The sequence below is a fragment of the Phalacrocorax carbo genome, chromosome 5 (assembly GCF_963921805.1).
Source record: "Phalacrocorax carbo chromosome 5, bPhaCar2.1, whole genome shotgun sequence".
NCBI classification, from domain to species: Eukaryota; Metazoa; Chordata; class Aves; order Suliformes; family Phalacrocoracidae; genus Phalacrocorax; species Phalacrocorax carbo.
The window spans coordinates 21,679,920-21,824,098 of NC_087517.1; the positions used below are offsets into that span (position 1 = coordinate 21,679,920).

The 144,179-nt window shown below is 36.8% G+C and overlaps 1 protein-coding gene and 1 long non-coding RNA gene across 3 annotated transcripts; one reads left to right on the forward strand and one right to left on the reverse strand.

The window, feature by feature from the left end:
- Nucleotides 1–9,549: 9,549 nt before the first annotated feature.
- LOC104049402 (sodium channel protein type 2 subunit alpha-like) lies at nt 9,550–94,217 on the reverse strand. 2 transcript variants are annotated; one of them, XM_064451510.1, is made up of 27 exons: nt 94,098–94,217; nt 61,667–61,990; nt 59,303–59,421; nt 58,834–58,923; nt 57,831–57,959; nt 57,291–57,382; nt 55,991–56,227; nt 50,900–50,963; nt 49,480–49,621; nt 48,443–48,649; nt 47,293–47,583; nt 46,259–46,627; nt 44,658–44,790; nt 43,571–43,809; nt 41,784–41,957; nt 40,255–40,611; nt 37,885–38,337; nt 29,338–29,455; nt 27,291–27,445; nt 26,515–26,688; nt 21,215–21,337; nt 20,671–20,952; nt 18,202–18,255; nt 17,259–17,396; nt 14,143–14,247; nt 13,457–13,727; nt 9,550–13,095 (listed from the first exon to the last, which is right to left on the reverse strand). In XM_064451510.1, the coding sequence occupies exons 2-27, from the start codon at nt 61,937–61,939 to the stop codon at nt 11,930–11,932; spliced, it is 5,955 nt and encodes a 1,984-aa protein (XP_064307580.1). In that variant the 5' UTR covers nt 61,940–61,990; nt 94,098–94,217; the 3' UTR covers nt 9,550–11,929. The 2 variants fall into 2 exon arrangements, with proteins under 2 accessions (XP_064307580.1, XP_064307579.1); XM_064451509.1 differs by lacking the exons at nt 59,303–59,421; nt 61,667–61,990; nt 94,098–94,217 and having other exon boundaries at nt 58,834–58,917.
- On the forward strand, nt 57,953–92,019 carry LOC135313372 (uncharacterized). The gene is made up of 4 exons (XR_010373002.1): nt 57,953–58,745; nt 63,270–63,451; nt 86,605–86,719; nt 89,497–92,019. It is a non-coding gene; the product is annotated as an uncharacterized LOC135313372 (long non-coding RNA).
- Nucleotides 94,218–144,179: the final 49,962 nt, after the last annotated feature.

Consider the following 144,179-nt stretch of genomic DNA (forward strand, 5'->3'; position numbering starts at 1 on the left):
ATTACATCTTTTTTCTTAATGCTAAATTAAACACTGGATTGCTTATTAGTCATAAAACAGTTCAGCTAATTCAGTCTTTGACAGTCTGGAACAGAAGTTACTGCCCAGCTTTATTTTGTTCCTTTCTTTTGTGTTTATCCCTGCTCTGCCCACCTCTTCATGAGGTTTCTGAACTGAGTTGCTTCTCCTCTTCCTTTCCATCTCTTTCCTTATTTTCGTCTCCTCATATCCTGGTAAAGAGTAAAGAGCAGAAAACTGTGATGGAGAAACCCCGCCACATCCACAACAGAGTTTGCCAATTCTGCATGCAAGACTTTCACCACAGTGTGCAGGGTGGAGGAATGACTCATTAACTGTTGTGCTTTCACAAACAGACATATTGAAGAATTAAGGTTCTGTGCTCTTGTTTGTAGTGTGCTAAAAGACAGAATTTGCTACCTGCTCAGTAACTATCATGACTTATCCAGTGTATCTGCAATAAACAGGCTGGGAAGAATCATAAAGCAATAGATTGGTCAGTCTCTCATCCAGGGAATCAGCTAAACTTTAGATTAGCTTAGTAATACATTCAGTAGCTTTTGGGCATTAAAGGAACCTCAAGGTTTCTCACCATCAGAATGGTCTGCAAGGTGATCTACAAGGAAGGTTTTCCAGATCAGTATTTCAGCTGTGCTCAGAAACACTAGAAATTTAGATTAGGCTCTGCCAGATTCTACTTTCTAATTTTTTTTTAAATACACTTAGTGCTGTACAGATTAGCAAGATGTTAGAAAAGTCATTAGGCACCATGAGAAATCTTTTAAAGTGTTAGAGAACTTCGTAACTAAAATTGCCCTGACATTTAACTGCACTCTTGAAACTGTTAAGATGCAGCCAAGCCCAAAGAAACTCTCACAAGTTTCTGATTAAACCAGATACTTTCAAAAATTCTTTATCACTTTCATCAGATGGGCCTTGTTTTTAAAAGGATAGAACCAGCTTATATATATGAAAAAAAATAAGTACATGCAGGAAGTAAGTTGGTTATCAGTCTTTAAGTCTCTAACTATTATCTGCTTACAGTTAAACAGGACATTTTAAGGTATTGTTTTTGTCATGTTTCAAAGTTTTTTAAAATCACTTCTACAGTATCTTTTATCACCGTGAGGGAGGGCTGAGGACTGTGCATTTGTTTTTTGAAGAATACATACACAAATCTATAGTTTTATGTGGAATACAATTACCTATACAACCTAATTACCAATATATACACACACCTAATATATATTATAATATATAATATAATAATATATAATATAATGTGATAATATATAATACATTATATATTTACATATATTTACCTAAAATACCTATAAAACCTAAAAGACTCCAACTTGTCTCTCATTTGTTTTTCTAAATAACAATGTCTTCTTTCTTAATTCTTTTGCATTTATTCTAATTGCTGCAGAAATCTACTTGCAAATGAGGTTACCTTCCACCACGTGCTGGTGCTGTCATATGTGAAATAACTGCTACAGTTGATCCAATTACTCTTCAGTGCCACTGTTTGAACCATCTGCTGCAATAAATTGATTTCTGGTTTTCCTGCTTGAAAGGCAACTCTTCTCTCTTCCAGACTGGGAATAGAGCAGGAAGGAAAAGAGATAAAGGCTGCATTATACTCTACTGGAGCTGCCTTAAAGTCAGAAGGGAAAAGAACCTATGTCTAGAGAAACGGGTGTAGGCTCTTAGAGATGGCATTAAAGGTGAATGTATTGACCACTTCATATCAAATGGGTGCTACATGAATTTTGAATCTTAAAATGTTTTTCAACTCTTAGACATGCATCTTTAAAATTCATTAATTCTTCACCTGTGGAGAGGAGTAGTACCAGAATTGAGAAAGACAGAGAACCTATGCTCAATAATTTAATCCACTGTTTGGTTCAACTACAGTTGGCATTCTAATATATCTTTACACTGGACTTGGTATCATAAAACTAAAACTTGGGGAATAAGAAAGAATTTGAACATCTGAAATAGGATTAGAGATGCAGCATGCTATGGTATACCAAATCCCACTTTCTCCAGACTACCCATTGAGCATTCGAACAAAAAGTGCTATACCATGTTTGAATTCCTTTTCAACCAAAGGTCCATGCATTTCAAATGCATCTCACCTACACAAAAAGAAACATAGAGCAGAAGTCTCTGAGAAAATTCATACTGAGAAGGACACATTTCAGATTAAATTCTTCGTTGTATGAGTAGACCTGAGGCTCATGAGAAGTTTTAATATTCACTTGTATTCAAGTATCTCCGTTTCTCCTGGGCTTTAGTCAGATGGCTGTCCTCTAAAAAATTCTACTACTCTGAGATAAGGGAGAGAAATAAGAAGCCAACAGATTGTATTTCAACATTTTTCCAGTTTTTACTTTTTTCCTTTTTAGTAAAAAAAAGTTTTTACATATTCTTTCTCTAGATTTGTTATGACTGCACAGACATCAGGTCCTCAAAAATATCTGAACATAGTTGCTATTTTTGAGCTCCCTAACTAATCAAACCTTAGACTTGGCCTCCCAGGCTTCAGGGGAATCTTTTTTAAACATTCAGATATTTCCAGTAAGTATGATAAACATCAATGATAAAAGTTAAAAGCCAGGAAACTAGACAAGAGAGTAGAACTAGGCTGTATTCATAATCTGGTATCTAGCTAATGTGATGACAATACACAAACTGTCTTGGTCTTGACCATCATGGACAGCACAGTGTCAAAATCAGTTGTTGGTGCAAGCCAATATACTTCAATATTAAAGAGACATTATCTAACTAAATATTAGCAAAATTAGAAAAATAAAAGCAATAAACACCTCTTTCCAGTATGTGTCACATAGTTCTATCTCCTGGAAAGTTACTGGTAACGATTTTGAAAACAGCCATTGATAAAAAAAAGAAACCCATTATCTAAAAAAAAAATTCTTACCTTTGAAAGAGTCCTAATTATCGGTTGTTGAAAGAATAACAGTGACAACTGTACATATTATAAAAAGCACAGAACAACTTCTGTACACCTCTATTTATTTTAGTAAGAGGCAGTTCTAAAATATTGCCTTGGAAAGATGGGTCTTAAGCACTTGAAGTAATTGCTTTCCTTTTGCTTGTATTGTCAGAGAATTGACAATAAATCAAGAAAGTACACTGAAATCAAGCTATCAGAGATACTATATTTTATGCAGCAAACCTATGGATTTTAATGATTTATAACTTTGCAGTAATCCACATTTCATATACAAGAACAGGAAGTCTTAATAGAAGAAAAGCTTTAAGTTGAGTTATTTTTTTCTTTCACAGTAATGTTGGTTAGCTAAAAACAATAAATTTGCCCAATATTTGGCAGTTATCAATGAAATTTGGTTTTAAATTTGTATTATTTACTCACAGAGTAGGCACAGTATTATCGTTAATTAATCTGGTTTATCATGCTAATGACATGGCAATCTAACCTTGGTAGTCCAGGTGGAGGCTAATTTATCCTTGAGTAATTGCCAATGGACTTGATGGCAGTTAGAAGGGCTTATTTACATTCTTTCCAAACAGAAAGCCACTAAATATTGTTAATGCTTGCTCTATTTCACTAAAATTATGCCATTTCTAGTAGCTGGCTTTTCCAATGTGCCAGTTGTTGTCTTCCAACAATTCCAGCTATGAAGAGAAAAAGCAACGTCTTGATATGCTAGAACCATTGATCATCACACATAATACTAAACAAACGAATTATAGTGACTTATGTTTAACCTTAGGTGCAGAAAAAAATGCCACAAGAAGGTTTTTGAGATTAGCCTTTTGTAATTAAACATTTACATTCATTATTGGACTCTGAAATCCTTCCTGTCCATTGCTCTACATGCATGGCTTCCTTCCAGTGCCTTGAACCCCAGGGGTTATACAATATGAAATTATTATTACTATTACTATTATTACACTTTTTAATATAAATAACATTTCAGAGACTTGGCTCTTGGATACACATCTAATGAGATCCTCTTAAATTAATTTTTAAAATCTTCTTCCTGCATGATTTACCTTGAGATTATGAATCTTACTTATCTTTAGTGAAATAATAATGCTAAACCTGTAACCATCACCTGTAACATCAAAGTGAGCAGTAATGGCATATGTTGCCAGTCGTTGTTTGGCAAAGCCATCTTGAAAAAAATGTCCTTCCCCACTGTTGTACTTCTGAAGCTGTGTCTTGTACTCTACCTTAGACAAGGCAGTAAGGAAGCGACCTTAAAATGACTAAGAGTCATTTATTTAGACTACAGAGCTAGAAGGGAGAAAGTAGAAATATTTCTCTTTTAGGAAATCCGTAACTGGAAAACAGTTAAGCCAGTATGGATTTGATATAAATTCTACTGAAAGCTGTTGTTCAAGACCCGTTGTTTTCAGCAGACTTCGATCTGGATCTAATGTTTGAAGTGGATTACTGAGAAATTAGTTCTTTTTTTAGGTATCATCGAAAATGTATGACCACTGCTGCCAGCATGGCATACTATGAATACTACTTACCTGTTCTTCCTTAAGACTTCCACAAATAGAACAATGGTGAAGATGGAGTCAGAGCCTGTAGACTTAAATGCAGCTCTGAAGAATGCTTTTTTTTTTTTTTTAACACTGTCTATATGAGGGAATACTGAGGAAATGTTTCAGATTCAGTTCTTTTGATTTAACAGCCCAGAAATTTTTAAAAGCTAAGAAATTGCACAAGAGCATGCTTTTTTGACAGTATCTTATTGACAAGGCTAGGAAGGCCTGCAAACTCAACCTTTCCTTGTCCTTCAGAGAGGAAAAAATATTTTATTTTACTTCATATTTTTAAAAGGAGCTCATTCACACTGCTTCAGTCTGAATTGTCATGTGTAACCTTCAATGTCATGCAAAGGTACTGACAGTGGAACATGGAAAGAGAAGCTGGAGTGCAAGTAGGTACCAAGTAATATAGAAAAGTTGAGCCTGTATGGCCTCCTATTACACCTTTTCCTCTTTTCCTTTTCTTAAGAAAATTGAGGAGCTTTTTACACTCTAAAGTGATTAAAGACGTTTATATAATAATAGACACGAATAAATAGGGTACATACATACAGTCACGTTTTGGATATCAACAAATGCGTAAAGTATTTTTTGATCCTAGGTTTTAGTATGAAGTTTTCTTTCTGATCACAGAAGCAAAACAGATTCACTTGTGCCAAGATGACCATTTCTAATCATAGTCTGCTGTAGATTTTTTTCACTGCCATGTTCTTCGGTACAATCTTTTAGTTTTAGAGTGCATCAACTTCCAATTAAGTTCTGCAAAAGATTTTTTATAAATAACCTTTCAGTAATATCTGTACTGTAATTTCCTTTCCTGTCACCAGTTCTTCCATGCACCTTTTGAAACTTTCATGCACCTGTGTTTGAAGCTGCTCTTGTATGGGGTAGAATACAACTGTGAAATAAATGTTTTAATTCTGAGGTACAACTAGAAAAATAATGTTAACATTTTATTAGGTTTTCTCTGTATCTGCTCTTGGTTACTATCCTTTCAACACCACCATTCTCACTTCCTTGTTCTTTTAATTTTCATACAAGAGTAACAAAATTCTAAAAGCTTGTTGCAACATGGCAGATAAATGAAAGTGCAAGTAAATGCTTTTCAAATACATGGGAAAGCAAGAACAGTAGAGCTGGTGAGTTCACAGTGCTCTTGAGCATCGCTCCTAAAATAGCTTTTTTCTTGGACGTACATGCAGCTCCAGATAGAGACTATCAGGAGCCTGCATTTGTCTGCCCACCTATTCATCATCACGTAAATCACATCCAATTTCCAATCTTATACAGCTGGAGCATGAGCAGCTGCTTTCCATCTATATAAGTAAACATACTAGTATTTGCAGCAATGCTGCATGAACCTTTTTACATCACATTTGGCAACCACCAAGGCCATCAGGAAGTTAAGGCAAGAGGAAGGTTACAGGGATTCACAATGCCTGTTATTGGAGAGAGTATTTTAACTTTTTGCCTGCCTGAGGCCATGAGCATGATCACCGCTGGCATAGTCCAGTTTGCCTTACGCGGTGGATGCAGATGCAGTATTTACTAAACATTATATACAGACATTAAAGTAAGTATTGCTGCAGAATATGGGCATAAAGCTACTGTATAGCTTGGCATTCAAAAAGTACCACGTGACTTTTTGGGGTTGCTATGGTATCTGCAAGTATGATATTTTTATAAAGCGATACTGTGAATAGCAGTACTGCATGGAGTTCTCTGACCATTTTTGAGCATGAACGTTACAGATACTTATAATAATCTGTTTTCATTTTCAAAGTAGTATTCTGTTTCAGATATGCATATTCTGAAAAGCATATTGTGGGTTTTTTTAATCAGCTGCCAAATTCTACTAAAGATTATTAACAAGATTGCTATTAAAGAGAAAGTAACATGCTTGTAAGACAATAGAAAATGTAAGTGCATATCATGTCTGGCACTGCTGGTTTTGATTGTTATAAATTGTTTATGAAGTGTCATTCCTTATTTTCATCAAAAGCTTTTCTTGCAGCAGAGATCATGTGTGCTTCAGCATGCAATTTTCCCTTTCTGGACGAACGAGACTGTGCCGCAGTTTACTTTGCTTGGGTTACACTGCAGTATGATTTTTTTTTTTTTAAGGCAAGCACTAGGATATGTCTGTTTCACTCTGCAACAGCTCTTACTGATCAGCAAGAAAAAATAAAATAGGCTAAGTAACAAAGACTGCATGCTGTATCAAATAGACAAAACCGTAGCTGTACTCAGAGAATAAAAGAGATGGGTACCATCCCCCGCTGAAAATTATGTTGCTAATGCAGTGGCTTGTGAGCCATTAAATATTCCTACACTGCAGCTATTTCACATTATTTCTCCTAATGCATTAAAAAGCTAGATAAGCCTTTCTGAATATATACTATAGCATGAGTATCATAAGAATTTTCTACTTCCAAAAAAAAATTGCATATTTGATAATGCCTCATGTTATTTATGACTGATTGCCATGAAACTGAGACAGATACTTTCATACGTGATTCTTTTAGAAGGTTGGGGCTTTTTCATAGGTGGACCATGGAATTAAGTAAGTAATGCCTATTAATAAAAGTAAAGCTAAAGCTACCTGCAGAATTCCCCAGTCCATCAACACTCTTCAGCTATATTTTAGTAAGCTCAGCTAAGTGTGGCAGTTCTTAAACATTGTGCTGTCAGCTCTGGATATAAGGCCACATGCCCTACAGGGTACAGAACCTAAACCCAAAATCTGCTGGGCCAGTCACAAAAGTATTACCAACAAAGCTATCTTTACATAATGAGCTGAACTATCATGTTTTAGCTTCATTAGTTCACTAGAACAAACCAAGTATAAAATCTATAAATTCTCTAGAAAGCTATAAGCAATACCCTGTGCCTGTGACTGCAATTTGTATTTCTTGATTCTTTCTGTGGCTGAAGACACCAGGCACAATACCATGATCATCTGGCAGGTGTCTGTGCCCTCTACTGGATGCAGTCAGGCTTAACTATTAGAAATCCTATGCTGCTAACAGCTAGAGAGCTGCTCTTTTATTGAATCTGATGTATTTATGGTACTCAGCAACATACATTTCTGCTTTAAAGTAATACAAACAACCCCCAGAACATATTTCGTACCTCTTTACCAAAAAAAAAAAAAAAAAAAAGGCAAATGAGCAATATCCTTTCTCTTCCGCCTGCCATCTTTCCCTTTTATATTTTTACACTAGAAGTAACTTCGTATGCTGGATGCAGAAGTCTTGTCCTTAGAATTGAAACGTTTTGTGAAATACAGTTGAGCAAGGCCAAGATTTTACAGAACTTTTCCCATCCTATGTCCTAATATGGGGTGGGTGGGGGGTAGAGGTTGATGGCACCTTCATAAAATAAAATACACTTACGTTCCTGGGCAGGTAAGACAGAGTAAAGAATGCTCATTTCTGAGAAAATTTGAAGGGAGCTTTTCTTTTTAGTTTTTCATTCTCTCTGAGCTTGGATAATATGAGAGCGCAGTGTCCTCCTGTTCACGGAATTTTGCTTAATGCTTTGCATACCGACATATGACTGACCCATTACACTGAAGCATGTGTCTTAAATCAATATTAAAACAGGAATATTTTTTACACCTGTAGGTTAAGGATGAATATTACAATCCAACAGTCTCTCCCATAAAGGCAAATAACTTCCAGGTATACTGGAATGATTTCAAAGAAATATAAAGGGATACAAGTTTATTCAAATATATACACTTGAAATCTGCAGATATATTACTCTTTTTGCACAGGACCATAAAGTTTAGAATTTGAGTCAACAGAAGTGTAGAGCACCTTCAGTTGGATTATGGTTTCAATAAATATAACTTTAAAAATTATAGAAATTTTATAGGGTCAAATGATTTCATAAATGACCTCATATATTTCTGCATACCAGCAAATTTGTAGAGAGATTATTACATATACATTTCATGCTTATTCCACATAGAATTTTTAACTTAAACGTGCCTACCTTAATGCAGAAGGTTAACTATGTACCTATACAGCACTGACTTAAACCAATTTTGTTCTTTGAACAGCAATTCAAGAGTATGACCAAGATTTTTTAAAAGCATTTGCATTATTGCTTCCTGTAATTAGTGTTAGGAACTAAGATATTAAAACAATAACTATTTTGGATTAAAAAAGAAAAAGACATTTTAATACAAATCATATACTGTTACCAAAAACATACACATTGTCCTCCAAAGCACAGCATACTTGAGGTTTTTTTTTCCTGATTGGCCCAAGTATACAGCAGCTACTCTTCACAAAAAGAATGAGAATGGAAAAAAAACAAATGCATTAACTACTCCATGCGCAGGCCCACCTGCCCACACCCTACCCCATATCCTGCCACCTGTATGTAGTAACCTCTTGCCAGGGACCATGCCTGTTAGATTCTGTAAAGGCATCAGCTGCCTGAAGAGAGCTGTGGTGTGGCCATTAACATCATCTTCCCTTCTCTTGGCAAGCATGGGTTTCTTAAGGGGCAATGGGATTAAAGTGACCCTGTTACCCCCTGTGGGGCTATTTCAGTGACAGATCCCAGACCACCCACCCCAGGGTGAGCAGTGACTTCAGCTGGATCTGCTGCCCAGGAAGACTGTGGAGACAGCCTCCATCGGACTTGGCCACAGGAGGACACCACTGGAGCAATTCTGGGCAACTCGTAAAGATCTGACAGAAAACCACGGAGCTGGAATGCAATTCTTTTCTGAATTCGAGAAAAACTTCTCTGGTCAGGATAACATAAGCATTTCATTTCATCTAGATGGTGACAAGTTGATATTGATCTAAGTCATAAAGCAACATGTGATCTAGATGTCTAAAACACATTGCCTTGTTGCTAAAATGGTTCCCCCTTAATTTTACCAACCATTACTTGCTAAAATGTATAAACTTTATACAATAAAAACACAAAGACTAAAACAAGTACATAAAAAGTTTATCTTTATTCTATTGGGTTGTTAGCAATGTAGTTATTTTTGGTAAAACAACCTGCTGCATGCAGTTCATCAGTAAGCTATGAGCCAATAGTTTCTATAAAAGCAGGAGCCCATCTATATTCTCATTCTTTTGTAAGAAATGCAAGGTATTCCACTGTCCATTGCACTATTTCACTATTCATTCTCATGACTAAAGATTTTGAATAACAAATTATATTTAAAATGCTTCTATCGCGGTATGAATAAACAAGAAAAGCAGACAGTATGAAACTAACGCCAGGAAAAAGCAATGTTTCTATGACTAAGATTACCCTGAAAATTGACTGACAGGATTACAATTTCAAAAGAAACCCTTCTATCTTGTTTCACATACAAAGACCTACCCACTGATCAGAAAAAGAACTGTGCTGTCCATTGCTTCTAAAATTATTCCTTATTAAAATATTTTAAATATAATTAGCAGAAACTTGCAACTACCAATTCACATTGTATCTTAGGTTTCCCAACAGTGAAGTGTCACAGATAGACAACAATAAAAATTACAAACAACATGAATATATGTGTAGTTTCTTATAATAAGTATAAAATGTTATAAAATAAAACTATTTTCAAAATAATGAGAATAGATCAATAGATATATATTATAAAATTTTTTTTTCTAGCCCCACATTTTAAGCAATATATTTGCCCTGTGTAGTCTGGTTATTTACTGCATATTTGCTGATTACAAAACTCAAAAAAAAATCTTTAATAGCAGCAAACTATTGTTTACTGGTATGAGGAATGATGGTCTCGTCTTTTTACCACTTACATGTCTTCCCATCTTAGCCTTTAATAGCTGTAGGATAATAGCAGCAAGCATGCATCAGTTAAAGCTTCCCAATTATTTGCAGTATTACAGAATATATCATATTACCTACTGAAATGTTATAAGCTACACTTACTAGGGTACATATTTGACACAATAGATACAGTACTTGGGTCATTGTCATTTTGTTCCAACAGGTGCCACTGCGTAAAATGATTAAATAACAGAGGATATTCTACTTACGTATATGGTGTCAGCCCTGATGATAAAAAGGTCATCTAAACCACAATGCAGGACAAAGCTGATTTAAGTACATCCTTTTGGTCATCTCAGCTTTCTACAGAAGATTGCATCACATACAGTGGAAACCTGACTGAAGTGCCATGGGGGTGTGAAAACCACCTCTGATGTACATATTTTGTGTCTCTGGCATCACCCATCCTTCCAAGGTATGGAAACTGAAGACTGAGGTATACGTTAAGGTAGTATTTGTCCCAAAGGTACTTTGCTATCAATTTACACACATAGCTCTGATTATTGTCCTAAGTGGGATATATTAGGTGAAATAAGAAGTGCAGAAACAGACTTTGGAATGAAGTATGAAAGCTACTCATGAAGTTGCAGGGTCTACAGTTAAAAAAAAGAAAAAAACAGACTACCACTTTTTTATTTCAGTGATTCCCGGTAGGCACTATTTGGCATTTGTAGCTTTTCTTTGAAAAAAAAAAAAAAAGTTTAAATCTCTCAAGAATTATGAGATATCCTGGACTCTGAAAGTAACCACATTTTTTTCATACTTTCACATTTTCAAAGCAGGAGTTGTGTTTGTAGCATCATTTATTTGAATCATTGTTTTTGAAGTGAACTCTATAATAAATTAAGAATTACTAAAAAGTATTAAATATAAGTATATTAAAACCAAGACTAAACTACCATCCTCTTTTCTGTTAAAAAAATATTCCCTTGTTTTGTTTTCTGATAAATTCTCTATCTATTCTCTGTTGTTTTTTATAATTGGCTATTCATTTGATCTAGATCTTCAGGTTCAATAATCTGGAATCTTGTTCTTCTGCTTTTGGAAGTGGCTTGAAGAGAACTATGTTCACATCGTGATGCCATAATTAAGTATTCCTGACAGTTGTGTTCCTCTGCATGAGTATTCTCAGCACAACAGAATTACAAATACCAGTATGTGAGTTAAAGCAAATAAGATCATGAAAAAAAATTGGCACACATCAAACATACATAGGAGATGAAATGTACACAGTGGATACACTTATTCCACAAAAATACAGACTTATAGGACTGGTAATTTTGCAGTCCATTAAGGGTTCCTACAGTCCAAGCAGAAATTTTGTGTCTCCCTTACATTTGTGTCAGCTGATAATAAAAACTATTCTTCTGGCAAGGTTGTTCCCCTGTTACAGACTGAGAGTTTGCTAGTGAAGGGTCATTGTCTTCGTACCGCACTGACTGTACCACTGGGTAAATATGTAAAAACTTGCAGTTTTTGTCATAATCCTCCAATAAGAGTGCTATTGATAAAAATGTCATATTCTCAGGCTTGTGAACATTCATCACTCTTTCCCCTGGTCTTCTTTTTCTGATTTGTCATCTTCATATTTTTCTTTTTCTGGTTTTGTTACACTGTCATAAGAAGGTGGAGATGTGGTCGATGCAGACACATCCATTTTCTCTGGAGGTGAATTTTCACTTAGCTTACCAATAATCATATCTTTTTTGATAAGCAGATCAACCCCATCTTTCCGATACATAAATGAAAGTTTCTTTACTGACTGTCTTAAAAGATAACGTCTATAAGCACGCTGAATGATAGTAGCAGACACCTCCTCCTGTTTTCGTTTTAATGTGGTAGTAATCGGTTCATAGGAGACTTTGGAAGGATTGGCTGCCATAAACCGATCTTCCATCTGTATTCTGAGGGCATCCATCTCATCACTTTCCCCCAAAACACGCTTTGTGAAAGCAAACAAGATGTCAAGGCAGTGAATTCTGTCACCGCTTACCATAGGCAGATCCATTGCAATAAGCTGGACTTTGTTTGGTTTGGGTAGATGAAGGGGAGGATCCAAAGAAGCTGCAAAATCAGACAATTTGCTATATTCTATGAATTGTGTTGCATCTGGATCATATTTTTCCCAGACCTCATAGAACATCTCAAAGTCATCCTCACTCAAGGGTTCAGCGCTTTCCTCAGTAGCAACACCAAAGTTCTCCAAAATCACAGCAATGTACATGTTCACCACTACCAGAAATGAAATTATAATGTAGCTGACAAAGAAGAAAATCCCAACAGAAGGGTTGCCGCAGTCACCTTTCACGGAGCTCCCGGGGTGGTCTTTAAGGGGGTCACAGTCCGGCTCCCCACTGTTAAGAATTGGGGCTAGCAAACCGTCCCAGCCAGCCGATGTGGTAATTTGAAATAGGCAGATCATGCTGTTGCCAAATGTTTCAAAGTTGAACATGTCATCTATACCAGCTTCCTTCTTAACATAGGCAAAGTTGGACATGCCAAATATTGCATAGATAAACATGACCAGGAACAGCAGCAGACCAATGTTGAACAAAGCAGGAAGAGACATCATCAAAGCAAAAAGCAGAGTGCGGATTCCCTTAGCGCCTTTAATGAGACGCAGGATTCGACCGATTCTGGCAAGTCGTACGACTCTGAACAAAGTGGGGGACACAAAGTACTTTTCAATCACCTCAGCTAGAAACATACCTGTGAAACATAAAAATAAGATTAAAAGGGTAACATTTTATCAAAGATTACATTTTTTCAATGAAGTATGAATACAGAACAACTTTACCTGTGGAATTAGTGGAAATTATAATTGGAGCTAAATTTTATCTGCTATGGGTAATACTAGCTTTTTTCCCCAGCAGTCTTGGGGAAAAGAAAAAAAGGAGCATTAAAATTGATATAGAATTATTAAGAAAGTTACTACTCTAAAGTATGCTTTTTCATATCCTAAATCATCAGAAGTTAAAATTAATATTTCCCTAATCTGAAAAAGTTGACACAGATAAAGCATTTAATACACGTCTTACTATATTCCATTTTGAATATAAGAATTTCTTACCTACTATTGAAAGAATAACCACCACAAAATCAAAAATATTCCAGCCAATGGTGAAGTAATAGTAACGGAGTGAGAACAGTTTCAAGACACATTCTCCAGTGAAGAGGACAACAAAGACCAAGTTAATCCAGTATAAAATATTTTGCATCAGTTCACCCTGGTCATCTGTTTCTATCATCATGGTGACCATGTTGAGACAGATAAGAACCATAATAGTGATGTCAAATGCTTGCTTTGTTACAATGTCAAACACCAGACCTTGCAATTTGTTCTGAGGGGAGAAAAAAAGAAAAGGTGATATTATCTTGTATGTAATGAACATACTTTTCCTCCCTCCCATTTCCTTCTTCCTCCCCCAGCATATACAACCAAGCAAAAGGCTGAAAAACCTAAGAAATGCAGTATCCAGTAACTTCTTCATTTGCCAGCTCTAACTTTTCCCCTCAAAACCCAACAGACTTCTATTTCTTCAGGTTCTTTGATTCTCTACTTCCTCAGGCATAACAATTATGAGAGATTTTTCCTGCAGAGCAGAAATATGTACGTGTTTCAATTCAGAATGAAGGGCTTACTTGAATTAGGTCGAAACCATTTTAGAGTGAAGGGAGACATTTTTTTTTATAGTTAAGGTACTGCTGCAATTTCTTCCCAAATGTAGATGACACAGGAATAACACACATTCTTACCGCTGGTCTAGGTATAGGTTTTTGTGGTTTCTTGGATCCCAGCTTCTTCATTGCATTGTAGTATTTCTTTTGTTCTTCTGTCATGAAAATGTCTTGACCTCCAAGGTAAAATAATAAAAATAGAACTGATTACAGTCAAGCCTTTAAATCCATTAATTCATAGCATTGCAGAACACGGGTTTTATGTACCATGTATTCATTCTTATACATTGTTACCAAAACCAAAATATAACAATTATACCAAAGTGTTAAAATATCTGACAAGTCTTGATGGAAAAATATAACAAATTAAAGAATGGAGAAAAACCCCAGAACCTCTATGTATTTGTTATTTAAAAAAATACATACCTGATTAATTCAATTAAATGTGTACAAAAACCCCTTGGAAAAATATACATTCCATAGATACTTATGAATTCAACATCATAAACTCCACACTGTAAATCAACCAACCGGAAATAAAAAAGCTTTAAAGGTAGAAAGAGTCACTGAGAGCTGATATGCTTTCAGGGAAACCATATGAGGAAAACAAAATTACTGATATTATTTTTCAGGATGCATGTTTTATCACATGAGTACAGGTATCTCAGTTCAGATGCTTTTTTGCCACGGTATTTCCACAGTGTATATGATCATCCCCCTATGTTGTACAGAGATCATCAGAAGCATGGGCTTATTCTGGGCTTTCTTGTCTGAATAAGAGGACAGCACTCTGAGTAAAAGGGTATCTAGACTGGTATGTGTAATACACATACGGAAACACTTGTCAAAAATACAATTTATGTTGACAAGTAACTTCTTTTTTTCTTTCATGCATTTGTTTCTAAGTACATTCCAGGTATGCATGATGCCAAACCAGTGGCATTTAGAAATTAATTTCAAAGCCACAGGTGGTTCTGTGACTTTGTCACACTGGCTTTGTCAAATGCAGTGTCAATCTTACTGAGAAAGTAATGACAAATCTGGATGAAGATGCGATTGAGTCTTTCAGCTGTGGCTACTTATAGACATGAAGGTTTAGAAGTCAAACGAGATCTTGTTTAGCATGCTCGTCTCATAAGCCAAATATTCAAGTAAAATTCAGTTCTTGAGAGAGTAAGGGTCTTGGAAGAAAAACAAGAAATTAATTTGCTGATTATGGTGGAAATGTGATGTGACTGTCTCAAGAGATTTTACCCAGTGGGAAAGAAAAAGAAAGCTATAAAGAAACCGGCATTGAACTGGGGATTTATTCTGCTGCCTCATTGATGTAATGGCTATCAAAAGTGAACAAGTCATCATTGTCTCAGTGTGCTACCCATAGGGAGAATAGTGCTTTCAAGATGAGATACACTTTGTATGTCTTTGAGGACCGTAATGGTTAGGAATTTGGCAGCTAGTGGAACATTTTTTCCCCCATGGGAACTAATGTAGTAAAAGTAGGATGCACACAGGGACCAAAGAAATGCAAACAGTTTAACTACACAGGGACGGTGTATTGCAACATGAGGCCTTTCCCATTCATATCCCAACAACGCTGCCCAAAACGGAGAGATCTCAGTGATATGAAAGCAGAACAAAGACAAGAAAAATACTGCTGCATAGCCATGCACTGCATGATCTGCGCATTTCTTTGAGCACACGTGCATCTATCAATTGCAAAGACAGGCGACTAATGTTTGCTAATTTGCTACATGAAACTGAAGAATAGCATGTAGACAGAATTTCCTCCACTCTTATTGTTGTGCTTTGTGGTATCTGCAGTATTTGCCTTTCTTGCTGACAGTTACAACAGCTGCAAACGTACAAGGGGAGAATACCACACTCTCAGAAAAAGCCCTGTACCAGGAACCCTCCTCTGCCTTCTGAGTCATAATGACTACAGTAGACAGTCTCTGCCAAGTGAACTTAATAGAATTTATAATTATCTTATTACTGAGTAAGGTCACCTTGTTACATACAGACTGTCAAAAATGCCAATAGCATGTATATAACCTCAGTCTTCCTCTCCAAGGATAAGAAACTGAACCACCTTCCTCTTAAGTACTGGAAGCCCCTGATGGTTATTCCAAGGGACGTGCAAACATCTTGGAGGATGAAGATGTCATCAAGTTTCAAACCACAAACTCATCTTTTCTATTATGTGGGTCTGTAGATAAGAGACTCAAATGATCTGAAGAAGCAACATATGAAGCTGCATACTCCAATCAAGTGGAAAGATTTACTGGAAGTTTCCACTGCAGTAAGTCTAGCAATATCTTTGCTCAGTACAATGAATGAAACTTGACAAACCATCTAGAATAACAAATGAAGAAATTATGTACTGCCTTGCTATTACTTAGGTTACTTTAAAAAAAAATAGTAATATTCCAGTATGATTCTGTTCCAAATGTGTACAGAAAAATAAGACTATCGCAGACCTTTTTCAACATTTATAGTTTAAATAGAAAGTAGAATTTAATTTGCCATCATAGCATGCATTTTAATCTATTTAAATGCTCCTGGAGTTCTTGACACAATCCCATGTTCATTTGAATAATAGAAACAATTTCTGCTGGAAGGAAAAACTACATATTTTCAAACATTAGCAATTTTATTCCTCTTGCAAATTCACTACTAACTCATGAGACAGTTTCCCAACCCTCTCTAATCTTGCAATACAGAGCAGTAGTTCCAGCATTCAGCTTGTCTGCAATAGTCTCTTTGTAACTGAGAAAGCCTTCACAGTACTGCTATACATTATCTGTTTATCAATTTTGATATTTGTAGTTTTGCATATTCTCTTCTTCCCTGTCATCTGTTTGCTTAAGTCATCTGCATTTTCACGTAGCTTTGTCACAACACTCTAAAGGTAAGCAAAAGCCAATACATAACTTTCTGATTTACAGCATATCATTGGGGTGTACAGGGATGTGGAGAACACTCAGGCACTCATGTAAGTTTAAATTACTTCAAATCCCTTACAACCCAAAGATTATTATTTCATTGTTTTGAATAGAATAAAAGGAAATCTTTAAGATTTATTTTTTTTCTTTCTATTTCTGTGAGAAATTTCAGACACTCATCTTTATCCTTGCATACATTTGCTGAATGCACAGTAACAATGAAGTGTTATGAAAATGAAACATAATACTTATCTTCTTTTTTTGTTGGTTGAAGTTATCTATAATGACACCAATGAATAAGTTTAGGGTGAAAAACGATCCAAAGATGATAAAGGCAACAAAGTAAATATACATGTACAGGTTGTCCTCATACTTGGGCTGTTTCTCTGCCTATGTAACATAGAAAAACAGCAATACATCACAAATAACAGTTAAGACAAATTACAGAATACCGAGCAGAAACAGAAGTTGCATCCAGCTAGACAGCAACTCCTTGACAAGGAGGGGGTGGGAAACAGCTGTTCCGGAGCATACTCTATGCTGGCCCAATCTTTAAACTTGAAAATCTATTTAATACAGGTGTCTGTAATTGCACACACAGACCTGACATTTCTGTCTGCCAGTTTGTCTCTAATGATATTTGATGTTTCATGTAATTCCTACTAAATTTGACAGAAGTGTGCAAATCTCAAAAGCAATTCAGTTCCTATGGACTTTATGCAAACCAGGAGCTGGACAGAGGAGAGATGCAAACAAATATCAGCATTAACAGAAAAACAGGCAAAATTCAACCATTTTAGTTTTTGAGATGGTCATGGTCTGCTGCTCTTGATTAGCTATTGCAGGTGATGCCACTTGATCATTTGGGTTATTCTGGAGACATATGAAACACTTGTTTCCTAATCTGTATGATCTCAGTGACACAAATTAATAGGAAACTAAATTTCATTAGTTTTGTTATTTACAGATTACTTATTAAATTAGTAATACTTTATGTAGATACACTGGTATCCTTTTTTTTAACTATTAAAACTATATGCACTTAACTAATTTATAGTGCATAGATTTACGTAGAAAATTATCAAGGTTTTAAATTTTTAGTTCTTTATATTTTACTTTATTTCAACTGCCATTCAAGGAGCATCACATCAATCTTACATTTGTTTTTACTCCATGAATTTTACATTGTACTCACTTCTCTGGAATCAACTGCAGCATACATGATGTCCATCCATCCTTTAAATGTTGCCTAAAGACAAAGTTTGTTAATATTTTCTATCAAAGCTTCAACTTTGTCAACATTCTAAATAAGACACTGTCTTCCACAATGTATTTGCACCCATGAAAATGAAAAGGAATATTAAAGGTCTGGTAAGACACGAATGAAATATTCACAGGAAGTAATTTACTGGGCAATACTTCTTCCTAATACTTAAACAGTGAATAAATTCTAATCTTCATGCAAATTCATATAAACTCTGTGTGGGATGAGTTGCAATCAATATCTGAGCATAAGGAAAATACTGCAATTTATAACAAGGCTTTCTGACTACCAAAAAACTGGAGGAGGACTCCAAAAATCAGCCACCATGGGTTGGCATTTTTCAGACAGAATATGCAAATAGTCCTAGAAGAAACTCCAGAAGATAAGTAGTCCCAAGAAATCATCAGAAAATAATAGATTCATAGAATGGTTTGGCTTGGAAGAGGCCTTTAGAGACTATCTAGTCCAACCCCTCTGCCATGGGCAAGGACATCTTTTACTACATCACACACTTCCCATGATGGGCATCCACATCATCTCTGGGCAACCTGTTCCAGTGTCTCACCACCTTATTGTTTAAAAAAATTCCCAAATTCTACCTTATATCCAATCTAAATATACCCTCTTTCAGTTTAAAACTGTTGCCCCTTGTCCTGTCAGTACAGGCCTTGGGAAAAAATTTTCTCTGTCTTTCTTATAAGGCCCCTTTATATATTGAAAGGCCACAGTAGGGTCCCCCTGGAGCCTTCTCTTCTCCAGGCTGAGCAACCCCAACTCTCTCAGCCTTTCTTCATAGGAGAGGTGTTCCAGTCCTCTAATCTTTTTCTTGGCCCTTCTCTGGACCCACTCAAAGACATCCATGTCTGTCTTGGTACTGGTGGGGTCTCACAAGACTGGAGCGGATGGGGAGAATCACCTCCCTTGATCTGTTGCCCACAACTCTTGTAAGGCAGCTGAGGATACGATTGGCTTTCTGGGCTGCAAGCGCACATTGCCAGCTTATGTCCAATTTTTTGTCCACAGTATCCCCAGGCTCTTCTCTGAAGGGCTGCTCTCAATCCATTCATCTTCCAGTCTGTACTGAAGGGATTTCCCTGAGCCAGGTGCAGGACCTTGCACATGGCCTTGTTGAACTTCATGAGGTTCACTCCTCAAGCCTGCCAAGGTCCCTCAGGATGGCATCCCATCCCTCTAAGCATATCAACTGCACCACACAGCTTGGTGTGTTCTGCAAACTGCTGAGGGTACACTCAATCCCACTATCTATGTCACTGATTAAGCTATTAAATACTATCAGTCCCAGTACAGACCCTCGAGAGATACCACTTGTTACTGGTTTCTACTTGGACATTTAATTACTGAGTATAAGTTTTTTGACACAGCCATTCAGCCTTTTCCATCTAGTGGGCCTTCCATCAAACATCCTCCTGTGAGATATGATATTAAGTAAAAACAAGGTATGAATGGTATGTGTACTGGAAACATTACACAGCTGAAACATTCTATGAAAGACATGTTACAAAAGCTAAAAGCACTGCTGTCCTTCACACTGGCAACTATCTAGTGCTATTTAGCAATAGCTACTACTACTTCCTGGAGCAATCAGATGGTAGCCTGATAGCACAATACTAACTACTAAATACTACCTGTTAGACATTTTTAAAGGCAGAATAATTACCAAGTGTTAATGAGCACAAATATTTTCCCAGAACAGTTTGTCAGGTGAGCCCAATTAGGAACATACGTTTCTGTCCTATTGATTCCAATTTACAGATGCTGCCTCTAAAAAAGGCTTGTGCTTAGAAATCTAGCACTAGTAAATTCCGCAACTGCTCATCTAGATTTTAAGAACAAGCTAAAAAACTATTGCCAAAAAACCCACTTGACAATACAGACAATGACTGGAATGGGACTAGTAGGAATAATAAAAACGGAAAGAAGAGAAAGGAAAGTGAATTGAAAAAAATTTTCTAAACCAATGGTTGGTTTTCTTCTTGTTTGAAGATCAGATGAGCCCTGGAATCTATCTATTTGACTACCATGGTAAAAACCTAAGTCAACAAGCCTTAACTGATCAAGTAAATAAAAGAAAATTAACTCTAGCTGCATTTTTTTTTAACTAGATAATGTATTTCTGTAGAACTTGAAAAGGTACTAGCAGTTGGGTGCAAAGGAACTTTATATCCATCTGGTAGATATTAGACATTCCTCCTCTTCCAAAATGGCCATAGAATGTATCACGTTTTTGCCATAAGCAATAATAATTAGCTTCACAGAACACAGTTATAAAGTCAAATCCATTCATATATTGTAAAATAACACTGAAAATTATGTAATTATATGTTACTGCTACAAAACTTTAAGCTGGAAAAAATAATTTATCAAAATTTATACACTTACTACTTGAAGCAGAGAAAGATAACCAGCTCCAACATTATCAAAGTTTACTTTCTCATTTTTCCACCGAACATCCACAGCAGTGAGTGTAAGATTTTTACACATAGTTTTATTACTGATTTCGTCTGGTGAGAATTCCTCACCAGTTGTGGTGTTAACACAGCGATAGAACTTGCCAGCAAACAAATTTACTCCCATGATGCTGAAAATTAGCCAGAATGTAAGACAAACCAGAAGTACATTCATAATGGATGGGATTGCTCCAGTAAGAGCATTCACAACCACCTAGTAAATAAACACAGAAAAATAAAAACCTTTTTAAAAATAGTAAGTAAAGCAGTAAAAAGATTAAATACAGCAAAAGATTTAATGTAAAACATTAAAATACATTGACTTAATGCCAACAGAAAAGGAATAAACATATAGTACAATCAAACATGCTACTGTTGGCCTTGAAAATAGACATGCAGTTCAGTGTTCCTCCATGATTTTATAATTAGGCGTATTTTAATGGATTTGTTTTACAGACTATTTCTTTTTTTCTTACCCTCATGCCTTCAAAGCGTGACAAAGCTCTTAGAGGTCTCAAAGCTCTTAATGTTCGGAGGGATTTAATTGCACTGAGTTCTGAGAAACCAAGGGCACTAGCTACTAAGCTAACCAAGGAGACCTAGAGGAAACAAAAGAAAACAAAAGAACTTTTTTTTTTAATAGCCTCACAACACAAACCTAAAGCCTAGAGGAAGAAAACTTTGATTTGGATATCATAGAAAAGTTCATAAGGATCCTAAGCTTCTAGCAAGAACAAAGAAAAAAGAACAAAAAAATGTAAAAATTAATAGAAAGCTTCATGTAAATTTCAGAACAGTTTAAACAAAAAGAGATCTTAATCTCTGGAATTTTCATCACATGCGGAGTGCTAGTTAGAAGAATGCACATCATACCTGTGCAAAGTTAAGGGCAATTTGGATAGAAAAGAATTTTAATAAAAGGTCATCTTCCCAATAAACTCAGCCAATGCCTGAAATGTACTGAAGACCTAATCCCATTCTACATGATGTTGCGACACTAGAGTGCTCTCCTACAGATGCATTATTACAGTAATGATAAAATGTGAGTCAGCAGCATTTGCTTCTGCTAATGTGCACTTGGAATAATTCACATACTAGCAGATATATGAATAACTGTTAATTCATATTGCCTGCAGATGATGACAGACTTGGAAGTGGTATATACTCAGCCAGACAGTTGCCACACCCACTGACATGTGTGACTCCTAACTGTACAACAGACACAAAGAAATACCAATGTCAATACAATTACCTAAAAGCAATGCACTCAAATGCATAAAACAGTAGAGAGCACTTTCCTGGGAAGTGGAGTTATAACAGAGTTAATAATTTAATTGTGTGCTATGGCTTGTTGTCTCTTCATACTACTGCAATCTGGATATTTAAAAATCATGATATCAAGTACCAGAAGAAAATCTATGTTTACCTCCATTTGGCAAAGAACACTGTTTCTGGTGTTTGAAGTGCAAAACTGAAGTTAAAAATTCTAAGTCCAAGAATGGTCAAGAAGCTGGCATATATGTTTTAGAGTTATTTGCCTTAGAGTATCAAAATGGGTTGAAAAATGGCACATTATAAAATACTTAGTCAATGAGGAAAAACTGGCTAATTTTTTATGTTTTTAAACATAGCATGCAATGTTTTAAGGAAATCTGGGGTGATTTTTAAAAAATCAAGACGCAATATTTTTTTGTAAATCACACAAACTAGATAAAAACAAATTAACACGGGGAACTCAACGTCTGTGCAATGTATATAATATAAACCACTACAATACCTTATCATGGATGACTATATATACCTGCATTTATAAAATAATCCCTCTAAAACTTTAGCTAATTCAGCTGCTGAAGTAACTATAATTAGGCCATGTAGATCAAGAGAATAAAATTTCATTAAAAAAGGGAAAAAAACCTAGGACATGATCCAGGAAAGGAACACATTCACCGAGCCGAATTACTTTCTTTTATGCCACCAATCTGATTTCCCTCAACTTTAATGCTCAGTTTCAGAAGGCTGTTCCTTCCTTAAATTCAAATGCTAGATAAACATATAGCATAGGAAGCATTAATCCATATGAATCCATCAAGACCTAAATACAGAGAAGATACAGAGAAAATCTGTTTCAAGTATTCCTGTCAGATAACCATATTTTCCTAGATAATGCAGTTATTATATTTGCATTGCAAGAAATCCTCTTCCTGCAAGATTAGCACATTTCTACTTAGTGATGTTATAATTTTATCTTTTTTCGGAAACTAAAATACAATTTAACATATTGCTTTTTTCTGCTTCATTTTTGGAGGGGAGAGAGGAGAGGGAGGGTAGTTCACCTCAGCACATGGTGCTGATGGCAGTTAAAGCTTAATTTTTTGGGGACCATTTGTGGATGTGTGTGCATGTGCATGCAAGAACGTTTTCCTTTTTCTTTGTTTTTTTTTTTAAATAAATAATTTCCTCCTCTTCCTTACGTATGATCACTGTTTGGACAACTCCAGATACCAGCTCTGAACTTTCTTCCACATATAAAAGTGTTAACTGTAACATTTCTGTGATGCAGAATTAGAAAATATAATATTACAGACTTTCACCAATACAGTAAATTCAAAAGGTGTGTTGTAACAAAAAGAAGGGGAAATGAAAAAAACACACTGTAATGATAGATGTGAGACAGAATCCTTCCTCGGCTTCATTTCAACTTTCTGTTCTCACAACTACCAAATAGGGTATTTACAGAAAAGCATATTGTTAACATAAGGTGGAAACATCTTACTTTGGATTTGTTAAACTGCTTGTGTTTTGGACAATTAATGTGCCTTGAGATTTATTTCCTCTTTTAACACTATTAGTCTTGTGGAAGAGAGGGTCTAATCCCCAAGAATTTTTGAAACCTTCAGTACTGCTGGATTAACAGCTCAAAAGGTGATTGTCCTGCTGTTTTCTGGTGAGAGTCAATGACTTGTGTCTTCACTGAGTCTTCCACTCCCGATGGCTATCTCCTGTTGCATTTACATGAGGAAGCCTTACGCAGATTTCTTGCCTCTAAGGGGTAGTTCAAGCAAGCTGTTAAACACTACATGATCCCATGTTGTTCTTTTTCATTATACCCTGTGCACTTGCACATGGAAGGCTGAACAAAACCAGCATTTGTACTTGTTTGGGGCTAATTATCCTTTTCTGGAAACTCTGTGAACATTACAACAGGTAAGATTTTCTGTTCATATGCTATAAGTTCTTTCTAAATAGGGGACAGCTGGAGAGTTTACAGAACAGTTTGCCAAAAAAGATCCTGTAAAATGTTGCCTCACTGTGAAACAATTTAATTAGACTGGTACTGGTATAGCAAATTTGTTCAATGTTTAGCCAGATAAAGGCATAGGACAGGAAGATAAAGAAAAGATAGATTCAAACTATCAGCGGCACGCTGCCTGTTACCTAAACCGACAGGTAAATGTCAGCAGTAAGAGAAAGAGTTAAAGTTGCTTGCTACTATCTGAAAACAGTAACCAGTATGTCTGGCAATGAAGTCAGAAAAAGCTAAGCAGACCACCATTTTTTTCAGGGAGATGGCAGGGCAGGGGGAGGAGCAGGCTTACAATACAGGTGGTCAAACACTGTAAACAGATTGCCAAGTAAGGTGGCAGGATCTCCACTCAGAACTGGGTATCACCCTGAACAACCTAATCTAACCTTGAGGTTAGACCTAATTTCTAAACTGACCCTGCCTTCAGCAAGGGGCTAGACCAGAAAACCTCCAAAGGTGCCGTCCAATCTAAATTATTCTATGATCTGCCACTATAGGGTCATAAGATGTAGGCATTCCAAGCAAGAGGTGAAGATGGCTACATTAAAGCACTGAAATCACTGAAAAAAGGAATAGTCCATACCTATCCATATGGCGATACAATATGCTTTACTAAGAAGAATTTATCTTAAACACAATTCAAGCTCAACCTGTCACAATACAAGCTTGTGCAAAGATATGAATATTCTAAATACTTCTTAAATGGTAATACATTTATTAATTTATTTTTTATGTTCTTTCATTTTCACAAATGACAACTCCAATGGACAAACTGAAATGCAAATTTAAGTATCACAAGGTTCTGGAAACATACTGTCTTGGAATCCTAACAGGAATCAAGTCTAAAGCATGGCTTTACCAATTCTATGCAAAGAAGACAAAATCCATCTGGATTGATTGCTGCTGATTTCCCATTATAAAATAGTCCTAATTTTTCATTTAACATTTGAGTTACAATTAGAAAAAAAATCTGAAATCCATGCTATCCATAAAGAAAGCGAATATAAAAAAATACTATATTCAGCCTTATTCAAAGACAGTCATAACTTTTTTTCCTTTGCCTTGTTGAGGGTATCTTGTTCTGCCTAATTTATTTTTAAGGAAAGGGGAGAACTTCTTATACTTACTAAGTTTCTTAGAGATCAATACATCTGTTCTGGAAATACATGTTAACTTTATACCTTGTAAAAGTATATATTGGATGTTCACAGCAGAAGGAATGGAGAGGACATGAAAGGAGAAAGCTAAAACTTGCATTTTCCAGAGAAAACATGTTACACCTCATTTCACTGAGTTAGCCCATTTGCTCAGAATGGGGTCTGTGCACCCCCGCCCCATAACTGATGCTAGAAAGAGAAGTGCAGTTAAATGAGGAAGACAGATAACAAACACTACTTGTGCCTTTCCCTCCAAAAAAGTTTTTTAAAAAGAGCATTAGGTAGGTTTCAATTCTATTGGCAGGGGACAAAATTTCTGTCCTAGATTCCAGATTCCATCTGATTAATAAACCCCTGTCCATTTGTTGAATTTCCACTCAAATATCTATGCAAAGAGAAAGAAGTCCTTTATAAGTACATATCATGCAATGTCACTAATTTCATTAATTTCTTTAGAGTGCAATTTCAACACTACTTTTTATTGTGATTTTTGAAAAAACATTAATTCTGTCACCTAAAACCTGGCTCCTTTTTCTGATATAGGAATTTCTGTTACAAGAATTCAAAATTCAAAGAGGTAACAAGAGTCATCCTCAATGACTCGAGACAGAGCCAAACAAAACCAAAATAATTTCAGCTTCCAAAAAAGAATCTTTAGGAAGTCACGTGTCAATGAAAAGTGGAAGAGTTGCACTGAACTTAGCCTTGCAGCCTAGTACACAGTGAGTTCCATAACAGTCTAAATTAGGATTGTGAATGAATGATTCACACCTTCTTATATTGATCCATAGGCCATCACTTTTCATTTTCCTCAGTCCTTATCTTTACTCCAACTGCTGCCTCCTTGCCCCTACCCCTCTTCTTTTGCTGTCTTCTTGTTTTCTTGATACCATTCTCCCCTGCTGTTCTTTGCCAGTGACTCATTAAGCCCAGAATCAACTGTCCGACCCCAACTCCATGTGCTCACTTAAATTTCCTTTCCTTTCTATGTCTGCTTTCTCTTTGTTTTCTGTCACCAAATCCAGAAGACTGAAATCCAATCAGCTGATAGTCCTCACTCCTGGTGGGGACCCAGCACAGTAAAACACAGACAGAACAAATGGAGTCAATGATAGCATGAATATAAAGGTAAACTCAATTACTCACTGAATAATTACAATGGAATCTTATTCACTGGTATGTCATTTTCTATTCTTTTAAACCTAATTTATATTCTTCACTGTGTGTATATATATATGTATGTATCAGATTGCAGTTACATAAAAGGACCTGCCTAAAAAACAGAAATAGGCTACTTAGGAAGTATAGTACCTACATCAACAATCAGGAAGTCCAGCCAGCACCAAGCATTAGTGAAATAAGTTTGAAAACCATAGGCCACCCATTTTAGCACCATTTCCAGAATAAAGATGTAAGTGAAGATTTTATCAGCATATTCCAGTATGGTTTTTATAGTCTTCCGCTGTTCAATATATATATCTTCAAAAGCCTGTTAAGAATGGGTCGCATATAAGTTAGATATTCATAGGTCTTTGAAAACTACAAATTAAGTCAAAAGAACTTAATTAAAAATGGCAAAGTAAAACCACTTTCAACTTCAGATATTTACCTTGAAAAGCCAGCATGAGCAGAGATTACAACTGCATTCTTTCCAAGTTTTAGATTTTATCATTGCCTGATAATGGAATTACAATATAATGACTGAAGTTGCCAAAAAGATTTTTAGAAATTTCAATAGTCAATACAGAATTACAGTCTGTCACCCTGAAAAGCCCAGTCAGGCTCAGTCAGAAGGCAGTCTCCTGATTATAATAAATTCAACTAATAAAAGAGAATAACAAGCTACAGTGACCAAATGTTATGCTGCTGATGATCTTTGCTGAATTCCAATACTGGGTGTTAGTGGCAAGTCTTTGGTAGCAGGAGGCTGCAGGGGTGGTCATTGTGAAAAGAGGCCAGGGGCATTTACTTCCAAGCTCTCTTTCAAGCCAACTTTGTATTTTTTTCTTAATGAACGCAGATGTGTTACGTTACCATCTTTGATAAAACATTTTTATTGGTACAGTTCCTATGTGTGCAAGCTCTACTTACCAGAGCACCACTGCTGAGAAGAATCATGAAGACAATGAATGTTTCAAACCAGTTGTGTTCTACTATCTTGTAGCAGGTTTTTCGAAGGTTCCACCAGATTCTTCCTTTTGTGCTTTCCATACTGCCTTTACAGCATTTAAACTTCCGTATACAGCCTAATAATACAAACAATTACAAATTGTTATACGATAGAATTTTCATTATCCTGAAAAGGTAAAATCACTCTTAACTAGCTCCTGTTTCATGAGGTAGTCAACACTGCATGCTACTTGAAGCATCCTACCTTCTCTATTAGATACTTTGGATGTAAGCAAACTTGCATGTACGTAAATTTTTTACTACCCTAATGCTACATCAAGTTTAGAATCAGAGTCAAGTAATTGAGATAATTTTCATTTATAAACACATTTAAAAAAATATTTTTCATTTATATACAGATAATCAAAGAACATATGAGAATTGTCAGGGAGCAGAAAAAAAGAGCATAAATACATAGCAACTTACACATGAACTAGTTCAACAGTACAGCAGCTTCTTTTTCAAGTACGTTTGTCTCTCAGCTAAGGTTCAAATAAATCACACAGATGTAAACACCATTTATTTGATTATACTGAGGAATGACCTCTGCTTCTGGGCTGACTAAGGATACCTCTTTCATGACATAAACAACCAATTTAACTGGAGATTGTGAGGGCTTTTTCACGTCGTACAGATTTTTGGCAACCATCCACAGAATTTTGCCTCACCTTGGAGAGCTCCCTACTCTATCATGGGCCCTCAAGGCAGTTTTTAACAAACCTCAGTATCCGCCTGGCTAATAGTAGTCTCCTTATTTCTTTAAAAATTAATAATCACAAAGAAACATAACCAAGTTTAAACAATTTTAATGGGTCCCAAAGGCAGTATTCTAGTTTTCCTGTGTCATTATGTTCATATGTTATAAGTAAGTTACATTATATTTCATCAGCTCAGATAAAACAGCTACCACTGTGAAGAGTATGATTTACCTTACCTTCACTACTTGAAATGCCTACATTAAGGCATAAATAATCTTATGCCCAAGGATTGATAGACATCACATGCATAAGACAATGTCAAATTATTTGAGAAGTGTACTTTTTTTTTTTAATCAAAAGCTTGATATATTGAAGATATCCCCACATTGCAAAACAATTTTGCTTTTTTAAAGATGAGTAAAATAGTATTTCAAGGGACAAGAGTCCCAGCCTATGTCAAAGGTGTCTTCATAACAGGAAATCAAAAAGCACAGGCAGGATAGCAGGTTTAATCCTGAAACATATTTTGTTTTGAATGATTTCAATCATGACTTGAAAGGAAAGTAAAATCTGTAATATCACAAAAATGGGGAATACATTCCTATACAGTAAATTTCAGCAGCCCCCTAAAGGATATAGCTATACAGAACTAAAACAAATGGAAAATCCTAAGGACATGCAAGTATTCTGTTCAGACTTCTTTACTTGATTAAAACCATAGGATCTCATTCACCTGTTGCATACTACATTATATTTACGCATCCCCTCCCCCTATTAATGGTGCAACATCAAGATAATAACTCTATTATTTGAGTCAAACTTTCCAAGATCTGAATCATCCACTGGGTTGCTTTCTAGAGCCACCCATGAAGGAACTATGGGTAATCACATGATTCTGGTTTAAATTCTCAATGAAGTGAACCTGCTGTAGGGTTTGGTCTTGCAGATTTCACTATGGAGAAAGGCATTTAAATCAGTGGGATTACTGAGTGCTGAGAATCAGTTTACAGAATGGTGCCCAGTGTTCATTTACAAATTTTATAAATGATCACATACACACATATTTAACTTTGCATTACACAAAGGGCTCCATAGACAACACAGTACAACTATCTACAACAAGCAAAATTAATCATATCATAAGACTTGACAAACTAGGATCCGGGACTGCTGTAGCTAACAGCTTCCCTGAACTGCCAACGCCTGTTGCAAACAACCAAAGTATAATTGCTAACCCCAAATTTCATTTCCATACCTTATGTAACACATACCTTCTGTAAAACATGCCTGTAGCTCTGATGCTTTTTCTGGTTCAGTTTCAGCTTTTTCTTCTGCAAAGAGAGCTAAATTAACTGTACTTCCTTCAGATGAGCTGGAAAAATTTAGCTTCTGAAAATAAAATTTGATAACAGTTATACTTCACTCATGTTTAACTTTAACTGTAATTAACTTTAAGCATGCAACACTCTGTGCAAGTAATAATAACAATATTCATCACCAGAAATACACACAAACATCCACATATAGCGGCCAATGCTGTTGAAATGTGCATAAATCATCAACTTCCTACCTAGAGATTGCAAGGCCTATCATGTAATCTTTCATGGAATTTCACAGTTTCTGGTCTGAATATGATACAGTGATATCATTCATTGAAGTTAACTGCTACCAAGTAGATTTTATGATATATATTCTATTTATTTTGTTTTCTACTGTTATTTTCTTACTATAATTTATCTTGCTACATTTTAAACCAATACCAGGTATACTGTATACTTTAACGTTATGTACGTTGGTAGCTACTTTCATTAGAGCAGTCTTCTTAACCTCAAGACAGTAAATCCTGACAGCAAAAAACTTTAAATTGTGAGCTGTCAGGGTAAACTGTCCAAGGGAGAAAATGTAGCAGATACTTAAGGACTGATTTTAATTCACTGCCCATTATTCATAATATAAAGGAAATAAATTATCAGTTATTTTTCACTGGCATCTTGAACATCAATATGATGCAAGCTAATCACTTCTGGCATATATGACAATTTATAACAAAATTTGGTTACCTTTGACCACAGATAATTTAGGGTTTTTTTGTTTTAAGATCATTCTTATGATCTAGATTGGAAAATGCTAAAGCAAAATCAGGATTAATATGAAACCTTGTTTCAGATGTGAATTTGAACATTACCCTCAACACATTCATAGAACAAATTAATTCTGCCCTATCTTAAGCAGTATTTATCACTACCACACGAACACCTTTTGTTTTTTCATATCTACTGATAAGTTTCAAAAAGGAAAAAGTATGATAAATACATTTCAACTGGCATTAATTTGCTTTTTTTTTGCCAATGCACATATGTGTCACATTGTGCATTCTGAAACTACCTGTTACTCTGGTACACATACCTGTACAGTAAACACCCAGAAAGAAAGGATTTTTGGGTTTTTTTTTTTGTTTTAATAATTAAAATTATATAAATCATATTAGTATGAAAAAATTACTAATAAAAGACTAAGCCTTAATATTTTTTTTTTACTTTTTTATTTTGTGATCTGTGTGTATATTGCAAAAATCCATAGTCTGGAGATTTCAAAGGAAGATGTGGTGTCACGTACACTTAATCTGCGTATGAGTACCAAACTAAGCCAAAGTAGTTTTGGTCACAGCACTCTTACATTTTACAATGTTATTACCAAGAAGTATATAACATCAGTAATGAATTCACACAACCAAATGTCCATGGGGAATGATGTAAGCACACTTTGTAAAACAGCCTTGGTTTTGTAGAATTAACACCATTTTCATTAATTTAGCTAGACTTGAATGATTAAGAGTGATTTAAGATATAAAAGCAGACAAGTTACAGGCACTATCCAATCATGCTATATTTACACCTCAATTCTGAAATGTGAATGGACAAAATTATTTTAGGTATTAAAGTTTGGGGTTTTTTTGTTTGTTTGTTTGCTTGTTTTTTATTTTTTGCTATTTTTGTGAAAGACAACAGAGACATTTTAATACGAAAAAGCAACCCAGTGTTCTGCATTAACTTTTATTAAAGATGATTCAGTAATATTGTTACTTTAGAAGCTGATTATCTGGAATAGAGCCCTCAAATTATTCATATTTAATGTAAGCAGCTCTTTTCATTTTTAGCAGCATTAATTTTAAAATATCAATAGTCACAGCAAGCATCTTTTCCTATTGCTAATTCTACTGAACCTGAGGATAGCACTATATACCTCCATCATTTTTTTTTAATATGCTGCTTTCATCATTCCATGACAGCATATAGATTGCAAAATGTTGCAGCAGTGGTGGGTAAACTGAAATAATTAATTAAATTATAAATCAAATCACTAATATAAAAATGTATATTTTTTAAGACTAAGGGAGTTTTGTGTCATATTGCTAATAAAAATTAAAACCAACGTGAAGTACTGTGGGTCATTTGAACTGTAAGCTACTTAGTACACCACTTGAGCAGATGACATGAATTCAACTGAAAGAATACAGATTTTTATGAATTGACAACATTAAAAGATTAACAACTCTGAACAGAAAAGAAACTGAAATTAATCAATGTGTTTAGAACATGAAGTTATATATCTCATCTAATATACGTAGAAGAAACATAGATGAGAAAATTTTTTTATTTTTAGTTAAGAAAGGTGATTTTCTTGGCTCTAGAAAACAAATTAGAGGCTCAATGAACTATTCTGATATAAATGACAGGTGGTCTGATTCCTTCTTTCTTCTAAGGACAGCGTAGGATACAATTCTGTGCTTGAAGAGTTACAGATTTAATGAACCATCCATTCTCTTTTTCATGTGGGGTGCTTGTATTTTTCATTAAGAAGGTATCAAGCAACAAAAAAAAGCCCCAGACAGTAAAAAGAAATATGCATAGAAGAGTTTCCTGTTCTAATTAAAAATCAGCTAGTTTCTTACTACGAACAAAGTTTGCAGGGATCTAACTAATTTTGTGAAACAGTCCAGAAGCGCGACTTTTAGGAAAGACAGACATGTTCACCCTTCACCTTCCAGGGCACTTAGCTGCTGTTCAAAGTTTACCAAACTCAGCTAAGATGACCTCGTTGTATATACACTAAGCACTGGATTGAATGGGTCAACTCACGTACTCAAAAGTTGATTAGCTGCCTTCATGTTTGCAAATCAACAGCTAAAAAATTTTTGTTAGAGAAAACTCCCTCAATATATTACTTCTTTCTTTTCATTGGCAGTTAAAAACTACTCAGATTTTGAATACCTTCATTTTTTCAATAGAAATATCTACTGTACTGTTACAAGGTCGAAATTTGGAGCTCATGATCTTTCTTTTTGCCTGAAGGAGTCAAGGTATGATGGCACAAATACTTGTAAGAAAACTATTAATGCTACAAATTGTCCCACTGAAGCCACTTAGGATTGCTTGAGGTACTTAGTAAACAGTCAATCTTCAGTAAGCATAATCTTAAAAATAATAAATGAAAGTGCAAAATCTGCACAAAATTCCAGATAATGACTTTAAAGAAAACTCAGTAATAAGAGCTAATAATAAGTAGGTAACTGATTATTCACGTGGTGCAACCTATGGTGCATTCAACTTACTAGTCATTCACATTTTGATATTCAAATAGTAAAGGAAAATCTGATATGTTTCCCAACCTCCAAAGCAAAGAACAAACGTACCAGCAATACAGCTGTTAACATGAGAAATAAAAGGGTAACGTTGTCTTGGGTAATTAAAACAAAGCAAAACAAACAAACAAGCAAAAATCCCCACAAGACCACCGTGCTGCATATTCTCATCTCATTTACTACGGATCTCTCTCTTTCCTACTCTTTTCAATTTAAGTAGACTGAGCATCTTTTTGCTGGGGAAGGAGGTAAAGAAGTGGAGTAAAGAGCGTATGTTCAGGAACCTCTTAGAAAAGAGTCCAAAAATATTACCATGTAGAAATGCAAGAGAAAACCTTAGCACACCTGTATTATGCAGCTTATATTCCATCAATCGAATATTTTCCTGCTTAATCAGAGCTATTTTCAGCAGGAAATACTTCTTCAATAAAAACAATCTCAATCTATTTAGTCTCAGCTGTTAAATAAACAACAAAAAGGACATAAAGCACGTTTTTTGTAATCATCATCTTTACTACATCAGCTTGACATATCACTAAGTATGATACTCTTCAGTGTAAGCACAGCTAGTAAACTCACTTTTTATTTGGATCTTTTTATCTTTTTCTGAAAGAACAGAAGCAAGTCCATAAATGAGGCTTGCAAATTATTTATCTTTTAAAGAAACCAAAAGTATTGTCCACAGAAAATACTTAGTTTTATTCACCAAACTAAAACTGAAATCTACCTCTCCTACTCTACATAACTTAGAAAAAAAATTGTCATGCATATTATATTAAAAAAAAAAGAAAAAAGTATCACGCTATTATGCGAGGAAGGTTACAGTAAGACAATGGGACATCCAAATGAAACAGATTCAAATATTTTTCAGTGAAATGATTACAAGCCTCAGGTTTACTATTTTGCACACCGTTCTATGCCTGTCCAGATTCATGACAGCAAAATCTTGAAGCAGGAGCAGTGTCACATAAACAATATCCATCAAATCAGAATCATGCCCCCATACTTAGCACCAGTAGGATGGGATACTACCGCGTTCTATCCTCCCTGACTTAAGTGTCTTTTCTAAAATGGTTTGGGAAAATCCTTAGAAAGATATTTTTTCATTCCTTCTTTCTGAGTAGCTTACAGGCCTCCTGGGCATAAAAGTGAGACCTGAAATATTTCCAATATATAATACAGTGCAAAAGAATACATGAAAGATAATGCAGAATTCCACAACAAAACCACGTGAACAAAATTTGTATTTGGAAAAGGAATACCTCAATGACCCCTAAATGGCAAGGAGTGGAACTGCCCAACTATTCAGAAGAGATCATGAGGAATAAGCAACACACAGCTTGGTACAGTTACGGTTTGTTTTACAGTTCTGGAGTTCCTGACTTTAGAGGTTTGGGATGGTACTAGTTCCCATTTTGCCTTTTTAACAATTGTCTTAATTTCAGGCTTACCTGGGATTTTCCTATTTTTTATTTTTCTTTCTTCCTTGAACTTATTTATATCATTCTAAAATGATAAACCCAGATTTAGACACCTACATAGAATCCTACATAGAATTTTTGCTTGAAATTATGTTTTATGTCTGTCTTTGTAAATATAAATCAACTGGATTAAGTTCACAAAGAAACAATTATTGATGATGAAGAGGAAAATTTATATAAATTATTCCCTAATTTCCAATTTAGACATACACAAACTTCATGAGTAAAATATAAATAATTACATCCATATTCAAAAGGACTCTGCATATGTATATTAAAAAAAAAAGATATTGATTGTTCCCAGGAGTGTAACTTTCATCCTATATCTTAGCTTTTCTTATATGAGAAAACTGGAATGTAAATTATAAAAACATTGTGAACAAACATGAAACAATTTATATCAAAAGATATAAACATTTTAGCATACAAGTAATTGTATGTATGTAATATTACAAAGGCATTGGTCAAATGAACATGATCAGAAAAGGTTCATAATTGCATGACAGCTAAAAACACGGTTCAACAGATGAACAGAAAAAGTCAAGTGACAGTTACCTTTCCATTTTCATAAAATCATAGGCTGTTAACCTCTTTTAAACTTGAATGGTCTTGATGCTTAATAATTCAGTTAATAATAAAAACCTACAAAGCATGCAGGTTATGCCACGGAAGAAGTACAGAAAATACCAAAGATGTAACAAGGAGAGAGGAACATGTTGGGGTTGCCCTCCACCATGCTGTGACATGAGTCATGGGACTCAGCTTACAGAGCTGCTGTGCATGTTTCCACTACATTGCAATGGATGGGGAAAAATATACTGTAGCTGAGTAGCATGCAGGCCAATCAATCTCAAAAGTGATCGTATATGTATGATTTGTTTAGGTAACCTGTGTAAACGTGCTGACATGTTGCTCTGCCTGGTTAAAAAGCACCAGATCTGCATTCTTGACTGATCCAGCTTGATTTTACTCCTGTGAGAAGTAAGAATGGTACGCAATGAAGTTAAAACATGGTACCCTTTAGGCTGTTTGAGTTCTGGAAACAGCAGAAGTATGGATTCCTACTTATTTAAAAACATGTTTTCTACATATGTCACACATTCGCAAAGCATACCGCATATAGCTGTTGATTAGAGCTTTAAGTATATCCAAAGACATAAACATAAAGAAGTAAAATTAGCAAAATATCTGAAGCTCAATGATGTATATTGGACTGAACTTAAAATTAAAGAAAATAAACCACACACAAACAAACAAAAAAAACCCCAACCCCCCTCCAAGAAGACAGATACACACATACTATGTATATTACAGCTTTAAGCATCGTTTAAATGGTAGTAATTAGACCTTTAAAATAACAGAAATATGTTCTCCCTTGCATTTCATTTTCAAGGTTATTCTTGGTCTTCACTAGATGCTAGGATACACTTTCAGACAGAAGCCACAGGCAAAATAAAACAAACACACACAAAAAATCAATCATACCAGGTCAAACATGAAAACTTCTGGGTAAGCAATTTTTCCCAGCATTGTTAGCTTTTTTAACTGCATGACTTAAAAAAGAAAAGTTTCAAATAGTTTAAGGTGCATTACAAATTATAACAGATATATAGCAATGTAAAAATGAAAACTCATGCCTAGCAATAGACCTGTAATGTCTTCAAGTACCTCACATCTATCTTTTACTAGTCTTCTCGTACAAATCTAATCTCACTTCACACTAATGACTCTTAAAGGCTTATCAAATAATGTAGCTATCTAACAACTCCGATATACAATGCTCCCATTTAAAGGGAGTCTGAAAGAAAGCTGAAATAATCTACAAAAGGAAAGACAATTTCCTTACTGACTATGAACTAGTGTACATGCAATGTTTTTTTGTTTTTAATTTATTTATCTCCTGTGGTTACCTTTCAACTATGCCAAACCTTAGCCACGTTTCCAAATTTGAGTGGGTTAAAATTAATACTAGATAATAGTATCTTATAAACAGGTAATGCTGGTGTTGAATCCTGAATATCAGAGGTGAGAAGGCATAGATTTTGTTACCCAATTCTTAAATATAAAATAGCAAAGAACTAGGTGTCTTAAATTGCTGGGTAACTTCCAGGTAAGGGTTAGATTTAACAAAGTTATCAGAGCAAGAGTACATTACCTTGGTTCATCAGATATACCTTCCACAGAGCCAAGTTTTATTAAAACACACTAAGAAGGACAGTATCCTTTATTCAGATTAATAATACGTAGAAGATGTAGCAGCTGTTCAGCAGACATTATAGCTTCCTTACAAAGTGCTGTTAATACTTTAAAACAAGTTATGAATATTGTTTGCTTTGCTTTTAAGATGCCTCTTAGTAAACTAAGGTCTTCTCTACAAGAGGTCAACATAATATATTGAGTAACAGAACCTCCAAAAAGTAGATGGAAAAAAATCAAGTGTCAGGAAATGAGCTGGTGAAATAACAAATTCGTGTAATACTACTGAACACTGCACTTTACAATAAAAGAAACACCTAAAGATTTTCCTTATTACACCTTTCAAATTTAAGTTTAACTTAACTACACTTTCCTAGAACAAACTTATTTTCTAAAATTTGGAAAGAACATGGACAAATTCATTGCCAGTTCAAAACAAAAGATCAAAAAACCCAAAAAAGCCTACAACCAATCAAATACTACTACTACTACTACTACTACTACTACTACTACTACTATCATCAACCAAAGAAACAACAAAAAAAAAACAAACCAACAAACAAATGCAAAACACCAAAAGAAAACAAAACAATCCAGACAAAGCAATCCAGGCTGGGGTACTGCTGTCTGCACAAGCCGTGACACTCCATTAATGTCCACGTGTCTTCAGGTGCCAGGGGAGTTGATACCAGACATAGTCCACACTGGAGCCACAGCACAGCAATCTGAATTTTCAAAGTGTCTCTCAGGATCCTGCTGAAATTTTGCTTCCCCCCTCAGTCTGCAGCTGCTGACAAATGGCTACTTTTCCTAAAGCTGTCCCAGCTTAAGGGAAGCAGCTGTCTTTGAAATGACTGGTTCAAACTCTCACAAACAAGCAAGAAATTAATATCTTTTCATTCAGTAATTCTATTTTATCCTCATAATTTTTACTTGACATAATCACCTTGTCATACTGACATTGTTCCCTTGACCTTGCCCCCATCATAACTTCAGAACTTGAAAACTGTTGCTATTGCTCTCATTAGCCTGAGTTAGCACATCTGTTAGATTATCTACATAGCTGCTCTATGTAGAATTCAGTGAGCTCTAAAAATCAGATGCAAAGTATATTAATATTCTTTATTACTATTTAATCTTTTTAAAGAGCAGTTTACTTTCATCCTTACTTCATGAAATATTACGATTACATACAAGAATACGTCTTCTGTCTCTGTTTATTCTGTACATATATACTAGTTTTTCTATCCAACTAAAAATTTGGAAAAGCTTGTTTTTCAAAACCCTTTTATAAATGGGTTCATATATGTTTATACAGTTCTGCCTGGACTTCCTACTTTCTTTAGCGCCACTTTCCCACTTCAGTTTATTCACTCTCAGTACAGTCTGACAACCTCAAATAACGATTGCTTCCTATTTCTAAGCAGGAAGAGCCATACTATGAAAGAATACAACTGATAGAATTAATTCATACAAAATATAAAATATTTAGATCTTACCTCCTTGCTTTCCTCCAAATCTGAGTCACTGCTAAACTCTTCTGTATTTGGGTGTTCAAAATCAGATTCTCCAACAGCTATTGGTACTGCAACAGTAAGGCTTGGGTTGTTTATGAATGATGTATAATCACTGCTACCTATAACAGTGGCCATTCCATTCTCATTTTTGTGATAATTCATATCTTTCCGTATTTCAGCAATGGTACAGTTGGAGATGCAATGGTCTCTCTCATCATTCAACTGATCTGCTGCCGTTCTTTGATTTACAACAGCTTGTTTCTTCCAGCAAGACTTTTGGACACATTCACCCGCTTTTTTCTTCACATAATCTATTCCCTTCTGAATTCTTGCAACAGCAATCTGCAAGTTGTTCATTTCATTATCATCCTCTGCTGGAGAAAGGCTGTCTGAACTAAATGAACTCAGCAGCAAGGCCAGAAAAAGGTTCAATACCTTAAAAAAAAAAATACAGCCAAATTTTTTCACTTAATTTTTCATTCACGTGCTTCTTCTATCACCCATTATGAACTTAGGCTTCATGTTTTCCTTTGCTGTATATGATTCCAGAAATTGCACAGTAAATGTAAATGCAATTTAAGCACAACACCTGCCCTATACCCCAGTGCAGGTTTTTTGTGGTTTGGCATTGATGTATGGCTATGAAGTAACTTGTAAATTCTTTCTCTGCTCACGTGTGTTGGTGAGAAATGCATAGTTCTTTGGTATTGACTGAGCAGATCCAAAACGTTTACTTCTCTGTCATAGGGAAGCACTCTGCAACAGAAGACATACTGATCTGTGCAGAAAACAGCTTTCCTAAATGCTGGTCCAAGCTCGTACAAATATTTTGCTGTATGTGACTCAAAAAATGTGAAGCACACCATGTCTCCTAACCCCCAAGGCATCCTCTTATGGCAAGACAAAACCTAGAATAGATGTCAGTTATGCAAGCCCAGAGTTTACCAGGAGCTCAAATGGTACAAGAAAGCCAAAGAAACAGAGTACCAGCTCTTAAAGTCTTCAGATCAGCTCTTCTATGCTGCTTTGAAGACAAGAGGGTAAAACTATGTGTTGGGAACACAGAAAGACAACTGGATAAGAGCCCTGAACATACAGCAGGGATTGTCTACTAATGTATTAAATTCTACTAGAGCTACAGTATAATGTCAGAATACAGTAAATACTGTGGAAAAATTCACAGAGATGGATACTTCATTCCACAAAGTTCTATCTTCTGGTTTAGAAAACTATTTAAGGAGGGCGTTTTGTTTGGTCAACCAATTTCACAGTTCTCTTCATTATAAGACAATAGATTTGTAGAAAATCCTGAAGCAAGTGACTGTGCTATTAGTAGCAACGCATGACTGGTTTAAAGGTAATTACCTTATTCCTGTTCTTAGGCATTTTATTCCTAAAGAATGCCTCCGAGGTGGCTAATTTCAAATCTCTTTTGCTACTGACAGTTGCCTAAAGAAAAGATGTAGAATAATGGAGGAAGACTCAGCAGGCAATGAGAAAAGCAGAGCTAAATGTGGAGCAATGAAGGCCTCAAATACTGGCGAGTACATAAATATAAAACATATTTAAAAAGACAAATTTATACACAGTAATGTACAAACTGGTATGGATCAGATGCTTTCCTCTGAAAGAGAAAAAGAAGGTACAATAGTGACTGCTTTAAAAGTGTATATAAAAAGCACTTAAGAAATAGGAAGCAAAAAGGTGAAGAGGTGAAAGAAAACGTGAAGTATTTGAATCTGTTTTTTCTGCAACACTGCTGCCTTCCAATTCAAGTTTCCTTACTCCATTTTTGTGTAAGAAGTTGGCTTGCAGCAAGCATTCTCAAAATAGCTTAAATTTCAGAGTCTAAGAATGTTAAAGCAGTCTTTTAGACAGGAGAGGGCAGAAAAAAGTAAAAAAAACAACAAACTAGCTATGTGTGATTGGAACTGATGCCTCAATCAGTTGGGGAGAAAAGGCCCTGCTGTGTCCTCTTACGCAAACAGCAAACTCCCATCCCGGGAGCCTAACACTTGTGGTGCCTTTGTTCTTCTCTCTCTAGGTAACCAGTAGTAGTCAAACAAAAACCTAAATACACAATGCTTCTCTCTCACCCATACCCTCTGAATTGCACTCCAGACCCTTGAGGGGTCCCATCCTCCAAGCTGAGGATTCTATATAGGAAACATATATATATACACACACACACATATATATACAAAACTCTACTTCAGAACCCATACCCAAAACAAATTCAAAGTCTTAAAAATCGTATTTAAATAACACATTTAATAATGTTTAAAAACTTAATTACTGGTTCTATTACTATTCTTTCTCTAAACAAATTCTCAAATTATTTTGGCTACGTACCACTAGGTTTCCAATCACCATGACCATCATGAAGACTGTAAGGCACATGGGTTGGCCTGCAACCTCCATGCAATCCCACATTGTTTCTATCCATTCTCCACACAACACTCGGAATACAATCAAGAAAGAGTGGAAAAAATCATGCATGTGCCAGCGTGGAAGTACACAGTTCGTAGAGATCTTGCAGACACATTCCTTGTAGTTTTTCCCAAACAGCTGCATCCCAACCACAGCGAAAATGAACACAATGATGGCCAGCACCAGGGTCAGATTCCCCAGAGCCCCCACTGAGTTGCCAATAATTTTTATCAGCATATTTAGAGTTGGCCAAGATTTTGCCAATTTGAAAACTCGCAACTGAAAAATAAAAATACAGAGACATTATTTGCAGTAGTTACAAAAACGCTACAGAAATAAACAGATTATGAACTAGTGACACTCAGCAATAACAAAAAGAGACTTCAGCATGATTCCAACAACCATAAATTACACAGAAACAGGGATTTCATAAAATCCACACTTTTGAAGCTTAATAAAGTTTAGACTTTATCACTTCATTCTTTTTTTTTTTCTGTAATGTACCTGTATTCTTTTCTACATGAAAGAAAAAGCACACTGAATTTGTTCAGATAGTGAATTCTGAACATGGCATACATCTCAACCATTATGTGCACAAACAAATTTAAAAAAACAATAAAGCTCAATGGGATTCTACTGAAGGAAAAGAAAGGATTCTAAAATCCTCCAATAATGGGGTCCTCCAAAAGAATATTGTCTGCAACAAATTTAAAACAGAGCAGACAGACCCACAGTCTGGAAATAAAAGCCAAACACAAGCCCAAAGTCAAATGTTTCAACTTAAGGGATAGAAGTATAATTCATACTCTTTCTTACCCATAACCCATCCAAAATTTTAAAAAAAAATCAATATTTTTTGGGTTCAGATAAAAGCAAAATGTAAATCCAAAATGGAAAGAGACCACAGTGAAAGAATGCCTCATAGCTCATTTCTCATTTTTAAAATACAAATATATTTCTAATAAAATAAAGCATTCCTTTTTTTGCCTGGGGGGAAAAGAAAAAACAGTATTTCTTAAATTGAAAATTAATTTGGAAATTTCATTTTCATTTGAAGATGAAATTAATTTTATAATTCCTACATTTTAAAAGATTTTGTAATTTCTAGATATGGAAGTAGACAGAAGACTATAAATGTTTTATTTATATTTCTCAATATTCTCTAAATAAATTATACACTTCACTGTGCTTTACCCATCCATGTTAAAACATTACAATAAAATTACAACTCTTTCCCTCGAAAAATTGCTGTTTCTTCTGAATGACAAAATAGCACACACTATTCAGTAATAACATAATTTTGTAAAACATGCTTGCAGAGATACCCTACAACACTTAGCAAAAAATATACGTAATATTACTAAGAAGTGTCTTATTTACATGAGTACAGACAAAATACAAATATAATGCATTAAATAATGCAGAGATATTATTATCACTAATTTATTTACCAATCTGAATGACCGGAGAACGGATAATCCATCCACATTTGACAGAAAAAGCTCCACCAAACTAAGGATAACTATAAAACTATCGAAAATATTCCAGCCAACTTGGAAATAATAAAAAGGATGCATGGCAATTATCTTGAGAACCATTTCTGCTGCAAAAATTCCAGTAAAAACCTGAAGGAAGAATGTTTATTATTACTTTATAGATGAGTCAGAATAATTTGAACCAGCAGATAAACAGCTTAAATAAGAAGTAACAACCCTCTTACAGCAGGATGTCAGTAAGGAAAATTATCACAAGCTGAACCTCACAGAGAAGATAAGTGGCAACATCAGAATGAGCTGTAGCATAACTGCCAACTTTAGTTAAACCCAAGATACATTTAGTAACTAGTGAAGAATAAACTATTCCTAACAAGCCTCCTGTTTGCTCCTCGTATCTGCCACCCATCTAAGTAATTCCTCAGCAAGGTAATAAAAGTTGCTCTTGCCACAATGGACGCTGCTTTAACAAAGGTGTATGGAAAAATATGACTTGGTCATAAATTGAAGAGTGATGGGCTATTAAATGAAATCTTCATGAGAACTCACAGATACAGTAAGCATATCTTCTCTTTCTAGCTGCCAAAAAGGCCAATTATGGTGAAGCTCACGTTTGAAGTAAAACTCCTTTCTGCCTCTTGAATGCCCCCGATGCCTTCTGAAGCAAAAAGGAGTAAATTCATTGTATTTACTGTAGGTGTATGACTGGCAATATCTGCAGAACTGCATAAATTTTCTTTTACTAGAAAGATGAACAAGCTTTAAAAAAACCAGGAGCATTCAACAGTCTTTAAAAGATGCTACACAGTTCAAAAAGTAAGAAATCAACTGCTGAAACTACACCTATATTATAGGGGCATTTTAGGTGACTGAGAGCAAACACAAATTCTTATCAGCACAAAGGTACACTTATACAGCTCAAAATTAGATTAAGATGCTTCATTAGATTTGAAGGGAAAAAATTATTGTTTTCTGGGTAAAAACACAGACATGATCACAAGGCAACCCTCTGCAATAGCTACTGACCCTCACGTATTTGTCTTCCCTGTCTTTCTCAAATACATCCTGAATCTGTTTTAAACAGCATCATGACATGATTATCTTCACAGTGATTTTTGACCCCAGGTTAAGGTGGACTAATACTGAACTATGTCTGTATTGGTTAAAAATACCAGCATGCAATTTAAATGTTGACACATTAACAATTCTGGACTTAAAACTGAACATGTTCTGAACATGTCCTAGAATTTCATATATTCTAATAATTAAACTGTTTTATTATTTTGCTACATCATAATCACTAGAATTATCACCTTCCAAACAGTTATGGATTATTCAAAGCCACATTCTTCACAGAAATACAGAAATAACACAAAAAATAACAGTACAAAATAATAATCCAAAATAACATCCAATTCTTCTTGTATTATCAACGATACAGTAGAAAGGATCGAATTTGGCTCCGACTTTTTTTGTAATACTAAACAAAAACAAGTCAGGTTTCTTTTGGTTTCATGTCATTCAACTTCTGGTTGTTGGAAACTCTATTTGCAGAAATTTTAATATTGAAATCAAACTCTTAAATGGAACATATCTCAAATGGTATTTTTAGACTATTTTTAGTACAATTAAACCTTTAACATTTATTTTAACAGGATGATAATAATAATAATAAAAGTAGTAATTCTATTTCAAAGAGAAACCAGATTCCAACTGTATTAAATTATATAGTTTGATGGACTTACCTGATTTCCTACTTTAAGTACATTACTGAAATGGGTAGTCATTGGATAATGTTCCATGGCCATAAACAGTGTGTTTAAAATTATGCACACAGTGATAGCCAGATCAATAAGTGGATCCATTACAATAAATTCAACTACATTCTTTACTTTTAACCAGGGCTCCCAACAATCCCAAATTAAGAAAGTGTGAGCAAACTTATACCAGCAAGGTGGACATTTTTGCCTGGATTCTTCAAGTTCTGGGAAAAAAAGAAATGTATAGTAAACAAGTTTTGGAGAAAGTGAAGATAAAAATTTTTTTATCTGCTTTTTCAGGTTTTCATCTTTATCCCTGGAACCATTAAGGATATTTGGAGGAATCTCCTCAGATTTCCAGGAACTTAACTTATTGCTGCTGACTGAAAAGGTTTTAGAAGAAAAACCTCAAGAGTTTTGAGCTAATAATTGAAAAAGTTTTTGATTTTTAATATAATACGATCTTATTTTAAAAAACAAACAAACAAAAACCAACAAAAAACACACACCAAACCACACCACTTATGCTTACATTTAGGGAAAGTTTTCACAGTAAAATTTCCAACTTCACAGTCCTCTGAAATGTGTAATTATTTATTTTTGGGAAAAATAAGATTAATTTCACTATGAATAGGTTTTTGAAAACTATTCAAGCTTTTTCAAGAATTTCACTATTAATAATTTCACTGTTCCAAATAATCCTATTACAAATTTCCTTCACCATATTAACTAAGGCCTGGTCTATAATTTTCTGTAACATTTTTACAGTATAGTTGGCGAAAATTTCACGAGGCATTTCTTCCAGTAACTGTATTGCTAAACATGAATAACTGGTATAAAATAGATAATGTGTATGTGTTTTAATTAGAATGTGTTTCTTAGTTTAGCCTGCTTATCAGATTCCTTCATTTCTTTTTTCACTATGTACATGCACTTTTGTTCTGTTATTCAATTTATGTATTTGCAACAGCTACATATTTTTTTGTCCTCGGTATTTGCACTGTGATATATTACTGTCAAGCAAGTCTAAGACTATGTCAAGGAAGTTCACACATCTGCAGTTATAACACACCTTCCATTGTATTTGTTATAATGCCAGCTATACTCATGGCTCTTTGCCTTAAATTGGGATCCTCCAGCAACTCCATTGGTATTTGATATGAACTCGTACGCCTCTTTTTTATTTCTGTTTCTGTAGGAGTGCTCTAACAAAAAAAAAAAAAAAAAAAAGAAAGAGAGGCATAAATTTAATTCAACTTTAGAAATACTGCTAAACAGGTATCAGAAAGACTCTTCAGCTTCAATGAATTCATATTATATAAAGCTTTGTATTTAAGTGCTGTTACATCAATTTTTTTCCATTATACATAAGCCTAGTATTTTTTTAAATGGCTCTTTTAACATTATACTTCTAAATACTGCTAATACTTATTGAATACTAAAAGAAAAATTTGATATTTAGTTTCCAAATTACCATTGTATTATAGTTAACTACTACTGACTCCACAATAGACACACAGAAATTCTGGAGGAGGCCATAGCCAAGGAAACAAGCCAAGACTGTTGCAGCACTGGAATCAGAAAAATTCCCAGCGTTCTCTACCAATATTTCACTTCTAAACTAGTTCAATCACAAGATACTTCTTATAAGTGATTTATGCTAGAAAGTTTTCTGCAATAACAATTTTCTCTAAAATTTTTATAGATCAGTCTTGATCTCTATACTCATTCAAGACTAATTTAAAGGATATCTTTTACATTGAGTATCTATCATCTCTGATTCATTTTATGAATTTCAACTGAAGAAACAAGTCTGACTTAATTGACTCAAAAAATTAATACCTTTTTTTATTTAAAGTATTTTATTAAAAAAATGAAAGCTGTGTTATATCGTTGAACACACCTCAATTATAAAGAAGTTTTGAATGTATGAGCATGGGTAAATTTTTTTCAGTAAATTAAATGCACAAAAATGAAAGCAAAATAAACTACAAGAAGACTGTAACTATAAGGAAGCTGGATGGTGCACTTTCAGATGCTGTGACCTGTGTAAGAATTTTTGATTCAATAAAAAAAGATTTTTAGGAAAAAACTTGTAATGGATCCCTCTGCTTCATTCCTAAAGCAGACTGAGGGAAAAGGTAAAATGACCAGAGGGAGAAATGGATGAATTTGCATGTACTTTTTTTTTTTTAAATTATACCCTGATCCTAGGCAGTGAGAAACTCAGATCACCTCTGAGACCCAGGAGGAAAAACACTTTCAGATTACTAATAGAGAATTAGGAAATACATTTAAAGGGAAACTAAAACCATAAAGAAAGAAACAAATTGAAACAACATAATAATATGCAGAACATTTAGAAAGCTCAGCACCTTATTTTGGGTTCTAAAACAGATTTAGCAGTGGAAGGTTACTAATTTGATTCACTACACAGGTGTATGCATATCCTTGCTCTGCAGTTATATAAAAATGTGTTACTTTGTTCCCTTTATTTTCATGCTTCAGCGTCTCACTTTTGAGTGAATAACCATAAACCCATTTCACTATATTAAGATATGTAAAAGCATTCACAAATTCTCAGCCATTTTCAAAGCATTTTAACTACATTAAAACATTGCCTGTGCAATAAAGAAAGGTTATGAAACCTGGAGTAATTTAAAACTTTCTTACATTGCCATCAGTTGTCGGTTTGTCTACTATCACCTCTGGCAGAAGCTGTCCAGCAGGTGACAACAGACCTGGTGGTCCATCCACTAAGGAAACCACCCCATTGCAATCCACGGTGCTATTCATCTTCCCATTCACTGGAAACAGTGTCAGCCTTTTTGATGATCGACTAGCCTGACTAATGTTACTGCTGCGCCGTTCACTGTATCTGCGCGGGAAAAAGAGGGAACCTCTTCTGCTCCCATTATCCTCAAATGTGCTGTGCTCGTCATCAGCAAAGTCAGTTTCAGATCCTATCCCTTTAAAACTGAAGAGACTTGTTCTGCTGCTACGTCTGGGAGAAAACAGGGAGGCACGAACACTCAGCAAAGACTGCAAAGGAAACATAAACAAAATGACCAGTTGAAGATTTTAAATATACAAAATGCATGTTTATGTACTAAAAAAATAATAATTTATATTCCCCAGGAATCTGTCAGTGTTATTTTTGATACAGGGCCTTAGATAGATTTCAGACACACGCACTAGAGATGAGAGTCATCTGAATAGGTAAATTTACAGTATACCTAAAAAAAAATATTGGAGCAAAAAAAAATGAACATGCATAAGACTATAGTAGTTTCTATCTCTGTATTAAAAAGAAAAATCAAGATTTCTAGAAATTCTAGTGATCTACATAGATCATGCATTAAGTTAAAAGATATCAATACCCTTACTCTTCTACATTGACACATTATACTTAAGTTTTCCTTTTATGAATTAAAAAGGGATTCCTATTTCAAATTAGCTAGGAAAATGCAGTGCTGCTGTGCATGTTAAGACCCAGCAGATCCTAAACAATAAAATGAGAGAGATAAAACACTTGTTTAGGTATGCTTTAGGAAATACCAACATTTTATTATTTAAAATAACAGTTTTTAAAATAATGCAACATTCTTTTTCCTTGGTTGTATTATTTTGCAAAGTTGCAGTGAAGTTGCTGGATATTACAGTTACATCACAAACCACAAAAATGACAACTGCACTAGTCACAGTACCTGGTGGGGTGATGTGAATGGTTTCCCATACACAAGTCTGTTCCCATCAAAAGAAAACCGGAAACCTTTCCTTCTGATACTGCCATCTGATTCAGATTTTGGAAGCTTTTCATCCTTTGTGCCATCCTCTTCTCCAGAGAGCTCCCTCTGCCTTCTTTTCTTCCTTCTATTTCTCCTTTCTTTGGCACTTTTTGAGCTAAGCTTGGATGTTTCTGAAGAACTATCTGAGGGCCCACCAATCCCACTTTCACCGCTGTACTCGGTCATCTCTGCTGCAGCTGCTGCTATTGCCTGCCACAGCAATTATTTAACGTAATGCTTTACAAATCACACCATTTTTTAAAGAAAGATATAGTCCTTGATCCTAAGATTCATATCAAATTGTTTCTAGATGTGTGACAAAAGCCTAGATGGCTTTGTGCAAAACTTCAAATGGAATTATTGAATATGAGTTAAAATAAAAGGGCAGTTAAGGAAGTTGCCATTCAAACAGAGTTCTACTCTGCCTCTATACCATGGAGTCAGCCTGCATTGTGTACAGCATTGTGCCACAAAGTTCATTTGAAAATACTTGAAAATTAATAGAATTATTAATTAGAGTGAATAAAATTGCAAACAAAAGCACTAAACAGAGTCATACTTCAGTTTGTGTTAAGTTAGTAAAGTTATTGTAAGTAACAGCTTCCTTAAGCTGCTCTTAGAAAAAGCTTTGGGGTACTGCTTCCAGTCTGATTCACTGGTGATAACACAAGCAGCAAAAAAAAAAGTCAGAAATTTATGGATAAAAGTATTCTAAACTCTAACCAAGGCTTGACAAGTATTTCACAAGTATTGCAATTATTTATAAACTAATAATTTGGAAGATCATCATGACAGGTTACTAGATACTACCCCTAGATAAGAAATATTTATTTAAAACTATTATTCTTACCTGGGGAGTACTTTTTGTTCTCAGTTCAGAAATTCATTAACACTTTAGACATTATACATTTAAAAAGCAGTAAAAAGCCATAGAGAAAGCAGCCTGAAGTACTCGTGAGATATGTAAAAGAATGGCTTTTTTTAATATGTTAGTTTAATTATTGGTTTTGTTTTGAATTAATAGCATGCAAAGGAATAAACTAAAGCTCAAACTCTTGTTAGAAAATACCTGAGCTTCTTCTTGCTGCTTCTTCAACTGTTCAAGCATCTGCTGCAAGTCTGCCTCCCTCTGTTCAGCTTCAACCATAGTTGCTTGATTTTGTTCTTCATAGGCCATGGCAACCACAGCCAAAATCAAGTTAATCAAATAGAAGGAGCCCAGAAAAATGACCAGAACAAAAAATATCATGTATGTTTTGCCAACAGCTCGTAGAGTCTATAGGAAAAGAGAAATGATCCATCTGGTGAAGATATGCACCAGTTCTGCAGTTCATAAGCATTTACTGAATTTGAAAAGTGCAAAACTATTATTGAGTTGTTCTTCCTTCTGTAGTAAGATCATACAAGCTTTCCAAATTACAAAGTAATCAAAGGGAGCATTCATGTATGTGAAAAGCATGTTTAAGGATCATACTGCTATGAGACAAACCTCTTTTAATGCCTAATCTTGAAAAGGATGTGGGATCAGAGTAATTAATGTAAATCACACATCACAGGTTGGATGCCTACCATGTATGAGCATGCCTTCCCCTTGAAATAACCAAAAGAATTTAAGATGGCACAATTCATTAAATAATTAGAAGATAATATTTAATTATAATTAATGGATTTTCACATACCATATAATGAAAAACTATGTAATTTAAAGTGATTTATTTCAAGACATGCATTCTTAGTTATCAAAAATAAAATTCAAAGTACAGAAATTAAGATTCAGATTTTGCTGTCACAGAGTATTTTTACAATTTAAACTCAATATTAAAGTTTTTGGAAATAAGATCTTACCACAAGGCACAAAATTAACCATATACTCTAAAAATTAAACAACAGATCAAAAAAACCTCATGTGCCTTTTCAGAGATCACATGAGTTTCTGTAGCAAGTGCCCATGTCTGTTTCATTCTGCATCTGAATTTTCCTTTCATAAATACTGTTCATTTTCAATTGCTAACAATAGCAGTAGCATGTAATACAAACATGAATAGCCTTTCCATGTTTGATTTGGGGCCACTAAGACACTAATCACAATTTTTACTATATACTCACCAGCTGATAAAGATTTTCCCAGTAGTCCTGTGTCATCAGTCGAAACAGTGACAAGAAAGCCCAACTGAACGTGTCAAAGCTAGTATATCCATAGTTAGGGTTTCTACCAGCTTTCACACAGATAAACTCTTCTGGACATTTCCTAGAAGGACAAAAAGGAAAAAGAAAAAAAAATAAAGCACTGCATATAAAAAAGGTCATATAACACTAAAATTGTTTTTAAATTATTGTATCTTGAGCTTCTAATGAAGGTTCATTACATCTAATCTGTGAAGGAGGCTGCTACTTGTGGCTTGCAACATTTTAAAAATTAGTGAGGAAATGAAAAGAGTGTTCTTTAAAAAAGTCAGAAAAGAGCAAACAAGTAAATGAAAATCTTTCTTCCTACCTTCTTTCACCATTATATACAAAATAAAACTTATTTTCAACAGTTTACTATTACCTCTGCAGGTACCTTTTCAATAGAAACAATGTATTTACTTAATACAGAAATTCCATAAGGTAATTCCACGCAAAAAGAGAAAGTCAGTATACATATTATATACTGATTTTTGTCTGTCCACAGGGTTGGCATGCCAGATTTCTTGGTTTCTTCAGCTTTGTGAATCAGTCAAGTCAAATGAACAAATTCTATCAATTCCTCAATGGCAAATAACCATCATAGTGATACTTTTATCCCCTAAAAGTGTACATATCAGTTTTAACAGTAGGTCATCCCATCTTGATATCAACTGTACGCACACTGTTTCAGTTATGATTCCATTCTTGAAGGGTTGAAGAGGTTCTTGCCTCCAAAACCTCTATAGAAAGACACTGTAAAGATTTTTCATATATGTGTGTGTGTATATTAGATGCATATTTACATACACACATAGATTTATCTGATAGTTTTGTGTACATCTTACAGATATACACAAAATGTTTACAAAAAAAGAGATATATCTGTTTTAAAGACATAACCTATCAAAACCAAGGGATGGACTGATATATCATTAGAATATAGAATTACGTGATTTTATTACAAAGAATTGTCACAAAGTGCCATGCATTCACTCCACAGACAGAAGAATCCTGAATATGTCTTCCCAAAAGATGATCGTAAGTCCCAGTGTCCCATGCCTGTTTTAGAGATGAGAAATGGCAAGAAATCCATGATAGAGTAGTATGCTCTGAAGTCATTGATAACGCCATATCTACCTGCTGAAATGGATTTTTCAGTTGTATAAGAGTTTTTAAAAGAAATTTACAGCAAAGTGTTTTCTCATTTAACATTTTCACTCATTGAAGTGTTTATTTACTATGAACCATGACCACGTATTATCAACTGTGAAGTTAGGTAGCTAAATTAGCTTTTTAAGTTTAGAGTGATATTTTTTACATTTTGTTAGACAGGTAGCGTGTAATTTTCAGAGTACCTTACCCTGCATCTGAGCTATTGCCACAAAGCAGATAATCCTTTTGTCCTTCTATGCGATAGAAATGACCTAAAGAAAAACCAGAAAGCGACATGATTATAAACAGAGGGGTTTGGGGTTTTTTTTTGAGGATGAACCTAAGTTTGTTATCATGGTTTGAATGTTCATGGTCTCCCATTCATGCTTTCCCAATAACAGGTTCAAATACTGGCATATCCATACTGGTAGGTAAAGTTGAAAATTAAAGAATAAAATAAAACCACAATGTAAAAACAAAAGGCTAGAAAAAGGATTCGAAAAACATAAATGTCATATTCTCTTCCAGAATCATAACAAACTGAATATCCTTCCGAAATCTGATGGTCAATAAATGAGAGAAGGCAAGCACAAAGCTTAAAACCCCTTTTATTCAGTAGGTAGATTGTAATCAGACAATTGAAGCCTACCTTATTTAAAATGGAACTATTTACAATGTCTGTCTAACAGTTTTGAAATCAGAGCAACATTAGCACATCCTGTGCCTGAAAATATGAAGGTAGCATTTAAGAGGAAGATGGATGTTCCAATGATAATGTTATAATAGCTGCTGTACTATAAACAACTTTACAGAATTTTTCTTTTAATTATGAAGTGGTAGCCTTCAGAAATAAGTGAATATATTTTGTTATTAATGATTAACAACTGTGCTGTCCTTAAAAGAAAAGGAAAAAAAAGAAAGAAAAATGAATGTGGCTAGAAAGATTATAACAAATTGGGGAAGAATTTGCTATGAGTGAGCACCGATGCCATTCAGAAGGACCTAGGCAGGCTGGGGGAATGGGCTGACAGGAGACACAAAATTCGGCAACGACAAATGCAGAGTTGCGGCCTGCGAATGAAGAGCCCCTTGCAACGATACGGGCTGGGAGGTGACTGGCTGGAGAGCAGCTGTGCAGAAAAGGCACTGGAGTCTTGGCGGACAGGCAGCAAGGTGAAGGTGAGCCAGCAGTGTGCCCTGGCAGCCAAGAAGGGCAACAGTCTCCTGGGCTGCATGAACAGAAGCACAGCTAGCAGAGCGAGGGAAGCGACCATCTCCCCTCAGCTCAGCACTCATTAGACTGTACCTAGAATACTGTGCCCAGGTTTGGCCTCCCCGGTACAAGAAAGCCACTGATAAAGCGGAGCAAGTTCAGCAGAAGAGGAGAGGCTGAGGGACATGACGTCGTTCAGCCTGCAGAAGGGAAGGCTGTGTGGGGAGTTGGTAGAAAGCATCCAGGAACTACAAGGAGGTTATCAAGGGGATAGAGCCAGGTCCTTCTTACTGGTAGGTGGCAGGAGAATGACAGACAACTGGCATAATTTAAAACAAGAGAGGTTCTAACTGCTTATATGGAGGATTTTTTTTTTCCATGAGGATGGCCAGCACTGAGATTTGGAAAAGAGACAGAGATCTGGAAAAAACTCTTATCCCAACTAAACTAATCTTCTACCATCCTCAATTAATATCCTCAATATATCTTTCAAGCTGACAAAAGGCTTTCATTTTCACAGGGTAAAACACTACTGTAGTATCTAAATAGTCAGAAACAGCCCACAGGATGAAGAATACATAAAAATAGGATTCTAAACCAAGCACTTAAATAAAATCTGGTGATGCCCAAATCCTACCATTCTTATAACTTATTCAATGTTAGAAATATTATAATCTTATTACTTCCATAGTATCTTTAGAGCTGGCCAAAACCCTAAGTGTTCAGATACAGATCTAAACGCTAGGTGCCAATACTTTGACATGTGGATCCAAGATCTGTGCATATTTTTTCAAAAAGTGAATCTGGCCTTGTTCCTTAATAAATGAAAATGCACAGATGTTAAGAAAAGCCACTAAAGGGTATCACACTCGGTCACAGCTGAACAGCATATGATATGCTGAAAGAAATATTAGGAGGATCCACACCTGAGCCCAGTGAAATTATAATGCAACTGACATACAAATGATTAAGGGTGGGTTATATGAGAAGGGAGGAATACAAACACAACTACATGGAACTGCTTTGCCTGCATCAGCACTCTTAGAGACTCCCAGCAAAGTCAATGGTTGCATCATAGGAAGTAACTGACATTCTGGAAGATTTTAGTTCTGTCTTTTAGCTTTGGATTGCTACTTAGTGGGAAATGGAAACTGAGAATCTATATACTCTGTTTGAAGAGAGAATTCATAAGTGTTTTACAGCTGTTGAAGCAGGTCCAGAGGAGGCCACAAAAATGATCCGAGGACTGGAGCACCTCTTCTACGAGGACAGGCTGAGAGAGTTGGGTTGTTCAGCCTGGAGAAGAGAAGGCTGTGGGGAGACGTTATTGCAGCCTTCCAGTACTTAAAGAGGGCTATAGGAAGGTTGGGGGCAACCTCTTCAGCAAGGCCTGCTGTGACAGGACAAGGGGTAATGGTTTTAAACTAAAGGAAGGTAGATTTAGGCTGGATACTGTCCCTGGTTTCAGCTGGGATAGAGTTAAATTTCTTCGTAGTAGCTAGTATGAGACTACGTTTTGGATTTTTGCTGGAAACAGCGGTGATAATGTGGAGATGTTTTAGTTGTTGCTAAGTAGCGCTTACACTGGTCAAGGACTTTTTCAGCTCCCCGTGCTCTGCCGGGTGCACGAGAAGCTGGGAGGGGACACAGCCAGGACAGCTGACCCAAACTGGCTAACGGGATATTCCGTACCATATGACGTCATGCTCAGTATATAAAGCTGGGGAAGAAGAAGGAGGGGGGGACGTTGGAGTAATGGCGTTTGTCTTCCCAAGTAACCGCTACACGTGATGGAGCCCTGCTTTCCTGGAGGTGGCTGAACACCTGCCTGCCCATGGGAAGTAGTGAATGAATTCCTTGTTTTGCTTTGCTTCTGTGTGCAGCTTTTGCTTTACCTATTAAACTGTCTTTATCTCAAACCACGAGTTGCCTCACTTTTACTCTTCCGATTCTCTCCCCTGTCCCACCAGGGGGGAGTGAGCAAGCAGCTGCATGGTGCTTGGTTGCTGACTGGGGCTAAACCACAACAGTCCATTTTGGCACCCAACATGGGGCACGAAAGGTTTGAGATAACGACAGGTTTGATCGGAATGTGCTAGATGGAATTTATAGCGGTTATTGCTGTTTAGCTATTAATGGCAGGCTTTTGTGCTTGCCATGGGGCTTGCCTGACTTACTGTATGCCTTAAAATCTAGTGCTCATTAGTGGCACTTTTTGCTTTCACTGCTTGCTGTACTGCTGTACTGCTTATCACCTTACCCTGCCGGGCCTGGGAACATTCTGATAACAGCCATGGCGATGCGCCTGGCCTGGCAGATGGCCAGGGCCCAGCTGCTGTTTCTGTGCTGCTGTGCTGGACAGGCTGGAACTCCAGTGTGAACTCGAGTCAAAGGGACTGTGACCTATGGATGAGTCCATGTGGGAGGAGGACACCCCAAAGCATCTGTATCTGTGTATAAGCCCATGCCAGAGCAGGTATATCTCGAAGCATCTGTGGCCTTAGTTATGTCTGTGCCACAGCAGGTATACCTCTGAGGTAATTGTGGCCCAAGGATATATCCATCTTTTTACTTCTGGAGGGACTGCAGCCATGGTCAAGGCCGTGTTGGAGCAGGTCTACCTCTGAAAGCATTGAGGCCCATGCAGAAGGTCACGCTGGAACAGGCGCACCTCAAAAGATGGTGAAACAGGTTGCCCAGAGAGGTAGAGAAGGCCCCATCCCTAGAAACGCTCAGGGTCAGGTTGGATGTGGCTCTGAGCAACCTGATCTAGTTGAAGATGTCCCTGCTCAGTGCAGGGGGGTTGGATTAGATGACCTCTAAAGGTCCCTTCCAACCTAAACCATTCTATGAGTCTATATAAGCTATCAGCCAAGATTGCCCGCAATGCAGCTAAATAGCACTATCACCATTCCGTTTTCATGTCCTTTTAGCCTAAAGAACGAAGGAAATAGGACTCCTCAAAACTCAGCCTATAACAACTGTATTTTCATTTACTTTTGGGCCAATTAGGAGGAAAGCTAACACCCATTATGCGATCAATTTCTTTTTACTTAAATAGACTACTTTTACAATTAATTACTGAGCAATACCCTGTAAATCTGCTTCCAGCACAAACGTAAAAATGAATCAAATTTTTGGCAAGTAATAGTTATTATGCTACATCTCATAGTTCACTGTATATTACAACTTCACTGGTGCTATTGCTTAAAATGACACCAATACAAAAAAAAACAACTGTGTGTTTCTGAACCAGCCTTTATATTATCACTTCAGCCTCAGAGATTGACTTGAAAAATATCTCTTTGTCAGCTCCCTTAGTAACATCAATAGGTCCTACAGACAAATACCATCTCCTTCCCCACCACAATCTCTACTTGCCTATTGAGTTACTTGTTTCACAGAGAGCAACTGGTTTCTTACCTCTACCTAATAATAAAAATTTCTGATATTTATCTAGTGCTTCTCTGTCTTATATATAACTTAAAGATACAAGGAGAGGCTAAGAGAATTGGGTTTGTTCAGCCTTGAAAAGGCTAAGGTGTGTGAGTGGGGATCTTATGCTACCTACAAATATCACATGAAAGACTAATGAAGACAGAGCCTGACTCTTCTTGGAGGTGCACACTGGAAGGATAAGAGGTGACCAGCAGAAGTTTGAGCATGGGAAATTCGGAATGGATATTTAAAAAGTTACCATGAGACTGGTCAAACAGGCTGCCCAGAGAGGCTGTGGTATCTCAATCCTTGGAGATATTAAAAACTTGACTGGCCATGGCACTGAGCAGTCTGCTGTAACCAGACCTGCAGCTGAGCAGCAGTTGGTCTGGATGACTGTGAAGATCCTGTCAACCTGCATGATTCTGTGGTTCTAAAACCAACGTAACCCTATAAATCAGTTTCTAAGTGCAGTTAATGGAAAGAAGAATCATGTCAGCATGAGTTTGGGATGCAATACATAAAAATCCCTACTCTTTGTCACCCTATTTAATTGATTTTTATCTTTAGCCTATAGTATGAAACAGTAATCGTGTGCGTGTGTGTTTATACACAAAAATTTTATCAAGTTACAACAGTATTTCTTACTTTCATTTGTAATGTATGCTGTCCAATCAAACACTGTACCATTGAAGTACGGAGCTAGGTATTTTTCAAAAGATGTTGAATTTTTTGATGGCCATAACAAGCATTTATTCTTCAAATTTCCCATGAACAGCTGCAGTCCTATTAGTGCAAATACACTCAGGCAAAACACAGTCAAAATCATTACATCTGAGAGCTTCTTCACAGACTGAATTAAGGCTCCAACAATAGTCTTCAAGCCTGCAAACAGAGGCAGATTTTTGTTATAATATTAAACATTTACCTAAACTAAAATGTAATGTGAACTACTCCAATACCCTATTAAATATCATGCACAGCTTCACAAAAATAGTCTTAAAATACTTTCCAAAGGAAAAAGCTACCAATAAGTCTCATTGTTCCCAACAAATTAATTTGAAAATATGAATGGGAATGAATGGTACACATTCCAAAGCACCTGCTCTTCAAATGAAGAAGTATTTTTTTATTCATGCTTTCTATACATGTGAACCACATGTAAAGAAAATTGTTCATTTTATTTTCTCCTTGATGCCTCTTGCTCCAAACCTTTGCCAGTGTTCTATTCCAATGCAAAATATATTGGTTCTATAACAGCAAACAAAACCAAAACCAATTACATTGTAGTAAAAATTTAAATGATTGCATTCTACTGCATCCTATTCAACTGGAGGTGGGGTTTGGTAAAGATGGGCATCTTTAGGTAATAAATATAACATGCAATTCCCATGCTACTCTTTATTATCTTATGCCTTTGTCTTTGTCAGGGGTTCAACTTTTACCACTGAGTGAAATTTTCAATCCCAAATGCTTCAATAAATAGTAACATTCACATTGGCACGAAAAAAATAAAAATAATTTTTTTGATCCTTAATGTGGGAGAGAAAATTTGACATTATGAAATGGAAATATACACAGGCTACGTAATTCAATTGCTCATGCAAGAATGTATTAAACTCTGAGGCCGAGTGTTTTAAAGAATTAGAAAAGGGAATCGAGTTGAAGTTAAGACTAAAACCTGGAAGTTTCTGTTAAAAATATGAGTTCAGCTTCCTTGGAATTTCAGTCAGCCTCAGTGTTTAACCTAGCTCTCACCTGGAATGACTGATATTGTTTTCAAAGCTCGGAGAACTCTGAATGTTCTCAACGCTGAGACATTGCCCAGGTCCACAAACTCTGTCACATATCTGTAGTGAGGGATTCCACACACAAACACAATGACAGCACACACAAAATTAAACGAGGTGAAGTAGAGGGCCTACCATTTTACACAGTTACTTCTTACCTGGGATTACAGAAATAGTTTTCAAAGCTCTCAATACTCTGAAAGTTCGAAGAGCTGAAACATTGCCTAGGTTTACAAATTCTGTTATATACCTGTAGGATTAAATCACAGTTATTCAGAATAAAGGTGGAGCGTATACTACTTACCTGACCTGTAATCCAGACTATTTCTTTTGGAAGGGGCAACTTTAAATGAAAGACTTGCATTCACATTTTCCTGTTTCAATTAAGTTTTCCTTAAGAAACACACGCTTAAGTATTTTCATTGAATGCAAATTAAAAATGAAATTGATTTCCCTGGTTTTATTGTTTAAATACTATTTAAAATTGATTGTTCAATGGTAACTTCTCATTTGACTGTGGGATAGTCCACCAATTCTTCTGTGTGCTACAGTAGTGTAAAATACTAAAATGGAAAAAATTGAAACACAATTCAACTACAATTCATTTTAAATGCGCTAAGGTAACCCAAACAAATTATTATAGGTTCAAAAGAAGTTCTAACTAGTATTTTACTTTAAAAAAAAAATTATATACTTACGCAAAGGAAATGACAACAAAATCAAGCCAGTTCCAGGGGTCACGAAGGCAAGTAAAATCATTTATACAGAAGCCTCTTGCAAGGATTTTTACCAGAAATTCAAAAGTATAAATTCCAGTGAAAGTGTACCTATAAGAAAGCATCCAAGCAAAAGTTAAAGATTGTCGTTCAGTGATGCAACATCACAGGCATAAAGGAAAATCACTCAAAAATGGTGGGTAGTACACGCACTGTAATAACAGTTCCAAACTCACATAAACTATGTCTGTTTTCCCATTATTCTTCTGCAGTATAATTGGGTTTATTTATTTATCTGAAACATATTTTTGCTGTTTCTGGCATATAAGATTTTGAAATTTCAACACAAATAATAATTATGACTAACATGAAGAGAATATTTTTGCTCACATAAAAATTGCAGCATGGTTGCCATGTCAGAAGTAAAATCCGTGGGTACGTGAAACGCAGTGTTTATTACAGTTACTTGATGGCCAGGTAAACTCTGAGAATGTTAAACAACAATCCTCAGCAAAGGTATTTCCTTTAAAGAAGGTGTGTGACCCATTTTTAGATTTTGTAACGCAAAATGAAGGTGCTTCATAGGGGCTATAGAAAGCATCTTCACACTGAAAAATCAGTTGTTTCAGGTTGAATGGCAATTTTCTCCTCTCTTTCGCGCTCTTTTTCTTTTTTTTAATAAAAATGCTGAGGGAACAGCTCAAGAGAAAGAATGCATAAAAACATTACTTGTACAAAGATTCTGAAAGAGAGTATTAATCAGAGTTTTCTTCAGAGAAAAAGGTTAACAATATCACAGCTTCTTTCCTTCCTAGAGCCTGCAGGTCTATGCTGCTCTGAGTTGCAGCTAGGATCAAGCTCCAGGCAAAAAGGAGGATACTGGTATTACACACAAGGGTAAGTAAAACTACATGGTCTAGCTCTTAATTTAACTTTTCATTTTTAAACCACTTAAAAAATTATTAGCTAATTTAAGTATACTTACTCTACGTTCTTTGTCCAGTCTGGAAGGTTATTCCATGTCATAAATACACAGTTTGTCAAAATAGTGAGCATAATAAGCATGCTGAAGAAAGTTGACTGTAGTTAAGGAACATACTCTTTTAATGCTGAATTTGTATCACACAAAATTTGAGGAGCTGACCAGGCTGTAGAATACTAACAATGTATATGGTAGATACCAGTTTACTATCACTAGCAACATCATAAATAATGAAAGATGTTTCACAATAATGATGGTTATACCACTAACTCTGTAATCTAGGCATACATGCTGTGCATCACTTCCTCAGAATTTATTCAGAAGGTTAAAGTGACAAATCTTAGCTCTGATTCATTTTGAGAGAAAGAATTAAGGGCAGGAATGCATTTAAACACTAACCCAAAACCTCCAGTGTTATTAAATATTAAGAGAGTCCAGTAATAATTTTTAACAAACCACTTGAAAAGGATATGAATGAACCAAAATCTTAATAGCTGTTCTTCTAATAATATTGAACGGAGATAAAAGGTACAAGGCAGGTGTGGCACTGAACCTGAAGATTGTCTTCCCTTTATTCAATACTATAAATGTCTTTTACAAAAAAAACAAAAAGGGGGGAATAAGTAAGAAATAGGAAATGAAGGATACATGTTAGCTACCTTGCCATAAGTAGAGGCTGCACTTACACAAGTGTTAAGTAGCCAGATTTATTTTCAGTTGCATTATACAAGCAAATATGAGATTCTAAATTTCTAAATTTTCACAAGAGCAATGAAAACTGGACACAATATGTTCTTTGTGCTCTTAAACAAAATCTGCATTTCAGCATTTTCCAGGATTATGTATTTTAAAATATAATTTAAAATTTGTAATTTTTAACATTAAAAATTAATCCAGCTATATTACTTGCACTTCAGATCAAAGCTGGCAATACAAAACAAAGCACCTAATTAACCATTTTTGGACACTTACAAGCCACTATTTAACCATTTCAGCACTTTCAAACTGCTTCTGAGGTGAGACGCCCTTGGCTTTTAAAGGCTTTATTGTCTTTATCGCTTGTGCAGTCATCACTATTACCATTTACGCAACCATTTCTGGTTTTGACTAGGAGACACAATGAAAATGTCATCTCATGAAATCTTAATTCAATCTGCATCTTATGATTACTGTACCAAAAAGCTAATATCCGGAAATAAGCAGGTTTTAACATTGAATCATTCTGTTTTCTAATGATATTCTATTGTGAAAGAAATAGATCATTTGACAGTAGCATTCATGAAATTGAAACAACAAAAACTAAAACAACTAAAAAACTACATCTGTTTATCAGTCTTCAACATTCTCTGCTAGAAAAAACACTGCTTTACCTTACAGAGATGATAAAGCTCCTTGGCCACTTACATGCAAGATACTAGTCTGTTAATTATTCAGTACTTCATTTCAAAAACCTGTTCTATGTTTTTAATTCAACAAGCATTTTATGGATTTACACAATAAAATAACCACTCGCTGCTTTTTTTGTACTGCCTTTTTAACGTAAACCCAATTTTGCTTTCATTCTGAACATCATGCCACTTCTCATGCCTACATAAAACCATCTTTTCTTCATCTGTACTTGCCAAAGTCATCATCCTTGCTCTTTTCTCCTTTCATTATCATTTTATCTATAAAAGAAACTGAGTCATATTACAGTACATATGTATACATATATATATTTTTAGATTTTTGTCTTCAGGCCTATATTGGGCCTATTACACAGACTCAATATTGAAACACAAAGTACACAGTTTTAGTCTTTATGCTCAGTCCCATGTGAGAAGTGAATGTGGGGCTACTCACATGAATGTTCTTTTTACACCGTTTTGCTGAACTGATACTGAGCCACAAATCCTCCTTTACATTAAACAAAAACACAACATTTATATAGAATTTCTGGGAAAACTTTGCATCCATGCAGATGCAAAGTGATTCTAAAAGGACTGATACGGAGACTTTCAAGAACTCCTTGCTCTGTAACATACTATTATTGAGGGCATATGACCTCAAATTGTCCTACCAGTGTACTGTCTTCATGTTCTTCACAGGGCAGCGTGGGGAGGGACTACTTGCTGGGAAAGTGGTATTAAAATCATGAGGAAAAATATAACTGGCCAGAAAAAATCAAATCCTCCCTATGAGACTCAGAACAGTTGCAATGGTCCTGAAGCAAACTCTAAGATAATGAACTTGCATCAGTAAGTGATGCAAGCTGTAACCAATCCACAGCAATCACATCGCATGAAGCAGGCAATATGCAATAATAATGGTGGGTTTTTTAGTTATGCCCCTCCCTAGTCAAACAGAGTTTAACATTTAGCTTTTTGTAAAACAAATACTGCTACAAGATTTCAAGAAATGTTTGACAGTCAATCGTTTTGGCAGATGACTGAATGAGCACTTTGTCCAAAGACTACCCTACTGAACTAGATCCCAGGTACTATCTATGTTTCCTAGAAATCCCAGGAACAGAGTAGCCAAACAGAGAGGAAGTTTTCAAATGCTTCGGCATTCAATCAGATTTCAAGAGATTGAAGGACATCTAATGCAAAATCTACTAACTCAAACTATTATCATAAGAAAACCTTAGACATTAAAAGAAAAGCTCTTTTAAAAAACAAAAAGCAATTTATGCATAAGTTAGTCATATTTATAGTGTATTCAAGATAATTAACATGCTATAACATACTGCTTAATACTTTCAACCAGGACTTCTGACTACCTCCACACCAGAGCACTTATCACTTTGTAGTTCAACAGGAGTGTTCTGATTACACTCTTAATATAAAACACTTACTTTTTTATTGATATAATATGGATCCAGGTCCTCCAGGGGCTCAGACACCATTTCTGGAGGAATGTCACCATAAATAAATGGCAGTGTCTTTCCTGCCTCCAAGTCATTATTTGGCTTTGGGTGATTTTCTTCATGACCACCATCATCTTTATGCTCGTCTTTGTCACAACGAGACTTTTCATCAGCAATACGTTTTTCAATAGCTGCAAGAGATTCTTTGGTGAAATAGAAGAAGCTGTCAGATCCTGGCGGTACCAGCATTGCCTGTGCCATATTTTCATTCTGCAAACTTTAAACACTTTTAGGCTCTTGTGCAAGAAGATCCTAGGAGAGCATGAGAAAAAAAGAAACAGAAAATAGAGGGCAACAGCAACAAAAATCCCCAAATAAAAGCTTTTGGCATAATCATCATCTGCCTCTTTTCTAATTTTAAAGCACGTTAGCAAGAAGTATTTGAATTAATTGTCAGATACTTAACAGAAAATTAGCTACCTTAGCTTTCCTAAAGTAATGACATGGCAAACAGACAGAAGTTATGAGGCAAAGGAAAAAATGTATCAAAATTGCATACAGTTTGTCAAGTCAGGTAAATACAAACTTCAAAACAAGAAAAAAGGAAAAAATTCTCTTTTTCCCTAGCCTAAACACTAAGTTAAAACACTTGATTGTAAAAAAGTAAGAAATTTGTTAACGCAGCTATGTACTGCAGTCAATGGTTACAAGTTCTAACATATGGATTTATACAGCAAGTTGACAAAGTACCTTCATAAAACTTGGAAATTATATTACAAAAGTAGAAAGAAAATCATGCCCTTTCTATTACTTTTTTTATTTTCTGATGGCAACACTACTCCATCTGGTGGCTTATGCTATGCTTGCTAAATTAATATTTATATTATACTATTAGACAGGTACTACAGGAATGTATTCTATATTTAAAGCCATACGCACAAGCAGAAAGCAACTGGGCTGAAGTTTATTCTTTCACTTTTTGGTTTTCCTGACTTTCATCTTCCTGATTTTTAATTGTAACTTTGGTGGTGCTATGCTCCATAATTAAGGGGGTTATGATGTACAGAGGGTTTTAGATTTATACGAAAACACAGCATACTCTCCCCAAACTTACAGTACTCTCTCTGAGGCCAGATATATTTTCAAAAGACCTAAGAATAATAAATTGATTAAATTACAACAAACAGTCAGTTTTCAATAGATCAGTTCCTTCTAGGTTTCTATTTTCTACAGTAAGAATGCAGATAACACCCATTAGCTCAATATCTGCTGAATTAACAAATTTTATGAACAGAGACAAAATGGAACCCCGTCCCACTTGCTGGCATGGGTAAGCGTTGTAGCCTTTGGCAACACAGCATTGTGGTGGGTTGACCTCAGCCAGCTGCCAGACTCCCAGCCAGCTGCCCTCTCACTTCTACTCCTCAAAAGGAAGTGGGTTGGGGGAGAATAAAGTGAAAAAGCACATACATCGAGATAGAGACAGGGAGATCACTTACCTACCAATTAATGTTGTGGGCAAAACAGACTCAACTTGGGGAAAAATAATTTTTTGCCAATTAAAATATTTCTTGGATGTGTTTTCCCACAGCCGCCACCAGCACGGCTGAGGGGCTCGGCCATGCCCTGCAGTGAATCCACTGGAGTCGGCTGGAACCAGCTGCGTCCGGCAAGGGGCAGCCCTGGCCTCTCCTCACAGCAGCCGCCCCTGCAGACCCTCCACCAAAACGGGTGGTGCCACAGACACGCAGTACAGAAATATTGTGACTACTGGTAAGGGTGCTGTGAAGCTTAATTCCCAAGAGGAAAAAACCTGAAGCACATTTAGACAAGTTGCTCCTTTTGCTATAGGCTTCTGTCACAACAAAAATGTCACAGACTGATCCTGTTCTAATGGAGGTGAGAGTTGGCTAAAGACAGAACTTTTTTTCTGATCACAGTGTGAGCTCAATAGTCAGGGTGTGCTGGGAATGAAAAAAATTGACAACATACTTTTTCATGAAATGTAACAGCTCTGAAGTCAATTAATACTTGGCACTGTAAATCCCAGAAATCTGCCTCTTCTAGAGCAAATCTTAGGTAACTTTTAGGTCAACTTAGTGTTACTTGAGGAAGTTTTCTATTTTTCAACAGTTTTCCAGCAGAAACTAAACTGTCATGGACATACAACCTAACATCACACAAGCCATCTCTTCCTCAAAATTAGCCACTTGTTGGTATGCACAGACATCAAATCCCTGCTCTTTCAGCTGAGCTACAACAGCTTCTAAGTACTTAGCAAATACTGTTTATCACAATAAAAGACATAGAAAAGGGGTCTTTGTACAGGCTAGTAAAGAGATGAGAAATGTCTTAATTATATTTATAAATTATAAATTATATTATTAAATTAATTTAATTTAATTATAGCTTAATTAAGCTGTAGAAATCAGGCATTTTTCATGTCTGCCACAAAGCACTTTAGGAAAACAAAGAAATTATTTTTCTCTGGAACAGAAAGACTGAGAATGGCAAGTATTCCCTTATTTACTAAGAAATGATTAATTTCATCTGTGCCATATTAAAGTGATTCACAATTCTTAGAAAGATTTGATTGTTGGTTAAGTTTCTCTGGCAAACCCTTCTCAAATCCATAGCACCAGTGACCCTGAAGATCTGCCCAGCCACACTTGGACTGAGAACCAGACGTGTCTCAAAAGGTACTTTTCCTTCAGAAGCTGGATGGCATCTGTGGCTCTAAATACCCAGGGAACATGCACCAGCAAAGAGTGAAAGAGATCCGTCTTACAAGTAAGGACACCAGGATCCTTTTCAATAAGCTTCATTTTTACCCAAGAGCTAAAGTAAATAATGCAAGTATTGTTTGGTGTCCTTAGGTCATTTTCATAGCTTACAACTCTGCTTTTCAGAAATAAAATGGGGGGGAGGTATTATCTGCTGCTTTATTTGTAAGATGAAAATTCACAAGGATTCCCTTAGTGTGAGCAGCCTGGTCTAGTTAATTTTTTTTTTTTTTAAATCAAGGAAAGTTCTTACTAGCAGGGGCTTTTCCCTACACCAATGAGGTAGCAGTACTAAATTAAATAGTAGGTTTTCAAAAAAAAACCCCATTCTTGTAATGTATATGAACCAATATTATATGTGTTGTAACAGATTCTGAGGACTGCACTTATATAAAATTTGTCTTTTCTGTATTGAGTGATACAAACTACAGTTAATATATATGCAGCTAGATGTAATCAGTCTACACAGGCTCAGTTATTATCTAAAATGGTTAGATGGTTTCAAAAAGTCTTTTAGAGTCTGAAGTGACAAGACAGCAAGATCTACAGCCATTAGAACAACTTGTATCTTAAAACCAAATAAAACAGGAGCTGTATACACAGTGCTGCCCTGTTACAGTCAGCTGCCCTTTATGGACTAAATAGGATACAGGTTTTTCAGCACATCTACTGTTGTGGTTTAACCAGCAACTCAGTCCCACACAGCCCCTCGCTCACTCCCTCACCGGTGGGACGGGGGAGAGAATCAAAAGGCTAACGCTAATGGTTTGAGATAAAAACAGTTTAATAATTAAAATGAAACAACAACAACAAAAATGCAATGGAAAGGAAAACAGTGAGAGGCGTGAAACCGGGGGCGAGGAGGGGGGAAAGGGGAACGAACCACCAAAACAAACCACATGTGACACAGCCGCTCACCACCCGCCGACCCGACGCCGCGCCTCTCCAAGCCGGAACTTCCCCCATTAATATACTGGTCATGGTGTCACATGGTATGGAATGAACATCCCATTGGCCAGTCGGGGTCAGCTGCCCTGGCCGTGGCCCTGCCCCTCCCAGCCTCCTGCCCACGTGGCAGAGCATGGGAAGCTGGAAAGGTCCCTGACCACCACAGGTACTGCAGTGAAGAGAATTAACCCCTTCTCAGCCAAAACCAGCACATTCTCCACCCCTTATTCCATACCACTTACGCCATGCCCAGGTCCCATACCATCCAATACAACCTCACCAACCACCTCCCCTCCCCTTCCCATTCTTTGTCATAATACACAGACATCATCCCCTTAGTTTATGGACCTTCCCTGTAAAATGTCCATTAAAATGTCCATTGAGTTCACCCAGTCCATGACTCTGGGCTCCCTATGTCATATCAGTCTTTCAGGGTGGGAGAGATGATGTGTGTGTGGCGTTGGGTTGCTGCATACCAAGTCAGTCATCGTTCCATCACTGCTGAACTTTGCATGTTTCATCAGAGCTTATCTTCCATGGATTGGGAAGTTTGTACTATGATCATTGATACAACACAGAGATGACATACAATATTATATAGCAATTTCCATTATGCCATTCAGTTCATTGGCTGTTTTTGCCCAAAATCAAATCCTCTTGAGGCACACATCGGATTTCTCCATCCTCCCACATCACCCACCAAGTGCACCCAGGTCCTCGAGCAAAAGCAATCCCATGAATGGGTTTGCCTTTGCCTGAGGCAGGAAGAACCCAGACTGTTTTGCCCAGCATACTTTTTGTGTGCACTACAGGGACTCTGTCCCCTTCCACAGTAACTGGGATTTCTGACTGGGCAGGGCCAGCTCGATTGGCAGATCCCCTTGTGTTGACTAACCACGTGGCTTTTGCTAAATGTGTATCCCAGTGTTTGAATGTTCCACCCCCACATTGCTCTTAGTGTAGTTTTTAACAGTCCATTGTACTGTTCCATTTTCCCAGAGGCTGGTGCGTGATAGGGGGATGTGATACACCCACTCAATGCCGTGCTCTTTGGCCCAGCTGTCTATGAGGTTATTTCAGAAATGAGTCCCGTTGTCTGATTCAATTCTCTCTGGGGTGCCATGTCGCCACAGGACTTGTTTTTCGAGACCCAGGATAGTGTTCCAGGCAGTGGCATGGGGGACGGGATATGTTTCCAGCCAGCCGGTCATTGTTTCTACCATTGTAAGCACATGGCGCTTGCCTTGGCGGGTCTGTGGGAGTGTGATATAGTCAATTTGCCAGGCCTCCCCATATTTATATTTCAGCCATCGTCCCCCATACCACAGAGGCTTTACCCGCTTTGCTTGCTTGATTGCAGTGCACGTTTCACATTTGTGGATAGCCTGTGCAATAGCGTCCATGGTCAAGTCCACCCCTTGATCACAAGCCCATCTGTATGTTGCATCTCTCCCCTGATTGCTTGAGGTGTCATGGGCCCACTGAGTTAGAAATAATTCACCCTTATGTTGCCAGTCCAGATCCACCTCAGCCACTTCAACCTTGGCAGCCTGATCTACCTGCTGGTTGGTCCGATGTCCTTCAGTGGCCCGACTCTTGGGGACGTCAGCATCCACATGACATACTTTCACAACCAGGTTCTCTACCCGGGCAGCAATATCTTGCCACAATATGGCGGCCCAGATGGGTTTGCCTCTGCGCTGCCAGTTGCTCAGCTTCTACTGCTGTAGCCAGCCCCACAGGGCATTTGCCACCATCCAGGAGTCAGTATAAAGATAAAGCACTGGCCACTTTTCCCGTTCAGCAATGTTTAAGGCCAGCTGGATGGCCTTTTCCTCTGCAAACTGGCTCGATTCACCTTCTCCTTCAGCAGTTTCTGCTACTTGTCCTGTAGGACTCCATACAGCAGCCTTCCGTCTCCGGTGCTTTCCCACAAGGCAACAGGACCCATCAGTGAACAGGGCATACTGCTTTTCATCTTCTGACAGTTTGTTATACAGTGAGGCTTCTTCAGCATGTGTCACCTCCTCCTCTGGTGATAATTCAAAATCTTTGCCTTCTGGCCAGTCCATGGTCACTTCCAAGATTCCTGGGCGACTGGGGTTTCCTACTCGAGCCCACTGGGTGATCAGTGCAACCCATTTACTCCATGTAGTGTCAGTTGCATGGTGTGTAGAGGGGACGTTTCCTTTGAACATCCAGCCCAGCACTGGCAGTTGGGGTGCCAGGAGAGGCTGTGCTTCAGTACCAACCACTTCTGAAGCAGCTCAAACCCCTTCATATGCTGCCAATATCTCTTTTTCAGTTGGAGTATAGCAGGCTTCAGACCCTCTGTATCCCTGGCTCCAAAACCCTAGGGGTCGACCTCGGGTCTCCCCTGGCGCTTTCTGACAGAGGCTCCAGGTAGGGCCATTCTCCCCGGCTGCAGTGTAGAGCACATTTTTTACATCTTGTCCTGCCCAGACTGGCCCAAGGGCCACTGCATGAACTATTTCCTGTTTAATCTGTTCAAAGGCTTGTTGTTGCTCAGGGCCCCATTTGAAATCATTCTTCTTCTGGGTCACTGGATAGAGAGGGATTACGATCAGACTGTAATCTGGAACATGCATTCTCCAAAAGCCCACAATACCCAAAAACGCTTGTGTTTCCTTTTTGCTCGTTGGTGGAGACATGGCTGCTATTTTGTTGATCACATCCATTGGACTCTGACGACGTCCATCTCGCCATTTGATTCTTAAGAACTGGATCTCTTCTGCGGGTCCCTTCACTTTACTTTGTTTTATGGCAAAACCAGCTTTCAGAAGGATTTGGACTATTTTCTCTCCTTTCTCAAAAACTTCTTCTGCTGTGTTGCCCCACACAATGATGCCATCAATGTACTGAAGGTGTTCTGGAGCTTCTCCCTGTTCCAGTATAGTCTGAATCAGTCCATGGCAAATGGTAGGGCTGTGTTTCCACCCCTGGGACAGTCAATGCCAGGCGTACTGGACACCCCTCCAAGTGAAAGCAAACTGTGGCCTGCACTCTGCTGCCAGAGGGATTGAGAAGGAGGCATTGGCAATATCAACTGTGGCATACCACTTGGCTGCCTTTGACTCAAGTTCGTATTGAAGTTCTAGCATGTCTGGCACAGCAGCACTCAACGGTGGAATGACTTCATTCAGGCCACGATAGTCTACTGTTAGCCTCCACTCTCCATTAGACTTCTGCACTGGCCATATGGGACTGTTAAAGGGTGAGTGGGTCTTACTGATGACTCCTTGGCTCCTCAGTTGGTGAATGAGCCCATGGATGGGGATCAGAGAGTCTCGGTTGGTGCGATATTGCCGCCAGTGCACTGTTGTGGTGGCAATCGCCACCTCTTGTTCTTTAACCCTCAGCAACCCCACAACAGAAGGCTCCTTCAAGAGGCCAGGCAAGGTAGACAGCTGTTTAATTTCCTCCATCTCCAAGGCAGCTACACCAAAAGCCCACCTGTACCCTTTGGGGTCCTTGAAATACCCTCTCCTGAGGCAGTCTATGCCAAGGATGCACGGAGCCTCTGGGCCAGTCACAATAGGGTGCTTTTGCCACTCATTCCCGGTGAGGCTCACTTCAGCCTCCAACACAGTTAGCTCTTGGGATCCCCCTGTCACTCCAGCAATGCTGATGGGTTCTGCCCCTATATAGTTTGATGGCATTAAGGTGCACTGTGCACCGGTGTCCACTAAAGCTTTATACTCCTGTGAGTCAGACATGCCAGGCCATCGGATCCACACAGTCCAGTAAACCCGGTTATCCCTTTCCTCCACCTGGCTGGAGGCAGGGCCCCTCTAGTCCTGATCACGGCATTCACAACTCACTTCCTGTAAATGTGAATCAAGAGTCTCTCTGTTAAGCTCAGAAATAAAATTAGCGCTTCTACTCCTCTGCCTGGGGACCTACTCACTGGACACTGGAGCAGCAGCTTTCCTGGAAGAACCTCCCTGAGTGATTGTTCTTCCTTGCAGCTCACGTGCCTGTGCCTCTAGGGTCAAGGTAGGCTTGCCATCCTACCTCCTCATGTCCACTCCGTGGTCAAGCACGTAGAACCATACGGTGGCCCGTGGTGTGTATCCTCTCCTTTGAGCAAAAGGATGCTTATTCCTAACAGCTGAGACACTACTCCGTACAAGTGGGGAGTGGGACATATCTTCTTTGAGTTGCTGGACTTCCCAGGATAGTTTCTCCACAGCAGAGACTAGCAAGGAAGAGAGATTTGTTTCGTAATTCCAGAGTCTATCAATCACCTCCGCCACTGTTTATGCCTCGTCATCTTTCCAGGACATTACTGCCAATGAGTTTGCATGCGAAGATGGTGCGCTCCATACAAACTTCTGCCACATGGGTCGTGTGCACTCGGCTTCATCTGGATCTTTGGATGACTGTTGATCGCCCAGGTCACCATAAATCACCTCAAGCACAGCTAATTCCTTTAGATACTGGATGCTTTTCTCCATGGTTGTCCCTTTTCCTGGGCAATATGTACCATCATCTTTGAAGGGATACCTTTCCTTCACTCCAGACAGGAGTCGCCTCCAGAGGCTGAGGGCTTGTGGTTTTTTTCCAATTGCTTTGTCAACGCCCTCTTCCCCAGAAAGGGAACCCAGTTGTTTGGCTTCTTTTCCCTCTAGTTGCAGGCTACTGGCCCCGTTATCCCAGCATCAGAGCAGCCAGGTGACAACGTGCTCACCTGAAGGACGGCTGAAATCTTTTCGCGTATCTCGCAACTCACTCAAGGACAGGGATCGGGTGGTCTCCGTTTCATTTATTACTTCTTCCTCCTCTTCCCGTAATGGCCCTGCTTCTTCATCATCCCGTTCTAAACGAGCTGACGTCCACTTCCAATATTTCTTCTTGTGTATGGGGGCGACTGATACTGGCATGGGTTGATTCTCTAAGTCAGCTCCAGTACTTGTCCTGGGGGTTTGAGTAGCCGTAGTGCTTGTCGTGGGGGTTTGAGTGGCCACAGTGCCTGTCACTTTGCATTTCAATCCAGAGGCCTCCTCTTCCCCTTGGGGGCACTGAATACTGTTGAGCAGGGCTCGGTACACATGGGCCAGGCCCCAGCACGTTGCAGTTATCTGTGTGTCTCTGGAGTTCCCAGCGTAACAACATACTTTCTCCAAATATTCTACTAATTTTTCAGGATTCTGCACTTTTCGGTGGGGCTGAAACTCCAAAACACTGGGGGTGCCCACTGCCCTAGGTACTTGCCCATGCTATCCCACATGCCCTGCCACTCATAACTATCAAGCCTTGGGGCGGATTTCTGGGTGATATGCTCAAGTTGATTAGTCAAAACCAAAACAACATGCCCAAAAACTAACAATAAGTATACCTTAACCACCCAAGGATGTTCAAGATACAAAAAGGTTGTTGTAATAAAGGCAGAGACATCGTAGAAGAAAGTTGCAAAGATACTATTCTGTATTTTCTCCATATAAAATCTCTCAGAGGAGGAGGTATAATTGCTAATCCCCTCAACAAGGTGGTATCCAAAGTACAATAATGGTTTCAGCAAAAACCCCAAATACCAGATAAAACTGCAAACCAGTGTTTGTATAACAAATCTCTTAGGCAAAACTTTACTAATCACAGCAGACTAAAGAAACCAACACCCATCTTTTACACCAACTGCAAAAAGAACAACATGGTGCTGTGAACAGCAGCTGTTATTCTCTTGAACCCTCGAGCCCCAGGGCGGGGAGGGGGGAAAGGGGAACGAACCACCAAAACAAACCACATGTGACACAGCCGCTCACCACCCGCCTCTCCAAGCCGGAACTGCCTCCATTAATATACTGGTCATGGTGTCACGTGGTATGGAATGAACATCCCATTGGCCAGTCAGGGTCAGCTGCCCTGGCCGTGGCCCCAGCTTCCCTCCCAGCCTCCCACCCACGTGGCAGAGCATGGGAAGCTGGAAAGGTCCCTGACCACCACAGGCACTGCAGTGAAGAGAATTAACCCCTTCTCAGCCAAAACCAGCACATCTACACACCACTGACCAGTCTTCCATGCCTACAAACAACTAGGGGCATACTTGGCAGTCTAAGAAATACTTATGCAACTTAGTGTTTTGATGACCAAATTCAGAAACAAAACAGGCAGAAAAACTTGTCAACAAATAGAAAGGGGAAATACTGGGAGAATAAGACAAACATATACCATAAAGTTCAGCTAGTCTTTCGGATGGTGTTCTCATTACTTGGAGAAAGACTTCACAGAACTTTAAAAATAGTTTTCTAGTCAACTTAGTGAACATAGACTCAGAAGGTGATGAATATGATTCCTGCAGAAACTACTTGTTATCAGACATGTACTTGAAAAATGTCACTAACTATTATGTCTGTCTATGCATTTAGGCTAAATTTACTCTTTATAACTCTACAATATGTAAAACTAAAAGTTCATGACTGTTTATTTTACCAAATACCACTACGGCCTTAGGGCAGTTTTTCTGAGTTCTTACAGAAGTTATCAGAATGAAAACCAGTCTTTTGCTTGCATGTTCATAATCCACTGGCTTATTCAGCAAGGCATAAGTGGTACCCTTAGGGCTGAGATGAACTCCAGTATTTCTCTCTAGGGCACCATAGCCAATGACTGCAGCACACCTCTCAGTATAAACATAAAACAGAGAAAGCTTCTTTTCCAATATATAACAGGAATCTCTTCTATTAAAGATTTACCCTAGCAGCCTAATCACAACCCATGCTTGGAAAAAAACCCACACCTATGAAACATCTTGAGTTACAGTTCAGCAACCATATTTTCTTGTCATGACTTTTTTAAAGTACTGCAAATATATCAACTGTGCATCATTGTGGAGAAAAATGATGCCACTTATATCATTACCTCATGGAAATCAGTTTATCCAAGACAGAAAGGGAGTGAAAAAAATTATGAAGATGGATGGATTGGTTTAATTACTTAAATGTTCTCCCTCTCTTTTCTGCAGTCTTGATGACTTCTGTATTATGAACTAAGAGGTAATAACAAATCAAATCAGAAAACAAGAAAGAACGTGAATTCTTACGAAACTAAACCTGACACCCGTCCCCACCAAAAACCCCACAAAGGTCCTTCTGAAAGCTTCCACCCCACGCAAAAAACCCAACATTAACAAATCCACCAACAGTAAAATACAAAAACCAACACATAAACCCCACTGTTTTCTCAGCTTACTATTAAGAAACAGGATTCTAATCCAGCATGGCTATATTGTTTGGGTAAGCCTGAATGGAGACTCTCTCCATCAAGCAGGACAGAAAAAGCAAGTATAAATGAAAGATCATGGACGTCAGTGGTATGCAGCAGTCTATCTAGTAGCACAGCACTAGAAGGAAACTCCTGCATCCAGGAACGAGCCAATAACAACATGATACTATTGTAAACATTAAACTAGTCTTACGGAATATGGATGAATGAGCAAGAATAATTTTCAAATGACCTTTTAAAATATACGTTAATATGTATACCAAGAAAAGCATCCAGGCCATATTTGTCATTTTAGAAACAGTACATCTCTTTTATTACCCCATTTTCTACATTTGACATGTAAACAAATTGCCCCTCAAATATGCTCTCCACCAAGTTGTATTAAATCTAGTCCTATATTATTTTACAGGTCGGAAGTTTGAGGCTTTGAGCTTGAGTCCACTGGGCTAAAAAAGAAAAGCATGAATACATTGTTTATATTTTCTACAGGAATCTATAAAATGTTTATTTTTATATTTACAAAAATAATGGTCAAGCTTAGACCCAAACCATACAACAACAAACCTTCAGTACAAAGAAAATGTGTTTCCCATACAGGCATAGTATATTTATCTTCGTATTTTTCAGAGTTAGAAACAACATATCTGCTCTTAGTACTCTATACTCCATAACATAATGATGAATTTTTACAATATTATTTTCAAAGTTCTCTGTACTATGGTACATTGCATAGTACTATTCAAAAAACTTTACTCAAGTTTTCAGCATACTAAAGAAGGCAGGTGAAATAACTAAGTCTCAGTAAGCATATAAGCCTCACATGCATGAAAATTAATCTGAAATAAGGAGATACTACCATGACAGTCAGGTGATGTACAGTGCAATTCAATTAGGGAAATGATCAAATTTGGTGAGTCATAAGCAAACCTCCATATATTTTCTTTGCTATGCTCTGTTTTGTGCATATGTGTATATAAAATAATATGGCTTTTTGTCAGGGATATTGAATTTTGCTGTGTAAATTAAGACTTACATTATTAACTACTATATTGTCATTATTCAATGATGCAGCCATCAGACTGTTTCAGTTTCTACAGAAAATAAGCTGGTTTTATCCCTGCTACTACAACTTTACTATTCTGTGACTGTTTGCAAAACAAGAAGCAGGCTATAACACAAATCCAGAAAACTCTTAGGAAAATGGGTTAATCTAGAAAACACCTGCCCTAATCAACAATTAAAAATCTAGTATTCTTCCTTCTCCTCTCAAATAATTTCCTGTGTAGATGTTAACAGTATATACACTATTTGTCCACTTAGAATGCTAAGCATCAGTAAGAACTAAAACACTTCTAAATTATTAATTGCTCTGAGACTGAATAAATTAGACCTATGGTACATTTCACCCCGATACTTCTCGGCAGGAGACTGTGGCAATACAATAGGACTAAGTGGGACAACTGATTTCAAACAAAAGATTTTGCCACATCTTTAATTTATAAGTTCTTTCTTTCTCCATAGCTCATTCATGGAAATCATTTTAAAGACTACAACAAACACGGAAGACAGACTGAATATCTAGCTATTTTCAATTCAATAACCTGATTAAAATGTATAAATTTATAGTAATACCCAGAAGATACCTGAAAAACATTAATATTGCAGGAAAGAAAAATGTTTCAAAGGTAGAGAATGCTACAGCTGAAAAAAGACAATTTCTCAATTACAAGTCCATTTTTAGAATCTGCAGCCACTTAGGCAAACAAATCTGCCTTTTTCCTTTATGTCAGAAAATGTATTCATCAACTGCAGATGCAGGAAATTCAGTCCTCACAAACAAGCAATCCAATCACTGATGTATCAAACAGAAAATCAGAATAGAGCCAACACACAGCAAATACAAAACTGTGAAAGTTTTTTATTGCTGGCAAGGCAATGAAAAGCAGTGAAAAACATGATTTACACTGTCAGAAATTACATGCACATATTTTTATTCTAGACTATCATACTTGATATTTCTGTCATTCACATGAGTGACTACCATGACAGTTTTCCAGAACACAGAAATATTTCTCAAAATTTCAAGACCCTGCTTCTAGTTAGGCCCGAATAAGTCATGTAGCCAAGTCCCTGAATAACAGTCCTAATTTAAAGCTTCCTCAAACTGTTAATTCCTTTTATAATATAAAGACACATTTATACCAGATTCGCTCTGTCCTGGTTTCAGCTGGAATAGAGTTAAATTTCTTCGTAGTAGCTAGTATGGGACTACGTTTTGGATTTTTGCTGGAAACAGCGGTGATAATGTGGAGATGTTTTAGTTGTTGCTAAGTAGCGCTTACACTGGTCAAGGACTTTTTCAGCTCCCCATGCTCTGCTGGGTGCACGAGAAGCTGGGAGGGGACACAGCCAGGACAGCTGACCCAAACTGGCTAACGGGATATTCCGTACCATATGACGTCATGCTCAGTATATAAAGCTGGGGAAGAAGAAGGAAGGGGGGGACGTTGGGAGTGATGGTGGCCGTCTTCCCAAGTAACCGTTACACGTGATGGAGCCCTGCTTTCCTGGAGGTGGCTGAACACCTGCCTGCCCATGGGAAGTAGTGAATGAATTCCTTGTTTTCCTTTGCTTCCGCGCGCAGCTTTTGCTTTACCTATTAAACTGTCTTTATCTCAAACCATGAGTTACCTCACTTTTACTCTTCCGATTCTCTCCCCTGTCCCACCAGGGGGGAGTGAGCGAGCAGCTGCGTGGTGCTTGGTTGCTGACTGGGGCTAAACCACAACACGCTCCTACACTAAGGCTATTCTTCACTTCAGTTGCCCAGCCACCACTGGTGTTTCTTACTTTCATGTATTCACAGTAAAGATTCTCATTTTTAAATTTTCACCTGGTGATATGAGTTCAGTGAACCTTTTCTCCGAGTCAAATAAATTATACCAGTCACTGAAACTTATTTTTACATTTTTTTGTGTTTATATTACTTTATGGGACAGGTTTGTTTTCGTAAATGCTAGTGGTCAGTCTTCCAAGAGTTCATTATCAATATTTTGGGGGGGTTTTTTTGTCCTCAGTTCTACAGATTCCCCCTTCAATTTGCTCCTCTATGTATGTGTGTCATTAAGCCAGCTTATGTCAAAGTAAGACTTTATGTAGCTTCCAACACAAAGCACTGATAATGTGTGCTGAGTGACCTTTGCTCCAAAACACTTCTCTTTTATGACACCAAAGATGATGACATCAAGTTAACTACATTATAAACTATACGTTTAAAAGTTCGATAATTTTTCTATATAAATTCATAGCAAAGACAACCATCAACACTTTTATGTACTATTTCTATCTATGGATTTAAATAAGCATGCATTTAACTCCTTTTTTTGATGTTTAAAAGATAAGTAGAAAAATCAAATATCTCCATGGATACCACATAATAACAGAATGAGCTGCTTAGAGATTAAGCTATGAAACAATGCTCTCTATATGTATTTTCAAATAATCACGGTACTTGCACAGTGTTTAGTTTCCTTTTATTCATAAGCTGAAAGACAGTATGAAGAAAGGGCAACCATCATACAGGATAAATTTAGTTTCTTCACACAGAATACTGATTATCATGTTCAGTTACAAAACCGAATACACCACTTAAACTTGCTTTAGCTATACGAACTTGTTAGGATGTAATTGCCAGATTCCCCAAATAGTAATCCAAAATGTATTTTATCCAGAAATCATATGGACTTGATCCTGTATCATTTAAATCCTGTAAGTTTTTGCACCAAGAGAAGTTAGTGAAAACATAGTGAAAAAGAACTTTTATTCTTGTACAACAGAGGAAAAAGTTTTAGAAAAGGCAGGTTTGGCAGGATGTTTAAAAGAAAATTGAAAACAGTTCTCCAAGAGGGTATATGTTTCCTTAAGCATTCAAATTTAAAGGAAGGAATAAAAATGTTTTAAATTAGGCAAAACTCCAGTTAAAAAAAAAAATCAGAACTACTTACTCTGGCCTCACTTATAGAATAAGTCCTCAAAGGTACAAGAAAAAAGAATGGCAATGACAACATTGCAAACTACTTTTCGGAGTTAGATTTCTTACATTACAGATTTGCTGCAGTGATTCCAAGAAGTCAATAAATAACACTTTCAGAAAAAAAGAAAGTACTACAGTACTAGATTAAATTTTAAGAAGGTCTCTGGCTCAGATTTCACCTTCACTGAATGAATGCCAGCTGAAGAAGAAATGCACACATCCTTGAAATGAAATTGTGAAGAAAATAATTGCCACATTAGGCAGAAGTACCGCTTTAAAATGTTCTGCTTACATAAAATCCAGATATTTACAGAATTCTTACAGAGCACAGTCATAGCATCATCACCAGCACATGTGCTCACTTCACACTTTCTCGGATAATCCAATTTTTTAAATGAGTGGAAAAAAAAATATTTTTGCTTGAAAAGAATATTTTTCCAGGAATAATCTTTCTTTTTTGGGGAGGTGAAAAGTAGTAAATAAACATGAGTTTTGGCTGTGTTCGGTTTTGTCTGGTGGGTTGGTTGTTTTTTTCTCAAATGTGATACTGACAAAGCTGTGTCATCCTTAGCAGGACTCTGATCCACAAAATAAGAGCTTAATATTCACATACATGTACAAAGAAATCCAGAAACTGCACTATTAGAAATTAGAAAAATGTTTTTCACAAGTTCATTTATTATCTATCAAATGATATGTTACAAATTTAAGACCCAGAATTTGGTCCAAGTTCTTAAGTCAAGAATTCTTATTTGATTTAGCATATATATGACAACTGAAGCTTTTAACATATCTAAAACTGATTATGCAGATCCTCCTTGCATAATGGACCATTTATTGGAAAGCGCTCAACTACTCTGCTTTCTCGCACAACAGAAGAATAAGCGTAATTGTATACAGCATTATGTTACATGACTAATGTTAAATCAGCTTTATACAAAGCCACTCACAACTTCCATTAACATATGAAGGAGATTTTTGAAAATCTCAACTGTGTTTAAGTGATTAAGGTCTCCCAAACAGTCTTTATTATCAAGAGCTAACATTTACAAAGAAACTACATTTGGAAATTATAAACTTGGAGACAATAGGCATCATTTCATTTCTGATTTAAAGGGAGAATGACAACTTTCACAAGAAGTGAATTTGCTTTGTATTACAGTTGCATATAAAACCAGGATAATATATTTTAAGGTATTAAGTGACGTGCTTGGAGAAGGACATCTTAAATGAAAGCAGAGGCATTTGTCCATGCACAAAATGCAAACTTTCTGCAAAATAAAATGGACAGGGAGACAAGATACATAACATTTGGCCTAAGACCTACCTTCTGTTGCAAGAAGCATCACTGCAAAACCACAGCCATGATACTCCTCTATTTTAAATACATTCATGTTGAGTTCAAAAATCTAGGTTTTACACTTCTGTGTAAACCATAATGTTGTCAGAGATATTTTTTACTATTGTTTTGTAAAATAAAAACCAAAGGGGAAAAAAAACCCACAGCTACCTTGCCAGTTCTATGTCCAGCACTACAGCATTGGAGAAAGTTTCAGTTAAATCTCCCAGAAATCAGTGCTGTGAATAAAGGCAATGGACTAAAATCACTCTGTTTAAGACTGAAACATTCATTAATGTGTCAGAGGCTCTTCCCAAAAAATGCCTATGAAAAGCTAAGCATCATCAATAATCAGGCATCAGTCAACCTTACAGTAAATTACCACCTTTAACAAAGTCACACAGAGAAGGCCAGTGTTACACTGCAACCAAAGGCAACCAGCCAATCAAACCAGCCAATCAAACCAAAGAAACTCTTAAATATCTCCTCTTCATTGAGGGCTTTAATTCCAGGGAAGTGGATCTACAAGCAGTGGCCATCAGATTATTTTAAACTTAGATAAAACTAACATGCGTTTCTTCTTGCATATAGAAATTTCCATATATTTCTACAGGTGAGAATTTTCTCTTGCTATGCCAAAATGTAGCACTATCTGAAATATCAAATCTAATGATCTCTGCATCCAAAGAATTATTATTACACAAGAGGTGTATAACTTCCCACTTAAGGATATTATTTCCCCTGAAACAGGTGACTGCTTTAAATTACCCATATTCTGCTTTTCTCCGTGAGACAAATGCAGAATTTCTTGCCTCCAGCAGCTGGACCTTCATATCCATATAATGCAAGCAAGCAAGGAACTAATCATCTTTCTAAACAAATATATGAGCTACCTGAAATTCCAAATGACTCTCCCCTGAGGGAGAAGAACACAACATTAAGTAAATTTAGGAGGAGGGGGAGGTCATACTGCACACCATGTCAGCAAACATGTTGCAGTGAATGAAAGGAGGTGAATCTATCTCAGCCATTCGCGTTCACTCCTTAAACAAATGGGCATTTCAAGTTAATCCATATGACACACTAGTCTAACTAAAGTTTGGCAAGACTGTTATATCAAACATAGTATGAGTTTTCAATAACCTGTTTTGTTGATTAAGTGTGTTTTTTTCCCTTGTTATACAGTGGTACTACTAATGGCCATGTCCTTTTATGATCAAATTTATTTTTCCATCAATCATCAAAAATTTATTGGGGTCCACAGACCTGACTATATATAGCTTTTTTTGGTTTTGTTTATAAAAGACGCATTCCTCACACTGTTAGCAACGTATTATCACCATACGCATATCTACAGAGCTCTGCCAGTGACCCTGGAAGACAATCTAAATTTACTGATTGGTCATTCTTACCAATTATTAGATAAAAAGACATTACACAGGAGGAGCTGGACATACCAAATAGAAGCAAAATGCCTCAGATAAATTAGTTATTCCATTAAGGGTGCTGTCTGAGAAAGAATTCTTGAAGGCTTGTGGATGAGCCTCTGCACTGATGCCTGGGGGAAGCCCCACGCCCAACAGAACCGCTGTTCGTAGTTACTAGGATACACCAAGATAAACCTCTGGTTTTTTTTGAGGACAACTCATTGGATTTTGTGAAACTTATCAGTTTTTAGGAAGAAAGATAATTCTTGAAGTCAGTCATAGCTACAAAAAACACAAAACATTTACTAGAGAAATAACTTATACCAAGATTGTTAGAAAAATTAGACAACCAAACAACAATTTCAGATTCAGTTCTCTCTCTCTCATAAAAACAAACAGATAATCCTCCCTTTACAGATTTTTTCACTGCAAGTTAACAGATTAAGGGCTGGGAGGAGGGGAAGATGTTGAGAGTTTCTTTTGCCTCTTTATAGCTCGGTGCTGGAATTTTCACAGTGAAGCCATTGCTGATCCATTAAAATATATCCTCTCAAAGTTCATTTAGTATCCAGACAGACTGCCTCAGCAGCAAACCAGATCTGCTCCATAATTTGTTCAGACCTCATAATTTAGTATTAATGAATTATTAATACAGTAATAAATAAATTACACGTACACAATATTACAAAGTACATAAGCACTGTGCACAGAAAAGAAAATGCACACATCCACGTACACTGGATTTTTCATTATCGGGTCTTATAAGGATGGAATCAAAAAGTCATCTGTTAAGTCACGTATTGAATGCTTTATGTAAATTACTCAAAGTTTGTACATGATACTCAGACATTGCAGAAACATCCCCTAGTGACTTATTCCAACTCATGCAGGTACAGCATTTGCTATAAATTTTTTAGACTTTAGACTGTTGCATGGTTCAAAGTTTTATCATCATACTTTACTATATACCTATATACTTATAACTTTACCATAAAACTAATTTAAAAATAAAATTATCTTGAATGCCTTACCTCTATGAGATTAAAGTCAACGTACTGGGATCCCTCTGACTGACTGTACCAACACCATCTTTACATCAATGAAATTTTCATTAATGCAGGAAGCATTATGTTGAATTATGACCAATATCATGAAAGTTAAAAGAAAACATTGGATTTGGTTTTTTCCACACAGGGGGCATGTATGCCATGTGTGAAGTAGAAGATTTAGTTTATTTCAACTGCAGCTAGAGAATAAAAATTTTGTAAATTTCTGATAAAATTTTTGGTATTGCATTTATAATCCGTTATATAAAATAAGATTACAGAAACCAGAGAAAAAAATTAGTTTGGGAGGCACCTTTGGAATTCAGATAGTCCAAGCTCCAGCTGAAAACAAGGCTAAGGTTACCTACCTTATATCACCTACACTAAGAACCCAGTAGGTTTAAGGGGTCAGTTCCAGGTTGCTTCCTCCTGCCCCTCTCTCCAGGATCTCCCAAGTTGCCTTAGTAAATCCTCCACCCACCACCTTCCAACTGCTCCCTGTGTAAGCCTAGGCTTCTTTTACCAGCTCTCTATTAGCCCTCAGCACCACCTGCCCCTCCAGCTCTCTGGCTTGTGCTCTACCAGGTGGAAGTCTGGAATATTTGCTGCAGGTTTTTGCTGGTTTGTTATCAAATTCTCCTGTTTTTCTGCTTAAGTATTGGTCCATAACTAACACAAGTCACCTCTGCAAAGCAACAGCAATAAATGATGTCAAACCAGCACAGCTCCCCAAAAAATGCAGCTGAAAGCTTCCCTCCTGACCAATGAAAATGAATTAGGAATCGAAAGAGAATGAGCACTTTAAGCTACCCCAAAAATCAAAGTTAAAAAAATTGAAGGCTTTGTATATTAGGCAAGTCCTCTTGAATAATAATAATTAAAAAAAAAGCACAGGAAATATGACAAAAACTAAGACGATAGAAGATAATAACATACTGCAGAACCCAAACCTATGTTTCATGTCTTACTGCTTCAACCTGGATTTGAAACAGTAAAAAATAATGTTCTCAAATCCTTACAATGTACACAGAACCTGGTTTTTAATGTATCAGAAAGGTCAAAACATTATTGTTCCCTTTAGGCCACAGCAGCAAAACTCACGTCTACCTATAATAAAATACACATTTTTCCGTTAACTAAAAATTGCTAAAATTCTGAAGTAATCTTTAAGTTTATTTGCTGTTACAGATAACATTATTATGACATAATAAACATGATGGGATTTTAATTAGATGCTTCTAATGACTTTTTTAAAAATTAATTTTGTTGCACTTTGATTTTCCACGTCGTAAATGAGGAGTTCTGTAAAATGGTTAGAGAGCATAACTGAACAGACATATCATTTGGAAGATTTTAGAAAGCAAATGTGCTTTGTTAGTGCTTTGTCATGAGCTTTATAGACTGCAAACACATTTGTGTCAGGTTTTCTCCCTCAAATGTTGGAAAAGAATAAGGTGGGGGGTTTTTCCTTTTTGCAAATAAAAGAATACAGGAGAGAAGGAGGGGGGAAAAAGGCAGCTACATTCCCCCCGCAAGTGAACATACAGAAGGTGAACACTGGCTACAGAATGTAGGAGGCATAAAGCAAGGAGTACAGCCAGAGCTTTTTCAGTTCCTATTTTGGCCAGACAGGCTCCCTATACCTCACTTAATAGGCTCATTAGTGTAATCTGAGTCTACTTTTTGTGCCTCTCAAATTTCCTAGTGAGGTTAAGCTGCTGTTCTGCAAATGGATACAGGCTGGGTGTGATCAGTAAAAACTGGCTCAGGTTATAGTGATACAGAGGCAAAATTCCCCAATCCACTTTTTGTCTTTGTGCAAACACCCCAAGAATGGAAAATTGCATCAGCATACATCATCGCGGAGATGTATGGCAGGATGCTCCTCTTGAAAGGGTTCACCTATCAGGTTCAAAAAGGATTTAGCACCTCCAGTGTATTATTGAATTTTTATATGTATCAGAAAAAAAACCTGTTTACTCATTATATCCATTTAAAAAGCCACAGAAGCAGAATAAGCCTGTAAAATTGACATTAGAGTTCAATACCAATTATTCCTTTCAGTTCATCAGCCTAAAATGCAGGGCTGTGCTGCTACAAGAGATTTGGAGTCTGTCAACCACTGGCAAAGTTCACTGTCTTCTTCCCAATAAACACGAGAGGATGAGAAGGAAAGAGAAAATTCTTGACACTATGATGGGAAATCACAAGAGATAAAGACCAAAGCAGACATGTAAGAGAAACTTCTTTCTCATTACAAAGTCTTGCTAACCTACTTCCAGCTAAAAGTTCTGTCCACAGAAATGAGACACTTTGGAGTCACACTAATGCCACTGTTGATACTACATCCAAACCATACATAGAAAGCTTTACTTTCTAAATATTCTAATCTGCACTAAACCCCCCCCCCACCAATAAACTACTGAACAAACGCAACCTTTAATGACACTTTTAATAAATCAGCAGCAAGAAACTATTAGCATACTTTAAGAGTTTCATATTCAGTTCTTCACAGAGGAGTGCCCTAAGAATTGCTGTGTCCCCTAAGTAAAGCCAGAACACAGAAGCTGGATGGAACCCTATCAACAATGACTGTTTTCCCAGTGTCCCACCTGGAGGTAACTGAGTTATGGGAACAGAACAGCAATTGACACAAAAACTTGCAGAATCTTTACAATGTGGAGTCTTAAACAGGACTGGAATGAAAGAAAAGCTCGCTTATTTGGCAACCTCAGTTACCCTTTTTCTTTCTCCTCACCCACTAAGGTAGTATAAAGTCTGTTTATATAAACTGCACCCCTAAATAAACATGCATGAGGAGATGTATTTAGGAAATAAGGCAATACAAGTATTACTAATTTCCTAAGCTTGTAAAGCAGTTTATACCAAAACTGCCAAATAGTAAGAATATCAGACAAACACAGAAGTGCTTGCTAATATGTTAGTGAAAAGATCTTGTTTTGGCTGCAGTTACAATATTTGAATTCACATTTAAGTTTTAACATGATCTAGGCTTTGAAGTTTCTCCATCTGTTTCTCCATCTGTTTTGCTCAGGGATATAATTCTCTTTAAAAGAAAGTTTTTCCCTATGACCACAAAGTCTTTTCTGTAAACAATGTTAATTCACTTAGTCTTTATCAGTCATTTTAAGCCATTCATGTAATCGTAAGCCAGAACAATGGAACTTCAAGGCAGCTTTGGCAGTAGTTTTCTTTGAGGCTTGAATCCGAAAGCCTTTATATTTTCTTAAGAATTTGTCCGCCCTCATCCCTTTTTCTTCTTGGCTTTCTATTTTACTTGGCTTTTATTGTGAGACAGGTCTGCATTAAGTACATCCAGTGGACAAGAATACAACAGGAAACCTTTCTCCACTTGCACAAAACCATACAAAACACCACTGAAGACTCTAAAGGACAGCTGGAAACACATCTCTCATGTTTTCATTTATTAATTTCTGAAAAAATTACTCCTGTTCTAGATTGTATAAACAACAATTATGGATAACAAAAAATGAACTGGATTAGATTAAGTTATTCTAAAACAAAACCCCAAAGTTAATGCTACCCATGCACTTGCGGGGGAAATGATGAACAAATAAACAAATATGACAGTATCCTCTAAAAGAAAACAAAATGCTGAATGAAAAACAAAGTGCAAATCTGAAGTAGTAAATTAATTTCATAATTATTTTCTTTTCACTGAAAATGTTTTGCCCTCCACATTTAAATTGAGAATTTCAAAATCAAGGTTGCACTGGCTGATACTGATTGCCAGCTGATACATGAATAGGAGGCAGCAGTAACACACTATACCACATTGGATTGTTGAAAAATATTGAAATATTGATAATTATTATATTACCATTACTGCTGATAATATTCCAATCAAACCAGGGAAATATATTCTGCAACCAGTTTCCTTGATTCAGAGTCCAATTTAATGGATGTCACTGCTATGTGCAATGTGAAACAACTTTCACCAATTAAGTATAAAAGATTCTTAAAGATCAACGAGAAAAGGATCAACGAGAAAAGGATAGACTTCTATGAGCTATTTCACGACAATCTGTAGACAAAGATAAATGTATTGTTCAGGTGCCGTCCACTCTTCTAGTCACTGACAACATAAAAAGAATTCAAAAGAAATTTTTTTTACCTCATACTAGTATGAAAGATATCTATATTTTCCCAAACATGCATAAAAACTCAATTATTAAGACTAAGGAGACAAAGTTGGTACTTTTATTAACCTCGCCCTTGATAAATTCTGAAATATTCAAAATGTTTGCAATCATTATATCAGCTGCGTGACCACATAACGAAAAAAAAATCTACCAAGTTCACGCTGTATTATCAGGGTGTGCCACTCAGCAGAAGAAAAAAAAAAACATAGAAACATGTCTGCCAGTAATACCTATCTGGAAGTCACAGAACCATCTACTGGCTTGAAGTCACCAATTTCTGCTGCCTTGAACCCAGCAATTCACAACCCTTCTGAACAAGCCCACCTGGCACTTGGCATGGTTCAACAAGTCAGGTTGGATGGGGCTTTGAGCAACCTAATCCAGTGAGAGACGTCCCTGCCTGTCTATAATGACAGACAGGGCTTTCATCCCTGCCTGAAAGATGTCCCTTTCTCCAATACAGAGTGGTAAATACCCTTTTGATCATTACAGGACTCACCTCACACACATGAAAGCACTTCATAGAGTCCCACTTTTATTAAGACAGCGTGATCAGCAAAGTATCCAAATTGATTTCCCTGATAATTACTAGTGTTTGTTCATTATCAAATCCAGAGCCATTAGGAATACTTCAGGAAACAACACCTGTTAATCATTTACTTTGCAGCACAAAGCACCAGGTGAATATGGGCAACCTCCAGGCTGATCTTTGAAAATACACTTACAGTAACAATAACTAAAAGGAGTCATAAGCATTTAGGGGACAGACATTCCCCCAATTCTTTCATCTTTCTTTCTTCTTTCAGATTTGCAGCTGAAAAAGGCTATACCACAACATGCCTTTAAAAAACTGATGATTTAGAGCAACATAAAATGAGAATCCAGGTAAAGGATTACTGTTAAGGTGATGGGTAGCTCATTCCATAATACTGTATCAAATTCATTCTTCATGCAATTTTGTCATTTTAAGGGAGGCTCTGGAATCACCCCAAGGCAAATATGCAATTGAATGAAAGGGTCTCACTGTAAAACCTGGAGTAAATGTGGAGTAAGACAAGCAATTTGAGGGCTTTTTTTGCAATATTTCAAGGAATGAGAAGGGCTTGAGAGGCCATATTAACTACTTAACCCCTACATCAAAGCTGAGAGAGCAGAGGGCAAACTGCGTATACACAAAAGCTCTTGGGTGGATCCAAACATGAAATTTAAAGGAAACTATTAGAAATCATCATAATACGTTTTATTTATGCAAAAATACTTTTAAAATTAAATACTTGAGCTATAAACAGACTTTAAAAACTCATTCATCTATGAAGATTTCGAACATACACTTCAGAATGTTCAGCAACATAGCATTTGCCATCATGCATCTTGCCATCAAAGTATTGTATGATTGGCTAAAGCTTTCTGTATTGACAACCATTGCTTAACATATGCACATTTATAAATTTTGTACGCAGAAGAAAATGAAGAGTGGCAAATTCAGAATGAGAAGTGCCAAAACTCAACCCCACAATTCTCTGCTGCCCTGGTGGATTGAAGGTATCTTTTTAGGTGGCCATGTAAAAAAAAAAATATACATAAATAAACAACAAAACCACAAACCAAACAAAAAAACCCCCACAAACCAAAAACCAACAAAGTGTAATTTGGTACACGGACTATCTATTGCTCCTTGATGTAAGCACACAACTTTTCTTAATATATATGCAGTAGTACACAGTTCCCTAGAAACATGGGAGTCTTTCCCCTAAAGTGCTACATTGCTGCAGAGAGCAGCAATTATATTGCACAGTTGCAGAACTGCAAGAGATGTGCAGAAAACATTTATTTAAAAAGCACTATATAAAGTGCAGCAGCTGGTTTAAAAAAGTTATTTCTTTTTTATTATTATTATTTAATTCACCACCATTTTCTTTTTCAGGCAAAAAGAAAGCAGCTGCTTCAGACCAGACCACCAGAGCCACTGTACTTTATCAGCACTGTGGAATGACACTCAGCTTCAAAACCTTCCGTGCTCCTTCCTTCCCAGTCATACAGTAGGAATAAATAATTTAATCAAGTACTCATCAGGAGAGGGGAATAGCCTATTAGTCTGTGCCTGCATTCCTTCCCCCTCACCTCCTTGCATCTCTTAGAACTGCAGACAAGGTGGAAGTGTACATCCTTCTTTTTATCTGTGTATTTTATAGCTTAACCTCCATAACTTTATAGCTTAAGTTCCATGAGCTTAAGAAAAAAAATAAACTTCTGAGTATCTTCAAATTCACACATAGCTTTCTAAAATTAAAGTGAGTAAAGAACCAGTATAAACAGATGTTACAATTTTTTTAAAAGAACCAGAAAATTCATGCTGCATAAGAAACTAGAAGAATGGCACTAAAACAATACCACTTTTAGAAAATCAGTTACCAAAGACTTCTTCAATCCCCCAAATTAAACACCCATCTCCTTCTAAAAGATAGGTATAAGCACACATCCCTGTAATGCAAAACCATGAAAAAGGCAGTGGGTTTTGTGGCTAGCTCATTTGCTGGTAAACACATTTACATTTCTTAAATTACTTACAAAGTACCAAGCTACTGTCATTTGACATATTTGTCCAAAGACGGGAGGAACATTGTCCTCAGTCTGACTGACCAGGAGCAGATTCTAAACAGAAGAACTTAAAGATCATCCTTATTTATTATTTCAATTTAGGATGGACTAGAATCCTTGTAAACAACAAATACAAATGGAGTAGCAACTAGTGTCCTTGTTGGACACCCTTGTCCCACTTCTAGAGTTTTAACATGAATATTTTAACAATGTAGAAGCTTGGAAATCTGCTCTCAAACACACAATACACCTGTGTTTGGCCCTAGAAATGATGACATTTGCTTAAAATAATGGAAGTTGCTGTTCTGAGGCTTATAAATGCTTGATGCCATTTGCCTTCTGTTTCATCTGCTCCATGATTCCACTGCCACACTGTCAACCCTCACTCTAAAAAACAAAACTAGTCATCACTCTCCCAAGAACTAGAAATTTACTTATTTACTTTTTTCTTACACTGAAATATAATGGTATGGTATGGAGGCTGTAACAAAAAAAAAACAAAACAAAAACCACCAGACAAAGCCAAACAAACTAAGAACCACAAGAAGAAACAAACCACAAAAAAAATCACAACCCAAAACACAAACCCTAAAAAACACTTTACAGTATAAGAACTTAAGATTCATTTCTAGAATAGAGTGATTTGTTTTCAGTGCAGAACACCTCACTTCTATATCTCTGTCCCTCAGCAAAATTATGAGATAATTGTTCAGCATATCCATGCAGTACTATTTAATTTTAAAGTAATTCCTATGATTTGTCATCACAGAGTTGTCAAATCAATTTTTTTAGAGTAATAGAAACACTCTCTCACCCTCTGCATACCTTCAAATTACTAGGTAATTGTTTGAATCTTGTGGGCTACTGGTCCATTTCGCCACAAATGGAAATCCACAAAAAGCAAAGCATCATGCAGCAGAAAGTGCATAATTTTTACAATCTAGAAAAACAGTATTTTTGAAAGGCTCTGGAAAAGTTTTGGAATCCACAAAACAAAAAGGCGGAAAAGCACAAGGGTACGATCATTTCTGCACTCTCTTTTCATGACAGATAATACTTCTCAGAAAGCATCTGAAGACTTCATTGAGAATTGAATCAACTTTCTACAGCAGAAAACAAGAGACACGCTTAGTTTTGTAGTGTCTCATCACAGTCCACTGCAAGCTTCTGAACTTCTTTAAAATTATCATCTCAGATATATTGGTGCATGTTTCATGAAAACAGTATGTCCCTCATCCCTAGCTAGAAAACTACTGTGATTATTTAGAAATAAAATAAACTAAGATACTTTTGCTAATAATTGTAGACCATCACAAATCCAATGCCTGTTTACCTAGTGCAGCAAAGCCTTTGGAAGTCATTATTTAATTCCTTTTCATCATCCATGAAGTAGTACATCATCACTAGATTGAAAGAAAAAAAACCCTGCTTGAATTCAGCGAAAGGACAAAGACACAGCGAGATGAAAATAAAATGTGCCTCTAGGGATCAGGAGACGTAAGGAGGGTGAAGGGGAGAAAGACAAATAAGTGATCACGGCTATTTGGTGCTCCAGACAAATGGACTCTTCTTTCATTCAATTTATTAAATCTAATTAACAAAATAATCTTTTTTAAGCCACAGAAACTGCTACAAAATATCATTAAATATCATCTCTGAAATATCATTAAGTATTAACCACAAGTATCTATACCCTGAAAGCTTTATATCACATCTTCTCTATGTCAGTCTTCATCTTAAAAAAAAAAAAACAAACCTGAAAACTGAAACATCACTTGAAGGATATACAATAGATTTAAGTCTTTAAGATTATAAAGGTAAAAAACATAACAGTTTTCCTTGTTTTTACTCTACTTATATATTCTTTAAAAGTCATCCAAGATGTCACTCCAATTCTGAAATATCTTTTACCACCTAAAACTGAGGGTCATGTTATTAATGAAGTGAATAACTTGAGAGTAAGTTGAGGTCTCTTTTTAAAAAAAGAGCTGTATACTCTTTTTAACATGGAAAAATATAGTAAATCGTTCTTAAAAATAAATTGGTTAGCCTGCAAACAGAAAGATAAGCTTCTGAGAATTAGAATCTATTATTGAATCCAAATGTAAGTTAACTAACATCTTCTTAATAAGTGTGGTATAAAATATAAAGCTCAAAATTATCTAACACAATGGTCCACTCTGTCACGTAGTTACATCCTTTGAAATCTCACACACAGGCTACAGAAGAAACACAGGCTGCGCTGATCAAGAATTCTGAACCTAACAGTGACAGGACTGACTTTAGACAGAGGCCAAGCAAGCTACTATTTTACATCCTCTAAGACAGACTGTGAGATCAACAGAAGTTCAACGCAACCTGTCACCACCACTGCTTTATACCAAAGCTGGAGTCCCGAGTCCCAAGACAGAAGTACTGTAACAGAAAAAGAATTGTATTTTTACTGGCATAGGAGAGAAGAAAAAATAGATTACACCATGAAAAATCAGTGTCTCCTTCATGGCACCCTTACTATGAGATGATCCCAAATATGAAGTTCCTTCATCCCCACTGCTCTCTATAGCCATGTTTACCCAAGCAGCACCTCCACATATTATTTTCCTTAGTAAGTATCACCTCACTGGGACTGTTTTTAGAGCCCCACTCTCTGCTTTCTTTTCCTCAATTGGCCTGTTATGTATTCTAAAACAACCAACACTAAAAGTACTCTATCTGGTGATTTCAGCTCCTGAATAATGACCCTTCCCTCTCCCCACCAACTACCTAGTTAGAAAAAAAAAAATATTAAAGCACCTTGTGCATCAGATAAATAAATCCAGTAAAACTTGTAGCAAATCGGAATTTTTTTTCAACAAAAAGCTGCAAAGCTTTTATAAACACATTGTAGCTACACAGTATATTTTAACTGCTTTCCTCTGCCTCTGACTGTACTGCTTAATCTGGCTACACATATTAGAAACTCTGAAGCATATCTTCAAATCACCAAATTTATTTCAATTCCTTTCAGGTTTTCTGCCTGAATATAAACCTTGCTGTAAGAGGAGGGTTCCCAGATGAATCAGCTGAGCAAGCACAGAAAAACACACCACTTGCTGGCCAACCACAACCTCAGCGCTGAGGCAGCGTGCAGCTCCCAGGCACCAGGTACCATAGAAGCCACTGACAGATTTAGGGCAAAGAAGCACAAGTCCCTACGAGGTGGCAGACATCCAAAACAAACATTTCCTTACTAGCCAGCCAGCTGCTCATAGGGCACATTTCTCACTATTATAAAGTATTTGCATAGTAGTTGATCAAGCCAGATGGCCAAGTAGTATACAGATGTTAATTAAGCATTTGGGTACTAGAAACAAAAAGTTCCTTCCTGGCTGCTACCTGATCAAACATGAAGCATCTTCTCTACAAGTGCAGTTAAACTGCCAGCTGCACAATTGTATCTAACCTGGGAGAGCAATCATTGTAGTGGGTGGAGGCAGTGGGAGAATAAGTCAGGAGGGAAGGATGGAGACATAAGGGTGGCCATGGCAAGAAAGATGAGGTGTGAAACACTCAAGAATTACTACCAGAAAGAAGAGAAATGCAGCAAATGCAGTAGGAAGGGGGGATGCAGCCTTTATACAATCTCTTATAGCCTATCCATGGATCTAGAAGTTATTTAAATACAGTAACAGTATTTGGGCAAAACACTTCCCAGGGACATTGTAAATATTCAAAGATATATACCTGGAGACCTAGTAATGAACACAGAAGAATTTCAAATGGCATACTTCAGGCAGAAAAAAACCCTCATCAATGACATTGTAGCAAGGTAAATCACTATCTATGAAAGTATTGTAAAGTTATATGCACCTTAAAATAAGATCAAAGTGGGTTTCAAGATTGTTTGCTATTCGGTTATTTTTCCTCCATAATATCTTCTCACTGTATTATCTACTCATTTTCATACCTGGATAATCTGTACAGTAAATCATAGTTGCCCAGATACAAAATGAAACAGTGAATCAAATGCAAAGGGCTTGCCTAGCCTTTTCCAGGAGCTCAGGCAGCAAGACTTGGTGGTCTCTCAGGAGTACCCACAAGACAGAGCAAAACTAGCGACAACATGCCTACTGCTCCTTTCGGTGCAGCATAAATCGCATCAGATCTCTACACCCCAGCAAGTACACTGGGCATAGTACCAGTCCCTATGGCACGCCAGTGCTGCTGGCCCCCAGATGCAAGGAACAGCCGCTAGAGAATATCCAGCCCATCTGCAGAAGCAGGTAATGCTGCCAGGGCACAGAGGACACTTTATGCCTCTGGGTTACTCAGCCCACTCTGATCTTTCTGAAGATTAAATTATGCCAGTTTTCTCTCCATGTGTTCTGGACTGTATGCACATATGCAGTCCCAAAGGACATGCTGCAGAAGGCATCCAACTCAGCGTCCCTATAAAAAAATTAAACGAGGACATATGTGCTTAAAGGATCGGATCCAGGGATAATCTGTTTCCTTGGACTGGAATAAGGTGGTATGTCTTCTATATGCTATCGCTGTTTATTAGTAGTAACTACGTATTACACAATAAATTAGATTATATGAATAAATTAGATTTATATGAAGAAAAAGAAAGTATTTATCTTTTCAGCATTACCTCAAAGCTTCATCCTTGCCTCAAACAAGAGAAATGCATTTTAAAATAAAATACTGAAGGCAAAAACTGTCCATATCTATATTGTACTGTTGGTAATAAAACCTTGGATTAACAAAATCTATTTAGAAGCCTACAAATTTGTTCACATCTCATTCTATTTATCTGCACTTTGCATTTCTTTTAATGTGTGTAATTTTAAAATCAACAATCATCTCGTTTCAATTTCTCTCTGTTGAACTTCAGCTGCAAACACTGAATAATGTTTTAAATATGAAAGGGGCAATGGTTACTTTTGTGTGTCTTAAAAATAATATAAAAGCATGAATGCCTGAGATTTATACAAATCTTGTCTTTTCATCAAATCTGTGTTGGTATAAACTTCCGCTAAATACACCTTTAGAAGACCATATAAAAAAACACATTATTTTAAAAACTACTTAAGAAAGAAAAAAATAGAAAACCAAAAACACTCAAGAGCCTAGATGAAATGGTCCTCTTGAATCCCTAACATCGAGAGGTGACAGGGATGGCTTGTGGGTGAAGCTGACATCAAATGCCTTGGTCTGGCTGACGGCCAGCCTGGCCCTTAGCAAACCTTGCAGCACCCTGTGCGCACCTCTGACTGCCCTGAACCTCAGCGTGCAACGCACACAACGGAGCTCTGCTTTCCCACCCTGACACGCCCTTCTCCATCAGGACTGGCCAAGGAGCTGCTGCATTTCTCACAGAGAGATCAGAGCCAACATACAGGGTGGATTCTTCCTATTTGCCTGCAACAGCTGCGTTTGGCAAACAAGAACAACGACATGATGACTGATCAGATTCTAATAAAAAGAACATTTTCAGTCCACTTAGAAGCTGAAAGACATTTCCCACACACACACTATTGACCTGAAAGTGCAATTTCAGATCTCCCTTTCATTCCATATAAAAATTCATGGCTTAATTGTGCTGTGGTGCTAACTTCCATGCATATATTTGCTCTAAAACAGGTGGGGGGGGGGGGGGGGGGGACGGGACATATCAGATTTTCTTTTCTCTTCCACTAGTTAATTTTGGTTTTTGCACCTGACTCAAACTAGAAGTCTTTTTAATATATATCAGAAACAATGAGACACTCTGGTAACAAAGAAACATTATATAGATTGGAGCCCTCAAGTTAAATGGCAAAAATCTGAATTTACATAAGTAAGGGAAAAGTGTATCAAGATTAATTTTCTTGATGAAAAACTTCCCACCGCGTGACTTTTCATAAATCAACCAGGTACTGTCCTATAAGGGCTGCTCCCACCATTTGTGTTCCTACTAAGATTTTTTTGAGGCTGAAGCAGTACCACTCGTGGAAAGCACAAGGTGTGCTTTTTCTAAATTACCACTCCTTGTTGAAGAATCACGGCAAACCAATTTGGATAAACAAATAGCTTTGCTCTACCCAGAGTACGAGGTGGCATGCGAGAAGTTTAGCGTTAAGGTAACACGGCAGATAAGAACGATTAATGCGTCGGGTTTTTATTTTCTACACAAATAGCCAGCGGATCAGGCTGCCCGAGATGAGAACATGTTGTTCCTCCCAGCTTTTCCTGTTGCTCTCTCTCTCCTCTGTGGGCTTCTTCCATCTTTCTACAGATGTGGTCACCACTGCTTAGCAACCAGGGGGACTGGACATGATGGCACAGACGAAAATCCTCCATCTAGAGCTCACCCTGCTCCACCTCCGCGGCTGCAAACTATCTTTCACGGCAAATTAAGAAGAATACGTTTTCTTCGTTGCCTCAGAGATACCAAGCGGGATCTCAGATGTAGCTTGGTGTGAACTGAATTTTCTTTTCTCGGTGGTGTACAGGAGAGAATTTAACAAGCTCAGAGCTAGAAGAACATGAGGCTTGCCGGTAAAACAGCACCCCAAACGCTAATAGCAGTTAAATAGAAAAAAAAAAAAAAAAAAAAAAGAAAAAAGAAAAAAGTAAAGGAGGATAAAAAAAGGAGAAAAATCCAGATGCCACGGTGATGGGGAAAGGGAAAGGCCATAGAAAGACTAGAGAATCAACCGAACACACTACCTACTTTTACTCCGTGCGCCAGCCGTTCCGCAGGGCGAGGCGGGGGCAGCGGGACTCGCGAGCGGCGGCCCAGAGCAGGGGCCGGGCAAAACCCCGCAAACAAGAGGGAGGAAAGAAAACACTCACTTCTCCCATGCCGCAGGCAGGTGCTCTCTCCGCGCTGCCGGGCGGCGGCGGCCGCCGCCTACCTCCCTCCTCCTCCTCCTCGCAGCCGCTGGGGCGCTCCGCTCCGCTCCGCCGCCTCCCCCGGCCCCGCCAGCCCAGCGGCCGCGCCCCCCGCCGCGCCCCCTCGCGGAGGCCCGGGCAGGGCGGGGCCGGGCGGGGCCGGGCGGGGCCGGGGGGCGGGGCCGTGCCCTGGCGCAGCGCCCTGGCGCAGCGCGCCGCGGCGGGGCCCGGAGGCGGGAGCAGCTTCTCGGCAGGACAGCGCGCTTCCTGCGGGCAGCCGTCCCGCCGGGGCCGCGGCTGCTCCCGGGCGTCCCACGGGGAGCCGGAGCGGGGGCCCGACGGCCGCGGGAGGCGTGCGGGGTACGGCCGGGGCGCGCCGGTCCCCGCCAGCCCTGCCGGCGGAGGGTGCGGGCAGCGCCCCCCCGCCAGCACATGCTCCTTCTTGTGCGGCTTTTAAAAATATTCGGTGCATTTTTTCTACCGGTGGCTAGTTATAATACCTTTTGAAAATCTCTTGGAAAGCAAACAATGGAAAATAAGCTAGTCTGCAGCTCAGTGTGAGGTGTTTTACGTGTTATTTTACTAAAGGAAGTGCGTCAGAGTTGTTGCTTCTTACTTAGGCAATAAAACCGTCATCCATGCTTTTGGGTGTGGACAACAGACAATAGTTCTGTACAGATTTTAGGGGGAAAGAGGCATCTGAAGACCACTAAGCATTCAGGCTCTACAGCTATAGCTGCATAGCTCTTCTAATGCGTATCTAAACCCACTATGGATAGCTAGCCGCAACCAAAACCACAGCTAAGCACAAGTTAAAATGCTTAGCCCTGAAGTTAAAATGCCAGCCCACCTAGGTTCCATGGCACTTCCACCACCAGTACTTCATCTTCCTGAAGGCCTCCTGCTGTGGCCTGGGCCTGCTGTCTGCACCGATTCCCCATTCTGATGTTCTTAGCACCTCAGTGGATCTAGAAGGCTGTGTAAATTAATCATGTCTGTAACTATTGTCTGTGGTCATAACATAAGACTATGAAAAGTCACTGGAGATATCTTGAATTCCCTGCTGCTTCAGAGCAGGGAAGGGCAACATAGGATAGGTGTGATGTCAGAGCATGAAAATTCAGCATATACCTGTCACAACAGAATAATACTCTAAGTAATAGCAATTGTTTTCTTCATCTTTAGAAATAGATCATCTTCTTTAGAACTAAGAAAAATACATTAATGAAATCCATAAGCATAAATTTGAAAATGTTCTTATGTGATCTGCCTTGTGTGCTCATATTTGCTTGCCCAGAATCTGTCACTTTTCGTGATGCACCATACCATGGCAGAGAGGAAGAGGTGCTAAGAGGGCATTTTCCTCTTCACTTTTTAGCACAGATAGTGGGTCACAGGTTTCTGAAGCATACTTAGTCCTTTCCCCGAGTTGTGTCAGATCTGGTACAAGTCCCCAGCCCCATGGAACCTGCATGATACATTATCCATATTATCCTGTCTGACTGCCAGAAACTAGCTTCTTGATTGTGTCTAGTTTTCTCTTAATTTTAAATAAATTTAAAAAAAAAAAAAAAAAACCAACATAAAAATGGGACTGATTCCCTGCAGTATAGTAACGGTACTTGATGGCTTCAGTCTGGTTGCTCCAAACAATATATATTCTAAGAAGCCCTAATTTAGCACATGGGACAGTGGTACCTGACTTCGGTGACTACAAATGAAACCCTTTAGAACTCTGTATGAATTTAAAGTTGAATGTTAAACTAGAAGAGATCACATGCAGAGTGAGAATTTTCTTTTTATTTCTTCTCCTTCCCTTTCAAAAGGCAACGCAAATAAAGGGAGTTTTCCCCTTTTAACTTTTTTTTTATGTTGTTTCCAATTTTGTTTTTTCTTTTCCTTATCATTCTGACATTTTAGTACTGATGTACATTTGCTTTCTGAATGCCTTGGCTAAGTTGAATCTGTAATACTTCAGTATCCAATGTTACTGGGTTAAGCAGTGCTAGAGTTGCACAGACAATGAGTACAGACTACAGCTAATTTACTTATTTGGCCCCTGTTTTCATGCAGATGAAGTCTTACACATGCCCCATAATAATAATAATAAGCCATTATTACTGCTTAATACAAGTAATAGGATCATAACTGTAATAGCTAATAAATGAGTGAAAAGTGATGGGGTTTATCAGATGGTACAACCTGTTTGCAAGGGACATAGAGTGAATTGCAATAGTTAATATTGTAGCACCACTCAGTGTTCAAAGTGGATATAGCTTCATAATCAGTACATTTCTTAACAGCTGTGTGTTGCCACCTGAAGAAGCACAGTGATTGTACTGTTTGTAATCTCATTAATCCTATACATATGGCAATGTGCAGCTTACTTTAGGCATACCGTGAGAGAAGTAAAGCATGGATACAAATGTGTGCTGAATATAAAAATATTGGAAGAAAATTGTCTAGTCCCTATTTTGAGATGAATGAGCCAAACACAAGCATTAACGGAATGGAAATCACTACAGTTTGTTACCAGCGTCTTTTCTCCAAAAGCTAAGAAAGAATTTTTGACCTGTCTAGTCTTGTGGTTCCTTATCTACTTTCCTACTTACAATAGATCATCCTGAAGAACAGAACAGACTTACCCTCTGCCCACGCTTCCTGCCAAATAATATTATACCATATAATGCATTACTGTGCTAACTTTTCACTCATGGACATGATTAGAAAGGAGACGGTCGATAACTGGCTTCAGAAAGTCTAGCCTCTTGTATCATATTTCCAGCTTGGCACTGGGCCATGTTAATGTCACAATGCTTGTATTAATGTGACGGTTTCCTCACAAGGATTGGTTCTATGTGAAATTAAAATGATCCTATTTCTTCTCCAGCAATCCTTGTTTCTGTCAGTTATGAAATACTGCTCTCTCAGGAGCTGCTTCACTGGTGTCTGCAGCAAGCCGAGATCAGCAACTTCCTCAATGCCTGTCAACAATCAGGAACAATTAATTTTTCACTGGATTTTTTTAAAAACGTGTACTTATAATAATCTTCCCTTCTTAGTCAATAGTTGTAATTTTTCTTCAAAAATTGTACCATCAGACTTCATATCTTACGCTGTCCAGTTAGGTGTTTCTTTCTGGCATTATATTGTCTACCTTCTGCTGACTTTTCTCCACCATAGCTCTTCCTGTACTTCAAGATAAGCAATTCAGATGTCACCCTACAGGAGAATTATCATGTGTGTGAACTTATTCTGCCATGGCAGTGGTCTAAGAATTTGACATCAAATTGAATGTGAGATGGTTTTTGATGGTATGAGTCAATATTAGCATAGAAAATATACCTGCCAAAATATGCAGTATTTAAAATTAACATGTCATGAGACACTGCTGCAGCTGCCCTGTGAACAGGTCTAGCTGCAGTGGATTCTAAGTGCTGTTGCATCAAACTGCTCACCAATTGTAGAAGGTAATGTGTTGCTGGCTGTGTGATTCCTCTGCTCTTCCACAGTATATCTGCCATTGGCTTGTGCTGCAGAACTGGTGGACTATTAATTATCACTGAGGTATTCAGATCTTTCAAAATGTGTTAATGAACTAGAGAATGGCTATGGAATTATTTAACTTTTAAAAATACTGGAAAAGTAAACAACAGTCAAAATTTGCAGTTAAAACTGTTCCTATAGTACATCCATTTCAGTTTAAGCAACAATTAATTTCTTGTTATGCAAAGCAACCTAGAAGCAGTATCTGAAATGTCTCACTCAGCTGCCGTGTCACTGGGCTCAGGGGCTATACAGAAAACACTGCTTCCAGACAGTGAGTTGAATTAAGGGAACTAATGTACTGCTTTTATTCTTTTGCCCTCTTCAACAACCCACCAACAGTGGTCTCCTACTTCTTGCTGAAGACTTGCATATTGTTTTTTTCTCTTATTTTAGTGGAATTGTCATCCACAAATGGGACTTGTTTACAGAAGGTTGAATTCAACTTCTTGACTATAAAAAGTTTTAAAGAAAATTAGTATTTCTAAAATACCTTTTGTACTGGGTTTTTTTGGTCTTGATATGAGTGATTGAGCCAACACTGTAGAGAGATCAAACTAACAATTTTGTGCAAAATCTCATTGGATTGCTTGACTCTTGCAACATTTGATTATCGGTTTTATATTGCAAACACATTCTTTTGCCACTTCATTGTAAATATCATAACAGGCAAAGTGGATGGAAAAAATATATTTTGTAGAAGTGTCATAACTTGCACTTAGCCAGGTATTTGAAGTTGGGATCCTGTTCTGTCTGTTTGAAGTAGAGCCATTATCATCAGTAATCTCAAATACCTGTAGACCAGCCAGTTCTTACAGACAAGCTCAACAGACAGCTCTTTATCCATCTACTATCACATATTGTCCAGATTTCAAATTATTTGTTCTATTATTTTCTTATCCTCTTCCAGTTTATTCACTCTTTCAGCTGTGGGGGCAGTAGAACAATTTTCCACAACTGGTCTCACTAAAACTGCATTTGTTTGTTAGAGTAACTCCAACTGCAGCTTTCTACTTCTCATAAAGCAAAAGGTAAAATGTGCTGCACAGTGATAAGCAACAAAAAATACAACATCAGTGATTTAAAGAGCTCCTGAGGCAATTCCTTTTACTCTTGGACACAAGCTATTTAGATCTTTAGATATTAAAAAGATATAAGCTTGCTTTCAATGTTACCAGTGAATACAGATGTTTAAGCCTTGGTTAAGCAATACATTAGCACACTAACATCTAAACTATTCTGCTTGATTTTGAATAATATTAGAAATATTAATACAGTATCTCTGTATCATAACTGATTAATTTGGCCTTTATTATAGTATCAGATCTCGCCTGGATATGACTTGGATTTTGCATGTATCTTTCCAGTCACATTATACTGACACATCCAGAGGAAAAACTTCTGCATTGCTGCATATTCCATTATACCTCTGAGGATGGAATATGAAAGACTGGAAAGTTGTGGATAGCTGAAAAATACTAATAGTATTTCAACTGTAATTTATAAAGCACTTTTAAGTAGAAAGAAAATAAAGAAATGTATTTTTAACAATAAAACAAGTTTTTAGTTCAAAATGAAGAAAAGATTTCTACTCATAAAATGCTTTGCCTAAATCTCCCTTTACAACCACATCAATGCAAGCATTTATGCTTCCAACATGAAAACACACACAGTAATACATATAAAGTTGGATCTACTTTATGTGTATGGAATGTATACATGTAATCTGACTGAAACTCTAAATAATTGTTAGTAACTTAATATTGAAAATTAATGTGGGCAGAAATTAGGTGCTTTTAAAATTTATTTATTTATTTAAGTCAAGTCTTTCCCCAGCTAATCACATTTCTTAAGTCCTTTTTTTTCCCATGGTTGATTAATTTTTTTCTCCATCAGTTTTAATTCTACTTTCACAATCGCTTTCTGTGATTGAAAGAGAAATCCAATTGTTGTTGAAGTCAAAGATAAAACTGCCCTAAAGAAAAAGTTTTTCATAGAAGCATACTATGAAGAAACTAAGTGCTTATTTCAGAGAAAGTCTCAATTTTCTAAATGACACATTTTATTACTTGTCCACCTACTGTAGTTTATTGACTATCCACTGTGCTGATTTTTAAAGAAAACCATGTCTACTAATCACGTTTAAAAAATCTTGAAAAGTTTAACAAGACTTTGTGCCCACAATCTCCATAAGAGGGCACCCTTATCTAACAGCTGAATGTTATGCAAAAAAAAACCAAAACTATTTAAAAAAAAATAAAAAGGCCTTTCTAAAAGCTTTAGGAGGGGAAAAAACTCTATGGAGAGTTTAGTGAGAGACAAAGCTATTAAATTATCTTAATTGTAATTTTAAGTGCTGATAAGGCAAGTCTAAATTAAAGCGTGCATTAACTCTATATTAATGTTTTCCTAAAACAACTCTGTTGAAATTTCCTCATAGTCTAAAAGTTAAAATAATGTAATTAGGTCACCAGAAATACAAAGCTTTTTTAGCATTGTCTAGTAAAATCGGTTTATTTAACCAAGACAGACTTGCTAGGAGGAGTGATGGAGTCTAGCTAACACATCCTCAAGCAAGAAGAACATTCCCCCGCCCCCTTTGTTTTATCTTCTATCTTACAACAGTAAGGTCAGGTTTTCTAATTTTGTTGATAGGGAGCCAAAATTGAGAAAAGTGTTAGCTACTATGTCTAGTTCTATTACTACTGATATGTCTGTGATTATGTCAGTGATAACACTTGCATGGTAAAAGTCTGTAAACCGTGGGTAAAATTATTTCATTCATAAATTGTCATCTTTAAATTGCCATGGGGATGTCTATCCATTTGTTCGGGTGTCCAGAAGGAAGGAGCGCCAGTTGAAAGCATCAAAAATGTACTTACAGTATGCGTGCCTGTTGCAAAAAGCTATTGCTCTGCCAAGAAATTGTAACATGTTCAGTCATCTGCTCCCCTCCTACTGACAACAAAACAATTTCCATTTACAAAAAATGTGCACTGATTGTAACATCCTCTGTTGACCTTTATATATCCTAGGTTTCTCTTTTGTTAGCAGGATACTTAACATAGAGTTTGGGTACAATGGATTGGGCCAGTAGTAGGATACTTGTTTCTTTTGAAACATTTTGAAGCATTTTTGAGATACTGCTTTTGACTGTGTCTTAGCCAGGAGGAAGACTGTTGGTGTTTTTAAATGTTAAAGCAGCCTGGCTGAGTCTCTTTTCTGGGAAACCATAGTTTGGAACAGGAAATTGAAACTTAGGCAGGGCAGACTGTCTCTGAGGTTCCACTCAAATTAGAAGAACAAGTTCAAGTTCTGTTATCTTTTTTACATGTCTTCTTCTGTTGTTTTAAAAAACAAGGTAATGAAACAATGGCTGTTAATCATACACTGAATCAGAGGACAAGGAATACCTAAATATAGTGGTTGGGATCCAATCTGTGCTCGTGCATCATGCACAGCTACTTAACAGCTGCTTTTCAAAGGTATTGCTGAAGTTTTGCTTTAGGTGGATGAACCATACAGATGGATGAACCATACAGATGGAGTTAATGCTCAGAGGAATTCCAGAAAACCTTTGTCCTCCATGTCACACATACCTCTACAGCCTTTCTGTCAACCTATTGGAACTTCACACAAATAAGTTCCGTTATCACTCATCAGCCCCATAACATTTTACTTGCGATAATGGTTGAAAGAAGATTGAGGAAGACTGTCAAACAGAAAATGTACTTTGCTTAAAAAGATAGGGCTACAGAATCTTTAACAAAGGTAGATGTTATTTAAATATTAACACACCATTAATTGCACTATATACCAAAAAATAGAATTTATCTTCTAAAGACTTTGTTTAAAAAAACTCCTTTGCTGGATTCACTTCAATTTCTCATTTTACTATTTCTGAAGTCATCACACATTTTCAAAAGGCAAAAAATGTGTGAAATACAGTTATGTTTGGAGTGAGGGATTTAATGCAGCAGGAAGATGGTCGTATCTAAGACAGATGTTTAACAAGATGAAGAGGATTCTTTCACAAGTCACTGATTTGATGTTTACGCAGAGTACTGTAAGGAGAATGGCAACATAACTCAAATAGGGGGCAGTAAATTTCAGTTTGTGCAGTTATCAGAAAAAAGATACTGGTGGTCATCGTATTTACGCAGAAGGGAAATAATCACCAGAATTTCACCATCAGACATTAAGCTATCTACACACTGGTTTTGTGTCTTTAAAAAGAGATTTGCCTCCCCTTAATTCCTAAAGAAATATTTTTAATAATAATTTTTAAATACTGACCTGTTAGAGTATTTCATGGAGCAAATGGCACTCTTCTACAGCTGCCCTTCTTGGGATGATTGTGGGGCATAGAGAGTGGGCTGCCAGCTCCATGAGTTGCTAGCATTTACATCAGTTTGCTCCCCAGGATTTCAGAAAGCATTGTGCCTGCTGTGGCACTGTGCATGCTCAGCATGAGCAAGAGCTGTGCACCCCGCAGAAAAGATGGCAGTTCCACATGGTACACTGCTGTGCATTTCTTGTCTGCATGTTTTGCCTGTTACGTAGGTCTCCCTAGGAAGTACCAGATTTGCTGGGCAAACTCAACACAGCAAACCTGTTCAGACCAATGGGACTGGGCTTCTGCAGTGAGCACAGCTGTAAGGGACAGGCTCCAGCGTGCAGGCTTCCCAGGATACTGGCAGAAGCTGGAGTACTCTTCCCAGAAAGGTTGAGCTCTGTTAGTTTCCAGCAACAGATTTGTTTCTATGAAGGAGGCAGTGGGGGTTTGTTGGGGTTTTTTCCCGCCATGGATCTTTAGTTTAACTAAGTGCATTTTCCCACTTGGGTGTGGTCTTAGCAGAGACATTTTGAACAGGCCTTCTTAAACAGGTATTTTAGACTGTTCCAGCACAAAATTTCTTCACCTGCTTGCAAACTCTGTATTTTGCATTGTCTGGCTTTCTTTTGTAGTTAGCTTTGACTACATGTAACAAGGGACTAACTTTCCCTGTCCCCAAGTTTAATGCCTTTAATCTAATGATCAGACATCATTTGTTGTTATCGCCTCCTGAGTACAGTAACGCAAATGGGCAGAATTCCTGGAATAATGAGACAGGCACAAGCTTAGCACGAAGCAACATGAATTGCTAATAGGAGAAGATTAGCTACAGCTCCCTTTTGACTAGTTCTGTTCCTTCTAGCCAGATGGGTTTTTCTTCCACTTTCCTCAGTTTATGATCTCAGGATTACTCCTTGAGTGTGAAGTCATCCTCCTCTGAGGTGACCTACTCCTTGTTTGGAACCTGTCTATGTCACATGTGCAGAAACGCACAAAGCAAACAACTCTGATGCAGTGTTTTGGTTCACTACACTGGTAAAAAATCTCTCCCCTCTTGTCTATTTTTAAAGGATGAAAATCATTAGAGAAAGGACATATGTTGGCTAACCTTTCAGAAAGAAGGGTAAGAGGCTATGTAGAAAAGTCCCCAAAATCCATCCCAAGGATGTAAGACGTGCCCTGTTATGACATGGGAAATTGTCACAGATTTCTACTGACATGAAAAGTATTTACCAGTGTTTCCTACACATAACATTGAAGGCAAGACAAGTTGTACCATTCCTTTGTTACCAAACCAGTAAACACGTTGCCAAACCCACTGTATATTAGGTCATATCAGTATTATATACAAAAAAACCCTCTTTTTTTCTGATTTTGCAAATCTGTAGTTACATATGATTTGCTCTGTACACACTGCATTTGTTTATTTCCTTAAAATGAAGTCTGATCTGTAGCCAGTCTTGTCTATCTCCTTGTACACTCAGATTCTGATCTTAGTTACAGATGTAACTGCACTGAAGAGCACATTATTACTCCTGATTTATGTAGTATAGATAACTTTTAAGACGAGACTTCAGCCATTCCTATGAAATACCATGGGGAAACTCTCTGAATCTGAATCACTCCCTGAACCACTTTTGTTGAATAGCAGTAGATCAAAGAAAAACATCACTGACTGAAGAATAATAAAATGAGAAGAAATGACAGTCATTTCCATGCCTTAAGTCACAGGCATAATTCACAAGAAAGGAAACTTTAAACATCCTATGTAAATAGAATGGTAAATGTATTGGAAATTAAATGAGAATCAAGGTAAAGTTGGATGATTTGACCTCGAATTGTAAATTAATATTTAATCACAATTTTTAGTGTCAGATTATTCTGTGTTTATTTTCAGAAGCTGCAGGTTCTCTCTGCTGAATTTTAGGAATAAAATTACCAGTTTCCAAAGGAAAACCATTTTCATTCAAGCTAATATCTTACTTAAGGATTATTAATTCCAATAGCTGCAATTTACTGCCAGAAAAACTGTCAAATGAAAGGAACTTCATGTCCCTGCTGTGTTGAGCTGAGCAAGAGTTTCTTTAGATGCCTGTTTTACCTTTTCTCACTTTTAAATTTTTTTTTTAAGCAGAGTACTGTTAACTCTTTTTTTCTGACTCAAACTCTACTTGCCCTGATTTCTTTTTCACATTCTGCTCTCATTAGACCAAGATGCACATCAGATATTTTTAATGGCCCAAATCCAATAGAAGTCAAAATTGGAACCATTCAACTTACAACTCTATTTGATAGAAAACTGGCACTAATATTGATGTGTATGTATTTGTTCCCTTGATTCTGAGACTATCATATTTTCTAGACTGGTTGACAAGTTTTCCCCCTTCACCATATGCATGCATAATATACAAGCTAGGGCTGTCCTTTCAGTATCAAAAAAAAGTAAGTTTTAGGGAACTTTGCATTTTTAAGGAGTATTTAAACTATGAGAAAATATGTATGATGCAAGAATAAGGCCAGCAGCAATTGACAGCCAAGACTGGAGAATCAGTAGTAGCTGCAATACTGTATTTTATTCGCTTCTGAGTATTTTATTTCCATCATTTTCCTTGCTACACCTTTATGAGAAAATATGACCGTTAACAGCTGGTAGACAACCACATGTGTAATACAGTATTTACATTGGCAGGACATAATCACTAATAGCCTAACAAACTTACCTCTACCAGTACTTTAAGTATGAAACACATTATTTGTTACACAGGTTTTTTGTTTCACTTTCACTCGGGAAGAAAGAATTCAGAAGAACATGCAAAACACTCAAGTTACCCACAATGCCAACAAACAGCAGTTGATAATCTTCATTTACTTTTATCTCCACAGAGATTTTAGTAGTCATGGGAGGCATAGGACTGGTTTTCCTGGAGATAGAAAACTCTGATTTACAGCAAAGCAAGCTTTCCTTATCTCCAGATAATGCATAAGGAGGCACCTTGGGGAGGCATATAGTTCAGTCTCAATACTCACTCATTCTAACAAGAGAACAAAGATATTAATGGTGATGGTGCTTTTCGTGTCCACTGGAAGCTGACCTACATTGCAAAAGTAGTGGCACTACATTTCCCAATGCAGCAGCAGGTTGCAGTGATTATTCCATCTATCTTTAATGTTACCTTGAGTGCTTCCACATATGCATTACAGCTGACAAAAGTACAACAGCATGGCCATAAGGAGAATGTCAATAATCATAAAAAGCCAAATTTGACCTACTTACCAAGAGATGAGCAGCATTCTATTTTCAAGCTGCAAAAATGGATGACATGCTTTACCTACATGAGCAAGACAGATGAAATTAACAGGAACTCGGTAAGTGAGCTGAAAGGACTGCTATAAAATTTGAATTTGGAGGAAGGTGAGAGAAAGAAGACAGTGAAGAGGTAGCACCTCCCTTGGTTTATGACTTCCCTCTTTCCAGCACTGAAGTGTATTCAAAATGCTTACTCTGTTCCACTCTATTCAGGCAGTAGGACAGGAAGCCATATAGCAGGGTGATTGGCTAAATAGCGCCTGTGAGGCTGTACTGACCAATAACATCTGCCAAGCGTGAACTTTACATTCCCTTATGTGCCTGTCAGGTATACTGTTTTATATATTGACAACACTAATTATAACACCACTAGATAGACACGTTGATGGCACAACCATTCTGGTTCTAACAAGGTTAAAGGATATTTTGGTTTGTTTGTTGCGCGAATTATTCCAGCCCATTCAATATTTTTCAAGATAGAGTATTCACTTTCATATAACAGATCTAAGCTTTCATCTGTGCAGCATCCCTCCTTGCTTTTAGGGATTCTTAGCAACTGGAAATCCTGACAAGTACACTTATTTGCGATTAACCTGGTCTTATGCTTTCATAGAGGAGCATGCAAATAGGTGAAGAGCAGACTCGCACCTTGAGACAGAGGGGTCTCACATTAAGAGAACCAAAAGCAACCTAGTCTGCTTCATAAAAGGATTATGCTTTTAAAGGTCTAAGTGTAGGAGAGTTGTGAGCTGTTTTGAGTTTTCTGCTAGTAACTGCAAGGTGAAAGTCTTGAGGAAACTTATTGAGACACTTAGCAGTCATTCTCCAGTAGGCATTTACTTTTCAGCGGGGGCTTTCTAGTCTCACTTTTGTTTCAGAGATGAAAACCAAACTGAAAAAATGGAGCATTTGTGCTATGAATATAAGGACAATTAGATCTTCAAAGGGGATTGCTATGTTGCTGGAGAGCCTATCTTTTACCTGAGCATCCAGAATAATATCTAAGGATTATGATGGCTGAGATATAGTTGGTTGAAACCAGATCTTTTTTTTTTTGTTTTATTGTGCAGAAAGTTGCATTCAAGCATACTGAACAGAACAGATAATGTTAGATTCTTGTTGAAGAACAAAGAATCTTTGATCTGTTTTGTGGGCTTCTGTCACAAATAAATCAGAGAGTACCCTTACTGGTACTAGATGATAAATTTCTCTGATCAGGGAAATTGGATTATTTTTGCAGAGAGAACTATACACATTTATAAGAACATAAAACTAAACAATATCACTTACTTATCATGCTTTCAATACAGTATGAAAATTTGATTACATCATGAAAGAAAGAACAATTTGCAGTACTTTGGTAGAAGGCAAACTGTATGGGCCATGTTTGAGGGAACAAACCAGGAGGAAGACTGGAAGGAAAAGGAAAGAGTAATACACAATAATATTTTTTTTTAGGAAATAGATGAGAAAAAAAAAATCTATGTAATTGGGAGCCTTTTCAAGAGCACACTTGAAGAAGAGTTCAGGATAGATCTGGTCAGACTTTCCAAATTTCATTCTGCTGGGAAAGTTTTCATTGTGAATCAAAGGGAAAGCCCAGAAATTGTGCGGCTTCCCATGGGTAGGAAATTTAGGCTGTCTCATTTCATTTCATCCCATCCAATCTTTGGAGCTCCTTCTACTGATTTGATTCCTGATCTATGGGAGTTTCTGATCCTGGAAAAAAAGGACTACTGAGCTTTTAGTATGACTGTGACCCCTAATCTGCAGAACACTGCATCTACAACTGCAACCACATCACAAACAAAAGTGCTAAGACACCTACGATGAAGAAGACAGCCTAGAAATGGAGAACAAAAGACTAAGGCTAAGGATGCAAGAGTCTTCACTCTAAGATCATGGCAGCAGGAATTCTCCAAGCACTAAAAGTTCTGGGTCAAGCTTCTATGCTGGAAAAGTTCTTGAGTTTTTGCCGTAACTTTAAGTGGTGATACATAAAGAATCTACTGAGCAGAGAGAATGCAAATCTACCTACAGATTTACCAAAGACCTGGAACAAAGGAAAAGCCCCCAGTCTCTACAGAAAATAGTACAACTTAAGTCACTGTCAATGGCTCTGAAAAACAGAATATAATTATTAGTTTTGTTACAACAGCCTCAGATAATAGGATTAACCAGTTTCTTACAAGCCATATTATTTAACATCATATTTTGATTATATTTCCAACCCCAGCAATTTAGGCTGCATAACATCCACTGTCTGTATAACTAAAATGGGCTATCTGACGATGGATACTTTTAAACGGAGTTAAATTGACTGTGCAGCTGTCTAAACACTGAAGTGACTGCTTAAGCCATTACAGCTAGAGGCGCTGCATTCTGAATCAAACTCTAACTGGGAAAGGTGTTGTGTCTTTCACATGATTTTCATTAAACATACATACTGAGACAGGATTACAGGGTGGGTACCTCTATAAATACAGTTTGTAGAAAAATTACTAAAAAATTATACATTTTAAGTCTCTTTTGGATAACATTTTCCTCAGGGTTTCCACGTCTCTGTTATGAATTTTTCATAAAGCCTATATTGGAAATTTAAGGAACATGATCTACTTGGAAAGAAAAGTAAATTAAGCAACAACAACAAACCCACTAGATTTTACCCTTCTTGTGATGTGACATTCTTCTAAAATGCTAATGAGCAAAGTGCTTTGTTATTTGTGGAAAGCAGAACTATTCTGAAGCAAAACCAGTCTTCACTGAAAAGCATTCATGTTGGTTGATAATTCTCATGAAAAAAAAATTGAAGTTAAAAACTCTGTTTAATTTGCTTAGAGCATAAAGAACAGAAAAATGAAAAATTTCAGCACAAACTTCTCAGCATTTCTAATGTTTTGAATTTCACCCTGGAAATTCTAGCTGTCATTTCTGATCTTTCCTTTTTCTTGTTCTTTTTTTTAAAAACCAACTCCTGACTTCAGATTGCATTACCTGATGATTATGTTCAAATATCTTGTGGAGGAAGGCTGCAAAAGTAGCTTTTACTCTCCTTTCTCCCACAATAATTCTTCCATTACTCCTTACACAGCAGGGCCACTTCTGCCATGTCTCTTGACATGTAGTGATAACCTGACAAGGGAATCTTGCAAGAGAAGGAAGAAAGTAGGAAGACCAGTTGTCTTCTTTGAGATAAGACTAAACTCACAGCAAGCTAAGAAAACAGCCTGTGTATTAAGCTTAGCAATACTATTAACAGCACATAGTCTTGAAAACAACTCAGAACAAATGCTGGTTTTATTACCTTCATATTCCTCACAGGAACATAATGATAGAGAATTCATTCCCCTACTCTCTGATATAAATGATGACCCTCCATTAATCACTCAGTTTTACAAGTGTTTTTGCATATGGATAAACTGCACAATGCTGTTTCTCTGGAAAAAATATAGTTTAAATAATAATGAAACAGCATTTTGTAAAAGATATATTCTCTTGATTTGTTTTGCTGTCATGAAAAGGCTGACTACATGGAAAATACGTGCACAGTTTGTCAAATTGCTTTCCTATTTCAAAAAACCTTAACATTCTTTCTGATTATTGCAATAACAAATATCTTTGCTTTTAATCAGCAGGGGTTATCTAGGGTTTAGCTATAAGGACAATAAATGGGCATGTAGAAATCAGCCTTCCAGAGCAGCTTTGTAAATGCTCAGTATTTGAATAACACCTTTTCCAGATTAAATAGCTCGGAATACAAATGAAAATCTCTAATACAGCATCTGCTTAAAAACTAGTATTCTTACCTACAAAATATATATCATCATTTCTTATTTTGTAAGACTTTAATTCACTAAAATACAGTATAATTGTAAGTAATGAATATTAAAAATAATATTGACAATTTCAAGTTTGAAATGGAGAAATTTCAAAATTTGTCAAATTATCAATTTGCCTAATTTGAAATTGCCAAATTGTTTCTTATTGGTGACATGGTCAAATGCATGTGATGTGAGCTATACAAAGTACTTCGTATTCATTGTATAGTTGGTCATTCACCATAACTTCAAATGGACAAAATGGCATCTCAGGAAGACTGAAATATTAAGATCTGCAATGAAAATTGAATAAATTTATAAAACTTACAGTGCCAGTCTCATAATGAGAAAAGAATAAATTAATATTGTGCCATTTTTCTCCCCTTACAATCGTTATCACAATAATGAGATGCAATAATCTTTAATATATAGAATTGGTAGGATGCTAAGCAGTCCCAATTCAGTCGGAGAGGCTTTTATGAAAAATGAGGTAAGAAAAAAGCTCATCATAGTCTTTGGCATGAAATAGCATTCTGAGATCTCATATAGTATGTTGGAATATGGTGGTACTTTGTCACGGTAATAGTTGTGAGAATGACAGGTATCACAGACAATACTAATTTGGCTCTTCTTGCATTCTATTAACATTATAAGAACGGCATTGTTTTGGGGGGCAAAGAAAAAAGAACCTGGTTGTAGGTGTCAGACCTTTCAGCCTTGCAATCTGCTTTCCTATGAAGAGCCAAGACCAAAGAAAACTGCTTTGAAATGAGGTAGGTAGTACAACAGAAGTCTTAACAGCTCTTCAGAAACACACAAACCAGCTGCAATTTGGTACATAAAACCAATGGTGTACTATTGATTCCCAGCTGCAGAGCAGACAGATGGCAGCGTATGGCCAGACATTTGTGAAATGAAGTAGAATTTCAACACTGACCTTCTGAACCAGGATCCCAGGGGATCACAGAAATTCCATACAAGTTTGACAGGGTGTCTCACCATGGCTTCATGGCCTACTTACAGGTAAAAAAAAAAAAAAAACACCCAAAAAAAAGAAAAGCTGTTACTGTCTTTACTGGTAGCTTTTGAGAATAAAAATATAGGTAATGGGAGAACAGATTGCAAGAATGAATGATAAACTGGAAATAAAACAAAAATGCTTTATATAATACCCCAGATATACAAGCACAAAGATATATTTTTTATTTTCTTTTTTTAAGTGGGATATCTGCCTGTGTATGGTCTTAAGGAAAACAGTTACAAATGTAAACTAATATATGGTTTCAGTTTGAATTCATACATTTAAAGGGTTGTATTTTAAAACTTCTGAGTGTTGGTACTCATACACATGCAAATTTCCAGTAACTTCAGCACATCACACATCTAAAACAGGTGTTATATTCATGCTGGTGGCTTTCCAAACAAGCAGGACATGTGCAAGCATGTTTAGGACCATCACACGAGACTGTCAGTCTCCAGTAGAATTTTGGCAAGAACTTGCCACAGAAACTATTGATAACTTCTATATGAGCAGAAACAATACTTTATGGCAAAAAACCCACTTTCATTCTGACAGCAGAACCCACACTGTTTAGAAATTACTTGAATACACCTGAGGTTCATAGTGTAAAGCAGATAAATAGTAAAAAATGAAAATGACAAAATTTAGGTCATTGTCCATGTACCAAAGAAATACACCACTTGAAGAAGCACATCACCACTTACTGGAAGATTCCTCACTTCATGGCCTGCCTAAGAAGAAAGTTCATGCTGGTATAACTAGACAGGAAGGATCTCTGCAGCAAGAATTTCCCAGCAGAAGCTGTAAGGTATAGGAGGGGTAAGGAGGGGGCTATAGTTCTAAAAACCTCTAGAGGTTGAAGTGGAAATAGTTATCCTGTGTTGTCAAAAAACTATCCTCTGACTGGAGAAGTAGAGAAAGCATTGCTGGGTTCTCCTTTTTCTGTTACTACCTAAGCACAGTCACACAAAATCCATGCAGGAAGACAGAAGAAAAGGATAAAAATCAGTTGTTTGTGCAAGTATTGTTTATTCTGCACAGAAAGTTTCCTTCATATGCCGAGATTACTTTGGTTCAAAATGACTGAGTTTCACAGCCCAAAGGGTGTTATTTCTATCTAGTATAGGAAAACATCCTGTAAACTGCAGACCAAGGTAACCTTGCTTCAGTGAACATGTATGCAGAAGTTGTTCCTCATTAGAGATCAAAGAGTTTTCATGTTGTAGTCCCCTCTTTTGTCACCACCCAGCACTCAGTCTTTCTCCAATTTAGTCTGGGAATAGCTGGAAAAATTAATTCCACCTCACTTCTTCAAGGGAGTCCTTGTCTTCAGTAGGACAAGTAGCATGGGGAATTTGCTCAACTTTGCTACATCCTGAAAGACCAAAAAGCAGATCAGATACTTTCACTTCATAGCAGTCATCAGCAAGTGTTTAAAAGCATCATTTCCTTTCTCCTGCAGCTGTTAGTGGGGCTTCCAGCAATATAAGTCATAGGATATTAACATCTATGTTACAGTGTATTGATGCAAGAAAGTTGTCCTGCATAAAGGCTGTGTCATCCAGAGAACAGCAGGTAAAAAAAAAAATTAAGATTCATATTATTCTAAATGCATAGCATTATTTTTAAAAAACAAAAAAGCTTTAAAAAGAAAGCCTTCTGAACCTTCAACATTTAAAAAAAAAATCTGAAAAAAAGACAGTCACAGGCTCCTCCACAAGCATCCTTCTCAAAAAGTAGTACTTGCCCTACTGGAGAAGAGATAGGGTAGGGGGGAAAGGAATTCTCAGGCTTGCATTTTCAAGTCTTGGACACATAGCTTCATGGGTTAGGCAGAATTCAGTGCTTGCTGAGCAAGCAAGCCAATAAGAAAACACTCCTGTGGTCACCAGCAGATGTAAACGTGAAAAATTTTGAAAGACACCAAGAACAAAGTTTCCTCAAAGAAGGGAGTCCATGAGTCAATCATCATATGTAAAGGATTGGCCATGGAAATATGGGTGAAACCATATTGCTAGTACTTTTGTTTTCAGGCTTATTTCTTATGGATATTAAGACATACTATTCACTAGAGTTTTTGCTTCTCTGCCCTCCTCCCAGTCATTTTTTTAAAACCATTGACTAATCTCAGCCAGATTTGATAAAAGTAAACCTGTTAGCTATTAAGAGTCTAAAAGTTTCAGGTGTAAGAGAAAGACTGGAGTCTGGGCGCAAGAGTTGTCAGACACCAGAGAATCCAAATAGGATGGAACGGTTACAAATATTTAGTTAAAGTTTGTACCTCATTCAAAGGCAAAAACAATATAGAAAGCCTTAGTAAGTTAAGCTTAATTATTTCCACTAGTCAAAAAAACTACTGGAAGTGTCCTTTTGACCTTATACAGCTTTTTTGTGTATTGAACATGGTTTACATGGCAATAGGTATGTAAATATTCACATAGCATAAACGTATGATTTTTTTTTCAGATAATTTAGATTTGCAGACGTGGAGTACAAGATGAAACAGACAACCTGAAATTCCTCTTCTGAGAGGAATCTTCACAAAGACAACTAGAAATACTAGTTTCTGGTCCATTGTCCATCAGTTCTGGTTTCAGCCCAGTGACCTGGCTGTCTGTTTAGGTTCTTAAGTCATCACTGTAAGTACATTCTGGTTTATTGGGCATGGAAGAAAAGAGAAGAAAGACTCTATATGACCTGTTGCTACAGCTGTGCAACAACAAAGAGGAAGAAAATTGGGTTTCAGATCCACAGACTACAGTGGTTTACAGCTACTATGCTATTTAGGAGATTGTCTTTGGGAATAGACCTGTTCCATGTTTTAGGATGTCAGGATTAAATTACATTTATTGCTTTGGGAATCTTCATCCTTATACGTTGTGCAACTGTTTCACGCCTGCATAAGGTTTGGAATGAGTTCTGAGCTAATTAATCATCATGGTGTCATTTAAACTATCCAGCTGAATTTAATGCAACTAAAGGCTTTGCCAACTTGGTTGCAGAATGCAGGCAAAACTTGGGTAGCGATGTGAGCAGCTGGATTCCTGTATCTTGTTAGTTGATGGGTTAGTTATATTTTTAAGCTCATTTTTTTTTTAGCTTGTGATTTATATTATAGGAACCAAAAGACATTTCATCAAGTACTTTGCTTCCAAGTTCTGCTATTCAAGTTTCCCTTCCTGAGTCAGGTTTCTCAAATATAACTGCTGTTGCCTTTTGCTACCCACGGACATGTAGCACAGCTAGTTTGCTTTTCAAAGATTTTCCAGGTAAGCGTGGGCTTCTGAAATCTCTTCAGAAATGGCAGTGTGGTGTTTCTCAGGCTGTCCTCTCCTACTGACAGGAGCATGCTTGGAAGAAATCAGTCTTTGTAGCTACCCTGATTTCCAGATTGGACATGGGTGGCCAGTTTTATTCAAATACACCTCTGAAATCAGTGTGACTCCTCTTTCCTGATCTTTTAAATAGACATGAACTCCGAACTGCAGGATGGGCTATTCCAATGCACAGTGAAATGGGTTTAGATGGTAGGCAGAATTTAGCTGAGGCTTCATCATTATTACCTTAAATACATAGGCACTTACCTCTTAGCAGCATATACTCAAAACCTGTTACACAGATTGATGTAATCTATGTCCATTTCCCAAGTAGTAGTAATTGCATCTTTGTGCATTCTTGCCTTTTACTAATGTCATGACTTCAAGGACATAAAGCAGGGAAGGTAGAGAGGTAGGGAAGCTGCCTGTATATGCAGAATCGCAGATTACATGGCATGCACAGAGGTGAAGGCGACAGAAAGAAATCCAAAGCTATTAGACCATTGGTTGGATTAGTCATTAAAATTATTCATAGTCTGTCCTATTTCTATCAGCATATCTTCTATGTAAATGAGGGATAGAGAGATGGTGAGATTCTCTACAACAAACTTGTACATTCATTTCAAAAATATCCTTTCTTCAGGCCAGTTGCACCAACATAGTGCGGTACGGGGGCGGGGGGATGCGGGCATGAGCAGGACTTTGTTTTCCTTTGCAGTAAGTAGAATATGAAAGTGGTCAAGGTGACACTTCATATAGAGCTGGAAGTCTTTAGCATACATCTGATAAAGTGCATAGTATAAGAAAACAATTTCAATGTCATTTCTCAGCTGGCTGCTAAATTATTTCTGCCAATCAGACTAATGAATTCACTGGGTTACATTTGTAGTCCTTATTTATATAGTTAGATTTAGAATCCCCCTCATAATCCTCCTTTAAATTAATCCCCATTTATGTCCTCATTTTAATTGCATATCTCACAGATGCCTATTTTATATTTAAGAGAGCAATCCAAAAATGAACCATCAAGGAAGCAACAGCACAGAAAGAACATTTCACAAGAGGCTATTTTGAAACATATTAGTGAAAAAAAAAAACAAAAGATGATAATTTTTTCATGGTGTAGCTATTGTGCTGTAATTCCTGCATGAATTGAAGATTGAAGCAGTCTCTATATGCTCTGTTACATGAACCACCCTAATTCTCTTAGGAGGGCAATGCCATGGTTCTGATTAATACCACTGCAATAACTTCGCTTAACTCCTTATGGTCATCCATACAAATGTTTAAATAACTATGTATACCTTAAAGTAATCTTGCTGATGTGTCAGAGGAAGATAACATTACCTAAGAACTGTACCAAATCCCTGAAGTTGGCTCAGCATATAAGCCAGCGGACTTTCAAACCTCACAGGCCTTTTCCTTGAGTTTGATGGATGAGCGTGGCTGCAGTGGCAGTCATGCAGTGGCAGAATATACAAGCTGTCTGAGCAGCATGACAAAGAGGGAGTTGAACTGGACTGGAGCAGAAGCACATCCCAGAGGGGCCACCTGCACAAAAACCAACATGGTACTTCCTGCCTGATTTTTGTCCATGTGGCCATCATCATCATAATAGCATGCATCTTTTTAAAGGAGTAACGTTTTTGGAGAGAAGCAGAATACATATTTACATATATAGACATGAAATTTTGAACCACAGGTTATTCTGAGTACTATAATATACCTGACTTGCTTCTTACTATTCCTACTTGATGGCATTTCATTATCTATCTGGCCATACTGAAACACTGCTGCCGCCTTTCAAAATTCTCTTAACTGTAGGCATCTTTCTTTATGGGTTCATGGCCAAAGCATTTTGTACTTGAGATGGCAGTATGAGTCTTACATCTATATTTTTGAATAGAGGCGTGATGGTGTAATATCTGTGCAACTGTTTTGTTTGTAGCAGAAATGCTAGTGTGTAAACTACAGGACAAAGAGATAAACCTAAGATGAAACTAAAGGACTGAATTATGTGGATAGTTACAGCAAGTATTACTGCCCTAAGGAAGTGGGATAGAATGAGGAAGACTGTATTCCTTCCTTTGATATTGGGAATTATACATAATATAATTTTAAAATGGTAGAATAACTCAGCAAGTTTCATTCTTCTGGCTGTGTCAGCTTTTTCAGTGCTTTGGCCTGAAAGCTATTTTTACAATGTATTTAAGTGAAGAGGCTGAGTGATGAAGACTGCAGATGAATCTGGAGACAGACTAACAACCAAATGTGTTTTTTCTGACTGAGTAGTCACCTATAGTATTTGGCTGTATTTTACTTTACATCCCCTTAAAGATTTTCATATAGCTAGACTGGATTAATTTTTTTTTTTCGGGCTCCCTTCTTAGAATAAGTTGACACAGTCTCCTCATGTTTTTGGCAACAGTTCAAAAGTGACCTAACATTTTCAAGATACATGAAAAAATACAATGCACATTTTTTTATATTTCTTGAATATTTTTCTAGTGAATGACATAACTATATATGAATGCTATAAAAAATGTAGAGTGCTGTAAATAGTTATAACTGGGTGGAGAAGAACTTCCTTTTAAATTCCCAGTATACTTCCCCATCCCAGTTTAATAGGAGAAATATTTTCTCCAGAAGATAACTTTTTAGCCTGCAAAGTATAACCATATTTGAGATTTTTCTTTTATTTTATGTTTGGAAACAAATAATACTATGTAAGCCATGCTCATCTTTCAAAATTCAGTCTATCATCCTGGATAATTATATCATTCTGATTATCATACTATCTAAGAATCTGTTTAATAATAAAAGCAATTATAGACTACTCATTTGAAAAGTAGTATATTAAAAAATTCAGTCAGAAAAACTAGTGAGATACAAATGCTTAATTTTCCATTGATTTATTTTTTAATTATTCCCCTAGCTTTATAGTTTGGTAGTTACAGAAATATTGTAGTTACTGTCAGTGTCCAATAAAGCACTTAAGTACTTTTCATCTAGTTTGTATCTCAAAAAATTGCAAAGGAAGATGAAGAATGAATGCAATGATTTAGAAGTTATTTAATATTCCCTTGTGATATTTTGGCTATCAGCAGGAAATGCTTCCAAATTAGTATGGGCATTTCACAGCTCTTTTGCAAAAGTGCACGTTTTTGATTTTAAAGATTCAACATATTTGTGAACAGTGGTAATTTAAAATAGCCTTTCTGTTTCAAATCATCTATATTAATTTCATATCTATTGTTGTATGTGTCTTAACCTTGAAGTAACAGCTGTTGATAGAAGAGCTGTAGGACATCTGAAGAAAACATAAAGCCATCAGGGGAATGTTTTTAGGCTCAGGCTTAGGCTGTGCTTCATAACTATATTTCTCTCAAAAAAAGAAAAAACCAAGTACTTCTTACTGCAATCAGCATATATTTTCCATCTTGAATAAGGTGCCCCATTTGAATTTCATTTTTGAGTACTATCACCAACACCCTCCCCTGGGTACAGAGAAAACAATAACTGTTCATATCTGAATTTAATGTACAGATTTGTACCAGTGTAAGTCTACATGGTTATGATTAATGACCTACATATTGCATTTTCGTAAGCGTTGGAACTTCAATGTATCAGGTAAGATATTGGCCTCATTGAAGTCAATAATACAATTCCCACTGACTTAAGAAGTTTCAGAATTTCATCTACTGTCCTTTGATTTCACATTGTTCTTGATTATTCATTTGTTTGAGTATTCAGGAGAGAGTATGAGAGGTGAAGAGTATGTATTTTTATCTATTCTTCTTTTAGATAAAATGCAAACAGCTGTTGTTTCTTAAACATACATAAGTGTTCCTGTAAATGCACAAAGAAATCTGAATTTCAAATCTTTGTCAAAATCATGTGAAGGCAACACACTGAGTTGATACTTCTCTTGTAATACTTTAGATACATACACAAATAAATGTACATACAAGTTTCAGTAATTATGTATTCATATATTTAAACAAAAATGCATTTTGAGATTTGATTGTGCCATGACCTGAAGATTAGAAGTTTAATTTTTTTCTAAGCCTGAAAATTCTTTAAACACTCTACTAGAGATCACAAATCACAAATAGTTTTCAGTTCTTAAACAAATAATGGTTCAGTCACTTTTCCACAACTAGTAAATACCGAAGCCTAATACTAAGTAGAAGTAAATCTAATATTACGTAATTCTAAAAGGGGTAAGAGATATAACAGGGACAGAAAAGGCTTTTCATCATGTTCTTTCCTTTGGCCCGTTGTGGGGAGTCAGTGTTACAGAGCCAGAAGCAGCGCTGTGTGGACAGAGCTGCTGCTATCTCTGGCAGTAATGTTGCCCTGTTGTATGTCAGCATGTTCACTCTCTATGACAACATGGGCACCAAATACACAAATTATAAAAATGAATACCAACTTGAGCTTGATTCAACATTGCTACCTGATATTCTGTGTCCACTAAAGTAATTTGTCTTCAGATGTTCTGTGCTATTGGATCCTTATATTTGCCTCCATTAACTGTACTGGATTTCAGAGTGACCCACTTAATGTGGCAGTGTGTCCTACTAACTGAAATGCCTAACTACAAAAGATTGCCACACATGAAAAAAATCTAAAAGAAAAAAGAAAAAACAATACAACCTGTAAGACAACCACCAAGAGACAGGATTATGCTTAAGATGAGCTCTGTGACTTCATTTTCCTGTATGTAAAACCAGCATTTACATGCAAGCCTACTATAAAGACATTTTGTGAGACCTAATATCTCAATATCTTAGCGGTAAGGGGATATAGAATTATCATAAGGTAATATTAATACAACTATATAAGGTATTACACTGGAAATAATGTCCAAACTGTAAAGCTGTATTAGGTTGTGTTTTAACCATCTAAGGAAAAATTAAACACAAGCAATTAGATAAAACTTTGATCCCATAGAGAAGAGCCTGTCTGATTCTAAATTATACTATACTGTAAAATAAGTGCTCAATAGCATAAAAGCAACAATAAATCCCTGCTGTTTGACTACACTGAAGCTCAGTAGCATTACCAAACGTATCTGTTTCTGTCCCTAGTACATCAGTAACGGTTGGTTCAGTGCTGACATCAGAAGAAAGGTACCAGAGCTGCAAAAAAGATTTTTACCTGAACGGCCTGATTATATCAGGATTTGAATGTCTGTTCTTCCCAGCGAAATGCTGGATTTGTCAGGAGAGAACCATATCAAAGGATGGGCAGAAATGTGTATGTGTACCTGCGCAGTTGACCTAGAACAGCAAAACATATAAACAATAATTTGTAACCATAACTATCACATAGAGCAGATTAGCAGCTGAAATTGTAAAAAGGCAGGCTAGAACCCTGACAGCAGTCTTAAAGAAGATATCCAAGGAGGTTTGCAGAATCCCATTTTATGCTTTTACTTGCAAGAAGTATGAGCACAGACATTAAAAAGCTGGCATGTTTCATCTTCCCTCCAACCTGACCAGGGCTAATGGAATTCTGGCCCTCAATAAAACAAAAGGATGATTCAATTTTAACACTCTTGTGAGAGTGAATAATAAAACAGAAAACCTTCATCTTTGACCATGCTCCAAGAGAAACTCCCTCTGCATTTTATGTTAAATTAATATTTGATGTCATTCCTTTTAAAAATGGGTGATATACACTATCATTTTGTAATAATAATTTCATTTCAATTTGATTAGATGTGCTTCAGCTTACTGTCATATTCATTAACTACATTGACCGCAATGGGAGTGTAATGCTAATCTGTTTGTTTGGATTAACTTCGCACAGTCAAACAACCTGGGAAGAAGTGCTCTTTCTGGGTTTTATAGATATGTAATTGAGGAAATCTAGGTCTGAATCAAAAGTGTGAATTTGAGATTACCGTCCCTGCTGTTAACATCAGTTTTAAAAAAAATTAAGTTCCAACAAAGTTCCAGCCTGATGGTACTTACCATTACTTATGATGATTCACAAATTGATTTTCTGGCCTTACATATCTTTAAAAACCAGTTGGGCTTTTTAAATACCATGATTTTTCATAAGCTGATGAGTAAGACTGAGATTTAGAGCCTCCCAGCAAACATTCCTGCCATGATCCAATTCTCGAAAGAACACATTTACAATATGAAAGCCTTGATTTTGGTTTTCTGCTGTACATTGTGAAAATCCTCAAGACTCCCAGGAGTATTCTTTTCCTGTATTTCTGTATTCACACGAAGATTCTCACCCTTTAGCATTTTTTTGCAACTGAAGCTAATAAGACTTCTTTGTAAGTACATGGGAGTGTGTATCTGCGTCACAAATTCTGTCAGTGATTTTTTTTTTTAGTCAAAATATGAATAAAACTAATCATAGGATAACATTCTCTCACACTTTTGAGATCTTCTGCTTAAATTTGTCTTCATTCAGAATACAGACTGATGTTTAAATGAAGTTAAATATTACAGGTGGCCCCAGACCCATCTACAAAACCAGAGATGCATCCTAGGTGACTAAAGATTCTTGAAATACCGCATCCCTGGGTGAAGGAGCACCTTAAGGAGAACCTCATGTACCTCAATATTTTATGATCTTAAATGCTCCAGTTGAAAACCTGTTAGGAAAACAGTACCTTCCCAGTCTGAACTAGCCATGATCTTACCAGAGGGTCACTCTGAAGGACTCTCAAAACAAGAGTTACCATTTAAATGTTGATTACCTTGAATCTAGGTATTCCTGTGTTGAACTGAGAAAAAATAGCACAGAAAATGTAAACAAAGGATGTTTGGATAACAAGGTGCAATGTTTACTGAAAAAGCTAAACATCATCAAAACCAATCTTGTGGATTCTCGCTCAAACAGGAATTACTCCTGAGCTTGCAAAAAGGACTAAATTATTTTAGGATTGTTTTAAGAGCCCAATGCTGATAAGAAATTTTAGAAAAACAAGCCCAAATAGAGAACAGTGGCGTGTTGTCTATTGATAATTTATATTTTAATTACAAATTGACTTTACTAAAGTGTAATCTGATCTTTTCAGAGAAGAGCACCATAGGACTTTTATTACTTGTATTACAAAGCAGCAGCTACATAAACTCTTTTTACAGGCATGTGCACTTACTCAGCCACTGACTGCCACAGGGTGTCCTCTCTCAGTAATTGTTCTCTAATAGAGCCAGGGAATAGCACTCTCCTTTCAAATGGATTTTTTCCATTAAATTACAATCTCAATATCTGAATGTAAGTGACTCTATCTCCTCAATTATACTTACTTAATTCAACTATGCAGGTGTTTGAAAGTGATTTGGAAAAATGCTTAGATGTCTGAACATCTGGAAATAAAGGTTACACATTGCCATGGTACCCTTGTATGGTAATGTATAAGCTTTTTTCCCAGAGTAAAAAAATGTACAACTATAGCTATGTAGCTTCTGTGGAGTTTACGATTTTAAACAAAGGCATCAAGCACCTTGTTAATAAAGGGGTCAGCAGAAGCTCAGATTTGCTGTAATTGTTTTTTTCCAGCTAGCCGTCACTGCATGGATGATACTTTGCCTCTATCGGGAAGGTTTTCTACTTAACCAGAAAAGCCAGTAGTTTTTCATGCCTCTGCTTCTTTTTGTTGTTGTTTCATATTTATCTAAGTTCAAACCATGCAAAGTGTGCTGGGTCTGAGTTCTCACTGTTTGCTTTGATACCATTGTTTAAACAGTTCAGGCCCTATTCTTTCCCCAGACCTCTAGGGATCTCACAAAGTAAGCATTGCTCAGGACTCTTTTACTTAAAATTATATCCTAGCTAATAAATTAAATCATTACGCAGAATAGATTGAGCATGCTAGGAAGGTTCTTTACAAACCAACATTTAGTGCAAGTAGAAAAGGGACAAGAGGGAAAGAGAAATAATGGAAAAATCTGTGGGCTTTCAGTGAAGACAAACAAGAATTCATTCAAATTCTTATTCTAGCCATAATATTTTCCCAGTGGTATCTAAGAGGGGAGAGTGGGAAAGGAAGGATCAAATGCTTCTAAGAATATACATTAAGGAGAAAAATTATCTGTACACATCAGGCCTACTAACAGTAAGATTAATATATTTTTTTTAAATCTAGGCCTTGCTATTTAGATTAAAATTACTGTTCTGCGTCACTCTGCAAAAGACTCCCAGTGGAGGCCGTAAAATAAAAAATACAGTCATTTCTTCCTGTCCATCCATTTTAAGCCCACTGGCCAACAGGACAGAAAGACAACTAAAAGTACATGGGAACTCGCAGTTGTTCCCTGGTATTTAAAAGAAATATATCCTGAATAAAATTTCTCCTTTATGAAGTTAGCTAAATAAATGCCTTAGGGAATGAGGGCAAGAGTAAACACACAAATAAACAGTTTCCTAGCTGCTGGTGGGCCCAATGACTTATAGCATTATCTTTCATGTTACAGAAATTAAGCTTTCAGTAATAGTATTTCCCTCACAGCTGTTAACAGGTGTTCATATTTTGAGTTTAAACTGCAAACTGCTTAATGTAGGAAAAAAGTATTTCAGTTTTTCCACTGTCAAGGGACAATACTAAGCCATTTTCTTATGCCTCCTGTGTATTGAGTCATCTAGGGTGCAAAATGGAGATTCGTATGTACTGTGGTAAAGGGATCTTGGGATGCTAAGTGGCAAAACAGCAGATCTAGGGGCTTTAAGGTCATCAAACCTGTCACATAATACAGTCACTCTGACACCATAGTTACTGTTACTACAAAAGTCAGAACCATCCTGCATGTCAAGACCGGTCTTCTACCTAGACTTAGAAAATTATGTTTGGTTGCATAAAGGTTCTGAACATCAGCCACGCAATTTATTAGAGGATGGAAAGAGGTATCTAAAACCAGCAGCAGATCCATTGTGATAATTTGTCTAGATGTAGATAGGCTACAGGGCCAGTTCCTTAAAAATGAGGACTGTGTCCTGTAAAGCCAGATGTGAATCAAATCTTTGCTGCTGTGCTTTGCTTTCCAAGTTTGTTCTGTGCAGCCAACATCAAGAAATGCCTCATTCTGTTTGTATGTGGGTAACAAGTTGAAGCATTAACATGTGGAAAAGTCAAACCTTCAAAAAAAAAAAAAGCGTATTGAAGGCTCCTGTCTCATGCCACTTTCTCAGTTATTCCATATCTTACAAAACAGTGTCACTTTGTCAAACATTTTGTGATGCTTCTTATGTCTGTATCTTGAAAATTTCAAAGATGTTTGAATAGTAATACACAATGATCAGATAGACATCTGTCAAGCTCAGACATACCAGAAGCAATGATTTCATGTGGCTGGTTTGGGACAAGGTGATTGATCAGATATTCTCTTTTGCTGTGACCTCCTGTAGAAGTCATAAGCAGAGTGTTTGCAGAGTACATCTGCTTATTCATCCTCAGCCAAATTCAGATCTCTTAAAATTCAGAACAGGCCTATATGCATAACAGAGAAAGCCACCACGGTAATGCAGATCCTGGTAGGAAGAACAGCCATCTTTTTCTAGTAACAATATCACAAATATATTGCAAAAGTAATTGCAACACTTGAGCCTATATTGTATCATTAAGTATCAAGTGCGGGATTTTCAGTTCTTCCTCACTCTGGCAAAGCTTTTAAAAATCTTGTCAAACATATCTCATTGTGTCTTCCTTTTGTTTTACAGTCTTTTTCTCCTTGCTGGTATTGTTGCAAGTATGACTCATAAAGTATGTTTGCATACTTGCATTGGGGTTTTGGTTTTATTTTTTTACATGCAAGATGGAACCAAATGCTTTCATTCTAAAAAAAACCAAACAGAACTCTTAAAAATGTGACTCACTAAATCCTGAAGTTCTTAAGATGATCAAAATTAGCTCATATACTACTTTGGACATTAGAGATTACGGGAGTCAAACATTACTTGTCATTTACCTTAGTGGTAATATGTCAGGTGGCTAATATTTGCTAATAAGGAAAGAATGTGTGTCCAGGCTACTACCCTTAGTAAGGCTGTCATTCAGCCATTCATTTGGGCATACCCCTAATTTTAGACATGAACCCATTGAACCCAACTCTTGCTTGAAGATGGCAATGTAATTCAGACCTTGCTGAATCAGAACCCAGAAAAGGTTCATTTCAATCTACAAGGGCAGCCATTAAAGAGACTCTAGTTTAAACCACTTTCAAATAAGATTTTTAGCATATTTGCATCCTTTCTGTACTTCTTGGACCTAGAGACGAATGATCCTTAAGATACAGATTCCAGCATACTGGAGCCCAAAACATTAGCTGACTTGACCAAAGTCATCCTTCAATGTAGTAGCAGAAACAGGAAAAAATCTGGTTTCTCAATTAATATCTGTGAAATATACCAACTCATTTTCTGTTATCCTTCCATTTCTGTTCTGTCCCGTCACTCCCTCCCTTACAGAAAGGTCAAGGACAGAGAGTTTTGTTACTGACACTTAAGAGAGGTTTACAGTTAAGTACTGACAAGTACAGTCAGGAATCATCCAGCTATATTAGCTTCCCTAAAAAAGAAAAAGATGAAGCATCTACCAGCAAATACATGCTATGGCCTTAGTATATTCCACAAGTGATAGGCTATTAAAATAACAACATAATATACTACTCTTCATTACTGTCCTTTGTCTCACTTAACATTTTTTTTCACATCTATCAAACCATTCAGTATTACTTTCTATTTTATATCATACTTAGTATTCCTGAAAAGAATAATTTATTTTCTCATTGGTATGGCATACAGCACAGTCAATAGAAAAATACAATTTCTGGATATTTTACTTCCTCATGGGCTGTGTTTGCCTCCATTTCTTTTTCTGCATTTTTCTACTCACAGGCTTTGTACTCACAGCATCATGACTGCTGCATTTACACTGTTGCTCTCTAGATGACTTTTCTTTTTTGGTCAGTCTCTCCATATTCTTTAATGGATCTGATTGATCAGAAGACAATAGAGTGGACTCTTTAATTCAGCACTACCCAGTCTATGCTTCTGCAATTCCTTAGAGTGCACTGAAATCCCAAAACATCCTACTTTTGATTAAAACAAGCCCCCAAACCTATAAATTTGGCTCTAAAAATCTCCAGCTTTCTTGTTCTCAGGTTTTAGATATATCTGAAAACAGGAAGGGGGAGAAAGGAAATACTAGTTAAAAAACAAACAACAAAACCACACACACTTTCAAATCAGTATTATTGTTTGTAGGGGAATAGACAGGGATTGGTGACCGGAAGATCACGGGCTGTGACGGAAAGATAGACTCCTCCCCATAGGAGTGGCAGGAACAGGAAGCGCAAGAGCTATATAAGCGTGTGACGCAGTTAAATAAACGGACATTTTGTATCCATCATATTGATGTCTGTGCATCACTGTCCCCAGGGTGGTTAGAGCCCTGTGTCCCGGAGATATGCGGCCCAAGATAAGTTCTCCCATAGAAGCGTACAGCAACATTGTTCAGCCATACTACAAAAGAAATTTATGGGAGGGTTTTGAATGAAACAAGGAGCATATGTTCACATTCTCCACAAGTGAACTTCCCGATTCCACCTAACCACAAAATCTTATGCAATAAAACCACTTTCTTAATCAGCCTCCTTAATAAGGATCTGGGGAAAAAAGGAAGTGTTAGCAAGCTGAGCAGGTTTTGTCCAGGGTGAAAAAAAAGCTCCATGTGGTCCTAGTAGCCTCAAACATCACACAATAACCTCCTGTGTCCCAGAAGCATCCGGGAACTTGAGAGGGGAATGGCTGGCCATTTATGACAAGTGCAGTCTTGATCCAATTCCATCTGAGATTAACAGTGAAATCACAATTTCTTTTAATGCTGAAGGAAATCATCCGCAACTTAGTCTACTAAAGAAGAAAAAAGTCCTCCCCAAATGTACATATGTAACATTTCACAGTACTGCTCCTTCAGACTTCCAAATATATAACCTAACTTACATAGACTTAATAAAACACACTAAAGTATCTATTATACAAATGCACGTTACATCAAATAAAGCCATGATACATAATTGGTTGGATGTTTCATCTTTAATAAGGTGTGGTTTTCATTACAAACCTACCTGAATTTACCATATTTGATGCCTTTGCAATATTTGTCTTAAACAAGAATTTTCTCCCAATCTCAGGTATCTTTTAATGTCATATTGTGAAGATCTTTACATGATTCCTTCAACAATTTCATGAGTCTTGTTAAGGCATATATTAGTACTTGTTAAAGAGGTAATTCCAATGCTCTGGAATTACCATGTTTTCTCTTGAGAACCAGAGAGATCCCAGCTATAAAACTTTCCCTATCCCCGGAGCAACAGGGCTGCAACATTGCACTGGAAAGCTTAGGCTGGAATTTTAAATTTTGCAGGGAAACAGTGTCTTTGTTCTTGCTTTAGACATTCAGGCTGACTAATTAATAAAAAATATTATCTGGACTATAACCTGACCCTAGCAACATAAGCTTTTCATTTTATATCTAGCTTTCAGATTGCTGTTATCACAATGAATGAATTGGCAATGCATATTGCAGTTCCAGTAAGACTGCCTATAGTCAGTACCTGATTACGTCTAATTTTCTCTAAACAAAAGGTTTTTTCTGAGAAAACTGTAGTAATGTAAACTATGCTCTTTCATGTACTTAAATTTTTTTGAGGAGATTTAAAATACTGAAAGGACTATCAGGGGCGTTCTAATTAACCCTGAGAGCATGAAAATGGGAGGTGAAACACTCTGAACCACTTGGAAAAATTGGATGTAATCAGTTGGGTTTTTTTAAAGCTTGAATGTCCTCTGTGGAAGTTTGCATTGATTTAGAATATGTATTTGTTGAAAATTATTACTGGTGTCACTAGACTGTCTTGTCTGAAGAAATGCTCTCTCCTGTATATTTTTTGTTTACAAATGTTGTCAATGGAGTGCATAGTTGTTTGAATAATACTGTAGACCTACTGGATATGAATTTGCTCTCTTACTGGAGAAAATGGGAGTAACTATGTCACGTCATAAAAACATGTTGGTTTCAAATAAGGGGACATATAGGGCAATATAGTGTTTTTAAATAAATATATCACTGTGATCAATAAATAATAAGGTATTAAATCTTAAATTTACTTTAAGGTAGATAGTACATAGTACCTGTTTTTAAAAATTAATTAATTGAGCACAGAATTGTGGCACAGTTGAGATAAGTTTCAGGAGGAAAGATGACTTGTACTGATGCACTGGGCTGGGACTTGAATGATCTTGGATCCATTCCCAGCTCTGCCCTCGGTTTCAAATTGTGCCATATATACTTCTTTAGCCAACATTACAAAGGTATTTAGGTATTTGAAGATGAAGAGAGGTGTCTACTAAGGTTTTGAAAACATTTAACTACACTAGATGATTATATCCTCTTGACTTTGAATTGGAGACCTAGATCTCAAATGTGGCCTGTACAGAAATGATAAATAGCATAAAGTCCTTGTTCAGATGATTTGGGTCTTATCTAAGACCCAAATCAATCATCGCACCTCAGCAACTGAATCACAAAGTTAAGTCAACACCTCCTCACTCCTGGGACAGTGCACTTTCAGTAACTGACAGAATTTGAGATGTGATTTAGGGCACAGTTAGCCATCCATAGGTCTTCTGAAGATTTCCTTCCCTTCCACCTCCCATGGTCACCAAGTAGAATATGTTGAATGGATATCGGCTCTTTGGTTACCAGAATAAATCCTATCCTGGAATTATGGACATAATTTCTGATTAAGGTTTCTTCATCCTTTTTTTCCCCTCAGTATTGCTAGAGGATAAATGTATTAATGTTCTCTGAAGACGTTCTAACTGGATCAGAGAGTGTCATAAGAAAATTTTGAGCAGAATCATTTGTCATGCTAAGGTTAAGATGTAGTCTAAGAGAAAACAATGCAATTTCTTCTCTGTATAGATAATTGGGAATTCAGAAACATTTTCATTTTATCGTTTACTCACACAAAGATTCTAATTAGTGCAGATCACTGAAGCCCATGATCATCTTACACAGTTTGGAAAATCCACTGACAATAAGACTTTGATCTTCCTTAACCCTTCCTGGTTAAATGATTTAAAATCAATCTGAGTGGCAGAATAGATAGGAGTTATACTCTAACCTAAAGTCTGTCAAACTCTGGAATGTACGATCCAGAAGGGGGAGTAATTCCCAGAGACTTTTTTTTTTTTTTCTAGTGGGAATAATGTATACGTTTATCTTCAGGACAAGTGTGATAGCTTGTGCAGGATATCTTAGCTGCATTAATCAAAGACTTTCTATGTAGCCAATGCACTGGGTTACACCTGAAATTAAGAGGGAGGAGGATGAGAACAGCAAAGCAGAGAAACCAGCTATTGGTATGAGAAGCTCAGGATGGGTAACTCCACTGGACAAATACACTGTGTATGTTGATGTAGTGGGTGTTTTCCAAGAATGGTGCAAAACAGAGTGCCCTTGCAGCCCTGAAATAACACACAAGGTCCACATCAGCATAGATCAAAGTCTTCCAGCACTGGATAAAACTGTTTGGGAACTAACAGATAGGCATGGGTAAAGGAATAGAAGATATGAAATCTTTAAGCTCTCAGTTCCACCTCATGGATGCTAACTGTAAGCTACTGTGTTCGCTAAAAATCCCAGGCCCCTGATAACATATTAGAAGTCTTACCACTATCCTTGCAGAAGTCATGAAAGAATCCCCAGGTGCAAAGCACCAGCCCGGCTGGTTTTCAAACAGCTTCACAGACAAGAGTTCTTCAGATCACAGTCTGATTTCCCCGTAACTAAACCTAATTGTCAAGTATTCTTGATAATGGTTTAATGAGTTATGACAGTGGAGTACAGGTGTGGGCCCTAAAACACTAACTGAATATTCATAAGCATCCAGTACTATTTACAACATTGCAAGCTCACCAAACTCCTCATGACTGTCTGCCATCACATACTACAACATGCTACACTGTGAATGCCAACAGGGGAGACGAAATAGTCTCCTGTTAGGGGTAATGGTAGAAAAGACTGCATTCTATTCCAAGGCTTTTCAACATACATGTGTATATTATTGCAGTAAAATCTTAGGAAGATATTAAAAAGGGGGGAGAAGGAAGATTTCCACTGCTGGATATCTTTCAGTCATTTTTGGGCATGCTGCTAACATATTTGTTACAAATTCTTGCACAATGCAACAGGACAGTTAGTGGGAGTAGAAACTATCTCTGAATACTCACTGGCTCAAAAAGTAGTTAGTATGTAAAAATATGATGCTCCTCAGTATCACAAGATAAGCAAGCTGTGCTGGGTGGTAAAATGGCAAACAATATAACATGTTTCAAATGTGAAGGAATTTGATATTTTGATGACATGCTTACCTAAGCTGCATGTATATTTTAGCAATTAAAAATTATAATATCTGTGGAAGTCAGTTAAATTGCTGGATTTTTTTGATCTGGTGAAAATTTCAGAAATTAATCCATCATTTTGGTACCTCAGTATTTTCAATACTGAAATCCCATCAGACAGGTTAAAACTGAACTGTAGTAAACTAATGTGAGTTTGGAATTACATAGATGAACACTGTGTATTTAGACTGTTTTATCTGCAGGGAATTTGTCCTTGATGAAATTCAAACCATGCTGAAACTATATGCTCTGATACCTTCTGCCAGTAGAATCTGTTGGCCTTCTGTAAGGAATCAAGTAATATGTGGCACCTAAAACTTCTAATGCTGTAAAAGGAAGAAGAAACTTTCTTAGGACCACTGGATGTACATCACAACAAGATTTAGTAAAATGAAAGTAGATGAAGCCAGAAATAAGGTATTATTGAACAGAATGGCTCTTGGGTCACTTCTTGGGTGACTAAGTCACATGAAAACTAAAGTATTCTGAGAGGTCCTCAAATGACCTTAACATCCTATTTCCACCCACTCAGCAAGCAAACAAATCTTTCTGAAGTGGCCTGGAGGACATACTTGTAATACATGACAATATATGTGCTGACTTACACTGGTTAGCAACAAGAAAGTCCTGTATTTTTTTTATCACAGACATTTAGAGAAGCACCCTTCACCTTTAAGTAAAAATACTACAGTTATATACACAACACACTTCATATACCACCTTTGTCCTGACCCAAGGTTAATAATGTCCTTTGATCAGGAATCCTAAAACAAACAAAAACTCCTGGACTGAAACACTGCAAAGCAAAAGCTGTCTTTCAAAGCCACTGAAAATATAAACACAATAACATTTAATTTCAGTAGATAAAATTTGCCTTTGAAAGTTTCAGTAGAAAAGATTACCTCTACCTCTTGCCAAAATATAAGCGTCAGTTAAGGTTTTGAGCTGCTTAAAAGATCATGCAGGGTTTAGTTAAAATTCTGTTGGGTCAGCTGATGTGGATGAGAGCCATCTCATCTTTTTCTAGGATTGTAGATTGGAGGTGGTTTTCTTTCTTTTATCCTCCCCTTTCAATTAAAATATTTTCCTGATGATTTCTAGATACAAATAGACTTTCCAAATAAGCCACTGAATTTAGTGACTTTTCATATTTAGAATGAAACTGCAGCTTTCACACGTAAATGGCTATTCTATAGGAGTTTCTACAAGTGTTCTGTTAGCAACAAAGCAACATTAATGGAAATATACCTCCAGAAAAACCCTGTCAATCTCTAAATTATGTATGTTTAAACAAGTACAGTTGTACAGTTGGAGTCAATTTTGAAATTCAAATGAGTTTGTACATACTTCTAGCCTGTCTGGAATTACTGTAGCTATAACATAAAATGATCAAAAGAGACATGAAATAAGCATTGACTCAGAAAGCTCAAATGACTGAATCTCTTTCCGAAAACCAAAACTAGAAATACCTCTCTTTCATTCAGTAACAATCTAAAATAAATCACAAGAAGGTTGGGAAAGAGCACGTGAAGAAATCTTAAACTCATCATTACTGAATGGATGTAAAAGCAAATAATTGCTCAAAGATCGAACTCAGTGAAAAAAGTTAGTCTCATTATATCATTAGAAGGTTATGAAAAAGGTAGAAATATTATTTTAAAATAGAAATACAACTTAAAAAACAGAAAATGCCTTTAGAAAATAGTGAAATATTTTAAAACCACCAGAATATTTACACTATATCTAATATTTATTATTTAAAATATTGTTGTAAACGTTGAAAGGAGTCATGGCTCTAGTTCTCCTCACTTGGATAGGACAAGACAAAACTCTCACAGTATATGATCATAGTATATATAACTGTGCAGCTATGCAGTCACAAATGCTGCCTGGAGGGATCTAACATTGTATGGGTACAGTGCTACTCATTTTAATTATTCTTACTCCATATTCCTGAGAAGAAAGCCTGCAGTTTACTACAAATTTATTTATGCCTAGGGGCTTGCTCATAGGAATATCTTAAAAATGTTCAACACCTCTGTTAAAAATTTGGAAAAGGCCACTCACTTCATGACACTTTGCTTTTAAATTCTTGGGAAATACATGTTCCACTTATTTGCAGCCCACACAATGATCTCCCACAGGCCATAGAAACATCTGTGCTAAACATCAGGCAGTGGGTGTGGGGTGTGTGTGGGGATGTGTGTGTGTGTTTAATGTTGGTCTTTGCCAATACAACCCTGCTCTGTAAAGATGAGTCCCAATTTGAGAGTGATATTCCAAGTAGTGTAAACCAGGGGAAAAGCTGTGTCAAACATCTACCTTAGTTTCTGGGATGTCAGGACTGTAGAACCTCAGGGAGTCCTGCTGTCGCCAAGCCCATGGCCACATGTAAATTCAATGAAGTGGGACAAATTGCCACAGCTATAAAAAATCCTTAATGGAAAAGGATGCCCTAGTGAGAGTACATTAATACACTGAGGTGACATATCACTACATTCTGGGAAGCAGTTACCAAAACATGATATGGTCAAGGAACTTGTATGCTCCCAAATACTGCACAAATCATCCCAAATGTTGGGATGATAGCTGCATATAAACACATACATATTGTCTGTATACAAAATAAACAAATAAAATACATAAAGAAAACAGACTAAGCTGTTTGTTTTGCTGTTTAATACAACAGGCTTACACAGTGCAATGAAATATTTATTCACCATGTTTTCCTTTTGCTGATCTATTTTTCTGGATTGATTACCTCTGAAAGTTTTCTGACATGAGCTTTTGTACGCTGACAAAAGGGAAGTGAAGGAAAGCATCTTGATTAGCTACAATGCAGATCAGCTTCTAGTCAAGCTTATCAGACCAGGAAGAACAGTGAGCATGTGGTCAGAAGACTGCATCTATCATAAGTTAGGTTTTATGGGGAACAGTAATCCGCCCTCACATTTTCACAGGAAGCAGAAAAAATAGCAGATAATACTTCCAGCTGAGCTTTTAAATCAGCTGGCTCAGTTTTTTTGAGAAATACTAACAGAAAAAGCGGTTAGATTTGATTGTTGTGCAAGCTGTAGTTGTCATAATTAATGTGCTGGCACCTAATCAGTGGGTTTCAAACAAGAGCCATGCCTTGAGCCATGCCTGGATTCCTAAGGTCACCTGCTGTTAGCAAACTTTGGTTACACTCAACTGCAACTATATCAGCGTACATTGTCTATTCAAGTATCCCTGAAAAAATGTACTTTTTAACAAAAATCCACAGAAAGGCTTTCATGACTCTCTACTGAACTTAAAAGGCAAATACACTTGCTGAACTACTTCTGCATAGTATATTTACATCCTCCAAGGGAGCATAACATTTGTCCTTCCCATATATGAGGATCTAGCCCTACTATTAAGTTTAACCTTCTATGAATACCACTACTTACATTGTGCATGAAGATGGAAAAAATGTATGTATAACAGCCACAACTGTTAAGCTGCTATTTTAACCAGTGCTAAGCAGGCGCTTTATCTGTGCATCACTAGCTTGCTTCCCATTTGAAACCACTTAATTTTTAGTAATCATTCTGACACAGATTATCATAAGTAGGTATGTTACCTGCCAGTGAAATAAATTAGACCTCTTTATTTCCATGTGAAGTTATGATGTGATTTGATAAACTAAGCCCAAAGTACACACAGAGCTTTATTCTATACATTATTGTCATGCAGTTACAAATCTCTTGGGATTTCAAAAATTCGGTTCTTTTTCTTTTTTTGCTTTGTAGGCAAAATGTAGGGAAAAACGGTATTTTCTAACAAATAATGCTTTACTGAAATTGTAGTTTCATGGGTTTACTATTTCCTAATTTATGGAAAACATGTAAATACTATTAAAAATTATTACTAAGTCTTCTAAGAAGTCCACGCTGACTCCCAAAATAAGCTTCATCAAATAGCTGTATTATTCAATAAAAGAAAAAAAAAGAACACAAAACCCTGAACATTGCCTATATATTACAGACATTATGTTCCATCAGAGGCAAAAAAATTTTGCTGTCTAACATTAAAAGATAACCATTACAATGATAATCCTTGGTAACTACAGGGTGTGCATATGTCAGTGCCAACTAATAGCTGAACAACTTAGGGTGGACCCGGAGAGGTTTTTAGACCTGATCAGTTTCTACAGTGATCTTGAATCTTTTGCACAGGCCATAAATCATGTAATTTAGCTGCCTTACAGTGACTCCAATTTATGCTGTGGAAGTCGACACAGCCCAAACCCAGAAAGGTGAAAGTGAAAGGGTGACAGCATCAGTTTTATGTACCTTGTTCTAACACTCCTCAGCTGGGATTAAAATTGAGATCTAGCAATCACTTGGTCCCTCCTAAATAAACTTTTGTTCTCTAAATATACTATATCCTGTCATAAAACCCTTAAATAATTCTCATTTTCTACAAAATCAGCAATCCTGTCCTAACTTTAATTCTGCTGACTGGTACCTATGTAATAATATGTATTGAATGAATTCTCAAACATGGCTGTGAATTAAATGAAATGCCAGGCTTGCACTGATGCATGGTAGACAGTTACGTTAGATTATATAACATAGGATTTATATAATATGTGTATTAACTTCCCTTCACAAGAAGTGCCCCACAAATGCCACAAAGGACGGATTAGCCCTTTTGCATTCGTTGTGTTTCAATCAAAATGTCTCTCATATCTAGTGATGTGTATTTTATACATGCTGATTTTTTTTTTAATTTTTTTTTTTTTTTAATAGGAAGGGAAACGATTTTCTGTAGTACACCTCCCTGGGCCACTTCCTTGGGAAGAAAGCAATGCCCCTGCATTGAGGACTCCAAACAGTTTGCTCAAAGGCTGTTTCCTACTATCCAATAAAAGATAAGTATTCTTACTCCAGCGGTGTCTGTCTCTCTGGATAATTACAAACAGTATTCATCATGTCCTCTGTATTATAGTATCCATGAAGATACACTCTGAGAATTTAGTGTGTAACACCTATCCCCTTTTTGCCAAATTGAAAAGATGACTTGAGCATGCTCTTGCCAGCACCAGTCATCTCACATTTGTATACTCAGGTACTACAAGCCTTGCAAATAACTGCTCCTTTGCTGTACAGGAAATAATTCTTATTAGGTATGTACAATTATTTAACAAAATAATTTATAAAATCCTTAACAGGATGATATGCAAAAAAATTCATAGAATTAATTCATTTTTAATAGTTAGTAGCAGAATTTTAAAAGGAATACTCAAGTTTGTAATTCATAACAGAATTAATTAAATACCAAGATGTAGCTAGCTTTTTACTTTTTGACTATTACATTTTTCACTATTAATTTCAAACCTATAGAGATTTCAGCTAAATGAATGTGTACTCATTGCTTGATAACTCTATTTGACAGCTTGTGTCATGCAAAATGTATCAAAATAGTTTTCTTATTACAAGACAGAACACATGGATTTTCTGATTTTTCCTTTCTGCATCCTTAGGATAAATGCAAAATTGAGAGTTTAAGAGAGATGCAGCACAGGGTAAGGATGGGGTTGAGAATGATATCAGACTTGCCAAAGCATGAGTGGAAGGGTCACAAGAGTCATCTAAGCTCATCTGCCAAACTGCCTAATTCAAATTCTAGTGCTCTGCTAAGTCAGAGTCTATTATTCCATTCATGTTTCTGTGAATATTACAGTCCATTGTACATGATAATTTGGCTTCAAAGCTTCCCACTAAGGTGAAGAGAGGAAATATACACCTGACCTGACGCTATTGCGGTTCATTGCTGAAAAAAAAGCACTTCAGCAAACCACTTATGAGACATGTATTTAACATTTCCTAATACTGCTTTGCCATTAGTATTTTTTAGCAACTGATCCCTAACAATAGGCTAAAATTAATTAGAACCAGAAGAAATAATTTTTTTAAGTTACGTTCCTTACTACCAGTAAAACAACCTAAAAACACAGGTTGACTGCTGTTGTCATCAATACATCAGTTCCATTCACATGTGTGTACTGCCACAAGCAGAAAGGACAGAAGCTTGAAGGTCAAAGAGTATAGGGAAACTCAAAGGAAGTATAATATTGACTTTCTATCCATGCTTCTAGGAACATAAAAGATTACAATCTGAACAACGTTATCTTGTTACCACATTATGAATGGTTGCAAATATTCTAAATAAAATGCTACACCCTTGCAACCCATTTACTTTTGATACCAATAATATCAATGACAATTCATGATCTCTAGTGAAAAGCAACTAATTCTGAACTTGATTTTTTTTAATTAAAAAAAACAAAACAAAAGCAAACAAAAACCCTGTGCAGTACAGACAAGTTATTTTCATGCTTTTTAAAGTGTTCGATTCCTTTCACAGAAGTACAGGGACACTGTAGCTACACAATATTTTTACTAATAGCAGCCTCCAAGAGAAAAAGCCAAGAAATGAGACAATGATAAACATTTTATTTTCTAGCTGAGATACAAACCCGGAATACATGCCAAATCATTCAAAACATTGATCTTTCCAATCTGTGAGTGTCGTACGGGGTGGGGCAGAGCAGAGAAGTAAAAAAATACTATGCTTTAGGAATCTGATCAGAACCAGAACGTTAGAGTACTTCCTCTGGTTATCAAAATGCACTTCCACTGCAGATGTGAGAACTTAGGGATTTTGCCAGAAATACAGACAGAAGCTGCCTTGGCAACGGCAGTTTCTCATGGGTGGGGAAAGTTTCTCTCCTGAATGGAAATATAACTGGATTCTATCTTAAGTTTTATAGTTACTGCTCTGTCCCTCCACTATAAAACATGTGCAAACAAAACATCACACTCGTATCAATATGTTCGTGGTATAACTATAACATATAAGAGTAAATAGCCCTCACACATCTGTCTTAGCACTTGGGACTTTGTCAGAAAGAATCTAGAGTCAAAGCAGAAATTTATACTCCTCTACCATGTAAACACACAATGCCTGTAAAGTCTTCGCACACCATCTTATTTTACGTAATGACATCATTTTCTGGAAGTATTTGTGTAAAAGACAACAAAAAGACCTTGCATTAATTACAAAATTAGGCAGTATTGTGTGTTCCATCCAATTTGAAAGCTGCACTACTAAGATGAAGAATCTGTTATTAGAACACTTTGTAGCTCTGCTGTCAGGAAAGATTTAGAGTAAAATTTCACATATAAATCTCATAATGACATTTTTCCTATACCATATTTTAATTTAAGTGGGATATGCTGCATTTTAATAAAACATCTCACAGATTTCAAGTGTATTTTTATAGTTCTCTAGGGAAAATGGAGCAAATTGTATTTTACTTCCACTGAAGTTCTCTTGCTGATGCTTTAAAATATATTTTCTGGTTTTGTTTGAGTGCCATAATATTTACATTTTCAAATTATCTGCCAATCTATATTCTCAGTAGTTATTCTTGTTATGATTATTTTCTCTTTTTACCATATGTTAAAGGTACTTTGAAATGCATTCTATGGTTGAGCATCTAATCCAGGAAGAAGTTATGTGCTGATATGTTCCCAGATCATTTTCTCAGAGAAAGAATAGATCAATTAGATTACTTTCCACACTGTACACATATTGTATGGTTCAGTTTAGCCTTAGATTTCATAACTGGTTTTGTACAGACAAAGCATTCATATGTAGAAGGCTCATTAGTTAATCTAATGTGTTTTCCTGTCGGGGAGACCTTTAATGTCATTTTCTAACTTCCAGTTATGAACTGGGAACTGGATATGGCAAAACAGGATTAACACCCAACTATTTAATTGAAACTCCAAAATCCAGGATACACTTCACTGCATGAGACAGAATGACAGGTTATTTTCTTCATTCAGGAATGGCAGAGATACAAGAACTGTATACCTAGCACAGAGCTAAAATAATTCCATAAACATAACAGTGAAAAAGGTCACACTCAACTTAATGAAATAATAATCTACATAATCTGTTTAGGTAAACTAAATTCCCTGAGTCGCCTCAGCTTTAGCATCCTCAACATCTCAATAATGAGAAGCTTCATTATTATCACACTTGGAAAAGACAGCAGGATGGAGGAAGGGAGAAAGAGGGGAAAAAAAAAAAATAAACACACCCTCCAAACCAAAACCTACCTGTATAATAAATAATAATATTCCCATCTTTACTTGAGGTAAGATCTCATGTATGATATTTACCAAATTCTCTTTATCCTTGACAGTTTCTTCTGCCATTGCAATTCACCTCCAAATGATACGGACCAGATAATTTAGCTCTTTCCAGTAAATTGTGCCAAACCACCTGCCTGACAAGTTCTCTGAATAATTGTTAATTCATACATTAAAGAAACAAAAAAAGTCCATAGAGATGGAAACAAGCCAATTTCATGTCAATGATAAGATAAACAGAACTGTTCTAAGTAATTGCACAGCTTTTTTGACTAGTTTAATGGTGCTCATGCAGAAAGTACACCTTGTGTTATATGAAACATCATAGAAAATTACCATCATGGTCTCTCCTTAAAACCTTCTACTCCAAGAATAGTTCAGTGAAGATGCTCAAATGTGCAGCCATAAAAACCAGGTAGAATTTTTAGTAGATACTCCAGAAGGGAGAGTTGCTTTGCAGGGAGATCTGGATAGGCTGGAAGAGTGGGGCAGCAAGAACCTTATGAAGTTCAACAAGGACAAGTGTAAGGTCTTGCACCTGGGAAAACACAATCTGGGAGTGCAGCACAGACTGGGATCCACCTGGCTGGAGAGCAGCTCTGTGGAAAGGGACCTGGGGGTCCTGGTCGACACAAAGCTCAACATGAGCGAACAGTGTGCTGCTGCAGCCAAAAAGGCCAATAGGATGATGGGTTGCATCAAAAAGGGCATTGCCAGCAGAGATCAAGAAGTCATTATCCCACTCTACTCAGCGCTTGTCAGGCCACACCTGGAGTACTGTGTACAGTTCTGGTCCCCGCTCTACAAAAAAGATGTGGACAGGCTGGAAGGGGTCCAGAGAAGGGCCACCAAGATGATCAAAGGACTGGAAAGCCTGCCATATGAGGATAGGCTGGAAGAACTAGGTTTGTTCAGCCTTGAGAAAAGGAGGCTTAGAGGGGATCTCATCACCGTGTACCAGTACTTACGGGGTAGCTACAAAGAAGATGGAGGTTCCCTTTTTATAAGGAGTGACATGGAGAGGACAAGGGGGAATGGATACAAGTTGCTCTTGGGGAGATTCTGATTGGACATGAGAGGGGAATTTTTCACAGTGAGGGCAGTCAACCATTGGAATAATCTCCCCGGGGAAGTGGTTGACTCGGCCACATCGGACACCTTCAAGAGTCGGCTGGACAGGGTGCTGGGCCATCTTGTCTAGACTGTGCTCTTCCTAGAGAGGTTGGACTAGATGATCCCTGAGGTCCCTTCCAACATGGGATTCTGTGATTCTGTGAATTTCAAACACAAAACTTGCCTGCAGAAGTCCATCAAGGCTAACGGCTAACGATGTATTCTACTTAACCAAACATTTAAAAGCACAACAAGGGAGAGTTAATATCCCAATTCCTCTACCCTGCCCAAATATAACAGTCTTAAAATAGAGCCAAATAAGTTCTTTGCATCCCTGTCTTTCTGTGGTGTGAATGATTTGTTACGTCATCATCCAGAAGTCCCTTCCCTGAATCCTCACTCAGTTGTGGCTCTAGGAGGAGACTAAGTCTGGATGTTCTTTCACTGCACATATGGAGTCCTGCCCACGACAAGGAAATGCATTCTTAATTTTGGTGTGCTTGAAAGGGTATCATCCAATACAACCCCAAGAATATCGCTACTAAGACTGACAAAAAATTTATATAGTTTTTTTAGTATCATTATTTAATATTTCATGGTTTCCCTTTATACTGTTATTCTAACATAATCAGATATTCAGTTAAAATGAAGGTTATATTTTTAACAACTAATAGTTGTAAAATATGATTTCTGACAGTTAAATAGACTACTTTACAATTATGCTTCACAACTTTTGTCAGGATTGTTGGTCCTAGGTTACCTAGGATATGCTAGGTACTAGAGAAATGGCAGGTAAGCCAGCCTGCTCAGCAGAGCTGCTTGTCTAAATTCTGGCCAGATGAAATGGATGGCTAAACAGACAAATAGAAATAGGATGGATGGCAAGTGACTGCAAAAATGTGTGTATCTGCAGACATTAGCAAGGCTAGAACAGGGCAGAAACAGCCACAAATCTCATGGGCATGGTGTTAAGATTGACCAGTCTTGAATGGAAACACTTTTAGAAATATTTCAAACTGGATAGACTGAAGAAAATAGAATATTTAAAAAGAAGATCCATGGCAGGAAAACACTTGTAAAAAATCAATACGAGCAGAAGGAATATTACAAAGATACAATGTAAGAAAAGCTATACAGAAAGATATCTGCAGATGAGACAGAATTATTTCAGGCTGCAAGACAAAAAAGGAAATAAATTGTATACAAGAGTATACAGAGATCAAGTTGCTATTAATTGATGTACATTAAGCAATTAGTGATCAGATTTGTATGTTGTGGTCTCATCAGAAATAGACAAAAATGAGACAGTTACATTTCTGTAGATTCAAGGAAGAATTCAGTTGACTAAAATGCCTTGTGAGTTCTGCTGGAAAGTGTAGCATAAAAGCACTTAGGAGATGCACAGGCAACAGCAGCGCCATGTGAACATGAGAAGTCACTAGTTCATTGTCTGCATTACAACACTGTTTGGTTTGTCCAATGGAAAATCCAGTAGAAATTAAGTATTGCAGAGCAGGATAAGTTGCAAAGGGAGATTCTGCTTTATAACGTTCACAATTATTTTGTTCATCTTTCACCTTAAGGTAGCTCACAAAAGCAGTATCCAAGTTAGATTAAATATGTAGTATGAAAAACAAGGTAAAAGCATTACTGTGTCTACAAAAAGGAAACAGTCCTTGCAAACAGAAACAGAGAGAAAGTATTAAGTAACTCATATACCTGAGCACTTTGCAAAATATGTGCACTGTGAATTGCATACAGATATCTGGTTTTATGACTGGAAACCTGATCTTGAAACTCCAGAAAAAAAATTCCATGTCATTAATTTTAATTTCAAAGCAATATTGAAAAGGATTGTATGAAGATCAATAAATAACTATAATTATTGAGGAAAACTATGAATAAAACATTAAATTGCAGGCTGTAAGCCTTTAGGCACTTTGCACCATTAAAGATATTTCTATTTTTATATCTCAGCTTTCTCTGAAAAAAGGAAGAAACTGAAGAACTTTAAAAGAAAATAATTCTTTTACTGAAAGAAAAAGAACCTTGAACACCTTCTTTGTTATGAATAAAAATTACATTGAAATGAAAGTCAGCTCCCAATACTGTATTATTTAAGTAGAAAAGAGCAGGAATTTGTTCAACAAGAGAGAAATTGCAGGGTAGACTATTTCCAGTGTAGCATGTGAATTTTTGGGTACAATACATATATTCTGATGTACCAAGTTTTCTGAACATTGGCATAAAAAAATGTATCTCAAGAAGGTAAAAATTACTCCTAGAGATTCAACTGAAGCAGCAATTACAAACACTTACTTTCTCTTCTTGTTTGGACCTTATGTCCCTTGAAAATTTAGTTTGAAGGTCTCTCTGATTTCTAGATTAATTAGATGAGAAAACTGATCTTTTGATGTTTTCCATTTTACATTTGCTGTGTAGACCAAATAGCCAAAAGATTTTTCCATAAGAATATATGTTGCATACAATCTAAAATAAACTGTTACTGGATTTTTTATACTTTTGGTGTAAACCTTTTTTGTTCTCATTTTATGTTATTTCATTATGTAATGACTATTGCTTCAATGAATATGATGTCAGTTGCAGGACTTCTGTTATAAAGGTACGTGTTGTAAACTGCATTAATTACAGAACTACTGCTTCATAACGTAAACAGTGTTTAATTTCTTTGTAATGGTTCTGTTTAAACATTTATATGTAGCTCTTTTGTTACAGTGCAGGGTTAAAAGCTGATGACTTTTTTCTGCCTTCTAAATTTGTGAATTAATTTGTTTCCTCTTACTAAGTAGTAATTTCCTTCCATTCAGTATGCCTTTTTTCAAACATTTATTATGCAAGTATTCAGTATGTGTCATTGCAAGTTTCTCTCAGGTGGTCTGCATCACTGGCCTTGCACTGCCTTAATTACTAACATCCAAGCATTAGTCGAATTCTTCTAAAAACCTCTAGGCTGCACATGCCTCAGTATGAACTTGATACTGTGTAGTGTTCAGCACTCTTCCTCTCATGCGGCAAGACATAATAGAATAATCGTGTGCTTGGTTTTTTAATGTAAAAGTAGTTCTACAGAGGAACTAGCCATATATTTAAAATCAAGTACAAGGGAGATAAATCTAGAACATACACACCACATTATTATATTTACTGTTAATTATTGTGAGATCTAGGTATGTTTTAATTTTCAGCTTCATGAGTCCCTCTCTCCTAGATCCAATCTCTTTCATCATTTTAGCAAGCTCTGTCCTGTTGCAAGATATTGATTTTCCTCACCCTCTTAGCCTATACCACAATATTCAGAAACTCTTTTCTAATTTATTGCCCAAATTTATTCTTGACCAATAAGTACAAATATGGAAACACATCAAGATCGGATTCTGTATGTGTCAAAGCTAATGATACCCCTATACTGAATTCAGTAGACTTCCTAATTGGTGATAACTGACAAAGGAAGCTACAGGATTTGTTTCACAAATGAGACACTCATCTATGCTTACTGCTAGAAAGTTGACTGCACTGTTACTGAACCAAAATACTGACTGGATGGCATAAATACAAAAATAACCATACTTTCAAACGCCAGTTACACGCTATTTACTTGTAACTTGTGAGAATCATCAGGCCAAGCCAGAAATGTTTTAAGTTCAGCCCTTGAAATAGAAAATGGGTATGAAAAATGTTGGACAGGATGATCATTGAACCCCTTCTTACTTCATGCACAACATGTGTTACATGTATTTCCAACATCCAATGAGTAAATTAATACTGAAAAAAGCCCCAGAAAACTACCACTTGCCAAAGGAAGAGAGCAGGAGAGATCCAGAATTCTGACAAATCCTACAAGTGTCCTGGATCAAATGAAAGGTCAGAGTTTGTTTTTCGGCTTCACACAGTGGCCAAAAGATGACTAAGGAAGACTGGAGAAAAGGAAAGAAAACAGTCTTTAAAGGTATTAAAAAAAAATCTCAGCAAGAACTGAACCTACCTAACTACAGATTAATTCAGCTGCTTAACTACAGTTTGAAATAATTTTCTGAGGCATATGTTGTAAAGTATGGATTAAAATTTAACACTGGAATCTGAAGGCAATCTCTAACCAATGTCAAATTTTAGGATAGAGCTTTAGACAGAGCTTTTGTTTTCTGCAATGACCAGCAACAACTCAAAAAAACACAAGATGAAGAGACAAAAATAGTAAATTTTGTGAGTTGTTTTTTTAATTGCACCTTTATGTAGGGGACTTTTTAAGTGTTCCATAGGTGTGGCTAAATAACTCCAATACACAAAACACCTGATAGGACTGTGTTGTAGTAGAGCAGTGTTTGCAAATGTAGGTAATAACAGTCAAGTTACTACCTACATAAGTGATAGTTTTATCACTAAGCGAATGCAAAACACTGAATAGTGCTAGAAAAAAAAGTATTATGTAATTAAAGGGACCCTAAGACTTTAAGAACTGATCTTAAAATACAAGAGAAACAATAGATGTGATTCATGTTACACTGAACCTATTTTTGCGTAGTTAACATTAAAAAATAATATTTTCACAGTAATTTAATTATTTTACTATTTTAGTATTAAAAGAAATTATATGCCTAATGCTATACTAGTTTTGATCAGAGTAAAATAGCAAATTTTAATGAATCCTCACATTCTACTACAGCAGGGAGAAGCCAATACCACTAAGACAGCACCAAAGTAAGAACACCACCAGTATTTTGAATATTTACTTACTGTGAGGGTGACTAAAATTGTTTGTGTAACAGTATCGATAGTGCACTGTAGGCAAAAATAGTAGCACTGGAAAAATGATTGCTGTTTCAGAACATACACAATAACTACTTTATGGACAAAATGCTCTTTATAATGACTGTCACTTCTCTAGCCTCTGGGGTGCCAGTGTTGATATTGCACTAGAAGGTAAGTGCAGTGAGCCCTTTAGATTTGCAGGTGAGTCTCTCAGAAGCCAGATAAGCTGCCTGGAATGTTGGAGCAATATCCTTGCACTTTTGCCTTCAGAAAAGTTTGGCCTGGTCAACAAAACAGAAATTTTGGAGGTCACGAGCATGCCTGACTCATTAAAGAACACATGGCCTGACTCTTGAATAACCCATAAAATGACCCTTTCAATGAAAACAAATATTCAGAGCCATAATGAATAAATAATCTGTCTGACTCTAAGAAAGCTACATATATCAGGAAAGAAGTTTTTCAACCTCTGATAGCTTCACTGTCTCCCAAACCATGGACAAACTGGTCTAGTGAATTAACTAAACCGTGATTTTTTTTCTCCCTCTGCAGTCTTTAGCAACACAGAAGACTTGGTCAGGATAATATATTCACAAGTTCATTCAGAAATAAACAGGACATCATACTGACCGACAGCTTATCAGATGGGAAACAGTAGTCTCTGCACCTGCTCCGCATAATTGTTATCCCTGTCTTACAAGGTAACATGCAGTATTATTTCACTTCCTATTTCCACATTCACACTAAGCAGTTGTCAAAAGTGTATCAATGGTACTATACCTCTAGAAATCCATTGCACACAGCCCCCACAGGGCCCCAACCCGAACAGGGCATATGGTGAGGATGCAAAGTAACTTGCATTCTAATATATTATCTAAGGAAAACAAAAAGTTCATTTTCAAAGCAAATTTTTCTGGATTTGAAACATATTCCTCGATGTTTATGGTGTAACTCTGGGAAAGCAGAAGGTGAAGATATCCTTCATTATTTGGTTATTAATTTTTCTGAAGGCATGATTCCATCAATACCTCAAACATCTGTTTATAACAAGTTAGTTATGTTTCTGCATGCAAGTGATGTAATTTTACTGTCTTGCATTTCAAATCAAAGTGTGCATTCTAAATTTCCATAGTTTAACTGTAGTATTCTCTTTATAATAATTTGCAAAATCATTGAGCTTTGTGTCTTCAGTGG

Coding starts and splice junctions, on each gene's coding strand:
- LOC104049402 (XM_064451510.1), bottom strand. CDS start 61,939: ATGGCACAGGCAATGCTGGTACCGCCAGGATCTGACAGCTTCTTCTAT. Junction 57,960..58,833: donor GACTGGACAAAGAACGTAGA/GTAAGTATACTT, acceptor GCTTTCTTATAG/GTACACTTTCACTGGAATTT. Junction 21,338..26,514: donor TGGACTTCCTGATTGTTGAT/GTAGGTACTATA, acceptor TGTTTCCTCTAG/GTCTCCTTGGTTAGCTTAGT.